This window comes from Pinus tabuliformis, chromosome 5_2, assembly GCF_031772625.1.
Source record: "Pinus tabuliformis cultivar Carrire ecotype Pingquan chromosome 5_2, CPIR1, whole genome shotgun sequence".
NCBI lineage: Eukaryota > Viridiplantae > Streptophyta > Pinopsida > Pinales > Pinaceae > Pinus > Pinus tabuliformis.
Window position 1 is genome coordinate 220,417,991 of NC_142306.1, and position 144,179 is coordinate 220,562,169.

Sequence of the window (144,179 nt, forward strand, 5' to 3'; positions counted from 1 at the left end):
AAAAGAAAGTTGATTTCAGCAATGAGCGCACCAGTCTAAATGCACACGGATATTGTTTACAATTTATTGTTAAAATAGTTGACAGTTTTTGAATTAATTAAAATATTTAACAAATTACTTTCATGAATAAAAATAATGTTTGTTTATATATATATATGATTAAGATATTTTAAAAAACAAATTAAAATTATTTTTAACTCATTTTTTATTAAAAGTTCTCTCCAATTTATTAATATCAAAATTAATAAATTTATTTTAATCTAAATTCTATATAATTTCTTAATATTAAATGTAATAATTTACTAGATTTATAGTTGAAAATTTATGTGAATTATTTATCTATGGTTACTTCAATTATATTAATACAATATCTATAAGGAACATAAATTGTTTAGGTAAAATATTTATAAAATATACATAAATCAAATTTTCATATTCATTTCCAAAAAAATTATGTCATGTTTTCTCTTTTAATTTCATTAATTAATTAATTAAAAAAATGCGATATGAATAAGTGTCATATGGAATTATGATTTTTAGGACATGTGGTATGATAAGCCATACTATTGTCCCATGGTATTGTAACAAATTCTATTTACATATTAAAAATCTCCATGGTAAACTCGAGCTAAATCTCCATGGTTAAGAATCTTGTTCTATGTTTTTTATATGTACATATGTTTCTCAAAGGAGCAATTTATCTTATCTTTCTTTAGATGTACATATTTATTAGAATAATTTCTTGAATGCATAAATAGATTCAACACCCTAAACAATCTAGTGTTGCTTTAACTTTGAAAATTAATCAATTTAAACATATGATTTTTAAAGATATCTAGGGTTTTTGGGAAAATTGACTAGAAGAAGTGCTAGGAAAAAATTTCATTTTGTTTATTAGTTAGACTAAGTTTTTCATTATATATTATTTTTTTTAATTGTTTAATAATAATAATAATTTAAAATAAATTTATAATTTAGTTAGTTTTATGACTTTTTTTATTTAGCAATGTAAAGTGTATCATGTAACAAGTGATTTGATGCTTCTTGAAATGTAGATTTTCATAGCTTGAATTCATGTTGGAGATAAAATTTCTGGAAAATTGTGTGTCTAGCAACTACATTGTTCAATCATTTAGGTGAACAATTCACCCACTTTTGAGACCATAAGCTTGAAAATTATGCAATGTTGTAATCCCTAAGGATGGGTGAACATAAGACATTGCATTCTGGACACAATTTTTCCATAAATTTTGATATTTATTACGGATTGATGTCTATTGATGATAATGATGATGATGATGATTAGCGTCCACTAAGACTAATGGGCCTCTTTTCCTAGAACAAAAGGGCCAATACTTATACAATAATTGTTGCTGAGTTGGGTACATAGGATCGAATTCCTCCATGCTAATGGGAAGGGGTGATCTAAACTAAAGAAGCCTTTCTGAATAGGAATGGGCTCTAGAGATATGAATAAGCCAACTGAAGGGCAACTCATGTTGTAGGCTCTGAGAATGGTTGAAATTGAGATAAAAAATCCATTGCACAAAGTCTAAGGGTGGATCATGAACCACTGAAATCTGAGCATAAAGGGAAATACCTAAATCATAAAACCCTCTCAAGGTCTGAGAACATCTCACACATGCCCAGTGGATGTTGCTCCAATATATTGAACCATTGGACCATTAAGTGCATGATTCTTGATTTTTCCATAATGAGTTGAGGTCGAGCACATGAGGAACAACCAAGTCAAAGGGCATTGAGGCCTTCGTTTACTTAATTCAAGGCACCCAACAATGAGGAAACAAGATCCAAGGTACATTATTCTCTGGGCCACTTCACTGGAATAGATGTGTTGGAGTCAAAAGAGGAGGGGTCACTAAGGTTGAGGCAATGATGAGTCCTTAATAAAGGCATGAGGTAGTTAGTATAATGTGACTAATAGAGACTCACACCAATATGGGAAGAATAAATTGATGGTTGGGCTTACTACTTTCCTTGTCAGAGCATAACATGCGAGGCTGACCTAACAACGATTGGAAACATTCCACGGGGAATGGTCAATTACATGGAAACTGGATTTTCAAAGACATATAAGTAAACCAATGGAACATTTAGAGGTCAAATATCAACAATATAGGATGGGTATGACACATCGAGGGGCTTGCATATTAGGACAAGACTCAATGTGGTTCTGGACTCCATGGGACATAGTGGTGACTCATCTCTAATGCTTTAAAAAAGGTTGACTAAATGATGTTGTGAATGACCAAACCAAGTACAAGTGGTATAAGGCTCTCTTAGAATAAACCAAGTGGTTATAAGAGTGGGGGGAGTCTAGGGGCACATGAGTTGTAATCATGATAATGAAAAATTCATATGGTGCGAGCTTCAGCACGAAGAGAAAGTAGACTCCCAATCCAAAGAGGATTGAATGACATGGCAACCAAAATGAAAAGTTTCATGGTGGTAGAATTCCAATGTGACAAGGCTCTACCACTTGATAGATGGAAAATGCAAGATATGGATAGGATGATATATCTGTCAAAGTGTGGGGGTCCGTATGGTGATATACCTTGAATGGTAGGAAAATGAAATGAATAGAGTGGTTTTTCTTATACGCAAATTCCATAAGGAATGGTTCCAAAGGAGACCCTATAAACATGAGTGAAAAGTGGTTACTCATGAAACAATTACACAAATGAGTCAAAAATAACAAACACAAGATGGCGTTAGAGTACAAGTGAAAAAAATGGTAAAATTTGATTTGAAAAGAACCACACTTGACACCTCATGGAAAATATGGATTCTGGGTGAAGTATCAAATCAAAAAAAGATAAGGAAGGAACATTTGAGAGCTTTAAAAGTGATTTTAAATGGTATTGGCGACTCATTAAATGGATCTAGGATGAACTTGTAATGACCAAGTGAAAAATTAGGGGTCTTCTTATAAAGGGCCTTTTCCCTCGAATTCCATGGCATTTGTGCATTGGTTTGTGGAGAGCTCGGAGAGTAGGCGGTGGCCCTAAACCTTGGAAAGCTCATTAAAGATAAACCAACCAATGAAATTTGGATCTACAACTTTCAGGTAGGTGTCCTAACCCTACTTATCAATTTCCATGGATTACTTTTCTAAATTAGCTATTTTTTGGTCCCTGGGGACACCTTGCTCAAGTTAAGGTGCAACCGACTTTTTGTGGAATTCATTGTGATGGTACAACATGAATTAGGTCCTTAAATGCATTTTTCAATGTATTCTTCACGGGGAAAACTACATTGCTGACATAGGAAAATGCATCCAGGTATTAAGGTTGTGGTGTGGCATTGACGATGCTCCTTGTTTAGCCAATCTAGTGATGGTTTGTTATGTGTATTTATTTCTAACAAAGTGATGGTTTTGTGCAAGAAAAGTTATCACAAATTTTTTTTACACCCAATTGCACACGTTAGGACATGCAACATTAGAAAATGACATGTATAGGCGTACTAGTGAGAATGGAAAACATCATGAATGAACAAGAATAAAAGATACCTACGGTTAATTTATAAAAACTCAATAGTTGTTTCTTCAATAATTGCATGGATCCACAAAAGTGACAACTCAATATCTTGTGTAGCACTTCCCTTGAATCAGTTGATTTTTAGTAAAAGGAAAAGTCTTGATAGCTCAGTCTCGAGTCATTCCGCTCTTCAAGTTTAATTAAGGATTCCCCAAAGGATCCCCCTTGTCTCCCACTAGGCCAAATCTCATTAATGATATAGAGGGAGCCAAGAATAAGGCTTGGCCCTATATATATATGTTGAATTGGAGCTAAACACTAGAAGAGGATTATGCAAAGATATGCTACTAAAATTTCCATATCAATGAGCATTTCTTTGCATTGAGGGAATATTGACAATTGAGAGATTTCTTGTAACTTCTTTGAGGAGAGAGATTTTCTTGCATGGGATAGAGAAGGGGTACATTCCTTTAAGATATTTTTAGAGTACCATTGCCTAACATACACCCTTTAGTGTATCCAATATGATTTTTATATCTGTTTACACCAATCAATAAAGTGGATTTCACTTCTCATGTTCTTGTGTTCATTTCTTGTATGTTGCTCATAGTTCTACGTTTTGTATCTCATTCCTTTTCATAGGAAACATACATAGCACATTTTATTTTTATTTCATTTTTAGTGTTTGGATGTAAGTCAAATCTATAAACCACTAGCTCAACACTTTTCAAAATATCAAATGGTCCACAATAGTGTGGTGCTAATTTGACACAAGTTCCCATTCTCAAGAAACTTCTCTTTGTCTTAACCCAGAGATACACATGATATCCAACTTTGAACTATTTTTGAACTCTATTCTTGTATTCATATATCTTTCTATGATCTTAAATTCCTTCAACTTCTATTTGATCATGAAAACTTATTGCTCCATCTCTCTTAACATTTCAAGTCCAGGAATAACTCTAGCCATTAGATGATCCCAACTAATGGGTGTATGATACTTCTATCCATATATTTATTCAAAGTAATGCATATTCAATGATTCCTAATAGCCATAATTATAAGAGAACTCTACCAATGGGAAATAGTACTCCCATTTACTTGGTGTTCTCATTACATACATACGAATCATGTCTTCTAAATTATGAATTGTCTTTTTTATTTTTCTAAAGATGATAAGATATACTTAATGCTAGCTTTGTCGGAATTCCTTCAAAAAAATATTTAAAAAATGTTGCAATAAATTTATCATCTCTACCAAACATAATTACCTCTGGCATGCCATGCAAGCTCAATATTTCTTTCATAAAAATTTCATTGATTCAATTTCTTTGTGAGTGGACATCATTGGAATAAAATGAGTTTCTTTGCTTAAAGTTTGCAACAAAACCATGATAGAGTCAGTTTTTTGACTTTTGTTTGACAAGTTGGTGATAAAATCCATGGTTATAGTCTCCCTATTATGCTTTGAAATTGGAAGAGTTTGCAACAAACTTAATGGCTTCTTATGTTCAACCTTGACTTGTTGTAATTTGAAATAGCTAACAATGTACTCAATGATCTCTCTATTCATTATGGGCCAATAAAAATGATTCCTTATTTTTGTTATAATTTTCTAATATCATGGGTGTTTGGAATATGGTTCTTTATGAAATTCATTCATGACCAACTTCTTCAATTCTTTAGAATTTTTCACATACAATCTATTGTTATATGACAATGGTCCATCCTTTGTTTATTGATATTTCAGATAACCTTAGTCTTATATTCTTTGTTTCATACTTTAATTTTCTAATAGTGTTGATCATTCTATAATGTATCTTTATCATATATTTCAAGCTAGTTTTAGCATAACTAATTGGTGCAATTTGATTCTATTGCAAACTTCAACATAGAGCATATGCCACATGATTTTACCTGGCTTTGATGTGCCTCATTTTGAATTCATATTTTTTGATCAGTGCTAGCCACCTATATTTCGTTAGCATTCAAGCAAGATTGTTCAAATAAACACTTCAATCAACTGTGATTTTAAATCAAAGTAAACCTACTCTCAAGTAGATAACATTGCCACATTTTGAATGCATGAATAATTACTTCCATATTTAAATCACGAGTCACATAATTTCTCTCCTATTCATTCAATTTATGGGACTCATATCATATGGCATGCCCATCTTGCATGAGAACCCCATTGAGTCCTTGCTTGCAAGCATTAGTGCATACTAAGAATTATTTGCTTGGGTCTAGAATTATTAACATGAGTGCATAGGCATGTATGTATTTTATCTACTGAAAACTTCCTTCACATTCCTTTGACCAAAAATATTCACCACATTTCTCTACAATGAAGTAATTGGATAACCAATTTGAGATAATCCTTTGGTAACGGTATGGTGGTAACTGGTAAGTTCCATGAATGGTATCAATTATATGACATTTCTTCCACGGAAATCACTGATGGAATTTTTTTTATTAGGATCCTTAGCAACTCCTTTCTCTAAAATTATATATCCCAAATAATGGATTTCCTTTTCTTAGTAATCACACTTGCAAAATTTGGCATATAACTTGTGCTCTCTTAGCTCTTGCAATGCCATTTGAAGATACTCCTTATGATATTATTTTGTAGTTAAGTAAACAAGGATATCATCGATGAAAACACTAACAAATTTGTCCAAATACTTATTCAGGATGTAGTTTTTCAAAGACATGAATGTAGATGGTGCATTATCTAACTCAAAAGAAACCACCACAAACTCACAATTCCCCATATCTAGTATGTAAAGTTGTTTTATGGATGCACTCATCTTTGATTTGAAGTTGGTGATACCAAAATCTCAAGTCTCTCTTGGATAACATTGTATATTCTCTTAGTTAGTCAAAGAAATCATCAATCCCAGGTAGAGGATACTTTTTCTTAATGGTTACATTGTTTGGCTTCCTATAATCTATACACAACCTAACAGTGTGACCATTCTTCTTTACGAGTAATGTTGATTCCCCCAAGGAGATACATTGTGTCTAATATACACTTTCTCAAAAAATTCCTTCAATTGAAGCTTTAGCTCTATCAATTCATGGGAACTTATCTTATAAGCTACCTTAGACATTGATATTGATCATAGCATAATTTATATGGAGAAATCAATTTTTTCTTTAGGTGGTAGTCTCAATATTTATTCCCGAAATACATCTTGAAATCCTTGCAAATTTTGAAGCTTTGCTTTTGTATTATCTACTGATTCTAACACACATATTTCATACAACTGACATCCTTTTTCGTAACCATTTTTCAATTTAATTGTTTATACTTATATTATAGTCACATGTTTGGCTATGACTTTGAGAGTTATTGGTTTCCCATTCTTATCCACGCCTTCTGATTTCTTATGATAGTAATCCAACTTAACCTGACATGGATCTAACTAATCCATGCGAATTTAAACATCATATTATCCTAAAGAAAATATATTCAAATTTAATTATGTTTGATACCCATCCATAAAAATTGGGCATGCTTCTACCATTTTAGTTCCCTTGCTCTTCCAAGACTTTTATTATTTTTATCTATTCTTTGCTTGTTGATAACAACACTTAACCTTTCTTATGGAATCATCCAAAGTCTTTAGCTTGTCAAACTCTATCTAATCTTGGCAATATTGAGGAAATCCACTTTTCAATATTCAAATATTCAATTTATCATCCTTGATATAAGGGACATAGAGCAACAACTCCAAAAATATTCACATAGTCTCCTATAGTGAGTTGTCGAAGATTTAAATTGTGAATTTTTTTTACCTTTTCATCATAGTACCTTTGTCATAAGTACTTATTTTTAAATTACTTTCTGAATTGCTTCCAATAAATTCCCTTTTCTCATATTCCCTTCACATTCTTGAGATCTTCCTAGCACATGGATGTCTTTCCAAGCATGTTAGTAATTTCTAATAAAGGCTTTATTTTATGGATGTATTTCTTGAATCCTAATAGCTATGCTTCAAATTCCTCACCTTTCTTGATCTCACCATTAAAGGTGGGTGGTTTTTCCTTCTTGAATTATTGATGCAATGCAATTTTAGAGCATTTCTTCTTCTTTTTCTTATGTGAGTTGCTACTACTCATCCCATCTAAGAAAGATGCCACATCACTAGAGGAAAATAAGGAGGAGTCTTCACTGCAAGTAACCACATTCCTACTTCGGTATATTTTCTTATATGTTCTATTCCTTCTATTTCTGATCGTCAATTCATGCTTCTAATTTAGGGCCATCCATTTTCTTATATGGGTCTTCTTTGTCATTGCTAGAATTTGGTTGTTGCTCCAACTACTTTTGAATTTCAAGAAAACTTTACAAGGACATTGCATTTAATTTTTCCCGTCTTTCTTTTTCTTTGATTAGAATTTCAGTATCTACTTTGTAACTCCAAAGGTCTTCTTTCAAACTCTTCATTGTCTCAATAAGGTTAGGACATGTTCCTTCTTGTCTCCCCTTTCCTTTAGAGGAGATTATTTTAGTAAAAAGTTGCATATTTCTACTAGACAACATTCTCTTCCTTTTCATTGTTGTAAAGTTTTCTTATGTGTTGAAACAACACAAATATTGGTACCATTAAAAGCATAACAATTAAACATGTATATTACCTTTAATTCAATTTTTTAAGGCCTATACCAAACTGCATGTTTATCTTGTTGCATCAAAATGATGTGGGTCTTCAAGTAGCATTAGTATATTCATATATACAACAAAATAATTTCATAGATGTACACATCCATGCACACATATTAATCTAAAAATTAAATTCTTTCCTATACTCATTCCCATCTAGGTTAAGTATTGAACCTTAGCTTTGATACCACTCTATCATACACCCAATCCCCTAATCCTTCACTCTAACTATGGGGCATCACATTTTTCTCAAACTCGGTCCCATACATCATGATTAAGGATATGGGGTATCAATTTTTTTCCTATTTCTTCTATGCTTTTCTAACATAAAAATTAGATTCAATTCCAGGAGCATACAAGAGACCCAACTTCCTCAATCCATATCTTTGAACTTATAGTGAACCAAGATCTAAAAATTCTGCCATAGGTACCTTGAGATATATTCTTTATCTAATTGATGTTTTAGGGTTTGAAATATCAATGATTTAAAGTTAAAACAAGAATACCACATTGACCTATTTGAAGCCTGATTGCAACAACATTTAGGATACCAAACTTCCTCAAAGAATTATGCATAAATTCAAAGTGTTTTTCTTGAATGATTACAAGTTCTAAATTGAAAATAGGAGGAGTGCTTGAAGAACCAAACCCTCAAATTGGTTCAAGGAGGCCACAAACTCCACAAGTAATGGCACATGAAGAAGGACAAGAATTGATGTCTAAGGATCAGAGATATTTTAGAAAGGCTTTCTATGATATGTCTAAGATGGTTAAAGTGTTGTACAATGAGAGGAAAGCAAGGTTTCAAGGAGAAAGTTCTAATCGACTAAAAGGTAATGGTGGTGATGGGAGAAAGCCTTCACCTCCACCTCCTCCTTCACCTCCATCTACACCTCCATCCACTCCTCCATCCACACTTCCATCCACACCTCCATCCACTTCTCCATCCACACCTCCATCCTCACATCCTTTTCCACCTCCTTCATCTCATAGACTTACTCCCCCTACATCTCCAAAAGGACATGCTAAGTCTCCTTTTATTAAGCTTGATGTCAAGTTTGAAATGCCTATGTACGATGGGAAAATAAATACTAAAAAGTTGGATAATTTGGTTCGTCAAATTGAAGTCTATTGTAGGATTTAAAATATTGATTATGATATCACAAAGATCCATCTTGCTTCTCTTTGCCTGGAAGGTGCAACTCTCATTTGGTGGGAGTCCAAAAATCAAGAAGATTTGAAGAAAAGTGGTAAAATTATCTCTTCTTGGAATGATTTTATAGTTGCATTAAGAAGGAAATTTTATCCATTAGCTTACATGAAAAAATAAAATCTAGATTGGTAAAATTTTAGACAAGCTAAAGGTCAAAGTGTCCAAAGTTACACACAAGAATTTAGAAGATCTTTAACCTTGAGTGTTTATTTTCCTTCACTAGATACTCTCCTTAAACATATAGGTGGATTACATATTTATTTGAGACATACTATACTTATGTTTAATCCCCCCAATCTAGATGAAGTATGTGTTCAGGAAACTCATTTAGAATCAAGAGGTAAGAATGTTCCTTAAGAGACTAGCAAGAAACCTTTTAAAACTAGAGACAAAGGAAAGGGGAAGTTTAAAGGAAAAGGAAAAACTAATGCTATTGTCAAGAAAGAGGGAGAGACACTTATCTGTAAACACTATTCAAAATATGGCCATGATGAAGACCATTGTTGGAAATTACATCTAGAATTGAGACCAAAAAAGTTCAATAACAAGGGGAAACAAAAGGTTGTTTCTACAACTCAACAAGATCTATGATCTGATTCAAGTTATGAAACCAAAATCTTATCCATGGGAATGACTGGTATAGGTTCTAACGTGAGTGCTAGTTCTTCTGGTGAGCCTATTGAATCTCAAAATGATAAAGAAAGAAATGATATTTTCCATGTCGGGGTCATTACAAAACATACAAAAGTTGATACATTATTTGATGGTGGATCCCAAGTAAATGTTATCTCTGAAGAAATTGTCAAGAAACTTAATTTAGAAACTACACCTCATGCTAAACATTACCCTTTGGGTTGGGTATGTGATGATTCCAAATTAAAAGTGACAAGAAAATATAAACTCAAATTCGCCACCACTGCTAATTTTATAGATGAGGTAGAGCTTGATGTTCTACCAATTGATATTTGTAGGATTGTTTTAGGTAGCCCATACTTGTATGGATGAAAAGACATATTCTATTGTCATGAGAACAAATATCATATTTTTAAATATGGAGTTGAGTGTATTGTTAGAGAACATCACAAGAAGATGAATTTATCTCTTGTTAGTTGGTCAGATGGAAAGACTTGTAAATGTTAGTAATAAATTTGTGTTATTGACAATTAAAGATAAAGATATTGTTGAATATGAAGCTTTCACATGGTGTGATTCTAAATTCAAGCATGAATTCATTGAAGTTGTTAAAACTTATGACAAGATGTTTCAAGAACCCGAAAGGTTACCTCCAGAAAGAGGAATCCAACATGAGATTCACTTGTAAGAGGATGCACCACTTGTAAACATTGGCATGTATAGAATGGCAGTTTTGGAGAATACAAAATTAAGAAGTAAATTCAAGAGCTACTTGACAATGAGGTCATCAGGCCTAACACATATCCTTTTGTGTGTCCTATTGTATTGGTTCCAAATAAAGATGGTACATGGCGCATGTGTGTGGATTTCAGAGCTTTGAACAAGATCATAGTAAAGAATCACTATGTTCTTCCTCACATTGATGATTTGCTAGATCAGTTAAAGGAAGTTGTTTATTTTACTAAGTTAGATTTCAAGAACCTGAAAGGTTACCTCCAGAAAGAGGAATCCAACATGAGATTCACTTGTAGGAGGATGCACCACTTGTAAACATTGGCATGTATAGAATGGCAGTTTTGGAGAATACAAAATTAAGAAGTAAATTTAATAGCTACTTGACAATGAGGTCATCAGGCCTAACACATATCCTTGTGGGTCTCCTATTGTATTGGTTCCAAATAAAGATGGTACATGGCGCATGTGTGTGGATTTCGGGGCTTTGAACAAGATCATAGTAAAGAATCACTATGTTCTTCCTCACATTGATGATTTGCTAGATCAGTTAAAGGAAGTTGTTTATTTTACTAAGTTAGATTTGAGAAGCGGTTATCATCAAATAAGGATTGTTGAAGATGATATTTAGAAAATTTCTTTCAAGACAAAACAAGGTTTGTTTGAATGGTTAGTTATGTCATTTGGGCTTTGCAATGCACTTGCCACATTCATGAGAGTTATGAATGATGTGTTGTGACCATTCATTGATGATTTTTTCGTATTCTACTTAGATGATATTCTGATTTTTAGTAAGACCCGTGAAGAGCATGTTAGACATGTGAAACAAGTTTTAGATGTCTTCAAAAAGGAGAAGTTGTATTTGGAAATGTTTAAATGTGAATTTGGGAAAACCTCTTTGGTTTATTTGGGCTATATTGTAGGAGGGGGTGAATTGAATATTGATCCCTCAAAAGTTGATGTCATTGTGAATTGGCCTAAACCCAACAACGTAACAAAGTTTAGGAGATTTTTGTGAGCAACCCAATATTGGATAAAATTTATCGCTAACTTCTTATTCATTGCAGCACCATTACATGCTTTGACAAATGTGAAACAGATCGTTTAGTGGGGTGGCAAGAAGCATAAAGCCTTCAACACTTTGAAAGATAAAATCAATACAACACTAGTTCTAGCACTTCCAGATATTAAGAAACCATTTGAAATTCAAACCAATGTAAGCAAATATGTTATGGGTGCAATTTTGATGCAGCATGGTAAGCCAATATGTTGTCATTCTGAAACTTTTACCGATGCAATAATTAACTATGCAACTTATGATAAATAGTTTTATTCTTTGGTACAAAGCGTGAAGAAATGGAAGCATTATTTGATGACCAAAAAAATTATTATTCATACTAACCATCAACCTTTGTAATATTCACAATCGCAAACCAAGCTACAACAAGTTGTACATTTCAGGTATATGGGATTCTTACAACAATTTCATTCAATAATAAGATATAAGAAAGTTATATACAACAAAGTTGTAGATATGTTATCAAGGCCTATATTTATTGCATTTGTTATTCTTAAGCATAAATAAATCATGTATGAAAGTTATATTGAACAACATGCTCAAGATAAATATTTTAAAGATGTTTATGCAACTTTGAGTGAAGGCAATCATGTTGAAGAGTTGGATTATAATGTTCATAACATGTTTTTGTATCATCTTAGCAAGTTATGTGTTCCATAGGGTGAAAGAATCAATGTCAGAAGGGAAGCCCACGATTCTCTTATTGATCGCCACTTTGGTGTACGAAAAACAATTGCTCAAATTCAGTGGTATTGTTATTGGCCTCGCATGGATAAAATTGTATCAAGATATGTGAAAGGATGTTCCATGTGTGCTACTAGCAAGCCAATCAATAATAAATTGGGTTTGTACACTCCACTTCCTATCCCTTCTCGTCCTTGGGAGAATATTTCTATTGATTTTGTTAGGTGACTACCAATGTCTAGGAAAGGTCATGATTTTCTATATGTTGGAGTGGATTGTTTCAGCAAAATGTGTGTGTTGATGCCATGTAAAAATAGGTTACATCTAAGTAGACTGCAAATATTTTCTTCCAAAATGTATGGGTTTACTTTGGGTTACCCACTTTTATTATTTCTGATCGATATTCTCAATTTATCGAGAATTTTTGCTCAATTTTATGGGGCCTCATGGACACAAATTTGAATAAGAGTATGACATTTCATCCACAAACTGATGGCCATAAACAAGTAGTGAACATAACAATAGTGCACCTCCTTTGAGGATATTGTGGTAAGCATCCTAAACTTTGGGATGAGCATTTGCATTACATCCAACATGCCTACAATTGTGCCAAGCATTCATCTACACAAATATCTCCATTTGAAGCTTGTTCAGGTTAGTTTCCAAAGTCTCCTTTGGATTTCATCTTTGGTAAAACTATTGCAATAGATGGAAATAGTGATGTGGACAAAGCTAAGGGTTTCATTGAAAAAAATAATCTACTCCATTAAAGAGTACAAGAATAACTATAGAAAAGCAAAGCCAAGTACAAAGAAAGATATGATAAGCATCGCGTTGGTCATGATTTCCAAGTGGGAGATCAAGTTTGGTTGTACATCAACAAGGAAATACTACAAGGTGAAGGTAAAAGTCTTAAGGCAATCAGATATGGTCCTTTCAAAATCTTGGAGAAGATTGCTAGCAATTCTTTTTGATTAGATTTTCCACCTTACATGAAAATATATTTTGTTACGAATGTGGAAAACTTGAGATTGTATCAACCTCCTATGATTGATGATCAAGAAGAGAATATTTAGATTCAATCTATAGAATATTTTTCTCCTGAATAATTAAATGAGTTGTAGGAAGACTCAATTCTTGACAGAAGGATAACGACTTCGTGCAGAGGCAATGTGATCTGGATTTATGCATGAACGCAATAAAGTACATAAATAACGATAAATATAGAGATGCAGTAGAAATAATACTTCATTTCTTTAATGTAAAATACTGAAATATGCTTACAAATAGAAATGGAAATAAACTAGCTCGAGCGATTGCAACTTATCTCTGAGAAGAGATGTGGTGGCTACATTCCTCTGAACTGTGTTACAATGAGGCTCGAATGCCTATTTATTTTTGAGAAACAATGGAAAACCCTAAACATCCAAAAACATAACCCTAGGAGATGAAGCACCAAACTAAGGGCCCCGTTTGGGTAGATTGATCATCAACTTCCCGGGGTCGTAACTTTGGCATACGATCTATGTTTGACGCACAAAATACCTCATTAGAAATATCTATCCGAGGAAAACAACTTTTGAGTGACCAACATCAATCTATAACCCATGTTGGTCCCAGGTTTCCCAAAAAACATCTTTTAGGGCCTCAAAACATCTCCGGAAGTTCAGGACCCGAAAAACCCACCAAAAATAGTAAATTGTGCTACAATTAAGGAAACTAAAAAACTAAAAGAGACAATTGTGGGGGTCCAAATGGGATAGGCAGGTGGCCACCAACATCCACTTGGATCATTCCTCCCCCCTTAGGAAGTAATGGTCTCCATTGTGTTGAGTGCCTCCATGAGATGGGGAAACTTCTGTTGAACTTGGTCCCTGGTGAGCTATTCTGCAATCTTTGATGTGTCTAGTAATGGTGGGAAGCATGGTCGAGGGAGGTTCAAATTGAACACTCGTGCAAGCCAAGGAATGGGGGAATGTTGTGCTCCAAAGCATTATTTCCCACAACCTTGGTAATGGTGTAAGGATCATATCAGAGTGGTTTGAGCTTCCGATGGGATCATGTAAGGCGTTATTTCTACAGATGCAACCAAACTTTGTCACACACTTGAAACTTGTGTGGCACTCGATGTTGATCATGTCGCTGCTTGTACTTGGGATTTTCTAGAATGGAGTGACGATACATCGGCCAGTTGGGTAGAGGTGCTCCAGGAGTCAGATCGAATGAATGCTTGACCTAATAGTGCAACGGTACCCCTGTGGGTGAGGAGAAGATGTTCCTGTATTCTTTCATGACCGTATCCACCTTCTTCTGCTACATGGAGGAACCCTTCCTAGGGGCCATGGATGTGGCTACGATCTTCCCCTTACTTTGAGAGTGAACCTAAAAGAAAATAAATTTCCTAGTCTAGGAGATGATCTTACTAAATTTCTTAGTAGAGATCAAAGAAGTGGGGGTAGGTGGGGCTACCTCCGGTATCCTGTATAATGGATTACCTAAAGAAATAATAATAGCGTGAGGCCTTGACTCATACACAACATGTCTCTTCCACAAGTATGGTTGGCCTAATAATACATCACAAGCATCAAGAGGTACAACATCACACAATTCGTCATTTGTGAAGGGCTTGATGCTGTAGGGGAGGTGCCACTACTGGCGGACTCGGAGATCTCGTCCTTGGTGAAGCCACCCGATACTATATGGTTGTGGATGTGGTGTAGTTATTAGGCTCAACCATTTCACAACCTCTGCTGAAATGAGGTTCTTTTGGCTGCCACTATCGACAATGAATTGCAATGATGAACCCTTCGCCCACATTTGTGAGTGGAAAAGACGCTCCCCCTCCTATGGATCTTCATGCTCATTATTTTGGATCTTGGTGGTGGAAACAGTGGCACTGGGCTCCGCATCAATTATCTACTTCCCTTTCTCATTCCTCTTATCGGGCATTGACTCAGGGTTGGAACATGCATCTGATTCTGAAGCCTTCAACTTAGCCATCAATGACTGCATGGCCCGACACTCACTTGTGTTATGAGTGGATCTCTTATGGAACTCACGCCACTTTCCTATGTCCTTCTTTGACATTGTGGTGTTGTTCTTTTCTTGCAGCTTTGTCCTTTGTTCTTCGGATTCAGAGATCCAAAGTCTCATTTCTTTCGTTTAAACTTCTGCTCAATCTTGACAGTGTATCGGTAAGCCGTGCTAGGCGAGGAGATGTCCAGGAACTCCATCTCATCCTGGATGTATATATGTAGGTAGCCATGGTACTTGAGTACCAAATTTTTCTCAGAATCCTTGATACCCAACTTCGTGCGAATGGTATGAAAAACATTGGTAAACTCTGGAACATCTCAGTCTCTTCCATGCTGTAGCATGGTCCACTTTATGTATTTGTCCTCATAGCTCCTGATAGGGTAGTACTGCTCCTTGATGGCATCCTGGAATGAATTCCAAGTGGGAGCGACTGAAAACAGTGAGTTCATACTTTCATCCTTCTACTCACAATAGGTTTCCCACCAGTCCTTGATGTGGGGGGCGACTTTGAGAAGAGAAAAAGTAATCTTTTCTCGGCTAGAAAAATCATGAACAGAAAAATATCCTTCTAGTAGATTCAACCATTTATCTACAGTGCCGGCATCTATTTCACCCTCAAATATGGGGATTTGAAAGTTAAACTGTACCTTAAAGGGTGTGGTGTTTCCAGAGTAGTTGTTGGAATCAGATGCGTCGCCCCTGGGTAGCCACTGAAGGATCTGGGTAGAGTTGTCTATCATCGCATTCCTTTGTTGCTCGAGGGCTTCTTCAAGCAAGATTTTGATAGGATTTCCTACCCCCTCATCTTTCTTTTCATCCTCCATGGGAGGCCATCAGGATTTGCAAGGCTAGTCTTCAAAAGGTTCGACTAGTTCAAGCCCTAACTCCTTACATCTTTACCTCGTTGGGGACATGCAAAGAAAAACGAAGAAAGAGAAGACTGCTCTGATACCACTGATCTAGATTTATGCAGGAACACAATAAAGTATAGAAATAACCATAAATACAGAGATGCAGCAGAAATAATACTTCATTTCATTAATGTCAAATACTGAATGCTTACAAACAGAAATGGAAATAAACTAGCTCAGGAGATGGTAGCTTATCTCTGAGAAGAGATGTGGTGGCTACATGCCTCTGAACTGTGTTACAATGAGGCTCAAAGGCATATTTATTTTTGAGAAGCAATGGAAAACCCTAAACATCCAAAAAACTAACCCTAGGAGATGAAGCGCCAAACTATGGGCCACATTTGGGTAAATTGGTACATCAAATTCTCGAGGTTGTAACTTTGGCATATGATCTCCGTTTGACGTGCACAATACCTTGTTATAAAGATCTATCTGAGGACTACAAATTTTAAGTGATCAACATTAGTCAGTGACCCATGTTAGTCCCAATTTTCCCAAAAATGTCGTTTAGGGCCTCAAAATGGCTCCGAAAGTTCAGGACCCGAAAAACTTGCCAAAAATAGTAAATTGTGCTACAATTAAGGAAATTGAAAAAATAAAAGAGACAATTGTGGGGGTCCAAGTGGGATAGGTTGGTGGCCACCAACATCCACCTGGATCACAATGTGGAGTATCGTTTAGTGGGGCTCAAATGTAGTAATCCAAGTAAAGTATGGTGGATAAAGATCGAGAAAGTGAGGGAGTTATACCATCACTTACTTTCTAATTAAAAACAAAAATTTGGTGGTCCAAAAGCTTCCAGTGGGGAGGAATGATCGAGGGGATAAAAAATATGCGAAAAAATGAAAGTGATCAAAATCTCTCAAAACTAGCGGCAAATCATAGATATCATTGTTCTAATTCCAACGATGCTTGAATCACCTCAATCCAAGATCATATAATGAAGTTATCACATTCTAAATATTTTGGAAAAAAGTAAAAAAGTCATCTAGCAGGGTTGACTGAGAAATGTATGCCTGCCATGTGGTAATATATATGATGATGCCATGTTGATGTCATTATATGATTGGGACATATGGTTGATAGGTTGGACTAGTGATGGGAGCGCACATGGCACTTGGTGATTGGTTGAAAGGTTGTTATGGTGGACCAATCATAGGTCACCACATGGGCATATCAGAGGCACCACAAGGCCCTATGAGAGGGCACCAAGTGTTCTGAATTTTTGTACAAAAATTTTGTTATGTATCAAAATGGACCTCCACAGGATTCGAATTGGTGACCACGCACCAACTAACAAACTGCCCTACCATCACACCATGATGTTTCTTGTTAAACACTAGTGGCATGATTATATTTAAAGTTAATGGCATTAGTGTTTGGGGGGCGAACCGTGTTGGTGGGCACATATGACTGGCTTAATCCTAGGTTATATGGCATTAGTGTGACCTTCAGTGGAGTAATGGATGGTCAAGTCATGTGGCACTCTACCTGTGCCCCAACCCATGATTTTATATCTAATGCAATGATCGTGGGTGACAAGCTGTAAGGACATAGAAAAAGGAGCGATTGGTTAGCGTTCGCCCCTAGTTCCATTATAAAATTGTAACCATCAATAAAAGGCTAGGGGATATGGATGCATAGAACCCTACTCGCACTCATCCCCAGGCCATATGGACCATGTGACCAACAGCGTGGACAGAGAAAAGGGGCTTAGCCTGAGTTTATTTAAAAATCAACTAATGGTTTGAAAAATTGCACCCAATTCATTGGGATTCATTATTCGAACCAACGACCTTGGGGTAGCCAATATTTCACCTTACCAGTCCACCAATGGCCAATTTTATTTCCAAATTTTCAATGCGGGACAGTTTGTAGAGCATTTTGGAGGCATAATGAGAAAGAGGCCTAACTTGGTCATTTTTCATTGTTTTGGAGCCCAAGAGGAGCCTACACAGGGGTTTTTGGGCATTATGGATGCAATGGTTGTGTTATTTTTGTAATTTGAGCATTTTATGTTGATTAAGTTTCACACTTGAACATATAATATAAAGGGCCACCATTGGAAGCTGGACCTAGAGACATAGCCTAGGAGGGGTGAATTCCGTCATCAAATTATTATGTTGTGATGTTGCTTATTGTCCATTTTTAAATGTTAAAATATGAAAAAATTAACTTATTTATGTTCTATTGCAATCAGGATCCATTGCCCAAAAGACATAAACTAGCTTGCAAAAATTCATATGAAACCTTCAATTTTAATTTCAGATCACCAAGCATAGAAATTCTTATATGATTTAGAAAAAGTATATCTAGAAATAAAGGAGGATGAGCCACTCTCTACTTAACCATAGGAAAGACTACGTTGTATTCTTTCTTGCAATGAGCCACCCTTAAACTGAATTCTTAATACCTTGGGATAAAACTAAACTCAAGGATTTATCACATCATTTTTAAACTATATTTAACATAATAGTGAAGGAAATTATCCTTGACACAGAGGAAAAACATAGTATTCATCCTTTTCATATTTGATCAAGCTTATAAACATTCACAATATAAAACCATGTAGGTATACAAATCACAAGGGAGTCCTTCTCTAATCTATTTAATCGCTTGAGCGTCCCCTCTTTAGTGCTCTATGTACCATTTGCAAACAAGACCATCCCTGGTCCTCAAATCCATTTAGTCCAAAGAAAATGTGCTGCAACACATTCACATCTTGTGGCATAAATTTTCACTCACAACTCTTAACTAGTGACAAGATCTTAACCTTTTTGGTTTCTCCCACAAAACCCCTTTCCAATTTGAATTTCTAAGTGAGATAGGAAATAATGGAAGATAGAGAAAATGGAATAGGCTGAAAATATACAGGAAGAATGATCTCTTGATTGATCCGCCCTATTTTTTTTATGATCACACCTTAACCATTGAAGGCGTCATAATATATTGGTTATCCCAATTCCTTGAGCTCTAGAATTATTATTCTTCTTATTATTATTATTAAAAATCAACATTACATCATATCATAGATATTTAACTCATTGTATCACTATTGGTACCCCATCATTATAATTTCTCAAATACATCACAAAATTGGTAAAATAGAAGGGGTGGCATGAACTTAGATGGGGGGATTGAGCGAGTGAAGTGAAAATACTAGGAATGACTCTCAATAGAGGTAGGAGATTTAGTAGGCTTCGATAAAATTAGGGTTCCAAGTATTCCCCTACAATCCTAGACTTATTATAAATAGGTGGATGATTTCTTAAATAGTGTGTATTTTCATGAAACAATGCATTAAATAAAGTAGTCATATATGGTAATTTATTAAACTTTAATTAAAAAAATTATGATTTCTATCTTAATCACAAAAACGGTTTTGTGGAAAAAGATATCACCATATGAGGATGTGAGAGAAAATATAAAAACACCAAGACTCAAAGATATATCATCCATTCCATGTTATTATCTAACCTTATCTTCAAAATGTTTCAACGATGTGGGTTGATTGCACTTTGGGAAGCTAGTGAAGATTGAAATGATCAATTACCCCATGAGGTCTTAGAGGCATGTCCAGAAGAGGATGAAAACATTTCCCAATATCCACATAAAATCTAATCTAAGTGTAGTCAAATAACATAATGTCCACCTAGGAGGGTCCCCTATGATTTCGCCTCCTATTGTACTATGTAACAAACCCCCCATTTATATATAGTAATAGCTAATATTAGACATATAAATGGGGACCCTTTTTAATTTTTTGGTCTTTGAAAAATAAATCCTAACTCTAACAAATTGCCTTGAAAACATTTAGAAAACAACTCAAGTTTAGGGTTCTCATCACAAATCGTAAATCGCATGTTTCCATGTGATAATCATAAACACCTTAAAGAAATTGCGATATGTGATCAACCCCTCCAATACAACATTTTGATCAAAACGCCTTCACAATTTGTAGTCGCATTTTGCATGAGTCACAAATAAATAATCCATGCCATTGTGTCATCTATTAATGATCTGCGAAATGTGATATTGCGATATTCACAATCACATTTTTCATTATAAACAAGAAACACTATATAACATCGTTTAAAAAGTTGTGATGTGCAAATAAAGCACCAAGCATGGGAAGTAATTGTGTTTTAATATAATAATGAATGGTTTGATAGGGTAATTAATGTTTAGCAGCCCGAGGAGAGGTAATGATGTTTCAAGTTATGGCTAGTTAATGCTCAATATCTCATTCAAAATCTCCCCACGATTCAAAGTTATTTAAGAGAGTTTTCAGCCTTAATTGCCCTATTTCGTCTATGCCGAATACATCTCTTCCATTTTAGGCAAGCTACAAAATACATGTCATTGAGGAAATTGATGCAGAAACAGAAAAGGCATTTCATTACAGAGTCTGAGCTATCAGAAATGTCTCCTATATTTTCTGATACAGTCTACAGTGTCGATGGGGGAGCAATAGCTTGGGAGATCATATACAATAGGCTTGAGGATGAGCATCCCAAGATTATTGTCACAAAAGCGACGATTGACTCAATAAAACCTTTGAGGCTCCAATTCAAGGATGATGCCTATTATTTCCTTCACAGAATAGCAGTGAGAGAAAAAATCCTCCCATTCACTGATATGATTAGGTGGGTGGTAAAAAACCTCACTATTGACGATAGACAATTCAGGAACTGAAGAATGGAACTCATGGGGTCATTCAAAGCATAAGACATGAAGAAAATGTACCATATACCTGACCCTTAGGAAATATATGATAAATCATATGTGGCCAACTTCGCAAAGAAGAATGAAGAACCTTTCAAGATGATACAGGGCTGGAGGGTACTGGAGAACAAGTTCAAATATGATAAAATAGGTACATATCCTGTAGCCTCTTTGAAAATCCCCTACAACTATGCAGCTACTATGTTATGTACACTATATGGGTTACCTAATAATGTTAAGTTTTCCATAGAATTGATTCCTTTTATTGGTGTCTGTGTCAATTCCCACATTATGAATTGGGCCACCATCCTATATGATAACCTAGCCACTGTCATCACTGAATATTGACAGAAGAGATCACCCTCTCTAGAGAACTTTCCTCCATTCTATTTTAGTGCCTACATTATGGATGCCATATGTTTCTGCACTAAATTTCCAATCGTGGGTTGGAAATGGACCTTGCAGGACCCCTACCCTATCCATCTCAGCCATAAACAAATTTGGGAATCAACAATGTAAACTTTGAAACGGGAACTGATACTGTTACCCGTTTCGTAGAGGTAGCAAAAAAATGACCCGATTTTCAAAAGTGTTGATGCAGAATACACATGTTTTTTTTAGAACATGGTTTTTGGAACTTTAATTTTTTTTCATGTTCAAGGATGCAATCAAGTTTTAGAATGGTAGTGATTTTCATGCTGATTTTAAAAAGTGAGTATTCTGCATCACACCCTTTTTTTAAAAGACCTATTTTTTGACTTTTAATTTTCTAGTGTGTGAAATGTAAAAAATTATTTTCTAAATTTGATAGTTTTTGAAGTCGACATTTTATTCATATTTTCTTGTTCTCTATCTTAAATTTTTTTTTTTTTTAGGGGGGTTTTTATTGTTTTGCGTTTTTAAATTAGAAAGTCGATAGTTTGAATTTTAGATAATCTACATATTTATACATCCTTAATTAATTTTTCAATCCACATGAAATAATTGTTTCTAAAAAACAACATTTTTTAACAATGGACATAAAAATAACCATTTTTAACATAAATATAACAAAAAAATAAACGTTTTGATAATTTTTTGCTAGAATTAACATGTCAAAATCACAATTTTTATACAAAAATATTAACTAAAAATGATCAAATAATAGTTTTTTTTATGAATTTCATGTCAAAAAAATAATAATAACAACTTTTTTTTCAAAAAAATAATAATTAACTTAAAAATCAATGTGAAAATCACAAATTACAAATATTGAACACATAACAACTTTAATTCATTGATTATTCTTTTCATGAAATGTCAGAGTCAAAACATTGCAAAGCTTGATTTCCAAGTATAACTTAAATTTAATCAACAATGTCACGTAATCCAAACTCTTCGTCCTCTAGAGTTTCATCATTGTCATCTTCCACAATATTTTCTGCTTCCTTTTGCGCAATTTCCTCTTCTAATGGGTCTTTGATGTCTGCAAATCTCCCAATATATGTCTTTCCAAACATTCCATGTAATGGTGGTTGGGGTTCCTTTGCCTTTTTTGCCACACGTGATTCACTAAAGTCCCCTTTCCTCAACCCAATTTCTTGCATTTCATCTGGAAGAAATTGAAGAGCATTAATTCTTTGCTGAATGAAATTGCATTGTAATGGATCTTTCTCAATTGCAATGCAATTTCTTCCTTTTTGAAGGCAGCATAACTAATAAAGTATACTTTATGAGAGTTTTCTTTATAACGTGCTATATACTAAAACACATAACACAATGATATATGTCTTTACCAGAGATGCTATCTGCCAGTGGGTGGTATAAGAGAGTGGTGCATATGCATATATGATATTGTTTGGTAGGAGCATGACCAAATCTGATATCAATTTGTGAGTGTTTTATTTATAATTTTTTATATACTGAAATAGGTAACACCATGGTATGTTTTTTTTTTTTTAATTTATGGATGCTATGTAGAACAATTATATAGTTTAGTGTGAAAGTGATGTGTAAATATGTGTGTGTTTAATTTGGATTTGAAACTTTACAGTTTAGTGTGAAAGTGATGTGTAAATATGAGTGTGTTCAATTTGGATTTCACACTTGTCTTTCTTAAAATAAAATAAAATATTCTCTAAATAAAAAAGAAATGTAAACTATAATAACAAAGAATATGCTATACATGTTTAATTAGTTGTAACAAAAATATAATTTAAGCAATAAAAAATTACATTTTTTTTTTAACTCTAAAATAAATTTGCACCAAATTTGATTTTTTTAGCTCATATTAAATTAGTACTTGAAATATATAATTATATTTATTTATAAAATGAGTATAATTATATTTATTTATAAAATGAGTAGTATAAGAGAGCAGTATGTATTTATACGATATCGTTGCACCATACTGAAAACTCTATTTGTTATTCTTTCATGTATCATTTGTTTAATTATCTCTACCTATCCGAAATCAAAGCAGAGAGATAAGCCTGGTAAAGGTATTCAAAAACGAATTCAAAAATTTAGTATGTGGAATACTTTGAAATTCCCGATCATTAAAAACATGGAGAAGGTAAAATTCAAGTGGAATAGTGAAACTGCGATGACAGCATCGAAGTTGAAAACACTGTCAATTTCAAGTATTTATATACATTATGGGATCATGGGTAGTTGTCATTAAAATCTTCACGACCTTAAATTTAAATTTAATACCATATCCCGTTAGCACACTATGACCTTATATTAGTTGCCGCCGGATTTCCTCATATTATATAAAGTTGTAAATTAAATAGTCCTTCATGCATTGACCTTATAATGTTTCTATGCCATTCTTGCCCTTATCAGCCTGCAATATGCAAATGAAATTGAAACAAACCGTGTTATATGCAAGAGTTGGTTCTAAGGTATTCAGTCCTGCAGGAAACAAAACAATCCAAGGAAAGAATATAAAGTGCAGTATTTATAAATCCATATACTTACATATTGCAAACAGTGCGAATAGTTTGTTATCAAGTGGGAAACTTGAGGGCCACACAAAGTCTGAACTTCCCGTAGATTTTCGTTGACAAAAACTTGTTTATCATTGTCAGAGACCTTGAAGCATTCACAAACGAAATATCTGGTAAGCTCGTGTTCTCGAGTCCCTTTTTCCAGATTGTCGATGCTCTTGCAGCACAGGCTCTCAGCTTTCAAAAAAAATGTTCCAGACTGTAAAGAAATATAACACGATTCGAAGAACCTCGGAACTGTTGTGCAATCGTTTGAAGAGGAATGAAGATTATATGCAAACTGCGCCCATATGCTGAAGAAAACCGCGGCAATGGCAACGACTGCTACAGTCTTCTGAGACACCATATTTATGTACATTAAATGCTAAATTCAATTTTCCAAATACTGATATCATGAAAAAATTTCTCCTTAGAATTATATCAATTGCAAATTTGGGGTTCAACGCTGCGGAGATTGGGCAATTGAGTATATATGTTTATATTAATAAGCATCGCTAGTGGGTTGAATCTCAGAAAAATCTTAAATATGGGGAAAAGGCTGCAAATTATATATGCATAGAAAGGAAAAAACAGATAAATAGAGCAACTCTGAAGCAGAAGCCGTAACCCGTTAATGGTGTCTCTCGGCCTGACTTGCTGACAGAGCAGCAGCTGAGTTATTGGCTTTCAATGACTATTATTGAAGGCCTAAAGTTTCAGGCTTAACACCCATTAATTCCTGTTGCAGCAATAATTCACAGGCTACAATTACCAACTTTAAAATCTCTGCTTCCCATCGAGATCATATGGCTTAAAAGAGAAAGATTTGGTTTTTAAGAGAAACATATGGTTTAACTTCAAGGAAAACCTACCTAGCACTACGGTTCTTCTCCAGGCCACTCCACCGCCGCGCCACAGCGGGCGGCCGGGGGGCGGATGGTCGATTCCGGGAATCGACCATCCTCTCCCCGGCCGCCCGTGGTGGCGCGGCGGTGGGCGGAGACTGCAGGCCACTCCGCCCACCGCCGCGCCACCACGGGCGGCCGGGGGGTGGATGGTCGATTCCCGGAATCGACCATCCGCCCCCCGGCCGCCCGTGGTGGCGCGGCGGTGGGCGGAGTGGCCTGCCACCGTGATTTCCCTCTAACTACAACAAACGACTGCCATGGGAGCCCTGATCGGGAAGTTTCAGCTTGCGTGTTGAGATTATTCGTAAACATCGCTCTCGTTGTTCACATCAATCTGTTCAATTTATTAGCAGAACAACGTGGATCTGAGTGAAAAGTTGTTTTTTTTTTATTTTTGGATTTTTTAGTGTAGGAATTTGGTGAAATTTTTTGAGGTGAAATTTTAATCTGTGTTATTTAAACTTGTTTTTTTTTACTACAATACCTTGAAATTTTTTAAGATACATTGTGCAGAATTTATCAACCAACCTGTAATTCTAATGTCAACCATCCTTTATCCATAACTCATTTTAAAGATTAGACCATGCGGAACCAGCAGGCAGGCCACTCCGCCCACCGCCGCGCCACCACGGGCGGCCGGCCCCCCGGCCGCCCGTGGTGGCGCGGCGGTGGGCGGAGGGCCTACATGCCATTCACTCTGTGGATCATGCCGGGATGGACATCAACAAGATGAATCGGATCCCACTTGTAAGAGCAACCAATAGGTTGGCCGAATGCAAACATGCCATCATGAATGCTAATGCGAAATGCAATACCACTATTTCAAGATTGAGAGTAAAGGTTATAGCTTCAAGACTGAGTAGATCGGATGGTGATTTACGAAAGGATATGGGTAATCTCAATGGCTGCACCGCTTCTGTGCTTAAAACAGTAGCCAACTCCCTCGTACTCGAACTACCGAGGAAATTTTTCCATGGAAAAAGTGATCCCCACGTGTTCGCGCCGCGCTCTTCCCACCTCTGTAGTTTGTTTGAAAGGGTGAGGAATCGCAACAAGTGCAAGGGTTCTCGCTTTCTATTGCATGAGTTAGAAAGGACAAATACTTTAGTGAAGCAGTTATACGATTTATTGGCGGACAAACAGCACAAGGCCAGAAATGAACCTTCAAAAGTGAAAGAGTTAGTGGACACATTGAAGCAATGCATGAGAGATTTGGACAAAGGGATGGTTGCACTGGACAGTAAAATCAAGGAATTGTATAAAGCTCTCATTAGAATTCGGGTGACGTTGTTGGACATTCTAACCTACTCTCTTTGATCTTGCAACCAATTAAAGCTACTACCTAAATGGCTCTCTGTTCTTTAAAGAGAACTGCAAAGAAATGTTCATCTGCCTGTTTTTTGTATTTATAGTAGAGGTGTTGTTGGCGCTGGGAAATGCTTTGGCAACCACGAATCCTGATGTAAAACATTACAGATATATTTTCTTTAACGACGAGATCTAATTCAAGTTGTAAACATTTGTTATTTTGGTACGACTACTCATACTCTAGATCAGGCACCAATGAGCGTACCTATTTTTTTTCCAATTTCCCGAAGATTTTTCTTACATGTATGCCTATGTTCCAATTTTCTTTCTTCAAAATCTTTGATCATTTGCTGCATATGCTTATTTGATCCGAAATTGATCGGAGGTGAGGCTATGTGAGAGTTAGAGATAGAGAGCCTCACCTCTGAGGCGGATATTACAAACTTTGCTGAGAAGTAATGAAGCTATATTTTGCACGAAAATTTCGTAGTAAATTTCGTAGTCACCGCCATTTTTAAAACACGTTCAAAATTGGCACCTAAAAAAAAAAACATCGTTCCAGTATACACACTTTTCGTTTTTAGCACTGTTTTTGATGTTTTTTTGGGGTTTTTGGGCCAGAGTTCCCGTTTTGAGTTTATAGTTCCCGTTTCAAAGTTTACATTGTTAATCCCATTATGTACCCCATTTTTATAAACTATGCCATGTTGTTATTTTGCCATTGCATCAATTAATTTTCAATAAGAAAGCCCCCGGGTTTTCCAAAGAAGCTGCCACATACCTTCTTGCAGTCGGAAAATATTTTGTTGAAGAATGGTTTACATATATCAAGGTTTTTGGTAGTATAACAAACCCACATGTCCTCCCATTGTATGTCTTTGATAAATTATTAGCAAGATAAATAGCCCACCAGACTATGGGAAAAGGCTTGACCAAAGTCCTGAAAGAAAGCAAGAAGTTATTATGGCCATCTTTTCCTATTAGGTGTGGTTCCTTTTCATTAGCAAATTTTAACCATGTAATAAAGGAGTCAGTAAGCCTAGAAAGTCTCAGGCTCCATACTTTTCCAAAAAGAAAATTTGATCCAGACAAGATAGCATATAACATCACTACTGCGATAAAGATCAAGCCTTATAACCATGAAGCTAATGATTTTGAATCTCTTTTATAGTCGTTTGAGTCCTTTGAACAATCGTTCAAATGGACAAGGACAAATTTGAGTCCTAAAGATTCTGAGAGCTTTTAGGAGCTCAGAAATAAAAGGATCGAAATAATTCCACTGCATTTGTTAAAAATCAAGGACAAGATGACGCCCAGTGTGACTGTCAACGGTGAGGAACCTAATTCTCGCATAGAGTCTGAAGTGGATACAGGTAAATCACTGGATACAGGGAAGGCTCAAGACACCGAGAATATAAGAGAATCCGGTAGGAAGTCAGCTGAAAAGTAGGGTATGAGCACCCGACCTAAAGATATCAGTTTTGAGATCAAAAGCAGCATTTTGGAGCAGGAGTGGGATCAATTCAATAAGAAAATATAAGATGCTCTCAAGACAATAGATGCCTAGGAAACTATGGAGTATCCAACTCCTCTACATGTTCAAAAAAACATAGAGTCTAAATCGATAGATGAGCAAACGATGACATCTCAGCAGACTGAAATCATTCCCACTCTGCCCACATCGGAAATTGTCTTAAAGGTGACTGAAATCCCTCCTCAATGTGTTCTACAGCCCGTTGCACAAGGATGTAGTAAGGAGATAGAGTAAAAGGAGAAGGATAGAAACACCCGAGATCCCACCTAGGAATGGGCCAATGGACATAGTCTGGAAAGACATTCCTTCTAACCCAACTGAAAACTTAACTAGATTGTCACAATTTACAGGGGCGTATGCAACGACCACCATGGACAAAGCTACCGAGATATATATTTTGTTGAAGGAAAAGGAAGATAAGATTTCACATCTCGAAACAGAGAAGGAAAGTGTGAACAGGCAGGCCACTGAACAGCTAGCCCAATTGCAATAGAGCATCGAGATGTTGAAGATAAGCCATGAAGCACATATATTAGCCAAAAACATGCAACTCCAAGACTTGCAGCAAGCCATGGAAAGATATAAGGATGTTCCTACTGTCGAGGAATTCATCAAAGAGGAGATAGAACTAAATTCCCTCTTGTTAAAACCACAAGAACAATTTTTCCAAAAAATGTCACGTATCGCTCCTTATCTGATCACTAGTGATGAGCTAATGGATAAAGAGATTGACTAGAGAACTGAGTTTACTGATCTAAACACATGAATCTCAGAGTTCATCGAAAGGAAAGAAATAGAAGAGGGAAGGAAAGTTAACCTGCCTAAGATCGAGGAGACACACAGGGACATTCTTTACACAGATTGGAATGAAAGGATCAAACAAGTCGAACTAGCAGTAGCAAGAGCAGCTGGGGTGTCAAAGAACATAGTAAAGGTGGTAAACCACACTTTGTTTGCCACCAACCTGGTGAAGGAAGGCAACCTGAAAGAACTACCCGATCTAAATGAATTCCATAAAATATGGAAGGAAAGAGAGCAAACTCAAAGGGAAGCAATCACAAAATTAGCAAAGACTGATTGGGAGTCATATTGGCTATACCTCGTCAAGCCACACAGTCAAATCATGACCCTTAACTGCTAACCCCATTCAACTCAACGGAAGTTGCCACCTCTCACAGATGCAATTTTTGCAAGACAGGACAAAACACATTTTGGGGCACGTCCTCAAGTCAAATCGATGGCCGATATATCCAGTTTGAAAGACAAGTTGACATACAGCAAATCATTATCATAACCTCTGCTCATGAAGTCACCTTTTATTTTTAGAGTTAGTTAACTAGTTAGGAGGAAGGTTGTTTGAAACATCCTCAAATTTTTGTATAATCTATTTCTGAACATTAGTTAGAATAATATTTATACCCTTCTCATGCATTTAGAGAAGGGTCCATAATTTTATCAAAAACATTTGCAAAGAATGCACTTTTGTAAGTTTGTGATTGCATTGGTGAAATTATGGGACATGATCGTTTCTTTTAAATATCAGACTACTTTCCTTTGTTGATTCACTATTGTATACTTGGAAGATAATTTGATCTGAAGAAAGGAGTCAATCTATGTCATTAGTCAAATGAGCAGAACTTCACATATATGGTACTTCTATCTTGTATGATTAGTCCTATTTCTGTTTAATTAGTGACAACACTTTATTTTCATGAATTATATATGAGATATGTTCTTTCTGTTAAGCGTTAATTGCACATTGTATGATGCCTAGATGAAATTGTTTATTTCCATATGTAAATCATGATATATGTGATATAGTTCAAACGTTTTTTTGACTAATTATTTTGTCAAAGAAATTATCTCTACATGTTATCATCTCTGTTTTATGTGTGATTGATCTTTATTATCACCTGTCAAGATGATATCTTTTTAGATCGCATATTATGCAGAAATACCCGGGTTTATATTAGATTAAGTTAGCTAGAGATTTTCATGATAGAATAGGTCATTTAGTTATCATTATTCTATTTCAATCACTCTAAAACCACCCACTCTCATTCTGGGAAACTAGTCCCATCTTCCCCGGTCTAAGCCACCACTTTAAACAAAAAAGGAGTTGTCTTAAGGTCCAGACTGCGTGGTTATCCCCCATGTTGGAGCAATAGAAATCTGAGGCCTCAACATTTTGGCACTAGAAGGAGGGCCATCCGACTATGAAGGGCATATAAATCTAAAGATCAATAGAAAAACATTCACAAGATTCAAAACCCCTCCACCACTTCTACACCTTCTAGATTTCGTACAAAATCTCCGAATAAGAAATCTAAAGTTGCAGAAATATCTCCCTCATCTCTTGAAGTAGTAAGACAACCAATTTCTCTAGATTACACTCCTGAGTCTCTCAAAGTCCATTCTTTGATACAGAAATTGGAACAAATATTTATTTCTGTCGAGAAACTAGAGAGGCTTGAAGCTTATGAAGAAAGTGTTACTTCCTTATTATGAGCAACTGGTATATTAACTAGATTGCAAAGTGAGAGGCTTGGTGTAACTATTTTTGAATTTCCCATCCCTTCACGACGTAGGAAAGTTATCACATCAAGATCTGAGTCGAATACGAGCGAGATCACATCACCCTTCCATCCATTCACTTCTTCATTCATTTCTACTCAATCCACTTCTTCTCAACTATCCACTTCTCCAACTAGTACTGCTACTAGTAGTACTAACCCAATAGTAAGTTCTTCGCCATCTATACCTACTTCTAGATTGACTTTCCCATCTTCCGAGTCACCGACTCAAGTTATGTCCAATCAACCCGCTCAACCTTGGACAAATCCTGGTGCTATTATGGTTGCTAATCCAAATGCTCTCCCAACAAACCCAGAAAAATGGTTACCTAAGTACAATCCTGATGATGGTATTCTAGCTGAAGTACATCTAAATAACTTTATATTAGCCATGAATCTTAATGGAGTTGAACATGAATATGTTGTAATCAGACTGTTTCCTTATACCTTCCAAGGATATGCTGGGTCTTGGTATTTTTCCCTTCCAGCAGTTTGAATAAGAGATGGGATACTTTTTAAGAAGTATTTCATGCAAAATTTGGTGATGACAGGACCATACCATCCTTAATCAATTATCTTTCTAATTTAAAATCAAATTTAGATGAAAGGATGAAATACTTCAACTCCAGATTTAACAAGTTACTAAACAAAATCCCAGCAGCCTTAAAACCTGCAGTAAATGTACAAATAGAACGGTACATATCCTCCCTTCCTTCTAATATTGCAATTTTTGTAGATAGAGCCAATAAGGCTACCCTTGTTGAAAACATGAAAGAAGCCCTCTCTGTAGAAAGAAAAATTAGAGCTTTAGACAAAAGATCACAGACAGATGAAAGGAAGTCAAAGAATGTAACATTTAATGATGATTCAAAAAACAAAGCTTCAACGGACCCTATTGATCTTGAAGTCCTTTAGAAAGTGTTAAAAACCATGTCCAATGAAATGGTCGAAATTAGGAAGCAGGTCGCAAAATCCTCTGCTCCCAGGAAACCTTTTTGCTCATTTAAAAGAAACCCTTCTTCTGCATCGCAACCATCGAATATTATTTCAAATGCCAAATATGATCAAGAAACAAAATAAGACTCACCAGCCAAAGAGGAAGCCGAAATGGAAGAAGAAGTTGAATTAAACGGAATGTGGGATTTCATTCTTCCAAATGAAGAACAAGCACAAGCTATGTCAGTAACTACAAGAAGTAAAAACTCTCTTGATATGTCTATAACAAATCAGAAACAAAAAATTGCTACTTCAATAAAGGAGAAAATAGTAAGTAAGAAGTCTAAGACTAGTCAAACTGATCATATTCCACTAGATCCTCGAAATGCTTCCAAAGCATTGGTAATCTTAGATACAGTGGAATATAACATTGTCAAATGCATGAAAAATACAAGAGCAAACATTTCATTACACGAACTCACTAAACTCAAGCAACAATAGAAAATTCTATTAAGAGAGTTAAAAGCAGTTCCTGTATCCCCTCTACCATCTGTTGTAGTTACTCAAGCTGCCTACGATATGGGAAAACCTCCCTCTTCTTCAAATAAAGTAAATCCGACAGATTTAGTCCTGATAGGTGATAGGTCTATCTCTCATACACCTCCATTTCTTCTTACTTATGAGATTTTCAACAAAAATGTCCATAATTGCCTTGTTGATTCAGGAGCCTCTTCAAATATTATGCCAAGGACCGTGTGCACCAAATTGAATATTACACCTCAAAAATATGTAGTACACATAGTTCAATTGGACATGACGAAACTAGAGGTAATTGGAGAAATAACATCAGTTTAAATTAGGCTTTGCTCTAATCCAAAAGTTTCGCAGATAATCAATATTTTAGTGGCTAATATCCCCAAATTTTATGGTTTAATTCTAAGTAGGGATTGGTTTGAAAAGTTTCACGGATACTTCGCAACTGATTGGTCTCACATATGGTTGCCACACAATGGTAAATCAAACCAAATCAGAGTAGACCGAGAGAAGTTCATGAAATACACAACCACTGATCTCGAGCAAAGCAATGAACTTGTTTCTTTCACCAATAATATCATTGGAAATTACTCAGCTAAGTCATTTTTGGGATATTTTAATGCCCAAAGATCTCCTTTTCCTAATAATGCTGTAGTGTCTCAAATAGAAAATTTTTCACAAATAGATGCTTCCAAGTGTGTAAATATAGTAGATAAAATTTTAGATAATTCATTATTTTGGACTCTCTATTTTGATGGTTCCAAATCTGAAGATGGTGCAGGTGCAGGATGCATTTTAATCAACCCACAAGGAGAGAAAACCATGTTAGCCTGCAGACTTGAATTTCAATGCACTAACAATACCGCAAAATATGAAGCATTGATTCAAGGGTTGTATAAAGCCATTGGCCTTAATGTCAAATATTTGCAAGTATATGGAGATTCTGAAATAATCGTTAAACAGGTAAGAAACACAATTCATTGTGTGTCTGGGCACCTTAAACATTATCAATCTCTAGCCCAGAATCTTACTTCTCATTTCACTTCTTTTAACATTTCTTCAGTTCCCAGATTGCAAAATGCAAGTGCTGATTTACTTGCTAATGTGGCATCCAAGCTTACACCTTTGGAAGAATTTAGTCCAGATAGATTTTAAATAGAGTTGGTTTTTAGGTCATCCATTCCCGATAATGTGACAAATTAGAGAATGTTTAATAATGATGTTGATATAATCAATTTCCTTACATCAGAAAGATATTATGAGGAACAGATCATAGATGAACATGAGCATGTTCTGTAAATCAACCATAAACAAGATCAAAACCCAATCCCGAAGTCTATAGTTAAGATGGAAGATCTCTATGATTTAAAGGATAGATTCAAGAAGACTACCAACTCCAAAACTTGGAGTTCCACTATGATATTTGAAGTAGTAAACCTAGGATCAACCTCAAAACCTCAAAATGTCAACATAGATCTTGGTTTATCGTTTGGAGAAAGGATATCATTCATTGAGTTGTTAAAAAAATATAAAGTTGTCTTTGCCTGGGATTATGTAGATCTAAAGACCTACGATACCTCTGTAATCCAACATACCATACCAATGACTTCGAATGACAAATCAGTACAACAGAAGCTTAGGAAAATTCACCCAAACCTTGAAAGTCAAATCAAATATGAATTGAACAAGCTTCTCAAAGCCAAAATAATCTTTCCTGTTACACACTCAAAGTGGGTATCAATTATGGTCCCTGTGAGGGAAAATAACAATGACATTAGGATTTGTATTGATTTTAGAAACCTGAATAGAGCTTGTCAAAAGGATAACTTTCCTCTGCCTGCTATGGAGAAAATATTGCAATCAATTGCAGGTTCCAAATTAATGTCTTTTCTAGATGGATTTTCAGTATAAAATCAAATTCTTGTACATCCAAATGACAGATTGAAGACAACCTTCAGGACCAAGTGGGGAACATACACTGATCAGAAGATGGCTTTCAGACTCATAAATGTAGGTGCTACATTTCAACGTGCTATGGATATTGCCTTCAAAGGTCTGATTAATAAATCAATTGTTATTTACCTAGATCACATCACAGTCTATTCTAAGGATAGAAACAATAATTTAAATTACCTAAAGCACATTTTTGAAAGATGCAAGAAATATGGCATTTCTTTAAATCCTAAAAAATCTTATTTTGCTTTATCAGAAGGAAAACTCAGATTTATAGTGTCCAAGAAAAGGATTTACATTTATCCTGATAGAGTCCAAGAGATTAAAAAGATTCCTCTCCCACATAACAAAAAGACAATGCAATCATTCCTAGGCCAAATTAATTTTGTAAAAATATTTGTTCTAGGATTTTCACAGATTTTCCTTCCCCTTCAAGATATGATAAGAAAAAAGCACAGTTTTCAAGTGGGGTAAAGATGAAAGAGAGTCATTTGAGTTGATTAAAAAAGCCATTATCATTTTTCCTTCTTTAACAATTCTTGACTTTCTCAAACCTTTTGTGTTGTACACTTTTTCATCTGATAGATCATATGCAACAATGTTAACCCAAATGAATGATCAAAATATTGAGGCACCCATCTCCTTTTTTAGTTCCAACTTGTAAGGTGTCGAGTTGAATTATTCAGCTGTTGAGAAACAATATTTTGCTCCTTTTAAAACCTTGAAACATTTCAAACCTTTTATTCTCAAAACCCATACAAAGATAGTAGTACCTTACCCTGTAGTAAGGCAATTATTGATTCAAAGAGAAGTAGGGGAGAAAAGAGCCAATTGGGTTATTGCGCTTCAAGAGTACGATGTAGAAATCCGGCCAGCTAAAATTGTTAGGGGCCAAGGTTTTTGCAGGATGCTAACTGGAGCTTCCCACTTATTAGCAGAAGAAGACCAAGGTAATGAAGTGAAAATATCAGAGGTAAGCCTCAATGATGCACAATCACAATATGTTGATTTGAAGTTTTATTTGAAGAATGGATATGCTCCTATGCATCTCAATTATAAAACAAAGTGTGCTTTAAGGTTGAAATCAAATCAGTATGAATTAATCAATGATGTATTATTTAGGAAAAATTATGATTTGGTATTGTTAAGATGCCTAGAAAAACCTAAAGCTAAAAAGGTCATGTAGGAATTACATGATGGACCAGCTAGAGAACATTTCAAAGGAAACACCACAACTCACAAAATCATGTATGCAAGTTATGATTAGCCAACACTATTCAAGGATGCACATGAATATGCAAGAAAGTGTAAAACTTGTGAAATTGGAGCCGAAGGAGAAAAAAATCAGCATTCCCTCTGCAACCAGTAAACATCCAACAACCATTCGAATAATGTGGATTAGATATAATTAGTGAGATTGTTCCTAACTCTTCCAAGAAGCACAAATACATCTTTACAGCTGTTATGCCCCTATACCAATAGGTGTCATATATCATGATTTACTTGATCTAGTTCTGAAATATGTTCATACCTTTACTTGTTGCCAAGTTTTTCCATATTTGTAAAAAATAAAAAATAAAAATCAAAAAATCAAAAAATGTAAAGAGGGTATACCCTAAAATAAAAATCAAAGGGTAAAAAGAATAAACAAAAGGTCAAAAAAAATGAAAGAAAATGAACCCCAAGAAAAACAAAAAGACCATGAAAGTGTGCAAGTCCAAATGCCACTACTTTACTTTTGCGTAATAAAGGTTGTGTGCAGCTTGTCGCTTATGCCACAATCCATGGTAACCAAATAGCTTAATCTTGGTTATTCCATGTTTTCAATTTCATGTTTTAGAAATAGAGAATAAAAATCTGACCAAATAGTGTAATCTTGGCAGATAAGTAGATAGGTAGAGTGAATAAAAGGAGCTCAACAGTTTAATCTGATCCCTTGGATGTAATAAGTGTAGATTTAGATAGGTATCACTATGTAAAAGAAAAGAAAGTTTGAAAAGGGTTTTCCAGCTTAAGTGCACCCTAATAAAGAAGTGAAAATGCTAGGTTAAGTAGGTAGGGTAAGTAGATGGTGGTTGTAGAATAAATTTGTGATGAAATGGTTAAGTACAAAGCTTAAAAATTGTAATTTTCATCACTTACAAAAACATGTAGCACATGAAAGGCACATCAACATTCAAAGTAAGAATAATTAACTTCCCTATTCATTTCCCCTAAATTTTCACTAATTCCCTAAGTGCTAAAGGTAATTACCAAAGTTGGAGGGGCTTAGAGCATTTCTCTGACTTTTGGAGGGACCAGACCCTCGGCCCAATAATTGGTAATGCCTAAAGTACTTAAGTCCCTTTCATCAACATTAACCCCCATAAAATCACTCATTCCTTTGATAAAATTTTTCCTAAGTAAAATCCTATTTTACTTAGGTAAATTGAATAAGTCCTCATAAAAACCCTTTTATGCATTTTAGCCTAAGTTAATATGTTGCATGATGAAATACTTTCAGAAAACATTAGACTTAGCGGTTTTCCATTTGTTTGGTCATATTAACCACTAATGTTATTATTATGTAATTCCTGAATAAAACAACATTACCCACACCCATATTATTATATTATACAAAACCCCAAATTTTTACATATCCCGCCCCAATGGTTAAATATAACCGTAAATCAAATAATAAGCGGGATTAATTAGCTAATCTGTAGTTAATTAAGAACCCAACCTCCCTGCCATGCTAATGAGAATTAATTAAGTCATCAAGACTAATTAATAACTCAACGACCAATCAAATCGTCCCCGATATGATTAAGTCTTTAATTAATATCGGGCCTGTCCCTGTTATACATCAGTGATGTTATTGCCTTGACTACCATCCGATCAGATCCTTCAGATCCGATGGCCCTCACTCATATCACGCGAGGCCTTTTGGTCGGCCTTTACCGCACGATGTGAGTGGTTTGGTGAACAGTGTCGATGCTACATGTCGAGCAAAGTATGGAATCGCGCGGCTCCCCTAAAATACCACTTACCCTCCATAAGCGATGTGAAGAAACCTGCTTACCACCTCTCGCTAATGACAAAATGTCAAGTCACCCCCGCCGATGTAACCTATCCGTGTCACAAAACCCGCCAAAAACTTTGACTTTGCATAAAAAACAAAGTGTAATCATTTTTCGTCCCTTATTCTGAAAAACTCATGCATGTAGCCAGTACATAGAAAATCAACCTGCTCATACCCAAACCATCAACCACCCTGAAAGTTGTTGCCCGATGCTGCTCCAATCCACGATGTGCTTCTAGTCAACCAGAACACCATTACCAATCACTCCATAACAGGTTTTTACCAGTTTCCTTCTAGAAACCCTGATTAAATACTAAAATTCCACTGCAATTACATTAAAACCCAAAATCCTAGTGTAATTTAGCTGCCAAACTTGAAATTAAAGACTCCTAGGACCTCTGTTACACCTATTTTACACTAAAAAAGCCCCATTTTCTTTTCTGAATCCACAAGAACCAGAAATGGAAACCCCGTGGCCCTCAATGTGGCTCTAGTCTCCACTCCTCAGAGGGACTTGGACCACCTTCCCTTAGCTGATAGAGATTTCCAAATCAAAGACCTCACAATTGATGACTCCCCCTTGAGACTGCACTGCAAATATTGAGACCTTTACCTTAATGGTGCTGACAACATTGGTATGTGGGAATCAAATCTCCCAAAGTATCAATTCCCTTTTGTGCACATTTTCCCAGACATTTTCCACCAGTGCCATGCCAATTACAACCTTAATCTCAGAGCTCTAATGTCCCCCGACCAGCAATTCCTTTTTTCCATTACAATAGACTCCATCAATGAAATATTGCAGTTGCAACCTAGTCAGAACCTTACCCCTCTGTCTATTGCTAATTTACTTGACAAATATTCCAAACTATCCAGCTCAGAGAGAGCCAGAGTTTGCCAAATGTTCATATTAGAACAATACATTTTGAAAAACCCTCCACGATACATGACAGGCACTTTTACGAGCTTAGGGGGGGATATTATTACGATGGTTGCCTGTATTCTTGGTTTCACAACCAATGAATATGTGGATGAAGTGACCTTTGCTTATATGACTATCTTCACCCCTGTCCAGCCCCCTGCTGCCAAGTATGACTATGCTGCATTTATAGCTGACAAAATCTATGATTAGTTCATGAGATTGGAAAAAGAAAGAGCCCTCTCTGAGTACAGATTGGCTAGATTCTGTACTTAAAAGATTGGTTTGTGGTTACCTTGGACCCCTTTCCTTCTTCTAATAACTTTTAAGGAAAATCTAAGTGATAATAATAGCCACTATTATTTTACAAAATGGCTAGAAGTTATCCCACTAAAGATAGCTAATACAAAAAATGTCACAGACTTCACTGATCAGTACATAATTACCAGGTTTGGCTTACCTACAGCTTTAATGTTTGACAATGCATCTTATTCTTCTTGAAATACAATGGTAGAATTTTCTTTAAAGAGGGGTTTTAAATTAAAGTATTTAGCCAACTATTATCCACGAGGTAATGGATTGGTAGAATCGACAAACAAAAACCCCATCAGAATCATCAAAAGGACTATTGACCAAAATCATAGGAATTGACACAAAGCATTGACATTTTCTCTTTGGGTAGACAGAATTACATAAAACGCCTCCATCGGTTCTTCTCCTTTGCTTTAGTTTATGGAAAAGAAGTTGTTCTCCCCACAAACATAGCAATTCCATCTCTCGCCCTAGTGCAATTCATCGATGAAAACCCTTCCTCTTCTCTCCAAGCAAGACAATTCTAGATTCTTAAGCTTAAAGAAGAACAAGAAAATGCTAAAGAAACCCACTTCTATCATCATCAATTAGTCAAAGCCTATTTTGATACAACCTCTGCTAGTCATAAAACTTTTGAAGTAGGTGATCAAGTTTTGAAATGGGACAAAGCACACGAGGAAAAAGGTAAACATACCAAATTCCAAAGACTATGGCTTGGCCCTTTCCAAATCATTGAGAAAATTGGTCAATCAACATTTCTTTTACAAGACTTATCAGGAAGGATAGATTCCTTTCCCGTTAATCAACAGATTCTGATAAAATATTTTTCCTAGAAAATAATCTCTTCTTATTTTGTATCATATCGCTTTTAAAAATTCTTAGCAAAATAAAGGTTAAGTAGTATTTACTTTTGGCTTTTCAAAATAAAATATTTGATAAAAAAAATTATTTTTTGCTTCTATAAGTAGGAAAAGTTAAAGAAATAATTAGGACATTTGAGTATTAAAGTAAACCTGATTTCTTTGGAAAAACTTGATCTTGCTGAAACATTTATTCTATGAATAAACTCTTACCTTTACAAAGTATAGATGTTTTGTTATCAGTCAAGAAAAGAATCTTTAACCTAGTAAGGACTTTCTGCAGATGAGTATCTTAAAACTCTATCATTATCATCTAAAACTCTTAAAAGAGCCAATGATTCACCCCATCTAATAAAATTTTCCTTTTTTAGAGTGTAATTCTAAAATATGCAAAACTGAGAAGATAATAAGTCTCATTACGAGCTTGTTTACCATGATCGTAGGGAAATAATTAAACTGATAACTGCATACCAAAACAGGGTGATAACCAATGATCTAATCAATCAAAGGACAAGGGGTCTCATCAAGAGCCATTTTGTTCAGTTTAATTACAAATAGTGAGTGGCATTGTCATTGTTAGGTTACCAAGCCTAGACAATGTCTTTTAAGAAAATTTAAAGGAAAGATTATATAAAAGGAAAAAGGACAAGATCCAAATGAGATTGAAAGCAAGTGAATATCATTTTGAATTTTGAAAATTTCTTCAGATGGGACAATGAATCATTGTTGGTTAAAAGATAACCCTATTGAGGCTATGAATTCCTGCTGGCAGCAGAGCCTCTATCGGTGATAAATGAGTAAACACCAAAAAACTAATATGTAGAAGACACCTGCTTTATCTCTTTAAATATTAATATTGACTGATGCAGACATTTGTATTTTTATCACTACAAGGTAAAGTAGCTCAATAAATAGATTGAGTAAGTGATTATGATTCTAGAGAAATGTTGTTTACTTTATAACTCACGTAATTATTATTCCTTTAACTCATCTTATTTTGAAAGTTTTTAGAAATTTCAGAAAACCAATCAGAGATAACTGGTTCTCCTAAGTGAATAGGTAATTGTTGTACTATGTAACAACCCCCCCATTTATATATAGTAATAGCTAATATTAGACATATAAATGGGGACCCTTTTTAATTTTTTAGTCTTTGAAAAATAAATCCTAACTCTAACAAATTGCCTTGAAAACTCTTAGAAAACAACCCAAGTTTAGGATTCTCATCGCAAATCGAAAATCACATTTTTCCATGTGATAGTCATAAACACCTTAAAGAAATTGCGATATGCGATCAACCCCCCACCCGCTACGACATTCTGATCAAAATGCCTTGACAATTCGTAGTCGCATTTCACACAAGTCACAAATAAATACGTCATGCCATTGTGTCATCCGTTAATGATTTGCAAAATACGATATTATGATATTCGCAATCACATTTCGCATTATAAACAGGAAACCCTATATGACATCATTTAGAAATTTTTGATGCGTGAATAAAGCACCAAGCATGGGAAGTAACTGCGTTTGAATATAATAATGAACGGTTTGACACGGTAATTAATGTTTAGTGGCTCGAGGAGAGGTAATGATGTTTAAAGTTATGGCTAGTTAATGATGAATATCTCATTCCAAATCCCCCAACGATTCAAAGTCATTTCAAAGAGTTTTCAGCCTTAATTTCCCTATTTCGTCTACATTGAATATATCTCTTCCATTTCAAGCAAGCTACAAAAGACATGTCATTGCAAAAAGTGATGCAGAAACAAAAAAAGAAGAGCATTATGGAGTCTGAGCTATCAGAAATTTCTCCTATATTTTTCGATACGGTCTGCAATGCCGAGGGGGAAGCAACAACTTAGGAGGTCATATACAATAGCCTTGAGGATGAGCATCCCTAGATTACTGTCACAAAAGTAATGATTGACTCAATAAAACCTTCAGTACTCCAATTCAAGGATGATGCTTATTATTTCCTTCATAGAATACGAGAGAGAGAAAAAATTCTCCCATACACTAATATGATTAGGTGTGTGGTCGAAAACCTCACTATTGAAGTTAGACAATTCAGGAACACGATAATCGAACTCATGGGATCATTCGAAGCAGAAGACCTGAAGCAAATGTACCATATACCCGACCTCCATGACATATATGATAAATCATACGTGGTCAACTTTGCAAAGAAGAATGAAGAACTTTTCAAGATGATCCAGGGCTAGAGGGTACTGGAGAACAAGTTCAAATTTGATAAAACAGGTATGTATCCTATAGCCTCTTTGGCAAAACCCTATAACAATGCAGCTACTATGTTATGTAGACTATACGGGTTACATAATAATGCTAAGTTTTCCATAGAATAGATTCCTTTGATTGATGCTTGTGTCAATTCCCACATTATGAATTAGGCCACCATTTTATCTGATAACCTAGCCACTGTCATCACTAAATATCGACAGAAGAGATCCTCCTCTCCAGATAACCTTGCTCCATTCTATTTTAGTGCCTACATTATGGATTCCATCTATTTCTGCACTAAATTTCCAATCATGGGTTGGAAATGGACCTTGCAGGACCCCTACCCTATCCATATTAGCCATAAACAAATTTAAGAATCCCATTATATATCCCATTTTTATAAAATATGATATGCTGTTATTTTTATTGCATCAATTAATTTTCAATAAGAAAGCCCACAGGTTTTCCAAAGAAGCCGCTACAGACCTTCTTGTAGTCGGAAAATATTTTGTTGAAGAATGGTTTACATACATTAGGGTTTTTGGTAGTACAACAGGCCCACATGTCCTCCCATTGTATGTCTCTAATAAATTATTAACAAGAGAAATCGCCCACCAAACTGTGGGAAAACGCTTGACCAAAGTCTTGAAAGTAATCAAGAAGTTATTATGGCCATCTTTTCCTATTAGGTGTGGTTCCTTTTCATTAGCAAATTTTAACCATGCAATAAAGGAGTTAGTAAGCCTAGAAAGCCTCAAGCTCCATACTTTGCCAAAAACGCAATTTGATCCAGACAAGATAGCATATAACATCATTATTGTGGTAAAGGTCAAGCCTTATAACCATGAAGCTAATGATTTTGAAGACCTTTTACAGTCGGATGAGTCCTTTGAACAATCATTCGAATGGACAAGGACAAATCTGAGTCCTAAAGATTTTGAGAGCTTTTAGGAGTTTAGAAACAAAAGGCTTGAAATAATTCCACTACATTTGTTAAAAATCAAGGGCAAGACGACGCGCAGTGTGACTGTCAACAAGGAGGAACCTAATTCTCGCATAGATTCTCAAGTGGATACAAGTAAAGCATTGGATACAAGGGAGGCTCAAGACACCGAGGATACAACAGAATCCAGCAGGAAGTCAGCCAAAAAGCATGGTATGAGCACCCCACCTAAAGGTATTAGTTCTGAGATCAAAAGTAGTAGCTTGGAGCATGGGTGGGATCAATTCAATAAGAAACTACAAGACGCTCCCAAGACAACAGATGCCCAGGAAACTATGGAGTATCAAACTCCTTGCATGTTCAGAAAAACACAGATTTTGAATGGATGAATGAGCAAGCGACGATGTCTCAGTAGACTGAAATCATTCCCACTCTGCCCACATTGGAAATTGTCTTAAAGTTGACTGAAATCCCTCCTCTTGATGTGTTCTACAGCTCGCTACACAAGGTTGTAGTAAGGAGATAGAGGAAAAGGAGAAGGATAGAAACAAGAAAGCTCCCACCTGGGAATGAGACGATGGACATAGTTTGGAAAGACATCCCTTCCAACCCAGCTGAAAACTTAACCAGATTATCATAGTTTACAGGGATGTATGCAACGGACACCATGGACAAAGATACCAAGATGTCTATTTTGTTGAAGGAAAAGGAACAGAAGATTGCACAGCTCGAAACAGAGAATGCAAGTATGAATAGGCAGGCCCTTGAGAAGCTAGCCCAATTGCAACAGAGCATGGAGATGTTGAAGATAAGCCATGAAGCAAACATATTAGCCAAAAACATGCAACTCCAAGACTTGCAACAAGCCATGGAAAGATATAAGGATGTTCCTATTGTTGAGGAATTCATCAAAGAGGTGCTAGAACTAAATTCCCTCCTGTTAAAACAACAAGAATAATTTTGCCAAAATATGTCACATATTGCTCCTTATCTTATCACTAGTGACCAGCTAACGGATAAATCGATTGACTAGAGAATTGAGTTTACTAATCTAAACACATGAAATTAATCTCATAGTTTATTGAATGGAAAGAAACAGAATAGGGAAGGAAAGCTAATTTGCCTGAGATCGAGGAGACACATAAGGACATTCTCTTCACGAATTGGGATGCAAGGATCAAACAAGTCGAACTAGCAGTGGTAAGAGTGCCCGGGGTGTCAAATAACATAGTAAAGGTGGTAAGCCACACTTTGTTTGCCAGCAAATTGGTGAAGGAAGGAAGCCCGAAAGAACTGCCCAATCTAAATTACATCAAATATGGAAGGAAAGAGCGGAAACTCAAAGGGAAGCAATCGCAAAGTTAGCAAACACTGATTGGGAGTCGTATTGGCAATGCCTTGTCAAGCCACATAGTGAAATCATGACCCTTAACTGCTCACTCCATTCAACTTAGCGGATGTTGCTACCTATCACAGATACAATTTTTGCAGGACAGGTCAGAACACAGTTTGGGGCACCTCCTTAAGTCAAACCGATGTCCGATATATGTGATTTGAAAGACAAGGTCGCAGACAGCAAATCATTATCATAACCTTTGCTCATCAAGTCACTTTTTATTTTTAGAGATAGTTAACTAGTTAGCAGGAAGGTTGTTTGAAACCTCCTCAAATTTTTGTATAATCTATTTCTGAACATTAGTTAGAATAATATTTATACCCTTCTCATGCATTTAGAGAAGGGTCAAGAATTTTATCAAAAACATTTGCAAAGAATGCACTTTTGTAAGTTTGTGATTGTTTTGGTGAAATTAGGGAACATGATCGTTTCTTTTAAATATCAGACTACTTTCCTTTGTTGATTCACTATTGTATACTTAGAAGATAATTTGATCTGAAGAAAGGAGTCAATCTATGTCATTAGTCAAATGAGCAGAACTTCACAAATATGGTACTTCTATCTTGTATGATTAGTCCTGTTTCTGTTTAATTAGTGACAACACTTTATTTTCATGAATTATATATGAGAAATGTTCTTTCGGTTAAGCGTTAATTGCCTTATTGTATGATGCCTAACTAAAATTGTTTATTTTCATATCTAAATAATCATAGATGCGATATAGTTTATACGTTTCTTTGACTAGATATTTAGTCAAAGAAATTATCTCTACATGTTATCATCTCTGTTTTATATGTGATTGATCTTTATTATCACCTATCAAGAAGACTTTTTTTTACATCTCATATTATACAGAAATATCTGGGTTTATATTAGATCAAGTTAGCTAGATATTTGCATGATAGAATAGGGCATTTAGTTATCATTATTCTATTGAAATCACTCGAAAGCCACCTACTCTCATTTTGAAACCATTATGGGAAACTGGTCCCATCATCCCCAGTCGGAGCCACCACTTTGAATGGAAAAGGAGTTGTCTTAAGGTCCGGACCGGCTGGTTATCCCCCATGTTGGAGGAGAAAAAATTTGAGGCCTCAACACCTCCATGATACCTTCATCTACCGTGAGCAAAGGAATCTCAACTTTTGGGTATCAACCATAGTCTAGGAAAAATCACAAGGTCTAGGTGGCTTAAGAAGGTCTACAAGGTCTTAGGGCTAAGCCTTAGCCCATTCATGTGTTTCTCATTTCCTTGGGATTTGTACAAATGGGTATTAAAGCATTTTATAATATCCTATAAGTCATTTTTTAGTCTTCTACGAAGAATGATGGAGATGTGCTTCTTGGATGTCCACCACCAAGATCATAACCTCAAATAAAAAAAAGAATTGATCTATCTATGAAGAATTTCGCTTCCCAATTTTATTTTAGGATTTTTGATTCAGGGTGATGGACTAGTTCATTTTACTAAGAGAATCCTTTAAAAAGTTCTTAGATGACCTTCATTTTTCAGAATCTTCAAGATCACTTATGAGTGAAAATAGAAGAGCATTATAAACAAACAATGCACTTAAGAGATTTTCATTTTTAGGTTATAGTGGGTTTAAGTGTTTTACGGAAATCACGTATATGAGTGAAATTATCTCACATGGAAATCACATATATGAGTGAAATTATCTCACGTGGATATCATTATAAATTCTAGAAAATAAAATATTTTTAACATGTATGGGAATGATGTTTTCCCATTAGTTAATCCTAATTGTGTTTTTTCAATTTAAACAAGGGATACATAGGAGATCTTGCACCTTTTTGATATACCAAGATCACTAATGTGCAAGGTAGAGAGCTTGAATAGGAATACATAGTTTCACTTATAGCCATGAAATTAAAATTCATTTATCTAGCCATTCACGTGTAAAGGAAAAAAAGTATGATCCTTTTCATTCTTCTACCAATCTAGGAGGCCTATTTGGGCTGTAGCAAAGAATTTGAAGGATGGATTTTATATGCTAGTTAATGAAAATAAATATTATCTATCACTTTGCCTGGTTGGAAAACTAAAAAAGTATACCAAAAGGAAAAAAATACAACAAGATAATTCTTGTGGGTCTATGATTAACTTACAAAACAATATCAAAGGTGAAAAAGTGGTTCTCCACATGACTTGCATGAATGTTTCTTTGATGGGTGCATGAATCCTATGTGGGATGAAACAAATATCTTTTTCTTAATACAAGGGCTATGAATATGGTTTTGAAAGCATAAACAAGCCAATTCAATCACTTCCAAGGTATGAAATGTAAGGGATGAGGCCCCAAGTAGTCAAGGAAGGAGAATCTGAGGGTGAAAAGACTACTTGAGTCACTATTTTGTTGGAGGGTATTTGCTAATGTGAGTGAAATATACTTTGTTGTATCTTAAGTCTATAATATTACTAGAACAACGTATGTTAGAGTTACTTCAATGTAAAGATAACATTGCATCATAAAATAAAAATAACATGAAATAAAATATAAATAGACGGGAAATAATTGGGGGAAGAAGCTATACCATGCTTATCCTTATCCATAATGGATAATTTTGTGGCCTTTTAGGTATAAACCAAAGGTAATGAGGTAGATCTAGTAGGTCTTCTCCAATCCTCACTAGGAAGTTCTATTTATGTCCTTTGAATCTTGTTGTCTCTAAATCAAGAAAAGAGTCAATTTTATTCAATGGAAGAAACTAAACTAAAAAATGGAAGCTATGCCCACAAAATAAAATCTCAAAGCATATGGATCTCTAAGAACACTTGGACAACATAACTCTACTATTCTTCTCTTGCTTAGAATGTTTCTCAATGGCCCCTTCTTATTACTATTCTTCTCTTTCTTTGAATTTTTTTCCATGGCCTCTTCTTATCAATATTCTTAGCATGCTTTGAATGTTTCTCTATGGCCTCTTCTTATAGGAAGAGTTCATCCTTGATAATGAAAATGAATCATGTTTGAACCTTGGTTCCATATGTATGAGAATAGTTGGATCTCTTGAGAATACACCAATAATGACCATGGAACTTGTCCTTCTTGAGGCACTTTCTAATAGAAATTTTCATTTAGTGCATAGAACACTTGAATAAATAGAGAAATCCCTTAAAACTAGCATTGGTGAATTCCTAGAATGCATAAAATATTATTGTTTAATGTTTTAATTACATAGCAAAAGGTTTTGAGGATTAATTTTCATACATAATTTATTGGTGATAATTTTAGTGATTAATTGCAAGGTGTTGCGAACATTTTTTAAATGATAATAAATCCCATATTAAGTATTGAAAAAATTATACTTATCCTTGCTAAGGGGAAGTGGGGAAGTTATTTTACTTAAAATTAATAATAAAGTATTTTATTTTGGGTAAACATTAAAATAATTCCTTTTCTTTTTTCTTTTAAATAACAATTTCAAATCCATATTAAATATTGAGGAAAGAAGTTATCTCCCTCATATACTATAAAAATATGTTTCAATGCAACTAATGAAATTATAAGTTATATTTTATTGCATACTTTATCAATTTTGTGACATATTGACGTCATCAAGATAAGCTACTAGTGTAGCTATATCCATTAAATGGATGGTAAAAATCAACAGATATCAAGGCATTGTAAGTATCAAGATACCTTTTTTTAGAGGAGAAAAACACTGATATATATTATGAAAATAGTATCCAATACATATATTATCTTTTTTCAAAATAGACCACTACATAATGGAGAAATCCATCCCTATATAAAAAAAGTGTCCCATATAGACCATATTGTCCCTACTTCCTAGTATATGTATTACTTTCAAAACATTACATTATATTGAATATACCAAAATAAACTTATATATATTCATCATAATAAGACCAAAAACATTGCCTATGGGATAGGGATTGTGCCCTCGTTAATAGTTATGTTATCCTTAATATACTTGTATCTCAAGACACTAACAACAACATTAAGAACTTATTTTGATAGATAATCTGCTACAATATTAGATTCTCGGAAGATATGTTGGAAAGTTATATTTTGGAATGAAAGTTTGAGAGATTTGATATGATCCAACCAACAACATAGGTTTGGTGGTGCAAAATGAGAGGTCCCCAGTATACCATCAATGAGAGACTCTGAATCTCCATATATATGTATGTAGTCTAGTAGCTTCCTCTTGGCAAACCAGATCAGTCCCAAAATTTCTAATATCATAGCTCTGGTATTGGAACCACATCCACCATGCCAAGAAATTTGTATTGTGTCCTATTGCAAATTTTGAGCAATGCTCCACAACCATAGAAGCCACCCTATGCATCTCCATCAAACAAACTTGCAGGAAACTGTATGCATGGGGAATTATTCCACACATATAAATCTTTCATGGTTGGAGTGCAGTCCACCTGTGTGTCCATCCATGTCTCAATGTTGTAACATATTTTGATTACATTAATAGCAATACCATCAAATATGTGATAGTTACTGGATCGCCATATTTCCTAGAAAAGGAAAAATATAACTAACTTATGTTGTCCCACCCTCGAGGTCCACCAACAAAGACATTTTTCTACTGAGATAAATTGTCTATATGGAAGATGATACAGCTGGCGAAACTCGTAGGCATACTTGTGGGGTTATCGTGCACTGGATGAAAATATGTAGTCTTATTTCAATAGAATCTTGGCATACTGGGCACCATCCTGGACCTTGGTATCCCCTATTGCATAATTTTTCCCAGGTCAGTATTCTATTATGCCAAGCCAACCAAGTGAAGAGGATTATCTTCATGGGTACCCTCCACTTCCATACTTTTTGAAACCAACTTTTATTAGTTAATGAAATATTTTTTCACATAATATAGTTGTATATGCCCTATACGACCATAGATCCCTGATTTATTTTCCCAACCCAGGTCAACAAGTCCTCCTTCTCAGCTCTACAAAGATCTTCCTATCTAAGTTCCTATAAAAAATGATTCCAATCAACCGCTCGTTGAGCTTATAAGGTGATTTCTGCTACCTCTTTCCAGATTGGATATTGGCCACTCCAATGTCCAATAACTTGTTCCAAAAAAAATCTAACCCTGCCATGAATAACATCTATGGTATACTCTGATAGATGAAAAGAAGAGTTGACACCCATCACTTGGTCAATCCTGATTATAAAGTGATTTCCTTTGCCAAAATACCATCTGAGCATCTATATATACCTACTTTTCACTTTGTGAAAACTCAACCAAATGTTAGATCTAGTTTTGATGCCTATATTACCCATTTGTACTAATTTGTGACATTTTTCTCCTTCAGATACTTTGCCCTAATGATATCCCACCATATGCCCTCTCCATATAGATCCCTCTAGAGAGACTTAATCAGCATAACCCACATGAAGACTCTCATTTCCAAAATGCCCCAGCCTCCAAATTCCTTTGGCTGAGTGATCGCTTCCCAATTTATCAAATGATATTTTTGTGTGTCTCTAGTGCCTGACCATAGGAACCAAGAGAGGATAGATGGGATCCTAACAATTATAGATGACATAAGTACAAATAGATGAGCCTAGTATACTGAAATTTGTTTTAGAATAGTCTGAATGAGAGTATATGTTCCCCCTAAGGAATGCCACCTATGAGTCCAACCATCCAATATATAATATAATTTGTCTAATAGGAAAATCCATTCTACTAGACTATAATTGTTTGGATTTAATCATAAGTCTAGGTAGGTGAATCCATCAACCAGTGGTTTGGTCCTAACTCCAAAAATTCAATCAACGAAATCTATCTCCTCCCTGTAACCATTTGAAAAAAGAAGTATCGACTTTCTACCGTTGGCCACCAACCCAGATGCCTTCGCATATCACATAAAAATATAGTTAACTGCAATCCATTGTCATCGAGAGACCATACCGAAAGTAAGAATATCATCAAGAAAACATAAGCGTGAAATGTTCACTCTGTTAGCCAATCTAAGACCGCTGAAAATACCCAATGACTTTGCCACATTAATTTTTAAACTAATACCATCCATAAGAAGTATGAAAAGCAAGGGAAAAGAGAACAACTTTATCTCAATCCCCTTCCCACCCAAAAGAAACTTCACAGATATCCATTAATTAAAACAACAAACCAAACAAAAGAAACACATGCCATTATCTAATCCACATTGTGCCCAGAAAGCCCAAGTTTAGTCAATATAAGGTGCAAGAAAGACCAATATATGCAATCATGAGCCTTATGTAAATAAATCTTCATGAGCACAACTTCGAGTTTCTTCATGTGAATGGAATGAATGCAATCCCCAGCCGTGGTGATAGCATCACAACTCAAGTGATTGTGCAGGAAGCCAAATTGCTCTCAAAAAATGTATGCAGAGTGTTTTTTCTTGATACGCTCCACAATAACCTCAAAGATCAACTTATAAGTACTGTTACAGAGTCAAATTGGCCTAAAATCCAAGAAGGTGTTAGGGAATTGTTTCGACCTATATGCTCTCCTAAAATGGTTGATTTGCAAATCATTTCGGTCCACAAGCCAAAAGGATAGAAGCTAATGTGAAGGCCGGACCTCAGAGAAATGTAGAGAACCTAAGAAAAAGAGAAAGGGGTAAAAGACAAATGAAATGGACCCCACCTTTGCATCGTCTACATAACACTTAACCAAATAGGATCTATGGGGTGGATTTCCATCTATCCTAAGGTTGCTCGGTCCCGGAAGCATTTCGGTAGAGTAACTAGCATAACAGATGAGACGAAACTGCCCCCCAGAATGGTCAACGGTAGACATGTGGGTGTGGCCAATCAACAGCTAGGATCAAATTTGGGGTGTCAAACTCTACTCCCAACCTCATTAATTCACCCCGCTAGAGATTGGGGACCACAACTTCCATCAATCATGCTAACCTAATAGTGAGGTTAGTAGGCAAGTGAAATTTTATAGGGCCACAAATCCCTCCCTCTCACGTCTCGTGCAGCCTGGTAGCACCACATGTCCCTTCCACGTCTCCCCTTGTCTCTACCACACATCAATCCACCATGTTTCACACATATAAATCCATGACATGTTAGTTGTTTGAGTTCAATTTTTTTTCATTCAAATGTCGTTCCCTCATCACTCTACATTTTCACAACCTTGTTCGACATTCAACCAGTGCAAAGCTCTTCCAGTGCCACTATGTTCAATTTCTTCCAACCACCAGGTAGCCTACAATCCTTCTGCATTTAAATAATTCTCCTTTATGATTAAAATGAAAGAGGTAGAGCCCAGAACCATTTGACCCTGAGAGGGGAAACCCTCTGGCCATAATGAGCCTCTCATAGACACATAAGTTGAAATTTTGTCACCCATCCTGCTCTTACCACCTTCCAGATCTTCTTTTTTGACTTTTATGACTGTCACCTAGAAGGAGAAGACCCATTTTGAATCATGGAGTTAGGGTTGTATCACCAAATCGCTCCCACATTCTACCATTTTCCATAATTTGTTTTTTGGATTGCAACTTCCTATGTTAAAGAGAATAATTTTTTCATATCCCCCACATGAGAGAAGATTCTGAAAGTCACGCCATAATTAATTCAAATTTCTCTCATGTACCCAAAATCTCTCAATATTGAGAAGTTTACATAAGCTACCCTATTCTACACTTATAATTGGCTCTGAGTCAGAGAAAAAAAAGCCTTCGTCCAGTTGATTTTATCACCCATCAATCAAACACTCTCCATTACAGATAGATTTCATGTTTCCATGTTTTTTGAAATTGTACAACCTATTCTGACCACTATCACATTGCTTTTTGGGGAAGAAGAAACTGTTAATGTTACTAAATCTTCCATAGGGTTCCTACATACAATGATGCAACCTGAAATCATCTTTGGCATACCCTCATTCCTCACAGAATCCATAAAATTCGAATTTAACCATTTTCCTGTAACTTCATTTTTTAGATACTATTATATATTATTCTATCTTTTCCTATATACTCACATAGAATAATTTCAGTATTTGGGCCTTAGTATTATAGATTCCAATGAGCAGAGGAAGTTTGTGCTTGATTGGGATAGTGACCTAAAGCAAAAGCTTGACAATGAGGGTTTTTCTCAGTTCATTTCCACTTATATGTCCATTGCCTACAAAATTATAAATAACATTTCCCCTCCTAGAATTCTACAAGTAAAAGAAAATCCTTTAACTCAATGAAGATACCAGGGTGAGTGATTGGTTCTTGTTTGAGGATTATACTAAAATCAGAGTCTATGGGTCAGAAATTCCCCTGTACCAGTTGCCTATTTTCAAGCCCATGAAAACCTTTGTTCTAGAATTTATCAGACAAAGCCTAAATGTTGATCGAATCTACTTTGTTCCTACCAAAAAGGCTTATGTGTTTAAGATGGGTAGGGTGGTATGTCCATTCATTGTTAACACCATACAAGCCCTTCAAAAAATAGAAGACATGTTCAAAGAGATTAATTTTTAAATGGGGTAGTTGTGGCGCTATGATACCCATGGTGTTATATCAAAGAGGAGAAGGGATATTAATGCCTCAGATTATGAACATGAGTATAAACTTGAACTTGAACGAAAGACTAATTTGGATTCTTGACCCATTAATATAGAAATGGAAATTGAAACACTAGCTTCAAATGAAAAAAACTCAAAATAGAAGTGTGGATGAGGCATCATTTTCGGGGAACAATTGAGAATAATTTTCCCTGGTTATGAAATTTGTACATTCCTTTTTTCATGTAAGCAAAGGAATTGTGGGTTTATATATTTCACCTTGGTGACTGCATTGTAAAGCTTTCGGTTGGTCCTCCTGGATTTTAAAAACCATCACAGTTTCTTAGATAGCTTTCAACAAAAAGTCCCTCTTGTTTTAGACCCTGAGAGAATTATTTCCAAAAGGATATGGAGGGAAAGAGTCCCAAAGACCCCAGAACCAATTACTCTTACTTCATAATTTTCACCTTCTAGCTCTCAAAAAGCTAAAATAATCTTTCCCAACTTGTGAGTTAGGAAGTTCGACCCCTAAGAAGACTCGTTTCCCCCATCTAATTTATTTTTCCCATATTTGAAAGATGAAGAATTTTTTACGACTCCTGGCCATTTTTCTTCTAACTTTTTCCTTGAGGGTGAATAAGTTAAATATATTTTCATCCCTACTACCTCTCAAGTTTCATAGCCCCTCCACCACCTCTTCTAGTGAATACTCTCCAACTGATTCCTATAGCAAATTTTCTTCAAACTTTGATACAAATATGGTTGTCCTTGGATATCTACTCAACAGATATGGCACTCTAAACCTCTAGTATATTATGAATGAAACACCCCAAGATAACCTTAAACTCATGCCTTGGTTTACTAGGGAGGACGATATCACTACCCAGAAACAAATTGAGTCCTTTAATGGCTTTGCAGAGAATTTAAATATTGAACATCTAAATGTGGTACTAATATTATTTGTACAATCTTTGGATGGGGAGGCCAGGAAATGGTTTAAGACTTTATGTAAAAACTCAATGAATACTTGGGAAGAGTTGGGAAAAATATTTACGTTTATGTGGGGTGATAAGAAGGACCATGGATACTTCTTAACTAATTTTAATGTTATATAGAAAAAACCAAATGAAAATATTACTAAGATTTAAAACTATTTAATAAATTGTATAATAGTTTGCTAGTTGAAATAAAACCCCCACAGGCAACAGCTAGAGTTGTGTTTCTTGGAGGCTTCAAAGAATATTTTTGATTTACATTGAGAGAGAGAAAATTCCCCACACTAGATCAAAGTCAAATTAATTCCCTATAGGTAGAAGTGAATCTTCCATCAACATGGAAATTGAAGGGGAAAGCATAACATAGTGAAAGGAGAAAGGGAAAGGAAGAGGTTTATTCCTCTATTCCAGTTAAGGAGGACCATGATTAGAAGTTAGATGAGATGAATATGATTATTAGTAACCTCTCAAACAATTTGGTGAAACTAGAACTGGAGAATAAAAACCCCCCTCGATGAATTCAAAAAAACCCTAACAAAAATTTCAATCCCTAGTATATGAGACCCCCATTGCAACTCTTACAAAGAGATAAAAGGGGGGAACAAAATTCAGACCCCCCCCATACATAAAGGATGACTTAGAGGAAGGAATAGTAGATGCTCTTGATGCTCAACAAAATCAGTTCTTAACTTTTTGAGAAAAGAAGTACAAGACAAAAGCATAAGAAGAGTAAGATGAGGCCCTGGATGTCCCCTTAGATTTGGAACAAATTGATGTCTATTGTAAATAGTTTGTTGATTTTATGTAGGTTGAATTACGTAGGAGGTATGACTTGAGATGTAGAAAAAGGTCTCAGATACCATACCATAATGAAGAACCTACACAGCCTGCCACACTTAAGCAAAGTAATTAGGGGGAAAAGCTTGTTGGCCCTAGTCAGACCCCCAAGGGAGAAACCTTGTACCCTAATAATTCTAAGAATAAATTGGCAAAGATATGGAAGATACCAATATAAATCCAAATAGTGCATTAAATAAATAAATATTTTATCGTGCCAACAAAGGTTGACAAGAATGTACCTACTTTTAGCTTAGAGAAGGAATTGTAAAAGGTAAATATATTTGTTCCCCTGATCCAAGATCTTTTACTTATAGATGTATCAGAATTACATCAAATAGAGATTATTAACCATGGAACTTAAAAGCACATAAAATAATGTGGAAATAACATGATAAGAAAGAAACCATGAAACAAATATTTGATTACGGAGTTCATCCAATTTGGACTACATCTCTGGGCCCTGCTCAATAGTTGGGAGGCATTCTTTCATTAAGCGACACAAAAGAGATAAAATACAAGCAACATTGATTTACAATCCTTATACCTTCAACCTAGAAGATGGATGAAGAATGGATAGCCCAACTTCAGAAATAGACAATACCACTGAAATCCTGGTGAAAATCATGCAAAAATGCCTATCCGAACACCCAATTGGGATAATTGGGCTTTTTTCACCTTCTTGGATCCTCCCTACTACTCACGGTGAGGACCCAGCCTACTGCCAGGTCTGGTTACTATTGTACGCATTGATATTTTGAATTATTATGCCGGTCTCTCCCTTTTTCCGATGCAGATAGTCCTTTGTATAAGCTGGCGGCTAATCTCCTCAATTCCCAGGTAGTTCTAAACAAACAGAAACGTTTAGTAGGTGGGTTTGTTTTAAGGCAGATATTCTTAGGTCCCATATACTATGCGGCAACAAGCCTTTCAAACATGTAAAAACTTCCTTAACCGCACATTTTAACCCGATGACTTTTAATATTAGCGTTTCCCATCGGTGTCCAATCAGTGGATAGACCCGAGCCCTTATAAAAGCGCCCTGCGATAACCACGGACATGACGGGCCATTAAACACAATATATAATAAATTGGGTCTGAAAAGCTCACATTGCATATTGCAATCAGCGGGAACCAAGATTGGTACAATATGCAACTGCTTCCCCTTTGTGAACTACAATTGTAATATCGCAAATCGCAACCTGATTCTATGATTGCGATATATTGCATCGCAACATGATTCTGCAATTGTGAAATATTGCATTGCAACCTGGATTTTTTTGGGGGATGGTTCTCTAACCTTTCCCTTTTGTGATGTGCGATTGTGATATCACAAATTGAAACCTAACTCTACGATTGTACTATATCGCATAGCAACCTGGCTTGCTCCGGGGCCAATTTTCTTTAAGCCACAACCTTTTCCTTCTACAATCTACGATATGCAGGACCAATGGCGGCCTGCCACTTGGCACTTCCCCCATTCGCTGAGAGGTTCTCCATGTCACTTCCTCTTGCCAATTAAAGTCAAACTTGATCTTTGGCTTGCTCTAACTTCTTCATTTGAACTCGGATTTGAGTTTCGTTCACACCGTTGGGATTAGGATGACAAGAACTTCGATCCGATGCTAAGTTTATATAGTTTTGCCACTTTTAGTTTTTATCCTTCTTACCATGCCACTGTTACTTTTCAGAGATCCACCTAGATCAATCCTCCCCACTAAGAGCTTTTGGACCGCCAAAAGCCTTTTTCAGTCAATTGGAAAGTGATGAAATTGGTCCCTCACTGTTGGGTTATGTTATATTCTTAACACAACTAGCCCCACTAGTTAACCGAGGGGTTAGAGGGGGCCGGAGCCCCCCCTTCATTGCGTAGCAGTGGGGCGGTAGCCACCCCTATCTAAGGGGTTTGAGGGGGGCAACAACGCCTCTAGATATTTTTTTTTTTTGGAGCATATATTAGGTGGGGTGAACTTACCTATGGTTTTGTGCATGGTTTTTGCACATGGTTTTGGGCCCAATGGTTTTTCGGCCCATCGTATTGGATGCTTTGACATGTATATCTATGTGTTGTAACATTGAAAGGAACATAATGAAAAATCAAGCTAGTAGTCTTGGTTTTGGGATCTGGGGGAAAATCTCTGTGTATATGTGTTTTATATGTTATGCTCTCGCATTGTTTATTTTTTGTGTTTTAGAATTCGTATGCAGGTAATTTCTGCACGGGGTTAAAACCTACATTTGGTATCATAGATTTTTTTTTCTTCAAGGGGATTCCTTTACTACTAAGCAGTTTGCTCAGGCCTGTGGTAGACCCTGTTCAGTGGGAGATCTGTGGGATCGATTTTGGTGGAGAAAGAAGATGGCAAGTAGTGGAAAGATAGAGATCGAGAAATTTAATGGTCACAATTTTGAGATATGGAAACTCAAGATGGAGGATCTGTCGATGGATAAAGATTAGTGGATCGCGATAGATCCAGGTACTAAACCAATGAGAGTGTCTAATGAAGAATGGAAGAACATGGATCAGAAGGCAAAGAGCACAATACAATTGTGTGTCTCAGATTCAGTATTTCTGAATGTATCAGGGGAAGCTACATCGAAGGCTTTATGGGACAAGTTAGGGACTTTGTTCCAATCGAAGTCTCTGGTGAATAAATTGTTCCTACGGAAAACGATATATAACTTGACGATGAAAGATGGAGACTGAGTGAAAGATGGAGACTCGGTGATAGAGCGTTTGAATGCATTTAATACTGTGGTAAGTCACTAATTGTCTGTTGATATTAAAATTTCAGATGAAGATAATTGCATTAGTTTCTTGTTTTCTCTACCACATTTGTGGGATAGTCTAGTTATTGCAATACGAAGTAATGCAACTACCTTGCAGTTTGATGAAATAGTCTCATCCTTGCTGACGGAGGAGATGAGACGGAAAAATATGGAGAGCCAGAATGGTGATGCCTTGTTTGTACGAGGATGGTCCCAGAACAGAAACAAAAATAAGTCATTGAGTGGGAGATCTAAATCTCCAGGAAAACCTGTAAAGGTGGTGTGATGGAAATGCAGAAAGGAAGGGCACTACAAATGGGACTATAAATCTAAATCTCCTGACAAACAAAAGGGATCTGATGATGCTCCCTCTGGAGAGGTGAAAACCACCTCAGATGAAGATGGGGATGTATAGTTGGCTTCTTCAAGTATAGATGTTGATCATGAGGCATGGTTGATTGACTCAGGTGCATCCTTTCATTTCACTCCCCATAGAGAGTGATTCTACAAGTATGATAAATATTATGGTGGTGATGCCTTCTTAGGGGATGATAGGATGGCTAGAATCGTTGGTCATGGAAAATTAAAGTTGAAGTTGCAATGTGGAAGGATTAGAACACTTCCAGGTGTTCTGCATATTCTTTCTTTGGCAAGAAATCTGATTTCTTTAAGCAAGCTAGATGATGCAGGTGTAAAAATAGTGTTCAAGAAAGATACCTGCAAGATGGTTCGGGGAGCACTGGTATTGATGCGGGGAGTTCAGATTGGAACTCTATACAAGCTACAAGGTAGCACTATTATTGATGGGTGCAACAGTTCTATCATTCCTGAAAGTGGAGCAGAAAATCTAGTGGTCTCTGGAGAAAAGACCATGCTATGGCATTAAAGGCTTGGACATATTGGAGAGAAGGGCATTTGAATACTTCATGGTAAAAGTATGGTAGAAGGTATGACTAATAGATATTTGGATTTTGATTTCTATGAAAATTGTGTATATGTGAAGCAGAATCAGGTGAGTTTCCCCTCTGGTGGTAAGAGGGTGAAATAGATATTAGAGCTTGTGCACAGTGATGTGTTTGGACCTATGAAGGTTCCACCACTGGGTAAGTCTGTGTACTATGTATCATTTATAGATGAATTCTCAAGGAATACATGGATATATTTCCTCAGGAACAAATCTGAAGTCTCTGATGGGTTTGAAGAATTTAAGGATCTGGTGGAAAACCAGACAGAGAAGAAGATAAAGGTGTTAAGGACAGATAACGGTGGAGAGCTTTGTAGCAAAGAATTTCAAGAATTCTGTAAGAAGTGTGGTATATCACGACAGAAAACTAATCCATACACACTTGAGAAAAATGGAGTTGTAGAAACAATGAACAAGACGTTGATGGAAAGGGCAAGAAGCATGCTCAGTGGTGCCAGGGTAGGACAATAATTCTGGGCAGAGACAATGGAGACAGCATGTTACCTGGTCAACAGATCACCTTCATAAACATTAGAGGATAAGACTCCACAAGAGGTATGGACTAGTAAGAAACCCTCTTTTTCACATCTGAGGGTATTTGGATGTGCTGCATATGTACATGTTCCAAAGTAGGAAAGAACAAAGTTGGATAGTAAATCTGAAAGTGCAACTTTATTGGGTATATGGATGGTTTAAAGGGTTATAAGATTTGGAGCCTAGTAACAAGGAAGGTTGTGTATAGCCAAGATTTGGTTTTCAGAGAGGTGAAAAATGTTATTAAACATGAAGTCCCATCAAAGGAAATTGAGAAGATAGAGTTTGAGCTAAAGGAGGAAGAATCAGACTCTACAGTAGAAGAGGAATCAGAAGATTAAGAGCCACAAACTCCGGTTGTGAGAAGATCAGTTTGAGAAAGAAGACAACCAGAAAGGTATAGTCCATCTACTTTCTGTTCAATTTTTTCTCCATCTATTACTGATGATGATCCCATAATTGTGAAGAAAGTAGTAGATTCAAAGGATGGAAAGCTCTAGAAAGAGGCCATGGTTGATAAAATGGCATCTTCGCACAAAAATGAGGCTTGGGATCTGGTGGAGTTGGCAGCTGGAAGGAAACCCATTGGCAAAAAATGGGTGTTCAAGAAGAAGACAAATGCAGAAGGAAAGGTGGAGTAATATAAAGCTCGGTTGGTAGAAAAAGGTTATTCCCAGGTGTCGGGAATTGATTTTGGAGATATTTTTTCTCCTGTTGCTAAGGTAGCTTCTATTAGATTACTTTTATCTCTTACTGTTGCTTTTGATTTTGAGGTAGAATAGATGGATGTGAAGACAACATTTCTCCATGGGGATCTGGAAGAGGAGATCCACATGAAGCAACCTGAAGGTTTTGCGGTGAAGGGTAAGAAATAATTGGTATGCAAGTTAAAGATTTCTCTGTATGGGCTAAAACAGTCACTGAGGATGTGGTATCAGAAATTTGATACATTTATACAGGGACTTGGCTTCACCAAAAGAAAATCATATCACTGTGTATTTTAAATTAATTGGTGACCATGTTATTTATCCGGTCTTGTATGTGGATGACATGTTGCTGGTTGGAAATGACAAAGAAAATATCCAGGATTTGAAGACCCAAATTGTCCTCCAAATTCGACATGAAAGATCTTGGTGCTGCAAACTATATTTTGGGCATGGAAATTAAAAGAGATTGGGCAAAGAGGAAGCTGTGGTTAAACCAAAGGAAGTATGTTGAGATAATATTGCAAAGGTTTAATATTTAGGATAGTAAACCAATGAGGGTTTCTATTCCTGTAGGTGTAAAGTTATTTGTTGAACATTGTGCCAAGACAAAAGAAGAGGAAGAGGACATGTCCCATGTTCCATATGCAAGTGCAGTCGGTAGCGTCATGTATGTGATGGTCTGTACTAGACCAGACATTGCAAATGGAGTGGGAGTATTGAGCAGGTTTATGTCAAAACCAGGGAAGGAGAAATTGACAATAGTGAAGCAGGCTTTCATGTATTTGCGTGGTACTAGTGATTATGGTTTGTGCTACTAAGGAAGACTAGGATTAGACAAAATTTTGGATATTCGTGGCTTTTTTGATGCAGACTGGGCCAAAGATCTGGATCAAAGAGGATCTACAAGTGGGTATGTGTTTAACCTATTTGGTGGTGTAGTCAGTTGGATGCGTAAGAAACAGTCTGTAGTGGCACTATCAACTATAGAGGTAGAATACATGGTAGCCACTCATGCAAGCAAGGAAGTAGTTTGGTTGTAGAGATTGTGTTCAAGTATGGGGTTAGTATAGGGAGTTATAAGGATAGAATGTGACAGCCAAAGTGCAATTTTCTTGGCAAAGAACCCTACTTACCATTCAAAGACAAAGCACATTGATGTTCAGTATCACTTTGTGAGGGATGTGATAGAAGACAAAATGGTTTTGCTGGTAAAGGTGGACAGTTTGAAGAATATTGTAGATGCATTGACAAAATTTGTGAGCTCTAAGAAGTTCTCTCAGTGTAGAGAAATAATGGGCATTGCAGGGCTGGATAAATGGCTAAGCTCTCCTGTGGCCCCCTGTGGAAAAAAAACAACAAGTGGGAGAATGTTGGGTTTTGTTGTATTCTTTCCATGACTAGCCTCCCTAGTTAGCCAGGTGGTTACAGGGGGGCTGGCAGCCCCCCATATCTAGGGTTTTGAGGGGGGTGGGTAGCCCTCCTCTATGGGTTCTGGGGCAACGCCCTGGGGAATTTTGTTTTTTGGACCCTATATTAGGTGGGGTGAACCTTCCTATGGTTTTGTGCATGGTTTTCACACATGGTTTTGGGCGCGATGGTTTTTCGGTCCATGGTATTGGACGCTTCGACATGTATATATATGTATTATAATATTGAAATGAACATAATGAAAAATCAAGCTGGTAGTCCCAGTTATGGGATCTTTGGGAAAATCTTTGTGTATATGTGTTTTATGTGTTATGCTCTCGCATTGTTTATTTTCTGTGTTTTAGAATTCGTATGCAGGTAATTTCTGTATGGGGTTAAAACCTACATTTGGTATGAGAGTTGTTTTGGCTTCAAGGGGATGCCTTTGCTGCTGAGGGGTTTCACTCAGGCTGTGGTAAATCCTATTCAGTGGGAGATCTGCAGGATTGATTCTGGTGGTGAAAGAAGATAGTGAGCAATGGAAAGATAGAGATTGAGAAATTTAATGGTCAGAGTTTTGAGTTATGGAAACTCAAGATGGAGGATTTGTTGGTGGATAAAGATTAGTGGATCGTGGTACATCCACGTATTAAACCAATGGGAGTGTCTGATGAAGAATGGAAGAAGTTGGATTGGAAGGAAAAGAGAACAATACGATTGTGTGTCTTAGATTGAGTAAATGTATTAGGGGAAGCTACGCTGAAGACTTTATGGGACAAGTTAGGGACTTTGTACTAATCTAAGTCTTTGGTGAATAAATTGTTCCTACGGAAAACGTTGTATAACCTGAGGATGAAAGATGGAGACTCGGTGACAGAGCATTTGAATGCATTTAATACTATGGTAAGTCAGTTATTGTTTGTTGCTGTTAAAATTTCAGATGAAGATAAGTGCATTAGTTTGTTGTTTTCTCTACCAGATTCGTGGGATAGTCTGGTTATTGCAATAGGTAGCAATGCAACTACCTTGGAGTTTGATGAAATAGTCTCATTGTTGCTAACGGAGGATATGAGACGGAAAAATATGGAGAGCCAGAATGGTGATGCCTTGTCTATACGAGGATGGTCCCAGAATAGAAACAAAAATAAGTCATCGAGTGGGAGGTCTAAATCTCCAGGAAAACCTGTAAAGGTGGTGTGCTGGAAATGCAGAAAGGAAGGGCACTACAAAAGGGATTGTAAATCTAAATCTCTTAACAAAGGAAAGGGATCTGATGATGCTCCTTCTGCAGAGGCGAAAACCACCTCAGATGAAGTTGGGGATGTATACTTGGCTTCCTCAGGTAGAAATTTTGATCATGAGACATGGTTGATTAACTTAGGTGCATCCTTTCACTTCACTCCCCATAGAGAGTGGTTCTGCGAGTATGAGAAATATGAAGGTGGTGATGTCTTCTTAGGGGGTGATAGTGATCTGAAAATCACCCTATGAGTGATCTTAGTTAAATATTTATTAAATGAAGGTATTACACACTCATATGCTAGTGTGTGTTTATGTTATTTAAGCAACGGATCGATTAGATTGAAAATACACAGACACTTGAAATGGAAAACAACTGAGAAATACAGTAAGAAAATATGAGAACACAAGAATTTAATAAGGAGTTCACCCTATCCTCCAGGGCTACATCTCCGGTCTAGCTCTCAGTGTTGGCCTTCTTTTATTGTGTCTTAAAGCATAGAATTACAATGAAGGAGCTCAATATGAGTCTCCTGAAATAGAATTTGCTTGGCAGGGTGGTTCTTGGATTCCCCAAGCCACTAGAGTGCACAGACTCTTTCCCTCACTAGCTCTTTGACCTCTCTGGTCTTTAATGGAGGGAGCCCAGTGTGGTGCTCCATCCTGACAGATCCTCTCAAGGATGGCTTGAATCTCTCAATCTCTCTAGTGCTCGACGCTGCCTTTGGTCAATCCGGCCCTCTGTCCTCCTTCTACTTTTGCTTCACTATCTTTCTTCATTTTCTCTGTCTTCTGTCTCCCCCATCTTTAGTGTCTTATGCTTTGTTTTTTCATGGCTTTAAAGCCATTCGAGCTCATGGCTGTTCGATTCCTCTTCCGCTTCCGTTGGATCGCTTGTTGCAACTTCGCTTGGTGTTCCCTGCTTCAGCGTCATCATCAGGCTCACAGGGAGTGGCCACTTGTCCTCTTGTGAACTGCACTAGCTTTTTCCCTCGCTGGTTCAATTCTTCAGTTATGTTGTGGAATGAGTCTTCTGCCACCTTGGCGATCAAATCAGACCTCAAATTTTTATAGATTGTAGCTTATTCCCCTGTTAATTCTGGTCTCTACATCAGGCGCGATCTCAACCATTAGATCTGGGGCCTCTAGATCCAATGCCATACACACATTTCGCGCGGCTGACTTGCTCGATTTTTACCTTGCGATGAGTAGCAGTTTTCTCTCTCCTCTGCTTACCACACATCGGGCACTGAGTGGAATCGCTCCGTTTTCGCCAAATCTTCTTACCACCCAAGTGTGCCCTGATAAATACCGCCGGTTTTCGAAGCGTGGGTCCCGCCTTAGCCTTTAGCCTTTTCCCCACAATTTTCCCCTGCTCCCATGTGATCGAGCACTCGGGGCCTCTCCTTCTCGAGGGGTTTTGCCTAGCGATGCACAATTAGTGCATCAAAAACTGCCTCCTTTTGCCGATCCAGGCTTCCTAGGGGCTAGTTTCACCTCCTGCACAATCTCCATGGGCCTCAGTTAGCGCACTTTGACCGGGGTCCTCGTCGTTCCACGCTGGCTGGTAACTGGCACTGTTTAGAGATGTTTCTAATCATTGTTCTTAACTCTTTGAAGTCTGTCCCGACCTAATACGAGCATGGTTCTCTGATAACCCTTCTTGGATACAATTCGGATCACGGCCTTCCCACTGAAAAGATTTTGGACCACCAAAAGTTGGTTTTCAAGCATCAACTAAGTGAAGGTATTGTTTTCTCACTTGTCCAATCTCAATCCACTTTGCACTACTCGACTTTGAACCTTTGAGCCCTACTCTGAGGTACTCAACATCTCCTCTATGCGTCGTCCTCACCTTCCTATCCAACATTGTGTCTTCCTTCAATTCATTAAGATATTCAGGTCGCAATAGAAGGCAATTGACTTTGCTCTTTAGGATCCTTAATCAGTGAAGGTTCAAATAATCTCAAGCAATTTGCATTTACGACTGAGTATATGTGCATGTAAGCTGGTAGATCAAGGCAAAAAGCATTCTCACCAATATTCTCAAGTATTTTGAAAGGTCCATACCTGATAGGCTTTAGCTTCTTACCTTCACCTTGCATCTTGTCCTTATTGATATAAAGCCAGACCTGGTCACCAACTTGGAAACTATGCTCCATCCAATGCTTGTCATGCCTAGCCTTGTATTTGGCTTGGCTCTTTTCCAGCTGTTCCTATACTGCCTGGTGGATCTCCTGGATTTGTTCAATGAACCTAGTTGCCTTGTCCACATCATTGTGTCCCTCAACTGTGGTACCTATACCAAAGACAAAATCCAAAGGAGACCTTGGTGTGAAACCAAAACAGGGCTCAAAAGGAGATCTCTGTGTAGAAGAATGTTTGGCTCTGGTGTAAGCATGCTGCACATAACACAAATGTTCATCCCAAAGCTTAAGATGTTTGCTGCAATATCCTCTGAGTAACTGGATCACTGTCCTGTTAACTACTTTTGTCTGGCCATTAGTTTGTGGATGAAAAGTTGTGCTTTTCTTTAGTTTGGTTTCCATCAGTTCCCACAGACTTGGCCAAAACTTCCCCACAAATCGGGTGTCTCGATTAGATACAATAGAAGTGGGTAGTCTAAAATGAAACCAAACATGTTCAAAGAACAGTGTTGCAATTTGTTCAGCTGTAATCTGTTTATTACAAGGTATCAAAATACACATTTTGTTGAACCTATCCACAACAACATATAGATAATCATAACATTTTCTACATTTAGGAAGTCCTCCCACAAAATCCATGGAAACACTTCCCCAAGGGTGAGAAGGAACTGGTAGTGGAGTGTACAAGCCTAGTTTTTGGTTGTTGGGCTTGCTTTTAGCACACATAGTACACCCTCTTACATATCTAGAAACTGTCTCATTCATTTTTGGCCAATAACAAAATCTTTGTAGCTGTGCAACTGTTTTACTTACCCCAAAGTGACATGATATCAGAGAAGTGTGTGCTTCCCTAATTATCTTTATTCTCTTAGTTTGTGGAATACAGAGTTTCCCACAATGATATAAGAGTCGGTCCTTTACATGATAATCCAATTCTTCTACTCTTTTGCCTTGACTCAAAGTTGCATATACATCTTTAAAGTCTATATCTTGAGCATATTGTTTAATGTAGCTTTCATGTAGCACAGAATTATGCTTAAGTATAATAGATGCATTTATAATGGGTCTAGATAACATGTTTGCAACTTTATTATGTTGCCCTTTTTATATCTGATGACTAAATGAAACTGTTGTAGAAAACCCATCTATCTGTAATGTCTTGATTGTTGTAACTTAGTTTGGGAGTGTAGATATTGAAACGGTTGATGATCAGTATGTATTACTGTCTCTTTGCCCATTAAGTAATGTTTCCACTTTTTCACACTTTGAACTAATGCATACAATTATTTACCATATGTAGGATAGTTAACTACTGTAGGATTAAAAGTCTGAGAATGATAACATATGGGTTTACCGTGCTGTTTCAACACTGCTCCCATGGCATAGTCACTGGCATCTGTTTGGATCTTAAATGGTCTTTGCAGATCAGGTAGTGCTAGTACAGGTGTTGTACTAATATTTTCTTTCAAGGTGTCGAAGGCTTTATGATGTTTGCCTCCCCACTGAAACACCTCGTTCAAACCTGTTAAAGCATGTAAGGGAGCTGCAATTGAGGATAAGTTAGAAATGAACTTCCTCCAATATTGTGTTGCTCCTAAGAAGCTTCTCACTTCTATAGCAGACTTGGGTTTAGGCCAGTTTACAATGATTGCCACTTTAGAGGACTCTATTTTCAATTCACCACCCCCTACTATATGACCCAAATAATTCTGAGATGTTTTGCCAAATTCACATTTTGAGAGTTTAACATGAAGTTTTTCTCTTTTCAAAACATCTAATGTCTACTTAACATGCTTTAAGTGTTTTTCCCATGTTTTACTAAAAATCAGAATGTCATCTAGATACACAATAACAAAATCATCAAGAAAAGGTCTGAGTACATCATTCATTAATCTCATGAAAGTAGCTGGAGCATTAGTTAAGCCAAAAGGCATAACCAGCCACTCATACAATCCCTGCTTTGTTTTGAAAGTAGTCTTCCATGCATCTTGTTCTACAACTCTGACCTGATGGTATCCATTGTGCAAGTCTAGCTTGGTGAAATAAACATCTTCCTTCAATTGATCTAAAAGATCATCTATGCGAGGAAGGGGATAACGATTTTTGATTTTTATCTTATTCAGTGCTCGGTAGTCAATACACATTCTCCACGAACCATCTTTCTTTCTCACCAAAATGATTGGTGACCCACATGTTGATGTGCTAGGCCTGATGAACCCCTTCTCGAGCAACTCCTGCACCTGCTTCTTGATTTCAACACTCTCTAAAGCAGACAACCTGTACATTCCAATATTAGGCAATGGAGCATCTTGCTGCAAAATAATATCATGTACTATTTCCTTCTTGGGTGGCAGACCTTTAGGTTCTTGAAGCAAGGAATCATACTTTGAAACAACCTTTTTTATAGCAGCTTGCTATTTAGCATTACAACCCTCAAATACATTGGTTTTATCAGGTTTCTTTTCCTTTACAACCATCAGTAATAATTTTTTTCATGAATTTATCATTCTTTTCATCTACCCTAAGTTTATGAGAGTATAATTATTCTTGAGCTTATGAGCTCTTACAAATTATTTGATTCCATCTTTAACAAGTAGATACTTGTTCTCAGCTCTATAGAAAATAGCCTTTCTATCATACAAGTAAGGACTTCCTAGAACAATTCCACATATATCCAAAGGAATTATGTCTAACTCAACCTCATCTGCAAATGCTGACCCAAAAGAAAACTTGAGTTTGTAGTGTCTAGTCACTTGTAGTTGTGCTTTATCATTCAACCATCCTAATGGGTATGGTTTCTTGTGAAGTGTAGTTGCTAACCCAATTTCTTTACAATTGCTTTAGAAATTAAATTTACTTGTGAGCCACTATCAAACAAAGTATCAATCTTTTGATATTTGGAAACAACATGAGTATGGAAAAGCTCATGTCTTTTTCTCTCATTTTCTTCATCAATAACAGATTGAGCAGAATTACTAGTAGATGCCTCAAAATTCTTACCTTTTATACTTGTGGCTATAATAGTTGTTTCATCTCCTGAGTCTGACCCCAAATATTTCTAAATAGCTGCAGTAGTATTCTTCTTCCTGCTCTCGACTTCTTAGGCCTCAGCTCTAGATGTAGAATCCAACAATGCTCATCATCATGCCCATCCTTTTTACAGTAAGTGCATGAAGCTTTTCTCTTCTGTGCAGTGTTAGCCTTCCTTGCCTTCCACTTCTGCTTTCTTTTCTCCTTGCTCTTGCTTGCAGTGGGTTGGGATGGTCACCCAACTTCTGTATTTCCATTCTTTCCTCTAGCTTCTAGATGAGTAGCTTGTACAGATACCTCATCTATACTAGTGGGATTAAACATGAGGATGGTATGCCTCATGTAGCTGTGTATACCACTAATGTACTTCAATAGAGTCTCTGGTGAGTCTAATGAGATTCCTAGAATCAATGCTCTCTTTTTGAATTCTTGAGTGTACCCTTGCACACTTTGCCCTTTAAACTACCGAAAAGTTTGCCAACTCATCATGGCTTGTTGCATGTAGGCCAATGGATAGAACTACTTTTTGATTGCAAAAACAAATTCATTCTAGACAGAGATAGTCTTACCATGTCTTTTCATATCAGCTTGGGTCCTGCCTTCCCACCAAACCAAGGTAGTGCCTCCTACACGTAGGCTTTCCAATTGAATCTTGCTCTTGTCTGAGTCGATGTTCTGTACTCTGCAATAAACATCAATTTGTCTAATCCAATTGTCCAAATTTTCTGCATTTAATTCTCCATCATATATAAGCAAATCAAATTTAAAATCTAGCTTGATTATAGATGCTTTCTTGTTATGCACAGGGCTATTAGGAGGTGTGAGGAAGCTTTCCTCTTTCCCTTTTCCTTTGGAGTGGTCATGGAAGTGAGACTCATCTTCTTCTTTGTCTTGTTTAGAACCTGATGAATCTTCATCCTTATGCTTTCTAAAGTCCCTATACATTTCTTCTACCATGGACTTTATGGCTAGGAAACTTTCTATGAATTGAGGGTCTGGCCCCATAGAACCTTCCTCTGACATTGTCTTCCGAGGATAGACTCTCCCAATTTCAGGATTAGTTTCGACCAATTCTCCTTCTCCTAATTTGTGCTTTGATCTGGTGAGCATTCAACAACTAAACCAACACAAGTTTGTCTAACCTTACAGCCTAAAGCTCTGATACCACTTGATCTGAAAATCACCCTATGAGTGATCTTAGTTAAAGATTTATTAAATGAAGGTATTACAAACTCATATGCTGGTGTGTGTCTATGTTATTTAGGCAACAGATTGATCAGATTGAAAATACACAGACACTTGAAATGGAAAACAAAAGAGAAATACAATAAGGAAATATAAGAACAATAGAATTTAATAAGGAGTTCACCCTATCCTCCAAGGCTACATCTCTAGTCCAGCTCTCAGTGGTGGCTTTCTTTTATTGTGTCTTAAAGAAGAGAATTACAATGAAGGAGCTCAATATGAGTCTCTTGAAATAGAATTTTCTTGGCAGGGTGGTTCTTGGATTCCCCAAGCCACTAGAGTGCACAGACTCTTTCCCTCACCAGCTCTTTGACCTCTCTGGTCTTTAATGGAGGGAGCCCAGTGTGGTGCTCAGTCCTGACAGATCCTCTCAGGGATGGCTTGAATCTCTCAAGCTCTCTGGTGGTTGATGCTGCCTTTGGTCAGCCCAGCCCTTTGTCCTCCTTCTACTTTTGCTTCACTGTCTTTCTTCATTTTCTCTGTCTTTTGTCTTCCCCGTCTTCGGTGTCTTCTGCTTTGTTTGTTCATGGCTTTAAAGCCATTCGAGCTCATGGTTGTTCGATTCCTCTTCCACTTCCATTGGATCTCCTGTTGCAGCTTCGCTTAGAGTTCCCTACTTCAGCGTCCTCATCAGACTCACTTCCCTCATCGGTTCAATTCTTCAATTACATCATGGAATGAGTCTTCTGCCACCTTGGCAGTCAAATTGGACCTCAAATTCTTATAGATTGTGACTTGTTCCCCTGTTAATTCCGATCTCCCCATTGGGCATGATCTCAGCCGTTAGATCTAGGGCCTCCAGATCTGACGCCATATGCACATTTCGCACAGTTGACTTGCTCAATTGTTAGCATGTGATGAGCGGCAGTTTTCTCTCTCCTTCGCTTGCCACATGTCAGGTGCTGAGTGGAATCGCTCCGTTTTTGCTAAATCTGCTTACTGCCCAAGGGTGCCCCTAATAAATATTGTCGGGTTTTGGAGCACCGGTCCCGCCTTAGCCTTTAGCCTTTTCCCCATGGTTTTCCATGGCTCCCATGTTACCGAGCACTTGGTGCCTCTCCTTCTCAAGGGGTTTTGCCTAGTGATCAAAAACTGCCTCCTTTTCCCGATTCGGGCTTCCCAAGGGCTAGTTTCACCTCCTGTACAGTCTCCATGGGTCTTGGTCAGCGTGCTTTGACCGGGATCCTTGTCGTTCCATGCTGGCTACTATCTGCCACTATTTATAGGTGTTTTTGATTGATGTTCTTAACTCTTTGAAGCTTGTACTGACCTGATACAGTCATGGTTCTATGATAACCCTTCTCGGATCCAATTCGGATCAGATAGGAAGGCTAGAATCGTTGGTCATGGAAAATTAAAGTTGAAGTTGAAAGGTGGAAGGGTTAGAACACTTCTAGGTGTTCTACATATTCCTGCTTTGGCAAGAAATCTGATTTCTGTAAGCAAATTGGATGATGCAGGTGTAAAAACAGTGTTCGAGAAAGATACCTGCAAGATAGTTCAGGGAGCACTAGTATTGATGCGGGGAGTTTGGATTGGAACTCTGTACAAGCTGCAAGGTAGCATTGTTATTGATGGGTGCAATAGTTTTGTAGTTCCTCAAAGTGGAGTAGAAAATGTAGTGGTCTCTGGAGAAAAGACCATGCTATGGCATCAAAGGCTTGGACATATTGGAGAGAAGGGCCTTCGAATACTTCATGGTAAAGGTATGGTAGAAGGTATGACTAATAGCCCTTTGGATTTTGACTTCTATGAAAATTGTGTATATGGGAAGCAAAATCGGGTGAGTTTCCCCTTCAGACGTAAGGGGGAAAAACAGATATTAGAGCTTGTGCATAGTGATGTGCTTGGACCTGTGAAGGTTCCATCACTGGGTAAGTTTGTGTACTATGTATCATTTATAGATGAATTCTCAAGGAATAAATGGATATATTTCCTCAAGAACAAATCTGAAGTCTTTGACAAGTTTGAATAATTTAAGGCTCTGGTGGAAAACCATACAGAGAAGAAGATAAAGGTGCTGAGAACAGATAACGGTGGAGAGTTTTGAAGCAAGGAATTTCAAGATTTTTGTAAGAAGTGTGGTATATCACGACAGAAGACTACTCCATACACACCTGAGAAAAATGGAGTTGCAGAAAGAATGAACAAGAGGTTGATGGAAAGGGCAAGAAGCATGCTCAGTGGTGCTGGGTTGGGACAGGAATTCTGGGTAGAGGTGGTGGAGACAACATGTTACTTGGTCAACAAATCAATTTCATCACTGTTGGAGGATAAGACTCCACAAGAGGTATGGATTGGTAAGAAACCCTCTCTTTCACATATGATGGTATTTGGATGTGATGCATATGTACATGTTCCAAATTAGAAAAGAACAAAGTTGGATAGTAAATCTGAAAAGTGCATCTTTATTGGGTATAAGGATGGTTTAAAGGGTTATAAGCTTTAGAACCCAGTAACAAGGAAGGTTGTGTATAGCCGAGATGTGGTGTTCAGAGAGGCGAAAAATGTTATTAAAAATGAAGTCCCATCAAAAGAACCTAAGAAGATAAAGTTTGAGTGAAAGGAGGAAGAATCAGACTCTACAGCAGTAGAGGAATCAGAAGAAGAAGAGCCACAAACCCCAGTTGTGGGTAGTTCAGTTCGAGAAAGAATCCAACCAAAAAGGTATAGTCCATCTGCTTTCTATTCAATTTTTTCTCTATCTATTACTGATTATGATCCCAGAACAGTGAAGGAAGCAGTAGATTCAGAGGATGGAAAACTCTAGAAAGAGGCCATGGTTGATGAAATGGCATCCTTGCACAAAAATGAGGCTTGGGATCTGGTGGAGTTGTCGGTTGGAAGGAAACCCATTGGCAAAAAACGGGTGTTCAAGAAGAATACAAATGTAGAATGAAAGGTGGAGAAATACAAAGCTCGGTTGGTAGCAAAAGGTTATTCACAGGTATCGGGGATTGATTTTGGAGATATTTTTTCTCCTGTTGCCAAGGTAGCTGTTATCACCCCAAGAAACTCACCTAGGTTGCATATCGGTGATGCTCGGGAACATTACAAATTCAACAAAATAGTTGGATAAATGGTGGATGAATGAAACAAATGCTGCATATCCAAGCCAGATAACCACTTCTACTATGATTGACCCCAGACATGGGTGAACACCCCCAGACTACAAGGCTTTTAACCACCAATTACTCACAGTTTGAGGATAAGGTGATAATGGAGAAAACTGACCACACCAGCAGATGCACAGGACCCTATGATGGCCGGCTGCAACTAGTTAGGAGGTTTGTAAATCTATTATCTAATACCCAGACAGGATGACAGCTCTCTGGTATTGAAACAACAGAACCCTGCATGCACATTCAAATATACAGCTAAATCCTAACACAAAGGTGGGATGACAGCCCCTCTAACGCTAAACATTAACAGAACATGAATCAATGCAAACAGGCACAGCCTGGAACAAGAAAGAGAAGTGGAAAGTGAGCAATTAACAACAAAAGAAGCTTGTATTAGCTGGAAATGAAGACCAGACACTGCAGGTTACAAGGTAGTTACAGTCTCCAGAAGTTGAACTTTACAGCAAGGTAACTTTCATCTAACACTCATCAATCGATTCCATCTCTGTTCTAGGTATATATGGTGTTACATTACAAAATATCTCTGCTATCCATGCGTGGAGAAGCCCATAAATGGTCACCAACTGCATTTACATTTAGAAATGGGCCTCTGATACATATCTGGTTGTGTTTAAATGGATTTGACCCTCTCTAGTGCTCTGCGGTCTTGCTTGGGCAGGTGGCATGAAATACAAACGAAGCCATAACCATTGAATGCTGTGCATTGATCTGCGGTGTCCCGCTTCCTCCTCGGCCATACTGTGAATTGAAGGCGGCTGCCTGCTGCGCTGTACTGCTCCATGCTTGCTTTGACCAGTTCCGCGGCATCGAGAAATCCTGCCTGCTTTGCCACTTTTAAATATCAAAGGTCCATTTTATGCAATATTTCTTCTATCAGGTCCGCCCTTTGGGTCACAATGCATATTTTAACAGGCCAATCCTCTGTTTCTTTATATTTGAGAATATACATAAAACTGCTGCAAAATCACGAAAAATGGCCTCAGCACGGACTTGAAATTTTAACAAAAATCATTCATAATCCCATCGGGTCCGAGCCTCGTCGCTATCGGCACCCACCAAGGCTTCCTTTGTATTTCCTTTATACAAAGAAAATACACAAAAAACATTGAAAATGCGACGGGCGCGGATTTGAAATACTATGAAATGGAGCATTGTACACCCGTCGAGTCCGGCCCATCGCATCGCAACATGGCTTATGTTCAAACCCCCGCCCCTTTGACATCGCCGATGCGATATCGGCGATCGCTCATCGCAAAACATAAAAGCCCCGATCTCTTTGTAAGTCCTCCATTGCGATATGCCGATGCGATATCGGTGATCGCTCATCGGCGAAGTCCCATATCGCTGTCGCTGCCTGCCTCCTCTGATTGCGATATGCCGATGCGATCTAGACCGTTGATCGGCCAGATCCAATGGCTGAGATGAATGCGGATCCTTAGGCCTGTAATTTTGATTTTGCATGGCTTTTTTGGAGTGTTTTCACGTCCCGATAGTGTATTTCCGCCCTCCCAAGGGCTTTTCCTCTGCAACCATTTCGATCAGTGGAGGCCTTAAGAGGATTTTGAAGGCTTTTGGGGCACTTTGTATCCGTTTTTGGGCATCCTTCTGTGCGCAAACAACCCAATCAGGACTACATTTGATCCTCAAATGTTGGATTATGTAGCAGAGCTAACACTGGCTCCTTCTGGGGATGAGATCCTCCCTGTGAGGTCTCAAGAACCTGCAGATCAATTCCTTCATACAAAAACAGCTATAAAAACACTTGCCTAGTGTCCATTGGGCATGGAGTCAACTAAGCATACAACATAAAACTGTAAAAGAACTTAATTACAAACATAAAAGCCTGAAAACTTAAACTTCAAAATTTTCCCATTTGCAGGGCAACCAAACTGTTTCTCCTGCTCTCAGCCCAGTTCATCATAGTTCAGCAAGATTGGATTGATTTGATCCTCTACCTCAAAGAGTTTAGGACATTTGAGCCTGACAAGTATGTAGGGATCAAATTTCACTCCCTTTCTGTGTATTTTCTTCCTTGGATGTTCTTCATGGGAGCCTTTGTATACCAGCTGAATACTCGTTTCTGGTGTATACTTGTCTGTGTTATCTGTGGTCTGCACAACTAATATGAATGGTGAACCACAGTGTTCTTGTGCAGGGGACACAAAGACATCATCTGCTCCAGCATCTTTCATAGAACAATCCTCATCCAAGGAGGAATCCCAAAACTGTGCATCCTCTTCCTTTGTCATCTGGCAAGCTGCCCTTTCAATTTGTGTGGGGACCCACTGAGCAGGTATTAAAACATCAAAACTGAGGTGATCAGTCTCAGCCTTGAGCACTGAATTATGTTCTGCCTCAGTGTTCAAGGGGCAACAATGAGGGCTTTCCTTTTGAGCAGACAAGGAAACAAAAGATGATGGGGGACATTCTTCTCCCTTCTTGATTACTGGGCTGGGGACCAAAGCAGGCTGTAAAATTGGTAGATCTGCATAGTCATGGGAAGTTAAGCTGGCTTCGGGCTCAGATTCTTTGAGGATGAAGGGATTTGCTGCCATCTGCTTCTGCTGATAAGCTTGTTGTTCTGCAGGTACAACAAACTGACAGGCAGTGCCTCTGGATAGTGCTTCTTCATAAGCAGCTCGGGTTAAGAAGGGGACACCTTCTAAAACATGGACCTCGTCCTCTTCAAACAGCTCTTCTTTCATGACTATGTTCTGTAAAAGGGGCCTTACCCCTTCATCTTCATTTGTAACTCTGTTTCTCTGCAAAATCTACAATTGCTCCTGTGCTCCTTTATATAGATTTGGAGATGGAAGAGAAATGGAGCAAGGAGCTCCTGCTTCCTCAAAACGCTACTCAGCTTTCAGCTTGGAAACTTCAGAGGACAATAGCTTTATCATCCTGGCCAGTTTATCTATCTCAGGCTCATAGGATGATGAGGGTTCACCTCCCTGACTTCTGCATTCATCATCACCTTCAAGTCTTTCTGCTGCCATAATATTTGCTTCTACTTCAAAGGCTGCAGCTTGCATATCAGCCAAAGAAGTACATCTTCATTCTCTTAATAGTAGGCAAAACCTAGAATCGAAGGCATTAGAATAAGTAATCATGGCAGAAGTAGGGGTGGGTTTTATTTCTGTTGGCATTCTGCTGTACAAATGATTGAATCTGATATTGAAATCAGACAGCAGCTCACCATCTTCTCTCTGCAAGTTCCCAAATTCATCATGATAGAGGAGCAGATCTTTATTATTTCCCCAGTGCTTTAAAAATACATCATCTAAAGCATCAATGTCTGCAATGGACCTAGGGGGTAAATCTCTAAACCATTTTCTAGCCTCCCCATCTAGGCTTTGAACAAAAACCCTCATCCAAACATCCTCTTCATTGATATCCAAGTTATCAGCATAAAAATAAAATGACTCAAGGTGCTCTTCAGCTGATACTCCTTCTGCAGTAGTAAACTTTGGCATAAATTCCTGATAATCTCCTGCAGGCATGGCATTTAAAGGTGTAGGCAAGACTAAGGGTCCATACCTAGCAACAATTATTCGTTCTATCTTTGAAAGGGCTTGCTGGCCTGCCATGACTGAGGTATTCTAAAGGGATACTGGTAAACTAAGTGATATGAATCAATGAAAAGGATAGCAGAGACCGAGGAGAATGATGGACAACATAGAATGCTTTTATGGATAGAGATCCAAAAGGGAAATGAATAAACGGGAGCAGTATGAATCTCTGAAGGTGAACTTCACTAACAGAGACACATAAAATTCTTTAAGGCTTACCTGATCCTGATGCTCCCGTCTGGAAAGTTTTCTTCGATTAACAATCTTCTCAGCATCAGGCACTGGCCAGCTAGTGATTTCTGAAGATTTCTCCAAGGATGCTTCACGAACTGCGCTAGAACTTCAATGTGGAGTCACCAAAGGATGGCCTTCCTCTAGTGGAGTCGCCAAACAAATGATTACAACCAAAATCTGTGTTCAAACCTTGTCTGTCATCAAAGCTTGAAGCTGTGTCGTCTCCCAGGGAAGCTGAGCTTCGATTCTCCTCTTCCCGGCAACGACGCCATTTAATGTTATCACCCCAAGAAACTCACCTAGGTTGCATATCGGTGATGCTCGGGAACATTACAAATTCAACAAAATAGTTTGATAAATGGTGGATGAATGAAACAAATGCTGCATATTCAAGCCAGATAACCACTTCTACTATGATTGACCCCAAACATGGGTGAACACCCCCAGACTACAAGGCTTTTAACCACCAATTACTCACAGTTTAAGGATAAGGTGATAATGGAGAAAACTGACCACACCAGCAGATGCACAGGACCCTATGATGGCCAGCTGCAACCAGTTAGGAGGTCTGTAAATCTATTATCTAATACCCAGACAGGATGACAGCTCTCTGGTATTGAAACAACAGAAACCTGCATGCACATTCAATGATACAGCTAAATCCTAACACAGAGGTGGGATGACAGCCCCTCTAATGCTAAACATTAACAGAACATGAATCAATGCAAATAGGCACAACCTGGAATAAGAAAGAGAAGTGGAAAGTGAGTAATTAACAGCAAAAGAAGCTTGTATTAGCTGGAAATGAAGACCAGACGCTGCAGGTTACAAGGTAGTTACAGTCTCCAGAAGTTGAACCTTACAGCAAGGTAACTTTCATCTAACACTCATCAATCGATTACATCTCTGTTCTGGGTATATATGGTGTTACATTACAAAATATCTCTGCTACCCATGCGTGGAGGAGCCCATAAATGGTCACCAACCGCATTTACATTTAGAAATGGGCCTCTGATACAAATCTGGCTGTGTTTAAATGGATTTGACCCTCTCTGGTGCTCTGCGGTCCTGCTTGGGCAGGTGGCGTGAAATACAAATGAAGCCATAACCATTGAATGCTCTGCATTGATCTGCGGTGTCCCGCTTCCTCCTCGGCCATACTGTGAATTGAAGGCGGCTGCCTGCTGCGCTGTACTGCTCCATGCCTGCTTTGACCAGTTCCGCGCCATCGAGAAATCCTGCCCGCTTTGCCACTTTTAAATATCAAAGGTCCATTTTATGCAATATTTCCTCTATCGGGTCCGCCCTTTGGGTCGCAATGCATATTTTAACAGGCCAATCCTCTGTTTCTTTATATTTGAGAATATACATAAAACTGCTGCAAAATCACGAAAAATGGCCTCAGCGTGGACTTGAAATTTTAACAAAAATCATTCATAATCCCATCGCGTCTGAGCCTCGTCGCTATCGGCACCCACCAAGGCTTCCTTTGTATTTCCTTTATACAAAGAAAATACACAAAAAACATTGAAAATGCGACGGGCGCGGATTTGAAATACTATGGAATGGAGTGTTGTACACCCGTCGGGTCTGGCCCATCGCATCGCAACATGGCTTATGTTCAAACCCCCGCCCATTTGACATCACCGATAGCGATACGCCGATGCGATATCGGCGATTTCTCATCGCAAAACATAAAAGCCCCAATTTCTTTGTAAGTCCTCCATAGCGATACGCCGATGCGATATCGACGATCGCTCATCGGCGAAGTCCCATATCGCTGCCGCTGCCTGCCTCCTCCGATTGCGATATGCCGATGCGATCTGGACCGTTGATAGGCCAGATCCAATGGCTGAGATGAATGCGGATCCTTAGGCCTGTAATTTTGATTTTGCATGGCTTTTTTGGAGTGTTTTCACCTCCCGATAGTGTATTTCCGCCCTCCCAAGGGCTTTTCCTCTGCAACCATTTTGATCAGTGGAAGCCTTAAGAGGATTTTGAAGGCTTTTGGGGCACTTTGTATCTATTTTTGGGCATCCTTTTGTGCGCAAATAACCCAATCAGGACTGCATTTGATCCTCAAATGTTGGATTATGTAGCAGAGCTAACAGTAGCTTCTATTAGATTACTTTTATCTCTTGCTACTGCTTTTTTATTTTGAGGTAGAACAGATGGATGTGAAGACAACATTTCTCCACGGGGATTTGGAGGAGGAGATCTACATGAAGCAAGCTAAAGGCTTTGTGGTGAAGAGTAAAAAAGAATTGGTATGCATGTTAAAGAAATATATGTATGGGCTAAAACAGTCACCAAGGATGTAGTATCAGAAATTTGATACATTTATATGGGGACTTGGCCTCACCAGAAGCAAAGCAGATCATTATGTGTATTTTAAACTAATTGGTGACCGTGTTATTTATTGGGTCTTGTATGTGGATGACATGTTGCTAGTTGGAAATGACAAAGAAATTATCCAGGATTTGAAGACCAGATTGTCCTCCAAATTCGACATGAAAGATATTGGTTCTGCAAACTATATTTTGGGCATGGAAATTAAAAGAGATCAGGCAAAGAGGAAGCTCTGGTTAAACCAGAGGAAGTATGTCGAGACAATATTACATAGGTTTAATATTCAGGATAGTAAACCGGTGAAGGTTCCTATTCCTATAGGTGTAAAGTTATATGATGAATAGTGTCCCAAGACACAAGAAGAGGAAGAGGACATGTCCTGTGTTCCATATGCAAGTGCAGTTGATAGCCCGATGTATGCGATGGTCTGTACTAGACCAGACATTGCACATGTAGTGGGAGTATTGAGCAGGTTTATGTCAAAACCAGCGAAGGAGCATTGGACAACAGTGAGGCAGGTTTTCAGGTATTTGTGTGGTACTAGTTATTATAGTTTCTACTACCAAGGAAGACCAGGTTTGGACAGAGTTTTGGATATTCGCGGATTTTTTATGCAGACTGGGCCAGAGATCTGGATCAGAGAAGATCTATAAGTGGGTATTTTTTTAACCTATTTGGAGGTGCAGTCAGTTGGATGAGTAAGAAACAATCTGTAGTGGCACTATCAACTATAGAGGTAGAATTCATGGCAGCCACTCATGCAAGCAAGGAAGTAGTTTGGTTGCAGATATTGTGTTCAAGTATGGGGTTAGTACAGAGAGCTATAAGGATAGACTATGACAGCCAAAGTGCAAATTTCTTGGTAAAGAACCCTACTTACCATTCAAAGACAAAGCACATTGGTGTTCAATATCACATTGTGAGGGATATGATAGAAGACAAAAAGGTGTTGCTGGTAAAAGCGGACACTTTGAAGAATATTGTAGATGCATTAACAAAATATGTGAGCTCTAAGAAGTTCTCTTGGTGTAGAGAAACAATGGGTGTTGCAGGGCTGGATAAATGGCTAAGCTCTTCTGTGGCCCCCTGTGGAAAGAAAACATCAAGTGGGAGAATGTTGACTTGTGTTATATTCTTTCCATGACTAGCCTCCCTAGCTAACTAGGAGCATTGGTTCCTGTGTCAGGCTCTTCACTGTATGCAACAGTTCGACCTCCTATTTCTCTAGCATCTGCAACTCAATATTCCCCTGCTCTTCCAACATGGCCTTCACGGTGGTGGCGGTGGGGCGATTCTCATGCATTGAATGAGATGATGAAATGAATAAGTTGGGATATTGGTTTTATGATCCTCTCGAGGCGTTGTAGATGTTTGCATTATGAGGCTTTCCAAAACATTACTACTTCTCTTTATTATCTGGCCTGTATAGTGTACCGTCTGTTGTTTCTCTTCTGCAAGCGAGTGAGTCCATCTTCAAGCAAGTGTGAGATTGCCATTAAAAGTGCATCTGCAAGTGAGCGAGTTCATGTTTTATCTAGTTCTCTTGCGAGCATTCGACTCAAGTTGCTTATAACCTGGAATCACTGCTGGGAATTGAAGAATCGTCGGGTGGTGGGGCGATTCTGAGAATCGCCCCGCCACCACCCCACCACCACCACTGGTGGCGGGGCGATTCTCAGAATTGCCCCACCACCCGGCGATTCTCAGAATCACTTTAATTCAGTTTTGCTGCATCGGATTTGTCTTTTGTTAAATCTGAGGAAGTCATTTTTTTAAATCGTCCTTTTACTTTTTGTCATGCAATTTTGTTGGCAGTTCAAGTTGCTTATAACCTGGAATCACTGCTGGGAATTGATCGCCCCACCACCCGACGATTCTCAGAATCGCTTTAATTCAGTTTTGCTGCATCGGATTTGTCTTTTGTTAAATCTGAGGAAGTCATTTTTTTAAATCGTCCTTTTACTTTTTGTCATGCAATTTTGTTGGCAGTTCAATTCATTTTTACTTTTTGTCATGTATGACAATTCAACTGGGTTACATTCCTTCCTTTGCTCGGTAAGAAATGGAATTGAATGAAAAGACAGGCCGATAATATTGTTAACCATCATTTCAATTCGTCAACTAAGCTATAATCCTACATTCTCTAGGTAGGATATGGAATTGAATGGAAAGCTAGGCAGTGCGAATAAAAAAAGCAGGGACCCAAGTTAATCTTCAACCAAATGGCTGGTTCCTTTTTGGGAGATTTTTCCCTATATATAATGTATATAAAATTTATCGCCATTATTTGTATCATGAATTATAATGTTGTGTAGGTTTTATTAACAAAAATATTTGATATTGTTGACCTAAATCAATTAATTCATATTTTTGGATTTGGCATTTGAAATACAAGATAAAGAAATACAGATATTCGATGATTGTAACAATATTTATAACTTTGCGTTCAGAACTTTCGATACTCTGTAGTTGTAGTAGCATTTATAACTGTAATTTGGTGGCTTTTGGCTCTCGATATTCGATGATTGTAACAATATTTATAACTGTGCGTTCAGAACTTGATACTCTGTAGTTGTAGTAGTATTTATAACTGTAATTTCTTATTTTTACCCAGGATATATCATCAAGTTCATCGCAAATAGATAGTACATTCATTTGTGAATAATCATGTTCCTCTTAAAATAGATATACTATTTAGTTTCTTAAGATAGATGTACTATTTACTTTCTATTTGTACCTATATAGTTTCTTTCTTACATAGAGATACACATAATTATATGAAGACACAAAAAGAGAGATAGATATTTACGTTGTTACAATAGATAAAAAAAAAAAAGACAAATTACATTAGCCCTGTGATGTGAACTTTTTATGAAAATAAGGCACAACACATTCATATTATCATTGCAAGAAATTGAAGAGGTTGAAAAACAAATCTAGAATAACATCTATGCTCAACAATATGTTGGTTGAGCCCTGTGATGTGCACTGCTTGTTTGTTGTCAATGCCCTGTAAAAGAGTTGGATTAAAGACATTTTAGAACTTCATTTCCAAAAAGGCAAAAATTTTATTGTAATTTTTTACTTCATTAAATAGATCGTATTTTGTCAACATTAAATGGATTGGAAATTGTCAACATTGTTAGCAAAATGTACACCATGAAATCAAATGAAAAACGCGCCAATCGATGTACAGTTGTACAATATGAAAAATTGATCTCAATAAGCCATTTATGTGAAAAATGATTTTATTCGTTTTGATTAGGTCTATTGAATCAAATTGGTTTTCAATAGGTTTGTTTTGAGTATGTGAGGTTTCTATTGTCTTATTAATTCAAGTGGAAGAGATCTTTCTTACATATCATTAGATTATGAAGTCGCATTGGACATAATTAAGCTTTGGGCCATACCCTTTTAGAAACAACAACCCAAACTAAATGATTAGTTATAAAGAATTAGAAATTTCACAAATATAGTAAACCAATATTAAGTGTGATTTATGGCCTTAAATGAGTTTTGGAGGGTAAACTTTGAAATGCCACAGAATTGAAATTAGAGGTCAATAGAGTGTGTGAGGTCCAATTATTGGATAGAGTTCTTGAGAAAATGCTCCTATAACATTAGAGTTAAACATGAGGCATCTCAGGTCAAGTGCCTAATGGTTAAGAGCATGTGTTTCCTCCTAAGAGGTCATAGGTTCAAAAACCAGAAGGGGTTAGAGTAGGTATGCCTTCGTAGATAATAATCAAATCGTTGCGTGGAGGTGGGTTTCTTATCCCACAAACAAGGGGGTTTGATAAACCAATTTGGTGTCTGGCTTGGCTATGACCTTAAAATTGGATAATAATAATAATTAGGATATAGATTGTTAGAAATTCATAATCTATAAGGGTGAAAGCATGGAGCTGGGTTACACTTTTTGGCAAGAGATGGCATGTTTGGGTGGAAAAAATGATTGCTCAATTGAGCCCTTTTTAAGCGCTCGATCGAACTGTTTGATCACTTAAACAATGTAACCCAATGTTATTTAGGAGCTCGATTTAGCAATGTCTTTGCGGCAGTCAAATGAAGGAGATTGGGTTTTGGATTTATTTTCTGGCTCAGGTAAGTTTTATTATATGGAATTGAATTTCAATATGTTATTTATTAATTTATATGTCATTGTACTAATTTATTTCATTATTTCTTTTGTGCTTGATAATTAGGTACAACACTAGAATGCTGCCTTCAAAAAGGAAGAAATTGCACTGCAATTGAAAAGGATCCAATACAATGCAATTTCATTTAGCAAAGAATTAATGCTCTTCAATTTTTTCCAGATGCAATGCAAGAAATTGGGTTGAAGAAAGGGGACTTTAGTGAATCACGTGTGGCAAAAAAGGCAAACGAACCCCAACCACCATTACATGGAATGTTTGGAAAGACATACATTGGGAGATTCGTAGACATCAAAGATCCATTAGAAGAGGAAAATGAGCAAAAGGAAGTAGAAAATATTATGGAAGAAGACAATGATAAAACCCTAGAGGATGAAGAGTTTGGATTGCGTGACATTGTTGATTAAATTTAAGTTATGCTCGGAAATCAAGCTTTGCAATGTTTTGACTACAACATTTTATGAGAAGAATAAACACTCAATTAAGGTTGTTATGCGTTTAATATTTCTAAGATGTGATTTTCACATTAATTTTTAAGTTAATCATTATTTTTTGAAAAAAAAAGTGATTATTATTATTTTTTTGACATGAAATTCATAAAAAAGGCTATTATTTAACCATTTTTAGTTAAAATTATCATATAAAAATTGTGATTTTGACATGTCGATTCTAGCAAAAAATTATCAAAACGTGTAGTTTTTTAGTTATATTTATGTTAAAAATCGTTATTTTTATGTCCATTGTTAAAAAATATTGTTTTTTAGAAACAATTATTTCATGTGGATTGAAAAAATAATTAAGGATGTATAAATATGTAGAATATCGAAAATTCTAAATATCGACCTCCTAATTTAAAAATGCAAAACAATAAAAACCTCACTAAAAAAAAAGTTAAAATTCAAATAAAAAACAAGAAAATGTGAAGAAAATGACCACTTCAAAAACGATCAAATTTACAAAATAATTATTTACATTTTATACATTAGAAAATTTAAAGCCAAAAAACAGGTCTTTTAAAAAAAGGGGGTGATGCAAAATACTCACTTTTTTAAATTAGCATGAAAATCACTACCATTCTAAAATGTAATGTACATAAAAAAAATTAAAGTGCCAAAAACTATGCTCTAAAAAAACATGTGAATTCTGCATCACCCCTTTTCAAAATCAGGTCACTTTTTTGCTATCTCTATGAAACGGGTAATAGTATCAGTTCCCGTTTCAAAGTTTACATTGTTATACAAACATGTGGCATTAAGGATCTACTTTTCTTGTTTAAGGACAATGTTCAGTTTAAAAATAGTGATACAAGAATTCTTGTATACATGTCTGACACAGTTCTTTAGTCACAACTAATGAAACTGAACTCCATCAATACATAACAAACAAGGTAGAATGTAAGAGAGCATCTACTTTTCAACATATACTCTGACAAAAATAAATTTCTATACGGTCATATAAAGTTGTCACCACACCAAAGAAGGAATTAAAAACCAAAATAAAAATAGGAGCAGGATTGGATTGTTATGGTTACTCTAACAAAATGTTAAATAGGATCAATATGTTAATATGGAAAATGGTGTAGTTGATTATGATTTATTGAAACCAAGGGGTTAGCCCAATTGAATGTCATTAATGTTACTGGTTATTTGGCTAGTTCTGTGCTAGCAGGTTTCCTATTTGAAATCCCTTGGGTGAGGTGCACTAGTCAATGCCAATGGGTTTACCAGGGATGCCATCCATGAATGTGGGGAAACATCCATTGGGATTCCCCAAAGAGTTTTTCTTGGAAATAATAAAAATAGGATTTCCTAAAGAGAAATTTTGAGATGCATACAATGTACACCCAATAAAATCAACTCTATAGAGACAAACCATAAAAGAAGGAAAAATACATATGATTTTACCTATGTTCCCTCATTTTCCCTCCTGCCCTGTGAAAAGTGAAAATATGCTACTCTTAAACTTAAAAGAAAGGATGAAAAAAATAGTGAATTTTGAACCAGTCCTCCTTGTGTGGAAGAAGACTAAAAGTGGGGTGGAAATGCAACGAGGTTAGAAATGAAACATACCTGGGCACCATTAATGGATTGAAGAGGTAAAACCTTAACTCACAACTCTCTTCAATCTCGTTTTCCCTCCCGCCCTATGAAAAGTGAAAATATGCTACTCGTAAACTTAAAAGAAAGGATGAAAAAAAAAGTGAATTTTGAACCAGAGATCTGAGGTGTGTGTACTCCTCCCTGTGTGGAAGAAGACTAAAAGTGGGGTGTAAATGCAGCGAGGTTAGAAACGAAATATACCTGGGTGCCACTAATGGATTGAAGATCCAATGGTGGGGGGTCTGAGGTGTGTCTACTCCTCCCTGTGTGGAATAAGACTAAAAGTGGGGTGGAAATGCAGCGAGGTTAGAAATGAAACCTACCTGGGTGCCATTAATGGATTGAAGATACAATTATGGGGTTTGATATCAGTCTGCTACTGGTAAAACCTTAATTCACAACACTCTTCAATCTCATTTTCCATCCGGCCCCATGAAAAGTGAAAATATGCTACTCTTAAACTTAAAAGAAAGGATGAAAAAAATAGTGAATTTTGAACCAGTCCTCCTTGTGTGGAAGAAGACTAAAAGTGGGGTGGAAATGCAGCGAGGTTAGAAATGAAACATACCTGGGTGCCATTAATGGATTGAAGATCCAATGGTGGGGTTCGATATTAGTCTGCTACTGGTAAAACCTTAATTCACAACTCTCTTCAATCTCATTTTCCCTCCCACCCTGTGAAAAGTGAAAATATGCTACTCGTAAACTTAAAAGCAAGGATGAAAAAAATAGTGAATTTTGAACCAGAGATCTGAGGTGTGTGTACTCCTCCTTGTGTGGAAGAAGACTAAAGGTGGGGTTTGATATCAATCTGGTACTGGTAAAACCTTAATTCACAACTCCCTTCAACCTCGTTTTCCCCGTTTTCCCTCCTACCCTGTGAATAAAATTAAAAATGAGAATACTTTTGTGTTTAAAGATGTGAAATTTATATAATACAAATATTAGTAAGAACCAACATAGATCTATCTTAACTAAGGATCCAAGTGATGATAACAAGCAAAGTGAAAGGAAGAGAGGGGGAGGGAGATAGTGACAAAGATGGAGGGTGGAGAGAGAGAGAGAGAGAGAGAGAGAGAGAGAGAGAGAGAGAGTGAGAGTGATGGGGGGAGACAGAGATAAGGAGGTAGGAAGAGAGAGAGGGGAGAGAAAGAAGAAGAGAGTGGGGGAGAGAGAGGGAGGAAAGAACTAAGGCATAGGGAGATAGAGGTGGAGAGAGAGGGAGGAAAGAACTAAGGCATAGGGAGATAGAGGTGGAGAGAGAGAAGGAGTGACAAGGGATAAACGGAATGAGAGAGAGAAAGAGAAGAGAGGAGGGGAGAGAGAGAATAGATAGGGATAAAGATAGGAAGAGAAGGGAAAGAGAGAAATAGGGAGGCACAAAGATGGAGGTGGGAGAGAGAGAGAGAGAGAGATGGGGGAGATAGAGGCAGGTGAGAGAGAAAGGGAGAGAGAGGACTAAGAGAGAGGAGAGAGAGATGAAGTTAGAGGGGGAGAGAGAGGGAAGGAAGAAGAGAGACATAGAGGGAGAAAGGTAGAGAGAGAGAGAGAGGGAGTGACAAGTGAGTGATGGAGAGAGGAGAGATAGAGGGAAGAGAGAAAGGCAGAGAGGAAGAGGGAGGGAGAGAGAGATAGATATGGAGAGAGAGTGTGTATGTTTGGGGGGTGAGCTAGCGAGCGGGAATAAGAAGGAGACACATAGATACAAATATAGATATTATATAGTATTATATAACCAGCCTAGATCCATCTTAACCTGGATCTATCAAGTGCTAAAAAAGAGGTTTGCACATCAAGAGATTGGATCCCTCTCACCGCTTGATAGATCTGGGTTAAGATGGATCTAGGCTGGCTTAATAATTTTGTAGTTGTATTTGATAAACTAACACTTTTTTCTTTATGGTTGTGTTTGAAAACAATTTTTCCATATTTGATGTATTTATCATAATAATAATAATCTCATTTTAATTTAATTTTAAGCTTACCTTTTTTATACAATGATTTTGTTGTTAGTTTATGGAGATAGACATGTTATACATTTGGAATTTGAAAAGGAAACATGTGCTCTTAACTTGGTTGTATTGAAAACATTTAAGCGTAAGAAAGAAACATGCCCTCCTAACTTGGTTGTATTAAGAACATAAGTGTTCTTGTAGACTAGGTGGGTGCAAACAAGAGAGAGTATATGGTAAGTGGATTAAATAGTTCAAAACAAATGTTAGTTAAGAAGAAAGTTACAAAAATCTGACAAATAGGCCAAATTTAGGATATTACTATTCTGGGACATCTAAAGTTGAAGGTACATTTTATGGAGGTGTAGTCTAAGCCCTTGGGTGTAGGGCACATATTATGGGTATGTTGGACTTTTGGTGTGTGTTAGTGGTGTCAACTAGTGGTGGAGTGTCCAACCAATGAGTAGGCAAAGTTTTTCATTTACAAGGTTGGCATCAATCAAGTATTCTCCCTCTCTACCCAACTCTAAGATGAGGAGTGTGGATAATGGACTTATTATTGTAACAAATTGGAAATATTTGATTATCTTTAAGTTCAAGGGCTTGAAGCGGTTGCCTCAACCTACAAATATTTAAAGTAACTATGTATTTTTCAGTTAAACCCTTGTGGTCAAGGAGATGCAAAAGAGGAAGGCCTTATGGCTATTTTTAAGGGGTTGTAATGACCCTCGTCTTGTGGTAAATATGTGGATATGATGCTAATGGTCCTGATCTTAGTACATTCACGTATATAATGTAAATATTTTCCTATCACCTTGCATTGTGTAAATATGATAAATATTTTGTGGTCACCCTGATGTACATGTTGAAGTTTCACTAGCACGATTATGGGAAACATTTCTTAGTTATCCTTGTGTACATGGGGAAGATCATAATTACTTTATGCGATAAAAACACCTAGTAATATTTTTACACTAAACGCTATACAATAAACGTAACCCTAATATCTTAGTGAAGAACAAGTATCTAGCTAGACTCTGGAAGGGTTTTTGGATTGACTGTTAGTGAAACTCATTGCAATTAGGTGTGCCAATGTGTGGTGAGTGTTACTGAGTGATAGGGAAACACAAGGGAGCACTAGGTCAAAATGCATGGAAATGAATGAATAAGAGTGTGTGACAGGGAGTGTCAATGAGTTCTAGGTGTGGTAAGAGGGGAGTGACATGGTATGCTAAGAAGCGCTAAGTCATTCTAGCGTGCCAGAGCGACATGCAGCCAATATGTGCTAGGTGCCAAGGTGTGCCAAATAGTGCTAGGAAGTGTTAGGGAAACACAAGGGAGCACTAGGTGAAAATAATGCATGCAAATGAATGATTAAGAGTTTGTGACAGGAAGTGTCAATGATTTCAGGGTGTGCTAAGGAGGGAGTGACAAGGTATGCTAGGCAATGCTAAGACATTATAGAGGCCAGGGAAACATGACAAGATGTGCTAGGTGCTAAGGTATGCCAATGCATGCTAGGGAGCGTTATGGAGTGTCAGGGAAAAACAAGAGAGAACTAGTTTCAAATGCATTGAAATGAGTGAATAAGAGTGTGTGTGGGATTGTCAGCGAATTCTAGGTGTGCTAAGGAGGGAGTGACAAGGTATGCTAGGTAGTTCCAAGGAATGCTAGAGTGCTAGGGCGACATGCCAAGATGTGCCAAGTCCTAGGGTGTGCCAATGTGTGTCAGGGAGTGCCATGAGAACACAAGGGAGAACTAGTTCAAATTGCATGGAAATGAATAGATAAGAGTGCGTGATAGGGAGTGTCAGCAAGTTCCAATTGTGTTAAGGAGGGAGTGACAAGGGTATATGCTAGGCAGTGCTAAGGCATGCTAGAGTGTCAGGGCATGTTAGGGAGTGGTAGGGTCTATTAGGGAGTGGAAAATCATGCCAAGGAATGCAGGGGATGATAATGTGTGCCATGTAGTGCCAATGGATTGTTATATGTGCCAGATGTTATGGCATGTGAAGATGTAAACTATGTTGCTTAGTTGTTTTATGGGCACTGTTGGATGTGAGCCTTGACTTGGTAACTTGTTAAGTGGGATGAGTTAATATTGGACATGAGAAGCCTAAGATGATTTATAGTCCATTAGGGGAACAAGGCATAGTCTAGTTATAGTAAATGTAACTTGCTAAAGTTGTAGTAGTCAAGGCAGGAGTTGGTTGGGTTCCTAAGTCTAAAAGAAAATAAGGGTAGTTATGAGGGAATGATAATTAAGGAGTGTCATGGCATGCCAGGGAATGAAAAGGCATGCTGACATATGCTAGATAGTTTCAATGCATGTCAAGGAGTGTTTGGGAGTGTCAGGGACTCATAAGGGAGAACTAGGTCAAAGTGCATGGAAATGAACGAATAAGAGATTATGCCAGGGAGTGCCAGTGAATTCTAGGTGTCCCATGGACGAAGTGTCTTAGGAGAATTTCATATTAGGACATGTAGGAGGAAATCCTATGATTATGATAAGAGGATGGAACAAGAAGTTTGACACAAAGGGAGACGTTGTTCTAGGCACAACACTATTTTTTCAATGACTTGTTTGGGTTCCCAAGTCACAAAAAAAGTAAGGTTATCTATGAGGGCATGAAAACTAGGGAGTGCCAAGGTGAGAAAGGAATTTCAGGAAGTGCTAACACATGTTATAAAGTTGCAAGGAATGTTAGGCATGTCAAGACATGCCAAGTGCTAAGGCATGCCAATGTGTGCTAGGTTCTAGGATGTGGCGCCAAGACATGCTAGGGATTGCCAAGGAAACACAAGGGAGGACTCATTTCAATTACATGTAAATAAATTAATGTGCATGTGTGATAGGGAGTGTTAACAAGTTATAGGTGTGCTATGGAGGGTTGAAAACATATGATAAGCAGTTCCAATAGACAATAGAGTGCTAGGAAATCCTACTAATATGTGACAAGTGCCATGGTGTGACAATCTGTCCGAAGGAGTGTCAGGGAGTGGTAGAGAAACACAAGGGAGCACTAGGTCATAATGCATGGAAATGAAGGAATAAGAGTATGTGGAATGGAATGTTAGTGAGTTCCAAGTGTGTTAAGGAGGAGTTACAAGGCATGCTTGGCAATGCTAAGGAATGCTAGAGTTCTAGGGCGACATGTGGCCAAGATGTGCCAACACATGTAAGGAAGTCTTAGCTAGGAGTTCCATGGAAACACAAGGGAGAACTATTTCAAAATGAATGGAAATGAACAAATAAGAGTTTGTGATTAGAAGTTTCAGTGAGTTATAGGTGTGCTAAGGAAAAATTGACAAGGTATGCTAGGCATTGTTAAGGCATGCTAGACGCTAGGGCGACATGCCAAGATGTCATAGGTGTTAGGGTGTAACAACACGTGTCAAGGAATGATAAGAAGTGCTAGGGAAACACAAGGGCGAACTAGGTAAAAGTGCATGGAAATGAATGAATAAGAGTTTGTGACCAAGAGTGCCAGCGATGTCTAGATGTGCTAAGGAGAGAGTGACAAGGTATACTATGTAGTGCCAAGGAATGCTAGAGTCCTAAGGCTGTAGGCCAATATCTGTCAGGTGCTAGGGTGAGCTAGTGAGTGTTAGGGGGTGTTAATGAAACATAAGGAAGCACTAGTTCAAAATGTGTGGAAATTAACGAATAAGAGTGTGTGAGACGGAGTTTCAATGAGTTCTAGGTGTGTTAAGGAGGGAGTGACAAGGTTATATGCTAGGCAATGCCAAGGTATGCTAAACTACCAAGGCATGTAAGGAAGTGCCACAATGTGCTAGGGAGTGTCAAAGCATGCCAGGGAATGTAGGGGATGTTAATGCATGCCACATAGTGCCAAGGCATTCTAAGAAATGTCAGGTGTTATGGCATGTCAAGATGCAAATTGTGTTGCTTAATTGTTTTAGAACAAGGTTGGATGTGATGAGCCTCATATTGTAACTTGCTAAGATGAGTTAAAAGTAGTTCTTAGGTGAAAAATGCATATGTTGAATTTCCATGACACATGAGAATCCGAGTTTGGCCTTAGAATTTTTTATGCAAACACACTCAAGTGCCACAACACATCTACTATGAAGAATGAAATCTTCCATGAAAGAAAAAGTAATGGATTGAATGCACATAGTTTAGGATCTACACATCTTCATATGTTAATGCTTATTATTATGATATACAATAGCCATTTATATGTTTGTTGTAAGACTCCTTTGGAGATTTCTATCCAACAACAAAAGCTTTGTGGTAAAAGGCGTAGTGTCAAAGGTTGCTCCATCAAAAATAACAACCAAAAGGGACCTTATTGTGCACACAGATAAAGAATTAAGAATATTGTTATCTATGAGTGCTGATGTGGAGGTATGGGACAGAATTACACAAGCAGCGAACCTTTTTGTTCAACCAATCAAGATCTAAAAATGAAAATGTCTAATTATATATACATGTGTGATAGTATTTGGAGAAATGCCAACCTAACCCACAAATTTGTTGACATTTTGCTGGAGCTGACCTATAATTGTTCCTAAATTTAATAAACATGTAAAATATGACTGACTTTTCAATACAAAATATAAATTGATAAGAATGTGGCGAAATTGTGAAATTGTAAAAATTGGTATGGTTTAAAGGGATCAATCCCTTTGAAAAGTCTTAAATGTGGTAATGAAGGTTGAGCCTCATTCTAGAGCCCATTTGGGCATCCATCTTAGGAATTGGTGTAGGATGCAACACTTCAGAATAATTTTTGTAGCAGTGATGTCAACACTTGTATAGTGACATGGGGTTGGAGTTGGTCTGTCAAAGCTCATTGGTCTACTTTGGAACTTCTCTAGGCTGATGCCTTAGATGATTTGGAGTACAAGGGTATGATTTGATATTTATTTTGCATTGAAGAAGCTTTGGAGGCTAGATACTACAGAAAAACCCCTTGTTATGAACGGGGAAGCACATGCCACTGAAGAAAGTAACAACAAGTACACCATTTTGAAACTCAAATCACATCACTATTTATTACTCTTTGAAACAAGAAATAACTAAAAATTTCAAACACTACTATTCACTTTTCCTTTATCCTGGAAGGTACAATGAATCTGGAAACATGTACAACAATGTCTCAACTTTCTTAACCCCTAATCCTAACGCACCTTCCTTGCATGGATAGACAAGACAATTAAAGTCTGTCGCTAGTGAATATGATATGAGATATGCAAACATGCTTCCTTAGCTAAGGCTAAGAATTAATAACTAGGGAACTGCTCCTTTTAATTGTGCATGAAAAAACTAAATAAAGCAAAGAGTTTCACTACTCCAGGTGCGAGAAACGAATCCACTGCCTAAGGTAAGTGTTTTGCGCAGAACAAGATATTAAGGACTCAGAAACTTTGTTGCTTCCTTCAAGAGAGGTGTATGCCAAACATAACTAAGATATCATGCACTATACTCGAAATTCATTCGCCTTTAACAGAAATCTTGTGCCCAGAAAAAGAAAAGAGACAAATATCCAACAGAATTCACTGACCAGCCAGAGACCCTTGTTCTCAAATAGCGAGATAATAAGGGAATGTCAACTAGGGTGGAATATTTCACCACTGAAATTGACAAGAGATAAAAGGGGTCAAAAACTATTAGACCTAATGCTCAAGAACAAATGAATTAATCCACACTTGGTAATCCAAAATGAATTCAATCCTTCTTTATTTATAGATTTTTCGGAGGGGTTTCATATTCTTAAGTGATTGAGTAAACCTTACTCCAAACCCAAAATTTGTGTTTATTAAGCCCAGTTTCCCCAAAAATTGCCCAACAATGGGTATTTTAGGGTTTTCCCCCTTTATGGAGGACTATAGTCTACGGGGATGGATAGGATATTATGTCACATTCATCCTCGATTTGTAGAGGACGTTACATGGCACCTAATAAAAGAAACATTGCTTTAGTTTAGGAGGTAATAAGTAAATGCTTATTTCTTTCCACATAGAACATAGATCTTGCAAAAATGATCATGGGGTACAAATACTACAAAAGGTCTAAATCTCACTAGCATTGTCATAGTCCAAGAATAAAAACCCTTTCAGGTGAAACAAGGTCAGTACCACATACTACAAGCACAAATGACAAATTCAAAAACAATATACTTATTCAATGAAAGAATGACGAATCACATTAGCATAGTTTAAATTTAATAGCTCTTGAGTTGTAGTGTCAATCAAAATTTCTCAAGTTGGATCATTATTAAGTACTCAATGTTGTTTTAGGTCCAATTTGGGGAAAACGAGGAGCTCTTGGTGACAATGGGATGATCAGGCTTTTTAGAAGGGATCTCTGCTATACTTTTCAACATACGAGCCATTCATTCTAGTGGAGGAGATATAGAGAAGCCTTTAGTAAGGACCTTTCCAAGATCAATTCGGAGGAAAATCCATTTTCAAATCTTAAACATACTTCTAGATTCAAACAAGAGTAGTCATTTTTCAAAACAATTATTAATTCGCAAGAAATTGGAGCCAAGCTGACATGTTGACCATTTATTCTTCTACTGGACAAGGAAGCATTTATGAAAAGTCCTTGGCCCTTTGATCCAGTATTTGATGTAAATCTCTTGATTAGAAATGTAATAAGAGATGCAGTTTATATTAAGGAAAAGGGAAAGGTAGAGGGCCAGTTAATAATTATCTCTAAAAAACTCTCAGTAGAATCATAACATATTTGAAATGGAAAAGGATAACTTCATGGTTATTTTTTGCTTTAGAAACTTTTCCAATTTCCATGATTGAAGCATGTATTCATGCCTTGAAATAAGCTCACAAATTCTTTTGATATTGGTTGAAGCAAAGAAAATGTCCAAAGTTACACTCACATAGAGGTAAGGAAAAAAAGTATGTGGAGCTTGTTGTCCCAGACTCAAAACAAAGAATGGACAGAAGGTGAAAAAACCAAGTCAAAAGCTATGTGTAGCTTTTTTCATGCAGAGGTAGGTGTTAACTCCACACTCTACACCGAAAGCTTTGCGACACAAGTGACACAAAGGTTTGCATGCAGAACTTTGGATTAAAAGAGTGAAGCTTGATGCTACATGTCCACTATTACCCCACTTTCTATATGAGTTACAGGAGATAAAAATAATGAGATATAGGAGATACAAAGTAGATACAATTTTTATTCAAATTTAATAAAAAATATTACTATGTCTTCCTCGACATAAAAGAAACATCTTCCATAAAATATTTTCTCCATGAAACTGATTTAAAATGAATCTCTTCCATTGATGCACCCATTCGCAAATAGAAACGATGCCGATGGGTCAATTTCAGTTTAGAAAATTCACAATTAGTTTCAATTGTAAGACTCCTATTTTTAGTTTAGATTTCAGTTACAAGCAGTGAAATGGGACTCACCGATTAATCAAGATTAATCACGAGTCCGAATCTGCTTGCTCTCCAAATGATCTATTCTAAATATTTGCAAGTCAAACTCACGTTGACCAATTTTAACTCATGTTCAATGCAAGTTTGACTTGAGACTTTCCGATTAAAGCAGATTCCTGTGATTGATTCTAATTTATTCGATTTTCAGCCTTGACTCGACGAGCACAAGTTTTTCAATTTTAGGTATACTGCATTGTTAAAAATTAAACGTCAGCCGTTCCAAAATTTATTTCTCATTTCTCAGGCCCGAAACTCATACATCGAGACCTTCATTAATCAATCACTACTCACTATTACATAGTCCAGACTCAATATCGGGGAACTTCCAAGGTGAGCCTAAGTCCAGATTTCATATCAGGTAGTCGCCAATGTTTGCTCTATCCATACTCCATATCAACCCTCCAGCAGTTGCGCATCACCCTCAGCATGTGTTCACCATTCAAAAATCGAGGTACACTGGCACTTGGCTTAAATAATAGGTATATTACTATATTGAAGTTTCAATGTTGTTTTAAATGGCAAGTTTCAAGTTTCACTGTTCAATAATCGAATGTTCAGCGTATTCCTTTGGTTATGACTTTTCAACCCTATAATTGGGGCTTAAATAGATTTAAAAAATGCACTAAGAAATGGTTTCATAACAACCATCGACCAAGTCATCAAGCATTCCTTCCTTGGTCGATGTCTTTCCAGCTTCGAAGGCTTTAATCATGCATTCACAACTTTGGGTATTTTTGTTCTTCCAGAATTTGTTATTGATGTATTGGTTCAGTTGTCTTATGCTAAATGAACTTGCAAATTCAAGATTACAATGAAATATATGTTGATAATATTTCCTTTAGGTAGCATTTCCTCATATATACCTAATTTTGTTTCAAGGTCATAATGATATATTAGGTCAAAATGTGCTTCTGTTGCTGGACAGACTCCTCTTTAATCCTTAACAAAACCTCATATCCTTTAAAACCAACCCTCTTTTTGCGAAGTTATATATGGCATTTTTAATTTTTAATTTTTATTGTATTTTACAGGAGCCAAATTAAATAGAAGGCACAACTCCAAATCTAAACAGAAGCCGCAATTTAAACACAAGTCCAAAACAATAACAATGTCGAGGGAGAAGGACTTTGCTTGGGATTATTGTGACAAGATTCTTGGAGACCCTAAGCTCCTTTGTAAATTTTTCAAAGCGAAATGTAGTGGAGGCATTTATAGATTCAAGTACCACCTTGCACAAATACCCGACCATGATATAGGTCTCTGCAAAAACATTGACAAAAATGTCAAACACCAAGCAACCTTGGCCATTGATATGTTGAGTCAGCATAATGCAAAGAAATAAAAGCAAAAAAAAGAAATAGGAACTCCTTGGGTTGACAGTTTTTCTTCCACTACCCCATTTTCATCTCCCTTTGTTGAATCCTCAATGTAGTTCCCAAGTCCAAGTCAAACTCAAGGCCAAATGAATCCTCAATGCAGTTCCCAAGTTTCCCACACATGCCTTCAAGTCCAAGTCAAACTCAAGGCTAAATGAATCCTCCTACATTCAACATTAGAGGTGGAAACAAAAACACCTTTTTTGTCCCTACACGAAACCCGGTTCCCAACCTACCTTGGATACCACTGGTTGGAAAAAAAATATCCATAGTCAGGCAAGGAAGGCCATTGCTAACTTTTGGTACTATTCTGAAATACCTTTCCACTGTGCCATAAGTCCTTATTGGAAAGCTATGATTGATGCAGTTGTTGTTGCAGGTCCAGGGTTCAAAGTTCCTTCATTAGAGAGAATTAGGACAAATTTTCTATTAGAAAGTGTTGAATATGCCATGCTTGTGCTATCTGAGTTTCGTTCATCATGGGTAGAAACAGGGTGCGTGATCATGAGTGATGGATGGATAGATCAGAGGAATATAAATTTAATAAATCTCCTTGTATCTTGTCTAGTAGGTACAATGTTTCTCAAATTAGTGGATGCCTCAGACAAGGTTAAGACTACACAACTTATTTGTGAAATGATGGAGGAAGTCATTCAAGAAGTGGGAGAAGAACATGTTGCACAAATTTTCACTACAATGCAACTAATTATATGGCTGCTGGTAGACTTTTTGAGATTAGGCACCCCACTATTTTTTGGACCTATTATGTTGCCCATTGTATAGATTTAATGCTTCAGGACATTGTTAAGTTTCATTGGATACATGAGGTTGTGGAGAAGGAAAACTCCACAACCAAATACCTATAAAACCACATTATTGTCCTAAACACCATGAGAAAATACACTGAAGGTAGAAAAATTGTTCGACCTGGAGTGACTAGATTTGCAGCAAACTTCATATCTTTGCAATTTGTGGTTGAGAAAAAGAAAAATCTGAAGAGGATGTCCTTGGGACCTGAGTGGATGGCATCTAAACATTCCAAGACCCTTGAAGGCATTGAAGTTGTTGCACTTGTGTTTAATGATGGTTTCTGGAAAGATGTCAAAGAGATTATTGCTGTGATGGAGTCCCTTGTTAGTGATCTCAGGTACTTCCAAGTCTTTTAACTTTTTCATGTTTTAAATTTCATTTCAAGCTTCTTTTTATTTTCAATGTTTCATATTAATTTAAATTTGAACGCTTGAACTTTCTGGATGGTTGATGGTGACAAACTCGCTATGGGTTACATTTATGAGGTGATGGATCTCACAAAGGAGGCCATCAAAAGAAGATATGGGGATGAGGAGGCAAAGTATATGCCTCTTTGGACATTATTGATGCACATTGGGATAGGAAATTGCATTCCCCTTTACATGCTGCTAGGTACTTCTTAAACCCATAGTATTTTTATGATAAGAGAAAATATAATGAGGATGGGGAGGTTCACAAAGGACTAACGACATGAATGGAAAGGTGCTTCCCTGATCCAGAATTTCAATGTCGTGTCTTTTCCCAACTATAGGATTATAGAGCACCGGCTAAATTATTTTCCTATACCAGTGCTACATGAGAAAGGCCCAAGGTATTTCCAGGGACCCTTTGAGGCTTGAAGGCTTTAACAGTTCATTAAATTTGTTTAAACTTTATTTTGTATGTTAAATGTCTTATTAAATTTTGTTGTCCTTTTAATTTTTTTCTATTTAGTATTTAGTACATCTACTCACGAACCCTTTCCACTTGCTAGGTCTTTGGTGGCAAAACTTTTGTAGTGATACGCCAGATTTGAAGAGATTTGCCATTCAAATCTTAAACCAAGCATGCAGTGCTTCAGGTTGTGAGTGAAACTAGAGCATGTTTGAGAAAATACATTCTAAGAAGCGCAACCAATTGACAAAAAAGCACTTAAATGACCTTGTATTTTTCCATTAGAATCTACAACTTCACAATAATAAAATACTAGGTGAGAGCTTGAATTTGAAGGTTTCATATTCTGATTTGGAATTTAAAGTTTAAACTTTAAAGTTCAAAGTCAAACTTAAATTCACATTTCAATGTCTCATTATAATGATAGGTTTGGATCATTCACCAATAGACCTTGAAGAGATAGATTTGCAAACTACAAATGCAACAGATTGGGTCCAATTAGAGGAGGCTCCTCTTTTAAGCCTACATGACTTGAAGAACATTGAGAGTCAAGAAAGCAGAGGAGTGGGAGGAATCGCTTCTAGATCTCACTCTTAAGAGTATTAGACTCTTAGTTACTGATTTTTTCTAATTAGTATGCAGTTGCTTCTAGTTCTATGTAGTCACTAGTTAGGAGTCAAGAATCAGTACTTTGGATCATGTTTGGACTCATAACATATATGAGATGCTTATTCATTCATGATATTTTGGACACCTATTGATATTATGAATTGTTTGGACATGGCTTTACTGAATATCAATGAAAAATGTTTTTTTTTTTAATTCAATATATGCGTATATTTTTATTTATTGAATTCACTGAATTTTTCCCATTTTTTTTTTTATTTTTCCCCAATCTGATTAAAACTCTTAGCTCTTTTGCCTCGCCGATTTATTTTCTATTCTAAGTCTGGTACCATTGGTTACAAGTTTCATTCTTCACTTATGAGTGCTAAGGTGTGCTAGAGAGTGGCACTGCATGTTGAGGAGTGTTAGGGAGTACTAGGACAACACAAGGGAGCACTAGGTCAAATGCATGGAAGTGAATGAATTGGAGGCTGTGTTTGGGAGTGTCAATCAGTGCTAGTTGTCAAGCCAAGGAGGGAGTGACAAGGTATGCTAAGAACAGGTAAGGCATGCCAGGGAATATCAGGGAATGTCAAGAAGTGCTAGAGTGTGCTAGGTAGTTCCGGGGTGGGCTAACATGTGCCAAATAGTGCCAAGGCATTACAGGTGCTAAGACATGCTAGAATGTGTAGGGTGCCAGAGTATGCCAATATGCATCAAGGAGTTTCAAGGCAACAAAAGGAATAAACAAGATAAAATTAAAGGAAATGAACACATAAGAGGGTTAATAAGTTGGGACTTTATCTTTTTCAAAAGGGGCATGCTAGGCACACTAATAATATGTTCCAATACATGCCAAGTGCCAATGTGTGCCAAGTGCTAATTTTTGTCAATGCAATATTCTGCCAAGGAGTTCCACGGCATGCTAAGGACTACAGGGAATGCCAACACATTATAGGGGAGTGCTATGGTATGCTATGGCATGCCAACATGTGCTTTGGCATCCTACTCATGGCAAGATGTTCTAGGTATGAAGATGTTCCAGGTACAAAGATGTTCCAAGACATGCGAGGTGCCAAGGAATGTTAGTGTATTGTTCCCAAGAATGTTAAGGTGTGCCATGAGTGTTGAGGAGTTCTAGGTCTCTCTCATTAATAGAATTGACTAAGCTTGATTATGTATTAAATAATATAGTTCCTACACACATTAGTGGAACTTTATTTAAAGGAAATTTGCTAGATAATAAACCTAATAGAGATGAATGATGTGTTGACTCATAGGAAGACTATATTCTTATGATTTGACTGAAATGATACACACTAATTACTTCTTAACAAATTGATTGGCTATTATAACCACTATGACCTTGGACACATAATGAAAAAGACTCCACAACAATGGTCTTAAATCATTATATTGTGACAAAAAATATAGTAACAAGTACATAGCATCATCAAAAACTCATTGGAATGATCAATGATGACGAACATTTTTTTACTGTCACCAGAAGTAACCAAAAAGAGCATTGGTGAGGGTCAATAAAATATCATCACTTAAAGTGTCACCTCTTGGCATTATGATACAGATATGATACAGGTGTTGTCCTTGATGGCAACTCACTCAGATGACAGATCATAGTATAGCTAGTAAATAGAAAAGAATTAATGATCAGAGAGGTATACGCAGGTGTGTTGTGACAAAGAAGCGTATACACACGGGTGAACCATATACCAAGTTGTGTATATGTACACATGCATGTTTACAGAAGGAAAGGCACGTACATGTTGGTAATCTAAGTTCTGGTCTGTGGTATTTGGTCCATGGTATTTTGGTATTGGTCCATGGTATTTGGTCCGAAGTGTTGACCCCAGGTATTGGGTCCAAGGTATTGGTTCTATGTGGTTTTGGACCATGGTATTGAGAGAAGCCTAAACCTATATAAGGAGAAGATCATTATGCCAAGAGGGGAAAGTGTGTAAGTGATGAATATCATATGAAGTGTGAGATCTAGTATGCTAGTTATGGGTTTGTGATGCTTTACTTGATCTGAACCAAGGAGGCACCTATGCTATTGATAAAGGTTGATGAACGGGATCATGAAGATTAAAAAGCATTATCATTATATGGTATAATCATGAATAGATCTGAACACTGGTGCACGTCTTATCCTTTATATCTTATGTTTTGGGTATATCTAAAGTTGAAAAATTGCAGCGAAGGTATAAGTAATTATTTTTAGATCTGTACGCAGGTTCTCTCTGGTGAAAGGGCGCATACACACTGGTTTGACACAATCAAGTAGCGTATAAATTATGAGATTTGATATTGCAGGTTGCTGTTGGTTCTAGTGATTGTTGCAGAGTTCTAGGCTCTGGTCTATGTTTTGGTTACTGTGTTTTGATGACAGGGTTTTAGTGATTCAATTGTTGGGTGATTCAGAGTTAATGATTGTATTGCAGTGGTGATTGTTTTGTATTTATGGATCCAGTATGAAAATTTATGAAATGTGGTCCCTGGAAGGAAAGAGAAGGTCGTAGCCTTCAGTAGGCCAGCACCTACGTAATAGTACATCAGCTAGCACAGGAGCTAAGGGGGTTGTAGCTCCCTTCTAGGAGAAGCTGGAGAATGAGAGAAGGTTGTAGCCTTCTGCAGGTAGAAGCCTGCATACTGGTATAAGACTGAACTAGTACAGAAATATTGTAAAAAGAAGTTTCTTATTAAAATAAGATAGAGACGAATTGCAGCAGGTGGTTTTCACCGACATTGGGTTTCCACCTTATATCATGGTGTTCATGTGTGCTTCTTATGTGTGATGATCTATTCTATTTTACTGCACCTATTTACTATTCATATGGTTAATAATGTTCTGATGCACTCATTAAAGATCAACTAATTGCATCATAAGTTTACTAGATATATGCTAGTTACATTAAACACAGTTGCGTATACACGCGGGTATCCTTAACTGAAGTAGCTTATATGAATCTGATAATGGAAATGAAAAGATTATTGTTTTGTTAATACTGATTCACCCCACCCCCCCACCCCCCTCTCAGTATTATTTCCAACAATTGGTATTGGAGCAAGTCCTTCAGAAGAAGCTTGATCGCTTGAAGGAAGATCCATCAAGATGAGTAATCATGAAAGAGTGGGATCCATCAGACCACCAATCTTCGATGGGGGAAATTTTGTCTACTAGAAGATAAGAACCACAACATATCTACATTCGCTAGGAACGGATCTTTGGGGAATCGTAGAAGGAGGATATACATATCCATCAGCAATTCCTAAAGATACTGCAGATAGAAAGCAATATGAACTCAATGCCAAAGTTGTTACTATCTTATTGGGAAGTTTGACACAATCAGAATTTTTCAAGGTCATGGAGTTCAAATCATCCAAAGAAATATTGGACAAAATCATTCTAAGCTACGAAGGAGATGATCAGGTAAAACGTGCTAAGCTTCAAACTCTCAGAATACGGTATGAAACTCTTAAGATGCATAGTAATGAAAGCATAGCTAATTACTTCCTACGTATAGATGAGATTGTCAATTGTATGAGGAATCTGGGTGAAGAAATTAAGGAAGTTGTCTTAGTTGAGAAATTTTTGAGATCCTTGTCTACTAAATTTGAATCCAAAGTGTCTGCCATAGAAGAAAAGGAGGATCTGCAGAAAATCACTATGACGCAGCTTCACGGAATCTTAACTGCTTTTGAGATGAGGAAAGGAGGACCATTAGATATGAGAGAAGCCACATTTAATGTATCAGCAAATGGAAAAGAAAAACTTAGTGAATCTGGATACATTTTAGAAGAAGAATATGAGGTAAATTTTGTCAAGAATCTTGAACGGGGATCTGGAAGGTTCAAAGGTAAGCTACCTTTCAAACGCTTTTCTTGTGGTAGAGTTGGTCACTATACTGCTAGATGCCTCATAACAAAGGAAAGATGTCTAAAGAAGGTAATAGAAGTTATTATACTCATGATAAAAGTAATGACTCATCCAATAGTGATGAAGACATTATACTTCTCATGGCATATGAAAATAAGGACATAGAAACAGAAGAACTTACCAGATTAAAAGAATAGCTGGAGACAATAACCAGAGTAAGGGAGCAACTGCAGGATGTAGTAAAAGATCAGAGCATAACAATTCAGAGACTTGAATCTAAGATCCTCTCTCTAAAAGAAGATCTTAAAGAATTAAAGAAGCAGAATAAAGAAACTCTTGAAGAACAAGAACATGAAGTGCTAAGGCAACAAGTGGAAGAAGAAAGAAAAGCTGAAGAAAACATAAGGATGCAATATCTGGAAAAGGAAAAACAACATCAGGTTGAGGTAAATATCTTAAAAGGTAAATTAGAAGAGAAGGATAAAGTGTTACGATTTCAAGACAGTAATAAAATTTTGGATGAAATTCTTAGTAGTTAAAGATCCCCTACTATCAAAACTGGTCTTTGTTTTTATGAAACTGTCGAAGGTGAATCTTTCTCATAGGGTGAGGAAAGGAATTCTAATGCAAAATCTGAAATTATCAACAAGGAGATAAGTGGTCAACCCCAACAACAACCAAGGAAAGAAATTCTTCAAAGAAGACCTTTTCCTCCTAACTATGAAAATGATAGTCGGTTATTTTCTCAAATGAATAATGTTGAATGTCATGTATTTCATAATTTTGGACATATTGCAACTAGATGCAGAAGAAAAATGGTTCAAGACCATCTCACAGAAGTATCATCACGTTCCAGGTACTTTAAGGGATATTGTTTTGCTTGAAATATGTTTGGTCACAAAGCAATTGATTGCAACAGAAGGAACATGAAACATGTAAGGTGTTATGCATGTAAAAAGTTTGGACATAAATTAAGGGAATGCAGGAGCAAAATTCGAACTCCAAAGCAAGAGGATCATACATCATCACAATTTTAGGTATTGAAGAAGACAGAATTAGAGACAGAAAGATGTGGCATAACTTAGTTAGCTGACATAGCAGACATAGGGGGAAACTGAAAGTGTAGACCTTCAGTATTCCAATTTGCATATGTAGATATTATGAATATAAGTCGCGTATATATGCGAGTTATAGGCTGCAGAGTTGCGTATATAGAGCTCTGAAGAAAAGGTAGTAGAACAGACTTAGGAAATGGCTCAGTCATGGTATAGGATGGTTGGCACAGGCTCAGGGGGAGCATATGCTTCGAATAATGCATTGTTGGCATTATGGTTAGAAGTCTTTGGTGATGATGCTTATTGACACATCTTGCTACTGATTGTTGATTGACCAAGAGAATGGATTGCAGGTTACAGGTTTGGATGCTAGTGACAGATGCTTATGGTGTAGATCATACGGTGTATGATAGTTGCTGATAACTATCATGGTCTTGTTTAGGTCCTTGGTCTTTGTGAGTCATATGATGTATTTTGTTACCCCACTATGCATGGGATGGATGATGTAATGTTTCTTGTTTTTGAGTCATGTATAAACATTTGGTATATGCCCACTTGGTTGGGTGGATGAATAAAAAATGGTGTATTCTCACTTGATTGGTGTATGTATAGAGTCATGGTATGCTTTTGCAGACCTTGCATGTGCTCAGGGGGAGCATGGACGGATTGGTACATCTTGGCATGTACAAAGGGGGAGCTCAATCAGAGATTTCAGCAAGTACTCAGGGGGAGTATGGACAGCAGAAGGTATACCAAGGGAGAGAACATCTTGGTCTGCCCTTTGCCCTTGATGTCAAAGGGGGAGAGTGACTTGGTGTGGTGGTTGCCATCAAGTCCAAAGGGGGAGATTGTTGGCATTATGATACAGATATGATACAGGTGTTGTCCTTGATGGCAACTCACTCAGATGACAGATCATAGTACAGCTAGTAAATAGCAAAGAATTAATGATCAGAGAGGTATACACAGGTGTAATGTGACAAAGAAGTGTATACACACAGGTGAACCATATACCAAGTCGCGTATACGTACACATGCATGTTTACAGAAGGAAAGACATATACATGTTGGGAATCTAAGTTTTGGTCCGAAGTGTTGACCCCAGGTATTGGGTGCAAGGTATTGGTTCTACATGGTTTTGGACCATGGTATTGAGAGAAGCCTAAACCTATATAAGGAGAAGATCATTAGGCCAAGAGGGGCAAGTGTGCAAGTGATGAATATCTGATGAATTGTGAGATCTAGTATGCTGGTTATGGGTTTGTGATGCTTTGCTTGATTTGAACCAAGGAGGCACCTATGTGGTTGATAAAGGTTGATGGAACAGGATCATGAAGATTAAAATGCATTATCATTATATGGTATGATCATGAATAGATCTAAATACTGACACATGTCTTATCCTTTATATCTTATGTTCTGGGTATATCTGAAGTTGAAAAATTGCAGCAAGGGTATAGTAATTATTTTCAAATATGTACGCGGGTTCTCTCTGGTGAAAGGGTGTATACACGCTGGTTTGACACAGTCAAGTAGCGTATACATTATGAGATTTGATATTTCAGGTTGTTGTTGGTTCTAGTGATTGTTGTAGAGTTTTGGGCTCTTGTTTGTGTTTTGGTGACAGTTTTTTTATGACACAGTTTCAGTGATTCAATTGTTGGGTGATTCAGAGTTAATGATTGTATTGCATTGGTGATTGTTTTGTATTTATGGATCCAGTCTGAAAATTTATGAAACAGGGTCCCTGGAAGAAAAGAGAAGGTTGTAGCCTTCTGTAGGCCGGCACATATGTACTAGTACATCTGCTAGTACAAGAGCTACGGGGGTTGTATCTCCCTTCCAGGAGAAGCTACAGAACGAGAGAAGGTTGTAGCCTTCTGTAGGTATAAGCCTCCGTACTGGTATAAGACTACACCAGTACAAAAATATTGTAAAAAGAAGTTTCTTATTAAAACAAGATAGAGACGAATTGCAGCAGGTGGTTTTCACCCACATTGGGTTTCCACTTTATATCATGGTGTTCATGTGTGATTCTTATGTGTGATGATCTATTCTGTTTTACTGCACCTGTTTACTATTCATATGGTTAATAATGTTCTGATACACTCATTGAAGATAAACTAACTGAATCATAAGTTTACTGGATATATGCTAGTTGCATTAAACACAGTTGCATATACACGCGGGTATCCTTAACTGAAGTAGCGTATATGAATCTGATAATGGAAATGAAAAGATTATTGTTTTGCTAATACTAATTCACCCCCCACTCTCAGTATTATTTCCAACAATTGGTATCAGAGCAGGTTCTTCAGAAGAAGCTTGATCGCTTGAAGGAAGATCTATTAGGATGAGTAATCACGAAAGATAGGGATCCATCAGACCACCAATCTTCGATGGGAGCAATTTTCTCTACTCAAAGATAAGAACCACAACATATCTACAATTGCTTGGAATGGATGTTTGTGGAATCATGGAAGCAGGATATACATATCCATCAACGATTCCTATAGATATAGCAGTTAGAAAGCAATATGAACTCAATGCAAAAGCTATTACTATCTTATTGGGAAGTTTGACACAATCAAAATTTGTCAAGGTCATGCAGTTCAAATCAGCCAAAGAAATATGGGACAAAATCATTCTAAGCTACGAAGGAGATGATCAGGTAAAACGTGCTAAGCTTCAAACTCTCAGAATACGGTATGAAAATCTTAAGATGCATAGTAATGAGAGCATAGCTAATTACTTCCTACATATAGATGAGATTGTCAATTGTATGAGGAATCTGGGTGAAGAAATTAAGGAAGTTGTCTTAGTTGAGAAAGTTTTGAGATCCTTGTCTGCTAAATTTGAATCCAAAGTCTCTGCCATAGAAGAAAAGGAGGATCTGCAGAAAATCACTATGACGTAATTTCACAGAATCTTAATTGCTTTTGAGATGAGGAAAGGAGGACCATCAGATATGAGAGAAGCTGCATTTAATGTATCAGCAAATGGAAAAGAAAAACTCAGTGAATCTAGATACATTTCAGAAGAAGAATATGAGGTAAATTTTGTCAAGAATCTTGAACGGGGATCTGGAAGGTTCAAAGGTAAGCTACCTTTCAAATGCTTTTCTTGTGGTAGAGTTGGTCACTACACTGCTAGATGCCCTCATAACAAAGGAAATATGTCGAAAGAAGGTAATAGAAGTTATTATACTCATGATAAAAGTGATGACTCATCCAATAGTGATGAAGACATTAGACTTCTCATGGCATATGGAAATAAGGACGTAGAAACAAAAGAAGTTACCAGATTAAAAGAATAGCTGGAGACAGTAACCAGAGTAAGGGAGCAGCTGCAGGATGTAGTAAAATATCAGAGCATAACAATTTAGAGACTTGTATCTAAGATCCTCTCTCTAAAAGAAGAACTTAAAGAATCAAAGAAGCAGAATAAAGAAACTCTTGAAGAACAAGAACATGAAGTGCTTGAATTAAGGCAATAAGTGGAAGAAGGAAGAAAAGCTGAAGAAAACACAAGGATGCCATATCTGGAAAAGGAAAAACAACATCAGGTTGAGTTAAATATCTTAAAAGGTAAATTAGAAGAAAAGGATAAACTGTTACGATTTCAAGACAGTACTAAGATTTTGGATGATATTCTTAGTAGTCAAAGATCCCCTGCTATCAAAACTGGTATTGGTTTTTATGAAACTGTTGAAGGTGAATCTATCTTACAGGGCGAGGAAAGGAATTCTAATCCAAAATCTGAAATGATCAACAAGGAGATAAGTGGTCAACCCTAGCAACAACCAAGGAAAGAAATTCGTCAAAGAAGACCTTTTCCTCCTAACTATGAAAATGACAGTCGGTTATTTCCCCAAATGAATAATGTTGAATGTTATGTATGTCATAATTTTGGACATATTGCAGCTAGATGCAAAAGCAAAATTAGTCAAGACCATCTCACAGAAAGATCATCACGTTCCAGGTACTTTAAGGGATATTGTTTTGCTTAAAATATGTTTGGTCACAAAGCAATTGATTGTAACAGAAGGAACATGAAACATGTAAGGTGTTATGCATGTAACAAGTTTGGACATAAAGTAAGGGAATGCAGGAGAAAAATTCAAACTCCAAAGAAAGAGGATCATACATCAATTCAATTCCAGGTATTGAAGAAGACATAATTAGAGATAGAAATATGTGGCATAACTTAGTTAGCTAACATAACAGACACAGGGGAAACTGAAAGTGTAGACCTTCAGTATTCCAATTTTCATATGCAGATATTATGAAGATAAGTCACGTATATATGCAAGTTATAGGTTGCAGAGTAACATATATAGAGCTCTGAAGAAAAGGCAGCAGAACAGACTCAAGAAATGGCTCCATCATGGTATATGATGGTTGGCACAGGCTCAGGGGGAGAATATGCTTCGAATAAAGCATTGTTGGCATTATTGTTAGAAGTCTTTAGTGATGATCCTTATTGACACATCTTGCTACTAATTGTTGATTGACCAAGAGAATGGATTGTAGGTTACAGGTCTGGATGCTAGTGCTAGATGCTTATGGTGTAGATCATACGGCATATGATAGTTGCTGATAACTGTCATGGTCTTGTTTAGGTCCTTGGTCTTTGTGAGTCATATGATGTATTTTTTTACCCCACTATGCATGGGATGGATGATTTAATGTTTCTTGTTTTTGAGTCATGTATAAACATTTGGTATATGCCCATTTGGTTGGGTGGATGAGTCAAAAATGGTGTATTCTCACTTGATTCGTGTATGTATAGAGTCATGGTATGCTTTTACAGACCTTGCATGTGCTCATGGGGGGCATGGATGGATTGGTACATCTTGGCATGTACAAAGGGGGAGCTCAATCAGAGATTTCAGCAGGTACTCATGGGGAGTATGGACAGCAGAGGGTATACCAAGAGAGAGAACATCTTGGTTTTCCCTTTGCCCTTGATGTCAAAGGGGGAGAGTGACTTCCTGTGGTTGTTGCCATCAAGTCCAAAGGGGGAGATTGTTGGAATTATGATACAGATATGATACAGGTGTTGTCGTTGATGGCAACTCACTCAAATGACAGATCATAGTACAACTAGTTAATAGCAAAGAATTAATGATCAGAGAGGTATACACACCTGTGTGCTATGACAAAGAAGCGTATACACACGGGCGAACCACATACGAAGTCGCGTATACATACACACGCATGTTTACAGAAGAAAAGATGCGTACATGTTGGGAATCTAAGTTCTAGTCCATGGTATTTGGTCCGAAATGTTAACCCTAGGTATTGGGTCCAAGGTATTGGTTCTATGTGGTTTTGGACCATGGTATTGAGAGAATCCTAAACCTATATAAGGAGAAGATCATTAGGCCAAGAGGGGCAAGTGTGCAAGTGATGAATATCTGATGAAGTGTTAGATCTAGTATGTTGGTTATGGGTTTATGATGCTTTGCTTGATCTGAACCAAGGAGGCACCTATATAGCTGATAAAGGTTGATGGAGCGGGATCATGAAGATTAAAATGCATTATCATTATATGGTATGATCATGAATAGATCTGAATATTGACAGATGTCTTATCCTATATATCTCATGTTCTGGGTATATCTGAAGTTGAAAAATTGCAGCGAAGGTATAAGTAATTATTTTCAGATCTGTACGTGGTTCTCTCTGGTGAAAGGGCGTACACATGCTAGTTTGACACAGTCAAGTAGCGTATACATTATGAGATTTGATATTTCAGGTTGTTGTTGGTTCTAGTGATTGTTGTGGAGTTCTAGGTTGTGGTCTGTGTTCTAGTGACTGTGTTTTGATGACAGGGTTTTAGTGATTCAGTTGTTGGGTGATTCAGAGTTAATGATTGTATTGCAGTGGTGATTGCTTTGTATTTATGGATCCAATCTGAAAATTTATGAAACGTGGTCCCTGGAAGAAAAGAGAAGGTTGTAGCCTTTTGTAGGCCAGCACCTACATACTAGTACATCAACTAGTATAAGAGCTAAGGGGGTTGCAACTCCCTTCCAGGAGAAGCTGGAGAATGAGAGAAGGTTGTAGCCTTCTGCAGGTAGAAGCCTGCGTATTGGTATAAGACTACACCAGTACAGAAATATTGTAAAATGAAGTTTCTTATTAAAAGAAGATAGAGACGAATTGCAGCAGGTGGTTTTCACCCACATTGGGTTTCCACCATATATCATGGTGTTCATGTGTGCTTCTTATGTGTGATGATCTATTCTGTTTTACTGCACCCATTTACTATTCATATGGTTAATAATGTTTTGATGCACTCATTGAAGATCAACTAATTGAATCATAAGTTTACTGGATATACGCTAGTTGCATTAAACACAGTTGCGTATACACGCGGGTATCCTTAACTGAAGTAGAGTATATGAATTTGATAATGGAAATGAAAAGATTATTGTTTTTCTAATACTAATTCACACCCCCCCCCCCTCTCAGTATTATTATATAACTAAAGAGAGAATTAGTGATGGGCCTTTAACGACCCTCACCAAAAGTGTCACTAAAGAGAGAATTAGTGATGGGAAATTAATGACCCTCACCAAAAGTGTCATTGAAAATGGCTTTGGTGACAAACATTAAAGGACCATCACTATATACACTTATAACAATGATTTTTTAAAGACCGTCACCATATGCAACATTGGTGATGGACCTTAAAGGTTCGTCATAGGCATGAAGCATCATAAAGAACTCATTGGAATGATAAATGATGACGAACATTTATTGACCGTCACCAAAAGTAACAAAAAAGATCATTAGTGACGGTCAATAAAAGATCATCACTAGAAGTGTCACCAAAGAGAGAATTAGTGATGGGCCTCTAACGACCCTCACCAAAAGTGTCACCAAAGAGAGAATTAGTGACGAGCCTTTAACGACCCTCACCAAAAGTGTCATTTAAAATGGCTTTGGTGACAAACCATAAAGTACCATCACTATATACACATACAACAACGGTTTTTTAAAGATTGTCACCATATGCGACATTAGTGACGGACCTTAAAGGTCTGTCGCAAGCATGACCATCACCAATGACCTTTTTTCTTGTAGTGATCAGGTGAATTTCCCATCTGGTGGTAAGAGGGCGAAACAAATATTAGAGCTTGTGCACAGTGATGTGTTTGGACCTGTGAAGGTTCCATCACTGGGTAAGTCTGTGTACTATGTATAATTTATAGATGACTTCTCAAGGAATATATGGATATATTTCCTCAAGAAGAAATCTAAAGTCTTTGACAGGTTTGAAGAATTTAAGGCTCTAGGGGATAACCATACAGAGAAGGAGATAAAGGTGTTGAGGACAAATAACGGTGGAGAGTTTTGTAGCAAGGAATTTCAAGAATTCTGTAAGAAGTGTGGTATATCATGACAGAAGACTACTCCATACACACTTGAGCAAAATGGAGTTGCAGAAAGAATGAAAAAGACGTTGATGGAAAGGACAAGAATCATGCTCAGTGGTGCCAGGTTGGGATAGGAATTTTGGGTAGAGATGATGGAGACAACATGTTACCTGGTCAACAGATCACCTTCATCAGTGTTGTAGGATAAGACTCCACAAGAGGTATGGACTGGTAAGAAACCCTCTCTTTGACATTTGAGGGTATTTGGATGTGATGCATATGTACATGTTCCAAAGGAGAAAAGAACAAAGTTGGATACTAAATATGAAAAGTGCATCTTTATTGGGTATAAGGATCGTTTAAAGGGTTATAAGCTTTGGAACCCAGTAACAAGGAAGGATGTGTATAGCCGAGATGTGGTGTTCAGAGAGGTGAAAAATGTTATTAAACATGAATTCCCATCAAAGGAACTTGAGAAGATAGAGTTTGAGCTAAAGGACAAAGAATCAGAGTCTACAGAAGAAGAGGAATCAAAAGATGAAGAGCCACAAACTCTGGTTGTGAGCTAAAGTTCGAGAAAGAAGGAAACCAGAAAGGTATAATCCATTTTCTTTCTGTTCAAAGTTTTCTCTATCTATTACTGATGATTATCCGAGAACTATGAAGGAAGCAGTAGATTCAGAGGATGGAAAACTCTGGAAAGAGGCCATGGTTGATGAAATGGCATCTTTTCAAAAAAATGAGGCTTGGGATCTGGTGGAGTTGTCATCTAGAAGGAAACCCATTGGCACAAAATGGGTGTTCAAGAAGAAGACAAATGCAGAAGGAAATGTGGAGAAATATAAAGCTCACTTGGTAGCAAATGTTTATTCCCAGGTGTTGGGAATTGATTTTGGATATTTTTTTTCTCCTGTTGCCAAGGTAGCTTCTATTAGATTACTTTTATTTGTTGCTACTGCTTTTTATTTTGAGGTAGAACAGATGGATGTGAAGACAACATTTCTCCATGGGCATCTGGAAGATGAGATTTACATGAAGAAACCTGAAGGCTTTGCGGTGAAGGGTAAGAAAGAACTGCTATGCAAGTTAAAGAAGTCTCTGTATGGGCTAAAACAGTCACCAAGGATGTGGTATCAGAAATTTGATACATTTATACGGGGACTTGGCTTCACCAGAAGCAAAGCAGATCACTGTGTGTATTTGAAATTAATTGGTGACCATGATATTTATCTGGTCTTGTATGTGGATGACATGTTGCTGGTTGGAAATGACAAAGAAATTATCCAGGATTTGAAGACCCAATTGTCCTCCAAATTCGACATGAGAGATCTTGGTGCTGCAAACTATATTTTGGGCATAGAAATTAAAAGATATCGAGCAAAGAGGAAGCTCTGGTTAAACTAGATGAAGTATGTTGAGACAATATTGCAGGGGTTTAATATTCGGGATAGTAAACCGGTGAAGGTTCCTATTCATGTAGGTGTAAAGTTATCTGCTGAATAGTGTCCCAAGACACAAGAAGAGGAAGAGGACATGTATCATGTTCCATATGCAAGTGCAATCGGTAGCCTAATGTATACGATGGTCTATACTAGACCAGACATTGCACATGCAGTTGGAGCATTGAGCAGGTTTATGTCAAAACCAGGGAAGGAGCATTGGACAACAATGAAGTGGGTTTTTAGGTATTTGCGTGGCACTAGTGATTATGGTTTGTGCTACCAAGGAAAACTAGGATTGGATAGAGTATTGGATATTCATGGATTTTTTTATGTAGACTGGCTGGAGATCTGGATCAAAGAAGATCTACAAGTGGGTATGTGTTTAGCCTATTTGGAGGTGCAGTCAGTTGGATGAGTAAGAAACAATTTGTAGTGGCACTATCAACTACAGAGGAAAAATACATGGCAGCCACTCATGCAAGCAAGGAAGCAGTTTGGTTGCAGAGATTGTGTTCAAGTATGGGGTTAGTACAGAGAGCTATAAGGATAGACTGTGACAACCAATGTGCAATTTTGTTGGCAAAGAACCCTACTTCCAATTTAAAGACAAAGCAGATTTATGTTTAGTATCACTTTGTGAGGGATATGATAAAAGAAAAAAAGGTGTTTCTGGTAAAGGTGGACACTTTGAATAATATTGCAGATGCATTGAAAAAACCTATAATCTCTGAGAAGTTCTCTTGGTGTAGAGCAACAATGAACGTTGCAGGGCTGGATAAATGGCTAAGCTCTTTTGTGGCCCCTTATGGAAAGAAAATAAGAAGTGGGAGAATGTTAGGTTATGTTATATTCTTTCCACGACTATCCTCCCTAGTTAACCTGGTGGTTAGAGGGGGGTGGCTAGCACCCCTCTATGGGGTCCGGGGCAATGCCCCAGGGAATTTTTTTTTTTGGACCCTATATTAGGTGGGGCGAACCTACCTATGGTTTTCTGCATGGTTTTCACACATGGTTTTGGGCACGATGGTTTTTCGATCCATGGTATTAGATGCTTTGGCATGTATATATATGTATTGTAACATTGAAAGGAACATAATGAAAAATCAAGCTGGCAGTCCTGATTTTCGGATCCAGGGGAAAATCTCTGTGTATATGTGTTTGATGTGTTATGCTCTTGCATTGTTTATTTTCTGTGTTTTAGAATTTGTATGCAGGTAATTTCTATACGGTGTTAAAACCTACACTCACTTTGTTTTTCTCCATCCATCAATCTTTACTCAGATGCATTCCTTTGAAGCCAGCATGAATGTACTCCACATCTCCTTGTTGTGAAGTTCTCGTTTTCCTGTCGAGTATGAGATCTTTGGGCAACTTGTCTAGATACTTTGGTGCAGCATCATCCACTGTAGGAATCTGTGTAGTCTCTGCAGTATCCATAATCAATGGAGGTTCATAAAGCTTCAGGTGTTCAACATTCACTACTGAGTACATTTGCAATCATATACAAACAAGACATGACTCAAACAACCCCACACTTGCCAAGAGTTTATAACACACTATGTTTGGTCAAGCTTTACATGATAGAAACCAATACCCAAACTACTCACACAAGGCCTAAAAAACATCAACATTGCATTTTTAAGCAATGGAAAACACATCATCAGTTTTAGATTTATTCGCAACCCATGACTTACAAACAGTGGCCATAACGAGCTACTACATCTAAAAAAACCATATTTGACTTAATAAATAAGACCACCATGAATGTGGTGGACTCATTTGTTGAACATTTTCACCCATTGGTTTCTTTATCGATGCTTTCTTGGCTTGGATCATAGGACACGTGGCTCCCTAGTGTCCCACCTCATTGCAATGACCACAATGATTCTTTCTCCTCCAAACTTTTCAAGTTGTCTTGGAGTGCTTTCCCATACTGTTCCTATGATAAGTTTTCATGGAGCCCTCACCTTCACTGGAATGTGAGGAAGTGATCTCATCATCCATCGTTGGTTGGTCACTGGTTGTTTTGGAGCATTCCCCAACTTCCTTCCTGACATACCCAAGTCCTGCATGACGAGGGAATTCCTCTACTTTGATGAGGTTTCTGATGCCTTGGCCATTAATGTCAAGGCCCTTCCCCTCAGACCCCATTCTCCTTAACAGCTTGGAGCCTATACATGTAATATGTTTTTCAAATACAGAGAAACCATTATTAGGAAAGGTACATGAAATAGAATAATCACTTTTTAACTCAAAGTGGTTATGTTGTATCTTTTCCAGGGCTTCATCCTTGGCTTGCAACTAGTGTAGCAAATTTTGTTTCTCCTTTTCTGCTTCCTGTAGGAATCCCCTTAGCTCAGTATTATCTACTTGAATGCTTTGGTTGATCTCCTCAAGTTCCTCAAGCCATGCTGCATTCGGTGTCCCTTTCAACTTTGGTACAATATCTATTGAAACTTTTGTTTCATCGCTCGAATCGGAACCCAAATTGATGGGTCCATCAGCTGTGATCCCAAGAGCTGTGATCTTCCTTTCGTCACCAGAATCTGACCCTAGGTCAATTGGTTTACCTTGTGTAAATCCCACAGCTACGACCTTCTCATCTTCCTCTGATTTAGACTCGTTATCTTGTTACATGGTGGTAGTTGTCTTTTGCCTCTCCTTTCTGTCATTTCTCTTAGGTCTCAGCTCAGGGTATAGTTTCCAACAGTTCTCTTCGTTGTGCCCCTCTTTCTCATAATGTGTACAAGAGGGCTTTGCCCCTCTTCTCTTGGTTGTTTTGGATCTTCGTGGGTGGTCACTTTTTTCAAGTTTCCCCCTACTTTCAAGATGCATGGCCTTCACACTGGCCTCATCAATAGTAGCACTCTCAAGTAATAATAATGAATGCCTTATGTAACTATGTAAAGAACCAATATGCTTAGTTAGAATCTCTAGTGAATCTAATGGAATGCTCAAATTCAATGCTTGTTTTCTAAATTCTTTGGTGAAATTTTTCACATTTTGCCCCTGGCCTTGCCTTAGTTGTTTCCATTCCATTAATTCTTTTTGTTTATATCGCAAAGGGTAAAACTGGTTCTTCAATGCAGAAGCAAAATTTGACCATGAGGAGAGAAGGTTACCCACATTTTCTCTTCCTTGCAATTTTCTCTCCCACCAAACGTGAGTGGTGCCACTCAGTTAAAGGGATGTGAACTGGATCTTTTCCTCGTGTTCCTTGAGCTGTTGAATCCGACAGTAAACCTCAATCCCTTTAATCCAATTTTTGAGATTTTCTGCATTACATTCTCCAGCATACATAGGCAAGTCAAACTTTACATCTATTTTAAGGAACAGTTTCTTAGATGTATGTCTATGAAATCTGCGAGAATGATGAGAAGATAAAGTGGAACTATCACTGAAAGATGGGGAGGGAGGGGGATCTTCTCCACCATCTTCATGATTTGCTGATCTATTGTCATCAACATCTTTCTTCTCATGCCCAAGTGCCTTCTCATACGCAGAAAATAGCTTGTCCACTTTCTCTGCCATATTGTAGAATACCTTGCAGAAATTTTGTTCCTCTTCCCAATGAGCTTCTTCATTTTTCATGTTTCTTCTTTGTTGTGCACCTCCTGCTTCAGGATCAAAGGACATAAGATTTCCTTCGCCTTTTCGTAGCTTGTTCCAGGTTAGCATATACTCATGCAATTTGCATCGATAAAGACCTACTTTGATACCAAACTTGATCCAAGACCTTTTACTTATAGATGCATCAAAATTACATGAAACGAGGCTTAATAACCATGGAACTTAAAAGTGCATAAAACAATGTGGAAATAACACAATAACTAAGAAACCAGAACACAAAGATTTTATTACGAAGTTTGTCCAATTTCGACTACGTCTCCCAGCCCTCCTCAATAGTGGGGAGGACTTCTTTCATTAAGTGGCATAAAAGAGCCAAAAGTACAAGCAACATTCATTTACAATCCTTATACCTGCAAACTAGAAGGTTGATGAAGAATGGAGAGCCCAGCTTCAGAAATAGATAGTACCACCGAAAGCCTAGCGAAAAATCATGCAAAAGCACCTATCCAAACACCGAATTCGGATAATCGGGCTTTCTACACCTTCTCGGAACCTCCCTACTACTCAAGGTGAGGTCCCGACCTGCTACCAAGTTAGGTTATTGTTGTACGCACTAATCATTTGAATTATTGTACTAGTCTCTCCCTTTTTCTGATGTGGATAGTCCTTTATATAATTTGGTGGTAAATCCCCTCAATTCTCGAGTAGTTCTAAACAAATGACAAAGTTTAGTAGGCAGGTTTGTTTTAACACAAAGATTCTCAGGTCCCATATAGTATGCGGCAACAAACCTTTCAAACATGGCAAAACTTCCTTAACCATGCATTTTAACCCCGCTTCTTTTACTATCGATGTTTCCCATAGGCATTTCCAATCAGCGGATAGACCCAAGCCCTTACAGTAAGTGCCCTGTGATAACTGCAGACCCGACGGGCCATTAAACACAATATATAATATATTGGGTCCAGAAGCTCATCACAAATTGCAATTGGTGGGAACCAAGGTTGGTACAATATGTGACTGCTTCCCCTTTGCGAACTGCGATTGTGATATCATAAATCACAACCTGATTCTGCGATTGTGATATATTGCATTTCAACCTAAATTTATTCAGGGGGTGATTATTTAACCTTTCCCTTTTGCTATTTGCAATTACGATATTGTAAATCGCAACTTGACTCTCCAATTTCGATATATCGCATCGCAACCTGGCTTGCTCTGGGGCCGATTTTCTTTAAGCCGTGACCTCTTCCTTCTGCAATCTGTGATATATGGTACCAATCATGGCCTGCCACTTGCTGCTTCCCCATTCACTGAGATTTTTTCTAGGTCACCTCCTCCTACCACCTGTCCATGCCAAACTTGATCTTTGACTTGTTCTAACTTCTTCATATGAACTCGAATTTGAGTGTTGTTCACACCATTGGAATTGGGATGACGAGCACTTCGATCCGATGCTAAATTTATAGAGTTTCTACCACTTTTAATTTTGAGCCTTCTTACCATGCCACTAGTACTTTCTAGAGATCCACCTGGATCATTCCCTAACTAAGTTGTTGAAACAACCTACTTATAAAAGACAAATTTTAGATTTTATAGAGGTTCCTTAGTTAACACCAACTCAAGGCAATTTTAATTTGTAAGAAGAGAGGTCGATGGTGGTGTTCAACCCACATGTAGAAGAACAAGATCCCTCCACACCTCTATTCTATATTACATTAGTGATCCTTGATTTGTTTTTTCATAATTGCAAGCTTGATTCAGGGGGTTTCCATCATTTAAGGCCACTATCTGTTATGGACTAGTTAGGCTCACAGATAACAAAACCATACAAGGATTTATATTCCTTCGATTCTAAAACAATAAAATTCCTAGGCATGATTAAAGACTTAGTGGTTAACCTAGCCCAAATTATAGTGAAGGGTGTGGTAATGGACATTGTAGTTGTTGACATCCTTGCAAGATTTGGTATTCTCCTCTCTAGGTGATAGGGAATGAATCTTAGAGGATCTATCAAGCTTGATCTAACATATTCTACTTTGTCTCTACTAAAACACCCTCCAAAACTTTGATTTTACATACTGTCTTCACAAGCACTAAGAGTTATTGCATGTTTTTTCTCTAAGTGTTGTTGTCCCATTTGCAAGGAAATCAAAGTGTTATCTTTTACAATGTCAAGTGTCGCACAATGCGTTAAAGCTAGTTTTGGTGGTTTCAAGGGGATATCTCTGTGCAAATGAGTTGGTCTTACAATGTAAACATGTGTTGCACTCATTTCTAAAGTTTTAGGCATTGTTGCACAAGTGTTGTCATGATCATCGCAAAGTGTATCTTTGATGCCACACTTGGTGTATGTCATTGCAAAGTTGTTGCATTGAGGAGAGGATGTTGTTCATGTGTTCTAATTGTTGCATGTTGTGTCATCAAATAATCTAAGTTTTTTCATCATGTTTAGAGTAATTATTTTTCCCATCATTATTTCATTGATCCGAAAATTAGTCAAATCTGGAAAACTCCTTGACTAGGAAACCTAGACTCATCCATCCTTCTTGAACTTCACATTGCGCAGTCTCATCCCTCAAGAGGCAACCCTGACTCTTGGCACTTTGTAATGTGCAGTCCCTGCCTCCCAAAACTACACATTCTTTTATCTTAGTCCTCAAGCCCAGCCCTTGAGCTCAAAACTTGTTCAATATGCCTCTCCAATTAGCCTTGAACTGTGCATTGCACAGTCTCATTCCTTAAGCCCAGCCCTTGAGCTCCTAAAATTAAAAATTTCACAATCACCCAGCCTCCTTGTCCTTCCAACACTACGTAGTGGGTAATTTCAGTCATCACTCCTTCAACTTGGTTCCCTGGATCCCTCAACTATGTAATCCTCAATCATAATCCAGCCCGAACTGTGAATTTCACAGTATCAAGGCTCAAATATGACCCTTGACTACTTGAGTTATGAAATTGTACAGTCACTGAGCCTCTCTCTCTCAGCCTGCCACCCAGTTCTAGCTTAGTCAATGGATCATCATGCAACATATTAGACTAGGGGTTTATCAGACTAATGTCATCTTGTCATGAGTGAATTGCAGATGCGGGTACTTTGTAATGCTATGATAGGATGATGAAGAAGGATATGGAGAAGGATACCATGCTAGAAGACACCTCTGAAGTTTCTTTATCAATCAAAAGGAAGAAAAGGGACAAAAATTCTTGACAATAGCTCAAAAACTAACAACACTAAAGACTCCTCATCTTCGGCCATATGGAGGTGGAAGAAGAGATCATGTTCTATCTCTTAGAAGACACAAAGCAAGTAGCAATAAAGAATGGCCTGAAATTTCCATGTCATCATGTAGGCAATGTCATCAGTGTCATGTCACGAGTCATCATATGCCATATTATTTTGTGGATTATATAAATTCATATTTTAAAATTAATTGTAAAGTGGAAGTCCAATAGACATGTACATAATGTGAATATTTCTGTAAAGAAAATTCATAGGGAAGTAAAACAATCATGAAGGTAGTCCAAGAGTCACAAAGGAGGCGAAGGATCACCCCATCCATTATATATACACCCTCATTGTACAAGAAAATGACTTTTCACCTTGGCCTCTCCCATAAGGCATCAGAGAGACAAACTAGTTCTTTTGGGGAGAAAGTAGTGGCTCCAATGCTCCACTATTGGAGCTAGTGGTGTTCATTGTATACATGTGTCCTGGGATTTTTACTTAGTATATGAAGCATGAAGGCCAACATGTTCTTTATGCATAGAATATGAATATTTGTAAGATTTTTTTATAAATGTTTATGATTCATGTTTTTTTTCACCTGTGCTAAAGTATTTGAAATATTTTGTTTATTTTAGTGCTTACCATATAGAGAATGTGTTGTAATAGGTGCAATGGCAGTCGCATATTTGAGGGCTATTTCACTCGATGGTAGATTTCTATTTCTTGTTTATGTCTGTCTCTTCTAGGGTGGTACTATTACCTCTCTCTTTAGAGGCTCACTTTATTTTCCCTCCGCAGTAGAAGAACCTTGACACACCTACAACCAAACATTCACTAGGCATACCTAGTTTATTTTCGAAGGCACATATGTGTTCCTCTCTATTGCTGATAGTTAAAGTGAAGGAAAACCTTTAAGAAAATGATAATCAGGTCATATTCTAGATGGGGTTCTTATCCCAAATAATGTGAAGTCTAATTGGGACCATATATCGTGGAGACCCCTTTGAATATTGAAAGGTCCAGCACTGTCAACATTTCTAGAACTAGAAGGAGGGAAGCTAGATTTTTACTGCTGATAACTCCACCCAACCTTGTCATACTTCTTCCAGTCAAGGCAACAATGTTCACAACATATCTCCTACCGATATTCCTGAAGTTGGTGGATCTTCTTAACCCAGTCCTAAACAAACTTGTGAAATCTCTTACGAGCACATCCGGGCCATTCGGCCTATAACATGTCACTTTGAAAAGGCTATTGGACTGATCCCTAGAGTAAATAATATTCCTTGTTTCCCAAGAAAGAAAGAAACCACTACTACTGGGATAGTGTTCTCTACTATTAAAGATTTGGTTCTCGCCATCCTTGAAGAGTTAACAGAGTCTGCAAAAAACATAGAGAAACTAGAGAAACCTCCATCTTTTAACGAGGGTATTAGAGAAAACATTTTTCTCTCAGACTACATTCCCACAAGTTAGGTGGTCATGAATAATAGGAGTAAGATACCTTGGATTCTGAAGAAGAGGAGGAGCACAGAGACAAGGATATGGCAGACCAAGATCTGGATTGGATGTCTCAGGGCTCACTTTCTATACTAGGTATTTTACACAAGATGTCAAGACACCTAGAAAAGATGCTAACGAAGAATGACCCTAACAAAACAATCAAAGTGGAAGACCATTTGGATAACTTCTACCTACACCTGCAGATGCTTGAGGTATGTTACGTTGATGTTGCATGCAAAATCTTTCCTTGTACCTTAGATGGTAGAGAAGATGTCTGGTACCACAATCTTCCAATAAACTCAATTCATAATTGGAAAGGGTTTAAAAAGTTGTTCCTTGAAAAGGTTGCCAATGACAAAAACCCAGCAATGTTATTAAAAGAGTTGGGAAATCTGAAGATGGAACAGAAATAAAAAGTTAAATATTTTAATCATATGTTCAATCACATATTGAAAAAATTTCCTACGAATACAAAACCTCATGACTCCATCATAATTGATTACTACACTTCTGCCTGACTGACAAGCATCGTGCAATTCATCGAGAGAAATTTGAAAGAAACTTTGGATGAAAATTTCAAAGAGGTCATTGCGGTTGAAAAGGACTTGCGTGAAATTGGAGTCATTGTCGATGATGAACAATCAAAATACTCCAAGGATGTGGGTAAAAGGTATCAGGCCTCATTAATTAAGGCCAAGGATAAAGAAGCCACTGATCTTGAAAGCTTGATCTGGACCATCAAGTCTCTTTCCAATGAGCTGCAAAGTTAAAATAGAGGTCAAGCAAGACCATCGTTAGAAACAAGCCCCCAATGTTCAACTTCCTGAGAAGTTCTACCAACCACAACAATAGGAGCAATCAACCAGCTAAGTCTGCACAAATCTTGGACATCATGTTGAATGTAGAGAGCATGGGAATGGACCAATATTGTTCTTTTCATCAAGAATATCATTTAGAAAAGACATGACCACAGCGGAATCGAAGCATGAATGCTTTGGTTGTGCACACCGTTGACATAGTACTTTCATAAGATCAGACTGAGCCAACGGAAGAAAGGGGAGATTTGTTACAGTTGAAGAGGCTGTGAGTGTTTCATAAGCAGTGAATGCTTTCAATTTTTTATTCATAACTGAAAAAAAAAAAAAAAAATAAATAAATAAATAAATAAATAAATAAATAAAAAATAAAAAATAAAAATAAAAAATAAATAAATAAAAATAAATAAATAAATAAATAAATAAAATAAAATAAAATAAAATAAATAAATAAAAATAAAAATAAATAAATAAATAAATAAATAAAATAAAATAAAAATAAAATAAATAAATAAATAAAAAATAAAAAATAAAAAATAAATACCAAAAGACCACCACTAAGTGAGGAACTAACTCAAATGAAATATATTTGATATAAGTTGAGAAGCCAAGGGCTAGTTTCTAAAGAAGATCTAACAAGGAAGAAATTGAAAGAACACTTGTTAATGAAGATCACACCACTTGTCAAATCAGATCAAAACACTCAAGATAAGTCTGGAAATACTGCTACAACTAAAAACACTTCCACCAATAGTAAAATAAAGTGTACCATTCCAAAAATATCAAATAAAGTCACTCCACAAGACACTTCAATGATTCCACCACGCTCGATTATAATATAGTTGAAGACATGAATAATATTGTGCTAATATTTCAATATTTGAGTTACAAGGATCAGAAGGAAGTGGGAACTGGTTCTTGACCAACCTTCTTTAGGTAATAAAGCTTCTTCCCATAAATCATCTGGTAAGTCTTTTGGTACCCTAGAGTCTTTTCTTAATGCATAAACATTAGAAGCTAACACACTCTTCCCTCCATTTTTATTGACGTTTGAAATTTTTAATTACAATGTACACAATTTCTTAGTTGATTCTAGTGCATCCATAAATCTCTTCCATTATATGTAGCTAAGAAAATAAATGAAAAATGGGATAAGGCATATGCACAAATTATTCAACTGGATAGGTCTCTTGTTCAAGCTATTGGTGAACTCATAAATGTTCTTATTTTCCTATCATCTGATCAACGAGTTAACCATAGCATAAACATAGTAATTGTGGATATCCTAGAAGCCTATGGTGTATTACTGAGTAGAGACTGGTCCAAAAAATTACAGGGGTATTTTTCTATCGAGTGGTCACATTTACGGCTTTTGTATAACGATAGGAATAACCAAATCTAAGTGGAATTAGAACCTTACATGAAGCACTCTATCACACCCTTCGAGGGAAAAAGAGAGCTAGTTGCTTTTGCAGATCTAATTTTTGGAAAAAAAAAGTTGGAGAATGACCTTGGGTGCTACATTGCTTAGCCTTCCCCAGTCCCACTAGACACACAGTTGGAACTCCTTCCTAGTCCAACTAGTGGAAATGACCTATGTACAGTGCATAGTAGTAGTACTAGTGTATGGAATAACTCTTTTATTTTTTATGTTTGGATATTTTATTTTGATGGTTCCAATACATAGGAGGGCTCCAGAGTTGGTTGTGTTTTAGTAGACCCACAATGGAGGAAACACCTAATCTCTTATCCTTTGGAATTTGAGTGCACTAATAACACTGCATAATATGAAGCACTCATACTGGGCTTAAAGAAAGCCATTGACTTCAAAGTTTGGGTTGTTAAAGCAATAGGTGACTCTGAGATCATCATACGACAGGTAAAAAATACTATACACTATGTTTCACCTCATTTGAAAAGGTATCAATAAGAGGTATGGCATTTGATATCTCAATTCCAAGATTTCAACATTGTAAATTTTCATAGAATGTGTAACACATCTACGGATGCATTAGAAAATGTTGTTTCTAGGTTGTCACCACATATAAATGGTTTTTCTATTGAAATTATTTATAAGCCATCCTTCCCTGATAATATCACTAATTTACGCATTCTTATCGATGACTAGTAGATACTGCATTTCATGGAAAATGCTAATGCATTCAAAGATGAAGTCATTGATGAAGGCGAGCATGAAAAAACATTGCAAGATGAAAATTGGGCAAGGAAGGAGAACCCCATGCCAAATGGTGTGGTATCACTAGAGAAGTTGCATGACTTACAGAATCTCTTCAAACAACCAATCAACGTAAGAAATCACAGTTCAACACTGCCACATGAGAAAATCAATCTTGGAAGAGAGAAAGATCTAAATTTTGTAAATTTCAGTACCTATTGCACATCTCAAGAGTGACAAGTCTTTATATTCTTATTCAAGCAGTATCGAGATGTTTTCACATGGACATATAATGAGCTCAAAACTTATGACACGTGAATAATCCAGAATGTTATCCCAATAAAGGAAGGGGCCAAACCTTTTCAGCAGAAGCTGTGAAAGCTATAGTTGATGCTTGAACCCCTCATTCAGAAGGAGTTGAGGAAGTTTCTAGATGCTTGGATAATTTACAAAGTGTGACATTAAACATGGGTTTCTAATCTGGTCCTAGTAATGAAGGAGTCCGGGGAAATATGCTTGTGTGTGGATTTTTGAAATCTCAACTACGCCTTAGACAAAGAAAATTACCGTGTGCCATCAATGGAGCAGATATAACAGATAGTATCAGGGTTAGAAATGTTTTCTCTACTTGACGTATTTTTTGGCTACAACTAGGTTCTTGTCTCAGATCCTGATAGGCATAAAACCACATTTCGAATGAAATGGGGTGCGTTTGCTTTTAGAGGAATTCCTTTTGGGCTGGTTAGTGCTGGTGATCCTTCCAACGTGTGATGGACATCAAATCTTATGGTATGATCAGTCAAAGTGTGTTGGTGTGTCTTGATCATGTCATGATGTTTTCAAAGTAGAGATATCACCACTTACACCACCTAAAGCAAATCTTTGATCAATGTCGAAAATATGGGATATCTCTTAATCCTAGGAAGAGAATTTTTGCAGTGTCTAAGGGAAACCTATTGGGACATATCATAGTGAAAAGTGGGATTAACGTACACCCTAAAATGGTCAGGGATATTTTGAAGGCCCCCTTCCCAGTGAAAAAGAAAGCCATGTAGTCCTTCCTGGGGAAGATAAACTTTCTCCACAAGTTCATCTCTGATTACGCTTAGATTGTGAAACCTATGCAGGAGATTCTAAGGAAGGATGCAATTTATAAGTGGGACAAAAGGGGAAAACATGCATTTTCCCATATTAAAAAAGTGATCATAGAAGCACTAGCCTTGTACAACCAAAATTTCAACAAGTATTTTCTGCTCTACACCTTTGCTTCTAATACTTCTCTTGTCATCATGTTTATGCAAAAAGATGATCAGAATAATGAGCGACCTATATATTTTATGAGTGCTAGCCTACAAGGACCTGAACTCAACTATCCTGCCATTGATAAAAAGGCTTGTGTGGTATACAAGGCAATGAAGCACTTCTGACCCTATCTTTTGAAGAATAATTGTATTATCTTTGTGTTGCACCCAATAGTCAGATTGTTGTTTGTCTAACAAGAGTTGGGTAAGAGACGAGAGAACTAAATGACTGGTTTGCAGAAGTATGATTTGGAATTCAAACTCGTTCACACTATCAAGGGACATGGTCTATTTCAACTAGCAGTAGAAGCAGTGAATGCAATAGAAGATGACCTAGCTGGATTGCACTAGGATATCGAGATGTATAATATTGAGTGAGCTACCCCCACTACTGTCTCAAAATCTTGGTACACAGATGTGTGCCAGTATCTTGAGCATGGTACTTTTAAGTTCCCTCTCAATTATTCACACAAAAAAAGAGGGAAGTTATATTAAAAGATTTATCTTACCAATTAGTGCATGGGGTACGTTTTAAGAAGAACCAAACATAGTCTTGCTCAAATTCTTAGAAGCACGGGATGTAGGAAAGGTGTTTCGTCACCTTCATGATGGACCAGTTGGGGGGCACTTCGCAGGTGACACTGCACCACAAAAATTCATGTGAACCAGTTTTTATTGGCCCATATTATTCAAATATTCTCATGCATATGCTCACAAGTATCCAGTATGTCAGAAGTGTTCTGGTCAAGGAAAGAATTCAGTCGCCCTGTTGCATCTTGTCATTGTGGATGAACCATTTCAACAATGGTTTTTGGATGTTGTCGGTGAGATTTTTCCACACTGATCGAAGAAGCACCTCTATATTATTACTACCGTAGATTACTTTACATGGTGGACATAAGAGGTTCAACTTAAGAAAGTGAATGATGAGGAATTCATCAACTTTCTCAAGAAGAATGTCATCTCTAGGTTTCGCATTCTGACTTCACTTTTTTTTTTTAACAATGCAACGTATTTTTCATTATTAATATTATATGATTTTACATTGGAAAATGGTATTATATTGAAACGTTATGCTAATTACTATCCACATTAAAATGGTCTCGTTGAGTCCATGTTATGAAACCAACTCACAAAAAGATAGAAAAGATAGATCAACACCTTAGAAATAAGCCTCTTTGAGGGGTCAACCTCCTTTACATTACACAAATGAACAATTATTAGATGATTCAAATGAAAAAACCTCCTTTATATATATAGGAGTCTAAGGGATCACAATATAACCAAAGCTGACCTAACAATAATAATATAAAGGCATAAAAATAAATAGTGGGATTCTATGGGGCACAATAATAAAAATATGGGGACAATATGGGCACAACAATAACAATAAGGGATACAATGACAATAGTAATGAGGGAATCACTAGTATTATAGGGACCTAACATGCCCCTCTCCTTCAAAAAAGTATTGTCCTCAATGCTTGAGTAGTTATGGATGCTTCTGTATAAAAATTGTCATCCTCCCATGAGGAATCTTCAAAGGGTAAGTTCTTCCACTTGATGAGATACTCTGAAATTGATCAATTTTGTAGTTGTGAAGTTCTTGTTTCTCTGACTGCTTTAGGTTCCAATATGATTTCTCCTTCCTCATCAAGTTATGGCAATATGGTCGGATTCATTTCTTCTTTTTCTAGGGTTTGTTCCTGGTGTATATCCTCTTATTTTGACATTTCTTGTTCCTTTTCTTCCTCCTCTTCACAATCTATGTAAAGTAATTTATTCTTGGCACACTTATGACCTTTAATGTATTTTCTATCACAATTGTAACAAATTTCTTTTGCTCTTTATTCTTCCAATTGTTTTGGTGTCAACCTTGTAGGTTTTGGATGGCTAGGGGTAGCAACACTTCCATCTTTATGATTGTGAGTGGTAGGCTTCCTTGTTGCCATAATTTTGCTTTCCATTTTTCTTGCCAACCTGAATGCCTTCTCCAATGAATCTGTTTCCCAAAGGAAAACCTCATGTTGGATGTTATCTTTTAAATTCCCCATGAACACATCAATCCTATGCTCCTCAGGAATATATTTTACCCTTATATTTAACTTTTGGAAGTCCTCAATGTGCTCCATCATTGAACCCTTTTGTTTGAGATTTATCAATTGGCTAAAAAAAGTTTTTCTTTTTGTATCCTCATAATGTGTTATCATTTCATCCGTAAAAATAGCCCAAGTGACAATTTGTTTACAAGAGCAAAGCCATCAATACCATACAAACTGATTTGGTTCCAAATATAAAGTTGTAATGCGTACCTTTTGTGTGTTTCGCACATTATGGAGATTGAAAAATTGCTCCATCTATAGTATCCATGTTCTGGGACCCTTGCCATCAAACTTCCTCATATCGATCTTTGGAACATGGTGGTTCTTCGATCCAATGTTAGAGTCTATGAAATCATGATTAACATTTATTTTTTTCTCATCATGAGTTTCCTTTACTACCCTTTCACCATTACTAAGCATTTCTTGTAGAAACTTTGTCAAATCTGTCTTCAAATCTATCTTCAAATCTTCCATGCCTTTCTTTAAATCATCCATCTTAGCTTCCACGCCATCCATCTTAGCTTCCATGCCATCCATCTTAGCTTCCATGGCATTCATCTTAGCTTCTATGCCTTTATTTAAACCATCCATATCAGCTTCCACACCATGCATCTTAGCTTCTATGTCTTTCTTTAAACCATCCATCTTAGCCTCTGTTACTTTTTGTTCGAGTGAAATTTGTTGCACTTGGTCTCGTAATTTTGATATATCATGTTGCATTTCTTCCTCTTCTTCATGAGTCATGCTAGAGCTTTCAGGTTGCTTACTAGGTGTTTCCATTTTCTTTCTTTGGGGCATCAATTACCGATAATAATGCTTCACTATGCCCTTTGAATTCCTTCAAACTAATTTTTCAAACCAAGATTATGCAAAAATTTAAAAAAAACTACACACCTTTTTTCACTTTGTAGGAGCTCGGTATTGAATCTGATGTATCTTTGTAATTTTGGATCTCCAACGTCTAAAATTTCTTACTACAGTAACCCTCTGAGTAATATTTCTAACCCCATAAGCTTGATCAATATTGGATTCTCCAATGAAGAGTTATGCCAAGTCTCCCATGATGACCTGAGTATAGACAGGTTCAGTATAGCGAAATTGTATGACGTACTGTGGGTCACTGTTTCAACCTTAGGTTCTAAAAATGACACCAAAAACAACAACATTTCATCCTCTTTCTGTAACTTCTTATGAAAATTCAATCTGATGCTCAGAGCGAAAGTTATGACAATTTTCCAAGGTCACCTGTTTGGAACGTAATTCGAGGGTCTGCAAAAAAACCTAACTTCCACAATTTATATCTCTGAAAATATAGCGATAAAATATCTGAAATTGAGGCCCAAGGTTCAGACCAATTACGTCTCAAATGGTGTTTTTTTTTAGCTTCTGAAACTTTGTAGCGAAAAACTTATAGCGAAAATTCCATGATGACCTGCTTGGAGTAGCGAAACCCTAGAATCCAAAGCTCTGATACCAAATGTTATGAAACCAACTCACAAAAAGATAGAAAAGATATATCAACGCCTTATAAGTAAGCCTCTTTGAGGGAGAAACCTCCTTTACATTACACAAATGAACAATTCTTAGATGATTCAAATGACAAAACCTCCTTTCTATATATAGCAGTGTAAGGGGTCACAATATAACCAACTCCGACCTAACAATAATAATATAAAGGCACAAAAATAACAATAGTGGGATTATATGGGACACAATCATAACAATATGGGAACAATAGGGGCACAACAATAATAGAAAGGGATACAATGACAATAGTAATGGGGGAATCACTAGTATTATAAGGACCTAACAGTCCACCAATAAGAACCTTATCCGCATCATTAAGAAGATTGTTTTCTCTAAATAGAGGAACTAGCACTCTGCTTTGGTGAATGCCCTATGGGTCGATCAAATTATGCCTAATCTTTCTTTGAATACATCTCGTTACTTCCTAGTGTATGGAAAAGAAATAAACCTACCTCCAAACATCTATTTGCCTACCCTTCAACTTCAAAAGAGTCCCAAGGTAAGCCATGCCTATTGGTTTAGAGTAGGATAGACACCCTTCATAAGTTACATGAAGAAAGATAGAAACATAAATAAATATTTTCCCCCCATCAGAGTCATATCAAGATATGGTTCAACAATAAATCTATAGGGAAAAATGAATTTAGTGTGGGTGACCTAGTCTTGGAGTGGGATAAAGCCCATGAAGACAAAGGGAAACATACTAAGTTCCAGTCCCTATGGATCAGACCATATACCATGCATGAGAATCTTGGAAAACACACATATCATCTTCAATCTTCAGACATAAATATTGGTTGTCCTCTTGTTAATGGCCAAGATTTAAAACAATATTTCAATGATGGTCTAGGGTTGTGCCCTACCCTATGTACATAGTTTATTCTTTTGATTGTTTGTTTTGATTGTTCTTGCATATTCATTTTCTACATGTAAATAAGTGCCAAGTGTAAACATGTTTTCTGGCTTAATTGTGTGTGGCTGAGTTGAGAAGAGTCTTGTGACACTACAACATTTAGCTAACCTATGATCCTCCTTCTTTGTCTTTGTTATGTCTTTTGGTCAATGATGTTCTGACGAAAAATATGATCCTTTCGTAAGGATATTTTTATGTTGAACCATGATTCCTGTGTCTATTATGGAAATGTTATGCCATACTTATTTCTTTATGTTTTCGTTTTTTCATGCTTATCCAATAAACTAGAGGAGGAAAAGGGGAAAAATATAAACGAGAAAACCTAAATCGGAGGAATTTATATGCTTCTATGAAGGAACAACCTCTTCTTCTCTCAATAAGTTGGGATCCATCTTCCACCCATGAAATGAATAGGTGCTTATGCAGATTCCTATATAAATATATAAATAAACGGAAAAAGAAGAGAAAGGATTCCTACGTAGAGAGGTGAAGCAAAAAACTTCACCAGGGTACTATCCAAGCCTATTGGAAGTGAAGAAATGTTTGTGTTCCTGTAATGACTCTTTCAGGGTATTGTCCAAGCCTGCTGGCAGTGGAACAACACCAGAGATGAAAAGCTATACTCTGAAAATATAAAGCTCGCAAACTATACTACTCTTTCCTGATTCGAAACATTACGATATTGTTGATATTATATTTGTGTTCAACCAAGAAGGGATAGAGGGAACTATTTTTATTCATGGGGTATGTGGGGAAACCAAAGTGACTTGTATGATGAATCAATACTCCCTAAAGAACTAGACCCTGCACGAAAGAATTAGCCAAGGAAGAGAAGATGGAATTCAACTAGTGTGTCACCAAGTGTTGTCAATGCTACAACACCCTCCAAAATCTTTGCTGACACCCAAATTTCAAAGCCTACTTTGATTTTACATATTTTTGTCACAAGCATTAAGAGTTATTGCATGTGTTTTCTCTAAGTGTCATTGTCCCATTTGCAAGTTAATCAAAGTATTGTCTTTTAGCATGTCAAGTGTCACAAAATGCAAAAAAGCTAGTTTTCGTGGTTTCAAGGGGTTATGTTTGTGAAAATGAGTTGGCCTCACCATGTGAATATGTGTCACACTCATTTCCAAAGTTTCAAGCATTGTCACACAAGTTTCATAACGATCGTTGCAAAGTGTATCTTTGGTGTCACACTTGATGTAAGTCATTGAAAAGTTGTTGAATTGAGGAGAGGATGTTTTTCATGTGTTTTGAGTATTCCATGTTGTGTCATCAAATAATATAAGTGTGTGATCATGTTCAGAGTCATGATTTTTCCCATCCTTCTTTCACTGATCCAACACTTAGTCAAATCTGGAAAACTCCTTGACCAAGTAACCCAACCTCATCCAACCTTCCTAAACTGTGCATTGTGCAATCTCAGCCCTCAAGAAGAAACCCTAACTCTTAGCATTGCACAATGTGCAATCCTTGCCTCCCATAACTATGCATTATGAATTCTCAGTGCTCAAGCCCATCCCCTAAGCTCCAAAACTGCACAATCTACCTCTCCATTCAACCCTAAACTATGCATTGCATAGTTTGAGTCCTTAAGCCTATACCTTGAGCTCCTAAACTACACAATTGAAAAAACACCCAACCTCCCTGTCCTTCTAGCACTGTGCATTGGACAATTTCATTCATCAAGCCCTCAACCTGGCTCCTTGAATCTCTCAACTGTGCAATCCTCAAGCACAGTCCAGCCTTAACTATACATTGTGTTGTATCAACACTCAGACCTAGCCCCTAACTTCCTGAGCTATGTCATTTCATAGTCATTGAGTCTCTCCCTTATCCTGCCACCTGGTTCCATCTCAGTTAGTGGATCATCATGCAACGTCTTAGACCAGGGGTTTCTCAGTTAGTGAATTGCAAATGCAGGTACTCTATCATGCTATCACAAGATGATGAAGAAGGAAATGGAGAAGGAGGCCATGCTAGAAGACACCTTTGAATTTGCTTGATCAATCAGGAGTAGGCAAAGGGACATTATTTTGAGACAACAACTCAAGAACTAACAACATTGAAGACTCCTCATCTTTAGCCATATGGAGGTAGCAGAAGACATCATGTTCTATATTTTAGAAGACAAAAAGCAAGCAACAACAAAGAATGGCTTGACATTTCCATGTTATCATGCATTACATGTCATCAGTGTCATGTCATTTCATGTCATGAGTCATCATATGCCACATTATTTTGTAGATTACGTAAATTATTATCTAAAAATGTATTGTAAAGTGGAAGTCCAAAGGACATGTACAAAATGTGAAAAGTCATTTAAATAGTTGGAAAGTCATATCGAAGTCAAACATTCATGAGGGTAGTCAAAGAATCACAAAGGAGGTGAAGGATCACCCCATCTATTATATATACACCCTCATTGCACAAGAAAATGACTTTTCGCCTTGGCTTCTACCATAAGGCATCAAAGAGATAAGCTAGTTCTTTTTGGGAGCAAGTAGTGGGTCCAACTATCCACTATTGGGGCTAGTGGTTTTCATTGTATACATGTGTCTTGGGAATTTTACTTAATATATGAAGCCTGATGGATAGCACATTCATTATGCATGGATTATGAATATTTGTAACACTATTTTTTGAATGTTTATGATTCATGTTTGTGTTCACCTGTACTAAAGTAGTTGAAATATTTCAATTATTTTAATGCTTATCATATTAAGACTGTGTTGTAATAGTTGCAATGATCATCGCATATTTGTTGAATATTCCGCTAGATGGTAGATGGATATTTCTTGTTTATGTGTGCCTTTTCTAGTGTGGTACTATTACCTCTCTCTTAGAGGCTCACTTTCATTTCCCTCCGCAGTATAAGAACCTTAACATACATAAAACTAAACACTCACCAAGCACACCTACTTTCTTTTTGAAGGTACATATGTTTTCCTCTCTCTTATTGACAGTTAAAGTAAAGGAAAACCTTTAAGAAAATGGTAACCAACTTGTATTCTAGATGGGGCTCTTATCCCAATTGTTGTGAGCTCTAATTAGGACCACATATCAGGGAGACCCTTTTGAATGTTTCCAGGTCCAACATTTTCAATAGCTACCATCCCAATGTTTGGTGGAGAAGAGAATAGGTTATATAGGGAGTCCATATTTGTGAAAATTGTAACTAAAGATGATTGTTCAAATCATTTTCTAGTACAATGTCAAGAAAGATATTTTTCCTACCTTCTATTGGAAGTAGAAGATCAAATTATGGAAGACACCTAGGTACAATCTTCTCCTCAAATGCATAAGGAGAAACATTTGATCATATTTGGAAACTTTATTTTGATGGTGCTTATTATAATGAAGGAAAAGGGGTTGGTGTGCTATTAGTATCCCAAAGTGTAACCTTATACCTTTCTCATTCAAACTAGAGTTAGATTCTACAAATAATGTTGTCGAATATGAGGCTATGTTGTTAGGTTAAAAGCTTATAAAAATACAAATATTGAATGCTTGACAATGTGTGGAGATTCTTAGATGGTCGTGAAACAAATTATGAACCAATGTAAAACCAAGAGACTGACATTTAATTATTACAGAAATGAGGTATGGGACATGATTGGAAATTTCTTTCTTACATTTAATATCTAGCTTTTCCCAGAGAAAGGCATAGAAAGGATAACTAGGCAGTTTTAGCAAGTACCTTTAAATCACCACAGAACCCCCTGCTCAGGTATGAAGTGGAGGTCAAGTACAGACCCTCAGTACTAGATAATGTGAATTTTAGGTAGGTTTTCGAGGACGATGATCAGATCAAACGTTTTATGGAATTAGTTGGAGAGTTTTCCAATTCGGTGATTGACTAGGAGGGTTAAGACGCAAAGGAGGAACCACATGTATCCTGGGAAGAATCAATTGCTGGGAAGAAAATTTTACAGTTGAAGGGAAACAAAATTCCCAGAGGGTTGTTTCCACTAGAAATATTATTTAATGCAAATGATGTAATAGACAAACCAACTAAAAAAGAGCAAGAAAAAGATGTAGAAGATTGTAACATTGGTACGGAGAAACAACCTAAATTTGTTAAATTGGCTAAAGGGATCTCAAAAGAATACAAACAAAGATATATTGATATGTTTAAAAAATATATTGATATTTTTTCCTGGTCCTATGATGATTTGAAGACCTTCGATTCCAATATCATTCAACACAAAATTCCTTTGAAGACTGGAATGAAGCCCCACAAGAAGAAGCTCATAAAAATAAATCCCTTACTACTCCTGTTAATTGAAAAGGAAGTTAGGAAGTTTCTTGATGCTAAAATCATTGTGCCTCTACGATACTCTGATTGGGTAGCAATTTTAGTCCCTGCTAGGAAGAAAAACGAAGAGATCAATTTATGTGCGGACTTCAAAAAATTGAACAGGGATTCTTGAAAATATAACTATCCTCTTCTCAAGATGGATTACATTTTGCAAAATGTGGTGGGATCATTCTGGTTGTCCATGGTTGATGGCTTATCTAGATATAATCGTATTTTTGTACACCTTAGGGATCAGAAGGAAACAACTTTCACCACACCTTGGGGGAAATTCATGTATGCTAGGATTCCTTTTTGTCTCATAAATGTTGTGGCCACTTTTCAAAGGGAAATTTATATAATGTTATTTGGCGAGGTAGACAAATTTGTGGTAATTTATCTTTATGACATAATTGTCTTCTCAAAATCTTATGAGGAACACCTCTAGCACTTGCAGCTTACATTCGAAAAATGTAGAAAGTATGGCTTGTCACTAAATCCAAAGAAGTCATAATTTTCTCTAAGCAAAGGCAAGCTATTGTGACACGTAGTTACAAGACGAGGAGTAAATATTGACCCTAAAAGGGTAGAAGAAATCAATGATATTCCCCTGCCAAGGAATAAAACGGAGGTACAAGTTTTCATATGAAAAATAAATTTCCTAAGGAGGTTTGTACCTAATTATGTTGAGATTGTAAGAGACATTATAGATATGCTGAAGAAAGACAATGCAGTCAAGTGGACTATTGAAGCTAGACAATCATTCTCTAAGATCAAGAAGGCTTTTGCAAAAGCCCCAGTTTTTGCTAGCCTTAATTATCAAAGGCCATTTATCATATTTTCTTTTGCATCTCCTAACATTGTGGCAGTTGTTTTATTGTAGAAAATTGATGAAGGGAAGGAATAGACAATCGCATTTTTCAGTCAAGTATTAAGGGATGCAGAACTGAAATATAACATTTTGGAAAAACAAGCTTACGCTTTGGTCAATGCCCTGAAATATTTCTGAACCTATATTTTGCAATCCAGGATAATTGTTTATTTTCCTACCATTTCCATTAAGGACATACTTAGACAGCGAGACAATAGAGGTAAGAGAGGAAAATGGATAGCTAGGATTCAGGAATATGACATGGATATTAAGCCTACCAAATTGATAAAAGGACAAAGATTGGGACATATTCTATCAGAAGCAAATTTCCAAGCTTTGGGTATAAACCTACTAGCTGATGAGGAAGAAATGGAGAAACAAGATGAACAGGGAAATATCAAGAGATCAACATAGAAAATCCAAATGAAATATTTAGTTTCTGAGTGGTACAAATTTGTTGTTCATTATCTACTATTTATGGAGTGCCCACCTAAATTTAACAAAGTAAATCTAGATCTATGAGGCTTCATGGAAGTTCTTCATATCCAATACTTAGTTGTACTGGAAGGACCCTGTGGGAATCTTATTATTATGCTTGGTGGAAGAAGAAATTTCCAAGGTAATATATGAGTTTCATAGCTGTGTTTTTGGAGGACACTATATTTGGAGGGTCGCAACCCATAAGATCCTAAAAGTTGGTGTTAGATCCTTCGTTTTAGGTTGTGATACAAATCTGGAGGTTGGACACATTTTAACCAGAGGTAACTATTGGGAAGTCATAGAGGAGATAGATAGAGAAGAAGGAGGGACCCACCAAAGACCAACAGTTGAGGGAGGATGGCAAGAGAAACCCAGACTTACGCAGTCACAATCGAGATGAGAAGAATGCTGACATTCAAGGAAGCAGATGCAGCTGAGAAATAGAGGCAACCGAAAGAGGAAAAAGGCGGAGCATCTAAGGGAGAAGTAGAAGTCTAAGTGAGCGCAAGGTTTAAGAAGGCTGAGGGGAAAGCGAGGAGGAGGGAGAGACAAAGAGTTTGCTGAAATCTTGTTACGGAGCCATTCAAGCCCACTTTGTTCCTTATTATCTTTTTTATGTATTTCTCTATCATGTTAGTTTTCCTGTTATGTCTATGATGCCTTCCCACTAGATGAAATGTTGTAATGTTGTGGGATTTAATAGAAGAAGAGATTACATGGATACATGAGTAGCTTTATGTATGGTCTTATGTGGATTTTTCAAAATTTTAATATGCTTGTACCTGTGTGATATTACTTCTCTATGTGCACTTGATCTGTTATGGTTGGGTCTCTAACTGTTATAGTTCAGAGTTTATTGGGTATTGATAACCTCCATGTGGTTCATTCCTACATCGGATTCCAGCCCCTTAGCTAAATAAGGTCACGACATGCCTTAGGTGAGATGCCTTATTCATCCTGAATAAGTTGAAAATTCTGGTGTTGTGTTAAACTACAACGAAGCCTTTGTTGGGCCCTATGTCTAAACCCAAGGTATCAATGCATCCATTATTTTTCTGCCAACAAATGGTTCCGTAGTTGGGACCTGAAAATTCCCAAAGGGTTTTGGAATATGGTGTCTAGGGTCTTTAAGAAGGAACAACAAGATTGGTGGCATGAACAAGTAGAACAGTTCACCTCTCAACAAGTCAACTCCGTAGACTAAGTGTGAAGAAGCTGAAGGATGAAGTCATCTATGTAGAACCTGTAAGTGATCAATACGAGACCTTCTGGTGCAAGTTCCCATAGGAGTTCTACAATTGGCTGTGGAGATTACAAGTAAAAGGAAAGACCAGCAGACAAAACCAATATCATTGTACCTGGACTCAAGTAGATCTTATTAAGCTACATTTACTTGACATGGATCTGACGTGATTTGTAGATTTTTGGGTGTAGACCACATTAAAGAGATACATTATTGAGTTTTTTGTGGAGGGTCATCATTACTTCTCTACAGCTGAGGCCATGTTCAGGTCGAGGTTGCAGGTAAGACTACTAAGGGAGATCCTACTATAGGTTAAGGTTCTAATGGTGGAACAAAATGTGTTGGTGTTCTATAACCCACCCATGGTAGCTTAAAAGGCTGGTATTGGAGTAAGGACCTAAAGGGAGGGATGCTACCTGGCGGGGAGATATGAAAATATTGAAGAAATGGAGGGAGATGGCTTCTAGGAGACCAGAGGTTTGAGGGCAAAAAGGAGAATGTGGATAGCTAAAAAAATATGGAAGAGAGCTCTATGAGAGAATGATAGAAGGAAGAAAGAGCTATATTAAGAAAGAGTCGTGTTAGGAAATCTAGGAGATAGAGAAAGAGAAGGAAGTTGGATGAAGTTGTGGAGTGGGAGGGTTAGAGATAGAGTGGATTTTGGACCATAAGGAGGAGAAGAGATAGTCATAGAGACAGGGGGCCATGCAGGTTTTAACTCCATATAGAAATTACTTGCATACGAATTCTAAAACACAAAAAATAAACAATGCGAGAGCATAACACATAAAACACATATACACAGAGATTTTCCCCTGGATCTCAAAACCGGGACTACCAGCTTGATTTTTCATCATGTTCCTTTCAATGTTATAATACATATTTATACATGCTGAAGCATCCAATACCATGGATCGAAAACCATCATGTACAAAACCATGGACTGAAAACCATCACGTCCAAAAACATGTGCGAAAATCATGCACAAAACCATAGGTGGGTCTGCCCAACCCAACATAGGGTCCAAAACTAAAATTTTCCGGGGTGCTACCCCAGACCCCATAAAGTGGGGTTACCTACAGCCCTCAAACCGCCTGTGACCCCCCACTACACAATCGGCGCAACATGGGGGGGCTCCGCCCCCCCTCTAACCCCCCGATTAACTACGTGGGCTAGTTGTGTAAAGAATATAACACAACCCAACAGGTCAAAGAAGTGATAGGGACTCTACCTTGCCAATAGAGATGCGAACATTATATGGAAACGGCTTCATAGGCCCCGAGGAAATCTTGGATGATGAAATGCACTTCACCATGAGAAAAATATTTTCTGAGAATGATGTGTCCCCCATCAATAATGATTTTCCTCCCTGCAGCTCAGGTAGTATCTTTCCCAACCTTCCCCTAGTACTTTATCAAAACCCTGATCCCTTTTTATCTAAGTTAATGAAATTCATTAAGGCTCACAGTGTGCATGCTACCTGCAAGGCTACTACCTGTAGTAGTAAAAATAGTAATAGTAGTATAGGTCTCCAAGGTTCATCACAACCTAGTTCTCAGGTATTTATATTCCTCCCAGAAAGTCAATCAAACATGGAGGGATCCTTTACTTGATACCCTATGTTATCTAGAAGAGGGAATGAGGATGTAGAGTAACACTGGCATGCATGTGAATCCATCTAGAGGGCTCATGAGACCCTAGACGCTACAAAAATGATTAAATTTCAAACCACTCTTCGAGAGAGGGCATTGAGATGGTTCATTAAATGGTCTACATTACAACAGAATCCAATGGTAGATGAAGTCAAACAAGAGTTCGTTTAAGAACATTAGGGGAATTTTATGGTCTAAAATGGGCCTCCTAAGAAAAATGTACAACCAAAATAAACTTTATAAGAACCAATAGGATTCAAGATGATGATGTCAACCATGGGGGATGATTCACCCTTTTTGGAGTAAAAAAGTAAAAATAATAAAAAATAATAAAACTACTTTTTCAACTCGTATTTTTAACTTATCTCCCTAAGGTTTTACTCAAATTTCAAGCAAGAGTACTCATTGGATGAAAAATTTAATTCCTCATATAAGGACTCTCCATGTTGCATACTTTCGATGGACCCTACAACATGAAAAATGAGAAATACATGAAAAAACGTGATTGCAATTTTTTTTTTCATGTATTTTTCATTTTTTTGTGTAGTAGAGTCCTTCAAAAGTATGAAACATGGGTACTCCTTGGATGGGGTATCAAATTTTGCATCCAAAAAATGTTGGTGCTTGAAATGTGAGTCAGCCCATAGGGAGATAAGTTGAAAATACGAGTTGAAAAAGTAGTTTTTTCTTTTTTCCCTCTAAAATTTGATGATGTAATATAATATTATGTTACTATTTCCACTATTATTTTATAATTTCCTTATAAGGCCCATTGTTGTCTTGATGGGGCCTAACCCAGGTTCAGAGTTAATTAGCCAAACAAATCCCTGTACTACTGGCCCTTTCGGCAATAGTCCGTGGAGCGCAGACTGAGGTCTCACCCAAGGTAGTATGGGGGGATGCTGGAACCAAGTTTCCACACCCTTGAGATGTCTGAGGGGTTGGTTTAGTCCAACTGTGAATACCTTCACGCAGGTCACTTCACACATTATCATGACCCACGAGGCCTTCACGATTTATTATAATCACCTTCACGTAGCCCTCACCAGGGGCTGAGGTGATTTTGCGCTGCCCTAGCAATGATCTACGCTACTTCCCCAACTTATACCACAGAACTTACTTATCTTCTTATAACAGTTAGCTATCTTTGCGTAAATAGATACTTTATCTTATATTCACTTTATCAACACATTCATATAAGTTTGTGCATCAAATAAACAATAGAAATGCAATTTATATCTGATACATCCAATGCACAAAATGGGAAAAAGATACACAAAAATGATGTAAAACTTCTCTTTATTACTTCTCCAAAGGTTAGAGACTCGACTCACCCTGCGCACTCAGCTACAAGGGTCCATGCACTCAGTTGCATACTACTAGGCCTCTGCACAATAAGCTGCAGAGCCTTCTCCTACTCTATGACCCAAAGACTCAACTCTACACTTAGATAAGACTCAATTCTTCATCTTTCATTCATGACTCTTCTCTTATTTACAACTTACAGCCTCACTCTATTTATACAATCCCATGGTCAGCGGACCATGGGTGGATCTCTATAGCCGACATTACATTACAAAAATGAGGGCGGACAACCCTATGACTCATTTACAATCTTCATGCTCCATGCCCAGAAAACGCAGAGTCTTTACATCAGATTTGGTCAAAATCTTAGCTTTAAGCCCCAAAACATGCCTTGGGGGATCCCTTGGTCCATCTCATATTCTCTAATCTGCGTTGTTAGCCTCATTTCTCTCCCTATCCTAGTCTTGTGTTTTCTAATCTTCTGGACTACACGCAGTTCTCCTGGCACGGACCCAGCACATCTGTTAATGAGTTCCTGCAATCCTTTTACAGCCTTACTGTTGCGTAGTGGATTCATGCATGTTTCCACGAACGTTGTAAGCATAGATGGGTTCGTTTCCAGATTTGGTCTATCTTTTCTTTCTGAAGTAGAGGCATTAGCGAAGCTCTTCTTAGATTCCATGAAGGTTTCCTTAGCACGCTACAAATCAAACTCTGCTTCTTTCATCGGAGCCTTGCTATTTGCCTTTATCATCTCCCATCGTGATCCCTCTTCGGAGAATAATTTTCACATTTGGATCTTCCTCATGTAGCTCAGACCTCATCATCTACAGATTTTGAGTCAGGGGAGGCGGTAGCACTCCCTTGTCACGTATCTTAGCTATCAGCATAAGACAATCTTCCATCTCATGATCAAACAAGGTACAATACAGACATGATGGGCGCTTTAGATTTGTACAATCGTGAGCATAATGTCTTGGCCCTCCGCAATTTTAGCATATCAGCTCTCCGTGACCTCTTCGAGCTCCTCCCCTACCTCAGCCTCGTCCACCCCCCTGAAATTCGGTTTGCACCACTACTGCATCCTGGTGTAGGGGTTGTGTTTCAGCTTGAACTCTATAGGTTGGAGTTCTATCCATCATCAACTCATAGCTTCTACGAGTGTGCTCATTGTGTACAACCAATCTACAAAAATTACAGAACAACTGTTGTGAATTCTGTGTGTATTTCTATAACAAATGGCAGTTGTCTGTAGCATGCTTTCCTCTTATTTGACAAATCACGCACCACAAAGCAGGTGTCACACTAGGTCCTTCTTGCGCTATTGGCATTAATGGCATCAGTCCTCGTCCCGTAAGATAATTCAAAAACACAGGGAAATGGTCTTTATCATGACCCTGACCCTTGCATTTTACGCACCACACCTCTTCCGTACTTCTGGTCGGGCTATCCTATCCTGTTTCAGACTCTCCATCTCAAGGCATAAGCTTTTCAACTGTGTGTGGATCTGCTGAACTCCCAAGTTAGGATCCTACATCGGGGTTTCCTGTAGCCTCATCGTGATCTCCAAGGCCTCTGCCTGAGTTGTTAACCTCTGTTGCGATAGCGCGTTCCTCAAATGAAGTGTTAGCGATGGTACAAACCATTCGCGGTGATGTCCATCAGTCAAAGTCATATTAGCTTCGCAAATCGTACAATTCAGTCTCTGATCTAGCTCCCAAGGAGTCTTGCCTAGTAGCATTTTGATCTATTTGAATCCAATGATCGACTACGCTTCTAACTTCAGCCTGCTAAATTCTTTGTTTAGCACAATTTGGATATCCGCGATTCCCGCATTCAAATTGTCATTAGAATGCTTAATATACTAGGTCAGCACGCGATCCTGTAGAGCACTAACCTATGTCGCTTTCTTTATATTATCATATGTAACTTCCTGTGCTTCCCATACGGCTCTTATCACAAACCATAACTGGTCTGAATCTTCATTTCCTACTCCCTTGAACATAGGAAACTTTATTGCACTTGCCATATTGACTCGCGGTGGTGGTGGAGGTGGTACGGGTAAAGATGGAGGTGAAGGTGGTGAAACTAGTGGCGGTGTGGGTGGGGGTGGTATGTGCAGAATCCTTTGCCTTATCAAATTGATCACACTTCATGGCGAGACCTTCCCGAGCTCCTCCTTGTCCCCTCACGAAGGTGAAATTAAAGGACTATTCTCTGGTCCCTTTGTTTCTGTAGGTTTTTCCACTTCGCGTAGCTTAGGACATCAAGGTAATTGCATAACCCTCTTTTCACACAATAAAAATTTAATCCAAGTATTCAAAGACTTTACGTGCTTACCTCGCGGTCCTTTAAGAAAGTGTCACTCTGCCTCGCTATAACTGACTGAAGTATCTACTGCGAACTCAGTAATGAATCCTCTTATAATCTGATCGAACCACTGATCAACATCATGCATGATCTTACCCTCCGATGCTTCCAATCTGCGTACCAACTCTGGGGTCCACACAATAGGATTGTCGAGTTTCCACCTTCCTTGGCTATCTGCTAACTTCGCGATCCACTCGTACAACTTAGTAGGGAAAGATGTGAAAAAGATTTCATGCATCTTTGTGTACAGGTAGTAGTCTAACCACTCTTCTTTTGTCAGTCATGGATTCATGTCCTCCTATGGCGCAAACTCATGAATTCTTCTATCCAACCAACCTTCAATTTCCTTCTTCGTTGGATTCCAATGATATGACATCAAACATCTTTATGTAGATTCCAGTCCCAGAAACGGAACCATTTTTTGGCTTGATGGGGCCTGACCCAAGTTCAAATTTACTTAGCCAGACAAATCCTTGTACTACTGGCCCTTTCAGCAACAGGCCGCAGAGCGTGGACTAAGGTATCACCTGAAGCAGTATGGGGGGATGCTGGAACCAAGTTTCTGCACCCTTGAGATGTCTGAGGGGTAGGCTTATTCCAACTGTGAATACCTTTGCGCAGGTCACTTTGCACATGATCCTGACCGGTGAGGCCTCCGCGATCTATTATAATCGCCTTCACGCAACCCTCACTAGGGGTTGAGGTGATTTTGCGTTGCCCTAGAAGCAATCTGTGCTACTTCCCAAAGTTATACCACGGAACTTACTTATCTTCTTATAACAGTTAGTTATCTTCGTGTAAACAAATACTTTATCTTATATTCACTTTATCAACACATTCACATAAGTTCACGCATCAAATAAACAATAGAAATGCAATTTATATCCGATACATCCAATGCACAAAACAAGAAAAAGATACACAAAAATGATGTAAAACTTCTCTTTATTACTTCTCCAAAGGTTACAAACTTGACTCAGCCTGCACACTCAGCTGCAAGGGTCTATGCACTCAGCTGCAGACTACTAGGCCTCTGCGCACTCAACTGTAGAGCCTTCTGCTACTCTACGACCTAAATACTCGACTCTACACTTAGATAAGACTCAATTGTTCATCTTTCATTCATGACTCTTCTCTTATTACAACCTAGAGCCTCGCTCTATTTATACAATCCCATGGTCCGCGGACCATGGGTGGATCTCTACAGCCCACATTACATTACAAAAATGAGGGCGAACAACCCTATGACTCATTTACAATCTTCGTGCTCCATGCCCATAGAGTCTTTATATCGGATTTGGTCAAAATCTGGGCTTTAAGCCCCAAAACTTGCCTTGGGGGATCCCATGGCCAACACCCATTTTAGATTAAAAATTCCCCTAATGATTTAATCTTCCCGAGACCAACCAACAGGGGTTGTCTGAGTTATGGGAAATCAAGCAGTGAGAAGGGGAAATTGCTTGGGAGGTGATGTCGAGGTTTAAGTGTGTGATTGGGAAGATGAGATAACTGATTAACAATGATCATCAATAGGATTGGTTCATTAAAGCATTATTACCCCTTACTCGCATGCCTTTGACTCAACAAAAATTCGATACTCTGCAAGATGCCCTAGATCAGGAGACTCAAATCGAGGCTATGGTTGGATACTCACATGAATACTAGGGGGATCATCCTCACATGATCCCTCTGTATTAGGTATGCAACATCAAATTGAAGATCTCACAGAGAAGCTAAGGGACTTACAACTTGCACGACCTACATCACTGCATGTATGGTGTTCCAATTTCCTTGTCGAGGGGCATCATGTTGCGGAGTGCCAAGATTGTGGGGCCCGAGCACTCCCTTTGCACCACTGGGGCCATCCACATCTTTACTTGTTGCGGGAGTTGTGTAGATCAGTACACAAGGTCTATATATAGGACACACCTAGTTTCATGCATTTCTGAATTATCAGAGTACAACATCATCAGAGTACTGTGAAATATGTAGAACATATGGACATATCCCTCACCTCTATCTAATTCTATAGAATTATTCCAACGTTGCAATTTTTTTTTTTGTGAATTTTGTGCTTCTCCAACTCACCATACTGATCAGTGTAGAGTGTTGGATGGCTTATTGAATCAATGGAACTCCTCGAGAATAACGAGGATGAGGAACAAGGGGGGGAAGAACAGGAGGGAGAGGTCTTATCTATTGCTACAACTATGATCAAGAGGGGCATGTCGCAAGAGACTACCCACTACCCAAAAGACCTTGGTGCTCTCATTGTAGGGTTAACACACATGCAATGGAAGACTATCTAGAGATGATTGCTAGATGGGAAGAACACAACCACAAAAGGGAAGAAAATTTAATCAATGTTGAACCAAGGTTGCAATAGACATCTCCCCTCTCAAACATAAACATAGTCACCCATGGAGGGAAGAATACTAGAGCTAACGTTGGAGCCACTAAAAAAACCAAAATCATAAAATCATCCACCTCAAAACGCTCATATGGTTCCGCACATTAGAAGCGGTACTACAAAGAAGTTGTAGAGACTTTAACAAATTGACTTTAAGTAGTGAATCCGAAGGAAAAGAGCCAATATTTTCAAAAGCTAGTAGCCTCGACCTACCCCAATCCAATTCTCTACCCATAACATAATGGTTCAAATTGTTTCTACAAATTATGAATGATGATCAAATGCTCGGATAGTTGTGGGAAAGTCTTAAATCTGTTGTCAAGGATGGAGCTGCCAAGGAAGGAATCATTTTTTCCAACTTACTGGAGAGACACTTCTAGAGGGTCCGAAGGAACAATAGGATAATAGGAAGGAAATTTCGTATTGATGCAAATATTGCAAGCTTCGAAATCAAGGATACAATGTTGGATCTAGGCTCAGATGTGAATATCCTATTGAGAAAAACCTGGGAAGCCCTAGGAAGCCCCGGGAAGGTCAAATTTGACATTTTCTATAATTCAGCTATGTATGGAAAACCAATATTGAATCCTTCTAAGTGGAAGGTTATAGGACATAGAAGTTGACATAGTAGGGGTGAAAACATATGCTGACTTTGAAGTAATAGACATTATGGGGGACAAAGACCCCTATCCTGCATTGCTCAGAATAGATTGGTCCTTTGAGAATTAAATGGTAATTGATCTAAATAAGAATTTGATGACATTTGAAGTGGAAGGAGTTAGATGATGCAACCCCTAGGCCCATACCAAGGACCAAGGTTCACCAAATTGGCAGATAATAGGGAAGAACCTATGTTGTTGGATCAGTTGTACCGGATAATAGCGAGAAGAAGAGAAGATGGAGAATCATCCAGAGTTCATAGGTTGGCTGCAAGGCCACTTGGGATGACTAGAAATAGGGAGGGTATGAGATCAACAATAGGCGTTGTGTCATGATCCATCGTATCAACTGGGTTGGTATTGAGGTATGAGAATTCCCTATTTTGAATGGCATGGAATTGGTTAGTTATTTTCATAATATAGTTGATGTAATGTCTCTAAAGAAAAAAAAGTCCTCTTACTGGATGTCGCCTTACAAGTGACACCAGTAAGGTGGTGGGGATCTCACCACAGGCATCTCAGGGAATGGTAGGATATTAAGGCAACGATGAGAATCAGATTTGGGAATTCATAGGATTACCCATAGAACTTCATGAAGTACATGGGGAGCTCCTACCCTCGGTGACACCTACAAGATTGTAAGGTCAGCTAGATCAGGGAAGGGATTCTAGAGGAATTATGGGTGCACATATTTATACACACCGTGGGGAAATTTCCAAAGGCATGGTATGTAAAGGACGAGATAAGGAGACTAACCGGTGATTGGAACTGTATGGTAGCTCAGTTTATTAGAGATTTTTCCTTTACCGATAGTGATGAACGAATCACGACAACTTTGCAAACCATTAAATGGGTTTTTCTCATAGCAAGATAGTTGACGAGGAGGGTGTGTAGACCAAAACACCCTTGAGAATCTATATGAATCCAGATTCCCTCAATTCGTAGATTGTGGAAATATCGAACTGGAGTCATATGAGGATGACTTGGAGGAATTGAGACATCTGACGTTGAAGGCAACTGAGGGGGAAGGAAGTGTTGAATATGGGCCTGTATCCAATGGTCTGTAGCTATTGCCTTCGAAGTTGTGGAAACATAACATCGACACTGATGAGAAGTCAAAGCTAGCATTAATTGGAGATTACTAGGATGGTAAAACTACCAAGAAAATATTTGATCTCCTAAGAAAGTATGAATATTTATTCCCTTTGTCTATTGCAGAGCTTAAGGGGATCACGGGAGAGTTAGGGGAGATGAAGATTGTGATTGAACCTGATGGAAAACCAATGAAACATTGGTTGTATAGGCTAAATCTCAAAGTCAAAGAGAAAGTGAAGAAGGATATAGATAAAATGTTGTC